Source organism: Genypterus blacodes, unplaced genomic scaffold, assembly GCF_046128005.1.
Source record: "Genypterus blacodes isolate CSIRO-AG114 ecotype Tasmania unplaced genomic scaffold, CSIRO-AGI_Gbla_v1 ptg000032l_1, whole genome shotgun sequence".
NCBI classification, from domain to species: domain Eukaryota; kingdom Metazoa; phylum Chordata; class Actinopteri; order Ophidiiformes; family Ophidiidae; genus Genypterus; species Genypterus blacodes.
In genome coordinates this window covers 5,021,673-5,137,122 of record NW_027466845.1, presented here as the reverse complement: position 1 = coordinate 5,137,122, position 115,450 = coordinate 5,021,673, and the positions used below count along the sequence as shown (strand labels likewise).

Below are 115,450 nucleotides of genomic sequence, written 5' to 3'. Positions count from 1 at the left end.
TCATTTATGAAGACGGCAAAAGAAATAAAAAAAAATCAGCCCGGACCGGCGAGATCTCATGCTCATTAATAAATAATCTGGCAGTGGTTGAACTAATGTTCCTCCACTCAAAGAGAAAACGCCATCATTTGTTGGAAATGAAAGCGTTAGGGATACAAATGTGAAATAACCAAATCAGTTAAAGCAGCCGGATGAGTTATTCAACCACACTGACCAATACACTGCATGACTCATCATCTGACACACACTCTGCCTGTCTCTGAAGCTCAAGCACTAATGCTTCACCCCCCCCCCCCCCCTCTGTTTCCCACATACAGCTCCTCTTCCTCCTCTCTCGCCCCCAATTCTCTCTCAGCTATTTCCTAATAGGAAGAATAGACAGAGGAGTCATTCAGTAATTCTGGGATCCCCACACCCTCTGGTGGAATTTTGGGATGTAAATGACACAGAAAGATGGCTGAAATGAGATTTGACCACAGTGTATTTTCAGCCAGCCCACAGATAAATTTGAGTTTATCAAACTTTGGCTGACACCACATCTCATTACTGGCCGGCGGGACAAATGACAGACACACCCTCTGCACCCCCCCCCCCCCCCCCCCCCCCCCGCCCCCCCTGCTGTGCTCGCAAACAACACTGTCATTCCTGGAATCTGCTACACCATTGCGCTCTCAAATAACATTCACTTTGCAGAGTAAATAGAAGTGGATTGGTCAGAGCTGAGAGAAGGATGTGACCCCCTGCATCGACGTGAGGATTGTGGGGTTATCTATCGTGCCTATTTCAAGTTTTGCATATTTTCCAGATTGCCCTGGAAACATTGGGCCTCTGGTTGACAGTAATCTGATAAAGAACAGTAATATTCCGCTCCTTTGCAAAACAAAGCATAAAAACATAAATACATCTGGCTCCAAAGACACTGCTGGTGCCGTGGCTGCTGTTAAGCTTCATTCAAAGCCAAATCATATGAGACTGAATGAATGAAACTGCCACTGTGCTCTGCTCTCTATACCTGCATTGGTCCTGCTCAAACAAAGGAAGCATATGCAAGCGTTTCCCGAGTCTTCCTAGGCATCCCAAAATGTTCCCAGGCCAGATGGGATCTCTCTCTCTCTCTCTCTCTCTCTCTCTCTCTCTCTCTCTGTCTCTCTCTCTCCCTCTCTCTATATTTATGTAATCCCGCCAGAGTATTCTGGGTCTTCCACGTGGTCTCCTCCCGGTTGGACCTGCCTGGAACGTCTCCCCAGGGAGCCGGTGCATGTTGGAGCTCACAGCTTGATGAAGGAAGCCAACACAAACACATTGTCTGCAAACTCTCCCAATCCTCAGTTCCACCTTGAGATTCTGTCCATAAAAATGACAAGTAGAATTGTGGGGATAGATAACCTTGTGGGACTCCTACGTGCACAGAGAAAGTGGCTGATTTACTGCTGAGAATACGGACTCAGCTCCCACTTTGGTCACAGAAGCACCAGATGGCTCATTACAATGGGCCCAGCACCCTGTATTCTCACAGCAACCCCCACAATGTACCGTGGGGGACAAGGTCATAAGCCATCTCCAAGTCAACAAAGCACATACAGGCCGGATAAGAAAACTTTCAGGAACCCTCCAGCATCTTTGCCAGGGTAAAAACTAACTAAAAACTAATCAGCCGTTCTGAACCATTCAGGTTCATGTCAGCTAGGCCTTTACTCTTTGTTTCACCCGTCCAAGTTTCTCCATCATTGCCACCAGGGGCGTTGAAGTCCCAAAGTAGAGCTATATCTGGATGGAGCACCTCCTCAGGACTCCACCAAGACACCTCGAGGAGGCCGGGGACTCCAAACTGCCACTGCTTTTTGGCAGAGAACCATCAGAGTCTTCCCTCCTACGACACACACTCACAAGGAGGCAACCCTGTCGTTCTGTGGGGAGACTCCATCACAGAGGCCCTCGGCCGGAGGCCTGTGAGAATCCCCACCCCCACCCCATAGCAACGGTGAAATGAGGCTTTCTGAGGCACCGAAGCTATTCCAGACAATTTGGTCAGCAAAAGGTTCATTAGGTGAAGCCTCATTTAACAGCTCATTTTATATTAGTGACACCGAGCGGAAGAATTCATTTATAGCATCCAAACCATGATACATCATATTGCCACATAGATAAACATTGTTAACGTTGCGGTGTTGCGCTCAGTTGTTTCTGCAAGTATTGAAAATAAAGCTGGCTGTTAGCGGACAGTTATGCCTCACTCAGTGGTTGATGAGTCACCGGACGTTCACCTTCTTCCACTATTCTGGGCCAGTAGAGCTCCAATCATAAAGATTAATATATTAAACCACAACTCGTCTGGCCTCTCACCCGGGACCAATTTGTCTTGGTTGACTCCACTAAGGGACAACACAGCTCCCAGGAGCACGCAGACACACACACACACACACACACACACACACACACACACACACACACACACACACACACACACACACCTCCCCCACAGCAAGGTGCTGAGTCCAGGCAGGAGATAAATATATTTGGTTCTAATTTACTGATGACGCTGTATAATGACTGGGTTAATAAGAAAATGTGTTAAGATGCTGTTTACAAAATCAAAAACATTATCTGCACACACGCAAAGTGGATCACATCAACATTAATTATATATATACTCATTTAGCATATATTTCATTTTAGCCTATAGCTTTTTGATATCTAAATTAGTTTCGTTTTTATTTTAATTTGTTTATGCATATTTAAAGATTACAAATGTATTCAGAATAATAAAATAGAGCAAATGTGCAGGAATGGAAGAAGAATGAATTACACCTCAGGAGGCAGAAGAACAATTTTCAAATGAAGAAACAGAACAAAAAAACCCCCAATACAATACAATAATGACCATGGACTGTCTCTGTTTGATACTATATCAATAAAATAAGCGTAATAAATAAAAAGATAATAAATAAGATAAACAAAATAAATAATTGTATACATTGACCCATTTTTCTTTTTCTCTTTATAAATGCGACAGTGTGGCTTCACTGAATGTAATCGAAAATATTTAATAATATTGAATATATCCTACTAACATCTCATCTGTGTGTTGTTGTGGTGACTAGGGGAGTTTCCCTTTACGTTTCTTGCCTTTGATACCGGCGCACTACTTAACTGGAGGTTTATTGTTCGGCCTGTGCGGAGTGATCCTCGTGTGTGAGCAGGCCGTGCTTGTCAGTCAGACTTTGAACAGTCCGCTGGCGCTCATCACTGCCGCTCTGCACTGCTCTGCTCCGCTCTGTGTGCTGCTCTGTGTGCCGCTGTTCGTCAGCACCGATCCGCTCTCTCTCACACACACATTAGGATGAGACAGAGCTGAGGGACCCGACAGAGAGCCGCACTGCAGGGACCACAGCGCCTTTACACGCCGTCTAACGTGCACCTTCCTCGGGAGTTGCGATGGTCCGGTCGGGGGATATCCTCTTAGCCCTGCTTCTTCTTGTGGGCTCCACAGGTAAGAAAACCTTTACATTTTTATCCTTTCTCGCTCGTAGCTTTTGCGGCTGTTTATGTGTGTGTTTTGCTGGATACATCGCATCACCGTCCGTCCATCCCTTAGCGGTCAGGACAAGGTAATGTCTCGTCTCCCTCTGGTGTCCCTCCGCCCGCAGGCGCGCTGCTTAGCAGGGATGCAGCGGCACAATACTGCATCTGCACGGCGCTGCTAATTAGCTTAGTGTGGCGGGGGGGTGGACGCGTTTGTCCCCATAAAAATAGCCCGCTGCTAAGCTCCGTGCTCGGCTCCTGGCTCCCCGGGACGCTCGGCGGGCTCCGAGCGTGACTAACACTGCATTTACGCTGACTTAGCGTTATTATGGATGAAATAAAAACACGACGCTCGAAGGAGACGCCGCTTTTAATTGCATTAGCATAGATGTGTGTGTGTGTGTGTGTGTGTGTCGCTGCAGACGGGCCGCGCGCAGAGACCCCCCCCCCCCCTCTCTCTCTCTCTCTCTCCTCCGTCCTCTGTCTCACTGTTGCTGGACATTGTTGTCTTTCCTGATGGGATGGGGTTTGTTGTTTATCGAGGGTGACACACACACACACACACACACACACACACACACACACACACACACACACACACAGGTGGGGCTCTAGGTTGAGTCACGGTACTGTTTGAAAGGTTCCATCTGCAGATTGAATGACGTGCCCCCTTGTATCGGGCGTCTTGGTGACCCCACCCTACTGTCTCACTGTGTGCAGGTGTAGGGCCCCTGCAGGAGACAGGATCCATCCAGGCCCGGTGTAGCTCTATAGGGTCAGTCTGGCACAGGGATGCACAGCAAACTGCATCTGCTGCCAGTAATCTGTTATGTAATCTGATGCCACGGCAGAGGGCTTGAGATGGGATCCTCTGAGTGGGTCTAATGCATTGTTATGTAAGTCTAATACAGGGAGTTTGGTGTCCAATTGCTTTTTCACGAGCAGCAGAACAGCATTTTTTTTAAATAAATGAGTAATTTGATGCGTGAGGAGCATACGGCTGGGTCACTACACCTGTTCATCTGATAGGTGGTGAGATGTTCTTTGGGGAGAAATGCTTAGAGAGCGGAAACCACACTGAATTTTACCATTTGGATGTGTTTCTGTGTTCATTTTTAAGGCCTTATCTGTATGTTTTTTTTGGACCATATGAGTTGATCTGCAGCATCACCACAACAACACAAAGTAAACCCTTGTGTGATGTCACAGAAGTCTGACACTGCACATCCCCCCCCCCCCCACCGCCACAAAAAGGCTCCATCCAGTCATTTCCAAACGCTGAATAGTTCTCCCCAAGAACAACAATCGGAATCTAATGTAAATGTCAGCCTAATGTGGAATTGATGCACTACCCCATTAATATAATAAACAACTCCTCCAGCATAAAATTATAATGTTTGTACTACTGCATTTGTTCCTATTTTTGTAGTAGTGTTGCTCAAATGTTGAAACCTTTTTGCCATTTCAACTTTGAGTATTTGAATGTAAATCGCACCAAATCCTAATCTTTTACTGTGGCATGGTTGTTTATTTATTGCTGAATTGATTTAGCCCAGGGATTATCCTCCCATATCTTCCCATCTCTATATCTACCTTCTGCCTGCTCTGCGGGGCCTGTTGAGTGTCTAAATAATTAAATAATTCATTGATCCCTCTCAAAGGCTCATATTGGAAAATGGAACGTTTCCAAGATTGCTTTTTCTGCCTCAAAATGAAACGCGGCTTCAGTCGAAATGAGAGAAACTCGACAGAAATGAGCAACACGTTTGAGTTCTAAATGTTTTCGACCTGTGATGCTCATGAATCGCAACTCTCCATGACATCGCGTGGCTCTGTTGGTAATGTAAGTGGCCTGTATAGCAGTACAGTAGGACGGTTTCACTTTGCTAGACTTACATCATCAGTGACTTCGGGTGGTAAGCGAGGATGACGTCGCTTAGCTCCATGTTGCTCCATTTACGAGGCAAGATGGAACCTACAGCTGCCTGCAGACCGGCGTGCACAGGCTGCTTCGCTTTTGACTGTGGAAGTGTTTTTGCTACTGTACTGTACGTTCCTTGAGTGGGTGATACAAGCATTGATGCATCGCCTGCCAAATTGCTTCGCTTTTGTAATAAGTACTGAGAAAATATGCGAGAAAAGTGCAGTGAAATTTCACATGATGTTCAAAACTTTTCCTAAATCCTCAGAGTTTTCCTTCATTAAAGCTACCAGGCATGGCCGTAGCCAGTTAGCCCTGGTTGACTGCTGCATGTGGTTATCCGGTGCCACTCGTAGCGTATTAAAAAGTTTTTCATTACAGCACCATAAGCTCTGCCTTCTGTTCAGTGAACTGGATGTAAACTCTGATAATAGGCTATGAAATCCCAAGCACAGCGTCACACATTGACCACTGGCAGATGGTCCACATGCTTAGATTCAGCTGACTATTGTAACACGGACCCTACTTGACTTAACATTGTAACTACTTTACATAGACAGTATATCAGGCAGGCCAGGTTAGGGGCGTGTCATTGTGTCTCTATGGTAACTATAACACACAACCTACTGCCAAAGGACAACAAAAGCCCAATAACACTTGCAAGACTATCAACAAGAAAAAACAAACATCTTTGAAGCTGTACAATGACAACCAGCAGATGCTTCGGATAAACACACGCATACATACACACTTTGCCAGGTTTAAGCACGGAAAGGACACAAACTAGAAGTTTTTCTCCCAGATTCATCTGCTCCCGCTGTTTGTCTTCAACGACAGGAGCGTGTGTTCGCTGAATCTCTCCACCAAATGTTCACCATCACACAATCTGTGAAAAGTCAGTGTTTCTCTTCTATATTTTTCTCCACTGCAGCTCCATGCAGCTTCAACCTAGAAAGCCGTCCGATTAACCTGAATAACTAAAAAAAAAGTACACTAGCATTTGCAGTTTTAGAGGAAAGATATTATTAGATAGATTAAATATAGTAAATTATGTATTGTTTGAACTATTCTTCAGGATTCATCTTTGGCTTAAATTCGGTTGACGGGTAATTTCTGAGGAACAGCTGTCAGACACGCACATTTAGTTTCTTCTGTCTCGTCCGCGCAGATTTCAGACGTGTCATCTCAGCCGTGAAACAATCAAGTCTGTGAACTAGCCATTCGTGATGTCTCAGACAAGGAGACTTTCACTTTTCCAGCCCGGCACGTCATTTTGAAAAATCCCACAGATGCTAAGGTTTTCCTCCCGTAATGGGAAGGCGCGGCAAGAAAGGATGTCATTTTGTCCCAGCCGGATCCGCCCGAAATATTTTGTGATGAGGAGTGGATCAGGCAGTTCCACGCCTGAGAGGGTTCAGCCGAGACGAGTCGCCCTCCGAAGCTGGAACATGACATGACGCTAGCACGTGACCCTGTAAAACACCGTGTGAGGAACATAAACAACCTTTTTTTCCCAAGGGCTTGCTGCCGGAGGTTTGTGGGCTGAGTTGTTGATTATTCAGTGATTAGCCTCTGTGATCGGAGCATCCTGGCGTAAATCCACTGCCTTTACTGAGGTTTAGTTTAAGAATATAACTAATAGCTTTGAGGCAGCGCTGGAAATAGCTTTAGGAGGTACGCTTGTTCTGTCTATTGTTGATACTAAGCCGGTAGCTGGAAAAAAGATCCAGTGTAATTGCTGGACTGGGAAATGGCGTTGAAGGTGTTTGAGGCATCAACATTAGGTTTTAGCTGGATTATAATGCTTAGTAACTTCATGGAGCGCCTGCTATTCTCAGCATTAAAAACATGAGACCATCATCAGCTGAACGATTAGCTGTACTGTATATGCACAACATCAATATAACGATGTGCAGATCTGCAACATCACAACAACAGCACGCATTGTTTAAGGGGTTGCAGCAACCTCACAAAGCAACATGTCAATTATTCCCCCAATCGACCCTATTTAGATTTCAGCCGGATCGGAACATTGTGGCCTTTCCATTGAGAACCTGAATGAGGAGCATGTGTGAAAGGAGGCTCCCTGTGGGCATGTAACCTTAGTACCTGTATGCGTTGTAGGCCTCTCTCCACTTTGAAGTGTTCACTCTGGGACTAAACCTGTTTGTCGCAGCTATTGTTCACTTTGTCAAATTCTCCTTAAGGACGCAGTTTTCTGTTGAAAATAGGCCGGTTCACTTGAGGCACCTATTATATTTGTAAGGTGCCCAGCTGTAGGTAAGAGAAGTTACATTTCCCCGTTTGTAAGCAGCTGAGTTTACCTTTGATTGAATGAAACTGACTCTGATCCCCGGCCACCAGCTCCACTTTACTGTAGGAGAAAGAATGAGACTTCAGCCATGTAAATGTTTGACTTATACACTTCTGGAAATCTGTTTGCAAATAATCCCCCCCCCCTCAGCCCGCTTAGGCTGTTATTAGCTTAGACCATCTCTTGGCTCACTCTCTGCATTGCCACATCTTTTTTGGGAAGATGGGAACAACAGCAACACGAGAACAAAACCAAACTCCTCACAATATTGTCAGCGTCAGGGAACTGAAAGCGCCCCGTCCCAAGGTACAAGAGCTGCAGACACGTCCTGTCAGTGTGGCCTCCTGAAACCGAGCTCATGTACGCATGTCTAATTTAAGAAAACAATTGTATATGTAAAAAAAAAAGAAAGAAGCTGCATCCTCTGTGCTGGTGCATTGTGAATCTTTAATGGAGAGCAGTGTCACTCCTTTCACGCATCCACGCACAGCACGGCACATTCATTATTAAAACACCATAGGAAGCATCACCGAACAGAGAGCAGGAGGATTTGGATCGCTCCGCCTCAAGGCTTCCCTCTTTATGCAGTCGCCATAGAGTGTCACTGGTCTAACATGAGCCACTGCTGCTTTATGGGCTTAGTCAGCCCTGCACTGGAGAGATGGTGTCCATACAGAGTCACCAGATGCATTATTGATGTTATTATGAAAACACATATATGGCACGAGCGCTGACGTCACACGCGGTAAATAGAAAAACCTCTATTTTCCATCTGTAATTGGATCACGATCCTTTGTAGGATGACGTTGTCTCCAGGAACGCTGTGGCAGATAGAGAACGTTATACATGGGGGGAGGGGGGTAAGCAAGTAAACCCTCAGTCAGTGAAAAAGCGAAGTGCTTTGTTCATTCATCTGCAAAAAAATGAAAAAGAGGAGAGGAAGCATTCAGTGCATAGGCTCCAGTATTTGAATATGGGACTGAAACTGGAATACTGCTGTTTGTGGCGACAGTTACAGGAATAGACAGACACTGATAACGTACAGATGTGTGTGTGTATACTGTAAATATCACTTCATTAGGCCTCTTAATGATTTTACCATGTGTACAGTGTGTGATTTGTTGTACCAGATCCATCAGTTGCACACAAACGTTAACCAGCCATCTGAGCCCATTAGCCATTAACTCCACTGTGTTCGCTATTATACAGATGATGATACAGAGGAAATTAAACCCTTTTTTTTTTTCATTATTAATATCAGCCTATTACTAGAGAGGATAAGTTAGCAGTTAAAGTGTCACACGAGTATTAACACTCTTCATGCGAGCGTGTAGCCTAGATTTCCTCACACTGAGGCGTTTCAGTGCGCAAGACTGAAGAGACATATGAGGTCTAGCAAGTGATATTTTTGGGGATGGGAATTAACCTCGTTCCACTGCAGATTAATCTAAAATTACATAATAGATTCGTCTCAAAATAGACAGATTAACCAGACATTTAATTGACTCTGTTAGCATGAAGGGAAATACAGATGGATCCTGATAAATTGTAGCCACAGTACGATCGGTTCAATATTAAATATTCATATTGTGTTTTTTATTGTCATTAATCAATAGACTGTTAAGTGTTAATTATTTATTAGACCACATTTACTGTAGTTGACTCCTTTTCCAAAAAGTGATTATTTCTTGTTTTTGGTGTTGACTCTAAACGTTTTCTACCAAAATGGCCGATTTAAAATGTATAACATGCACTTTTCGCTCATACAAGGTTACGCTGCTCCCTGTGAATAATGAACAGGTCTGAACACTCTGACTCCCTCTCCTCCAGTATGTGGAGGAACACGCTGTCACCCGTGATAAGGCCTTTGCAATGACATCAGAAGCAGCACCATTTCTCAGCGGCGTAATTGACGTTTTATTTTTCAGTATTTTTTTCCCTCTTATTCACTCTTTGGACAATTTCCCTCGCACTTGAGCAATCAGAACCGACTTGTATTCACCTCGAGAACGCTGCCAGTTAGGTTTGATGGAGTGTTCGGCCAAAAAGGAAACCTGGATCCCTGCTGAGGTGAGGGGGAGTGCGTTTACCATGGCACCACCACTGGAGTTTTGTTGTGGCAAATATCTTGTTTTTCAATTCACAAGAAGTCAGGATAACCATTCATGCATTTATATCCAGTAAATATCATTAGGTATGCATAAAAATAATCTGCTCAATCAAACTAAAATGGTTGTAACAAATAGTGATAACTTAGCTTTGTAATTGTGTCATCGGCCCTGTGGCCATATGGTCCGGACACTCGGGTGAGGAGCGGGCCCGAGCTGTCAGCTGATCACCACCTGGTGCTGAGCGGGATCAGATGGCATCCAAGGCTCCCGGACCACTCTGGCTATTCCCAAAGTTGGACAGAAGTTTCTTCGAGAACATCTGGCCCAGCACTCTGACCAGAATGATTGGAACTCTCACCACTTAATGTCCCCATTTGCACAGCTCTAGTGTTACACTGGGAGCACATGTTATTTGTAATTATTGCGAAGGTCGTCTGCGATCTTATTGCTGTGCGAATCAGCCACAGCCCCATTCGGACGGTTAATTTAATACGGAGGACGTGAGGTAGCAGCGGCAGTCTGGGACTTAATTGCTGTACCAACAATGTCAGTGTTTTTCGTCCCATGACCTTGGGAGAAAGTCCAGCACGAAAATATGTTGTGTTCGTCTGTGACCTACCTGGTAATAATTTTGATTTCCAAATTGAGTTTTCAAGGAGAATCTGGCCTGAAAGTCATTAAGAAGACACAAATTGATGAAATTGGTCACCATCACAATTGCAATCGCTAATGTTTGCATTGCTTGTATTCCTACACTCGCATTATGCAATATGTAGACCACTCTTTTATAGTATTCCAGACGTTCACTATCCCAGTTCTATCATTTCGATTCACTTGTGAAAATTGCTCCTTGAACTGCTGCACCGGTCTTAAATTAAAAGAGAAATTAGACTCTGCGGTGTCGACAGAGGACAAAACTCACTCGTCCTCTGGGATTTCACTTGATTTCCAAATGCTTGAGCTGTAATGTGGAGGAGCCACATGAAAATGTGATTTTCACACACGTCCTCCTGAGAAACATTTACCGTCTGAACACGGCTCATGTCTGTATTTTCTTTAATTAAAATTCCACCATAAATTACCCAACCTGGAAAACACAGAGGTCATAATTAGATTATTAGTCCCAGTTTTGACATGGAGTCCCAACCAATATAATCAATCCCAACCTGTTAAAAATCTGCACCAAGCGACTGTGGACAGAGTGAAGCAGTGATGGACCGAAAATACTGCAGTTTTAAAGTGAAAGGCCTGGTGCATGGAGTGTGTTGAGAGGCTGCGGTGTGGTTAAGTACTCCCAAAAGGTGTTCTTAACAAAATTGGCTTTCAACCGGTACGTGATAATGGCCTCTTAACAATGTTTTTCGATTGCATCAGTGTTTCCTATATGGTTGGCCGGACCAAAAGATGTAACTAGGTGTGGGCTGAGCTCAGTCTGGAGGGGTTCTCATGTGTGGAAACTAACCTGCACTGCAAATGACTTTTTTCTCCAAAGCTATCAAACTAATGAACCCTGACTGGAAGTGTTTCTTTGAGCAAAATCTGACGCCCTCAATCATGTAATTGGGACATCAACGGACTCGCCACTGTCTTTTTGATTAAAATGGACAGGATGTTTGGAAACACGGAAGCGTCACCCTTTAATTGATTTGCAGATGATGTTGCCGTGACCTGTGATGTGAACTGTCTGAGTCTGAGGTTGTGATTATCTAACTCCACTCAAAAAAGCCAGGTGAAGGGCGGTTCACGGAAGATGATGCCAGATACTGTCTCTGTAGGTCTTATTCTTCAGTCATGGTTAGAAGAATAGCAAGTCAGACGCTGTTGTGAAAATGGTAATGCAAGGTTTCTGTCAGACTGAGGCACCTCTATAAACTGGAGTTTTCATTTTAACAGTCAGATTTTGTACAAACCCTCACTTATGGCAAAAAAAATAAGTATGGAGTAAAAAAGGAGACCGCAGACGCACTCAGCCAAGCTTCTCCACAGGGGTTTTCGTCGCTCTGCATGAGAGAGCGTCTTTGTGGGATGTGTTCACCTTTGATTGACAAATTCCTCCTGCTGTTAAGTAGTAAGAAGTATGACTGTGGCGAGGAGTTAACCCAAACGGAAGCTGCAAGATGTCCCTGAGCAAAGTGTCGTATAAGGCGACATCACATATGTGTTTGCTGTTTGCGGGGTGCGCCAATGCTACCAAGTTAAAAAGAGCAAGGAGCCGTATTTATGCACAGAAAGTGTGATGGAGTCTTATGTAGTCATGTCCAAATGCCCATGTGTCTCGTTTGGTTGACTTGGCAGATACGTTTCATAATTGTTGAAGTCTCGTCCGGTGGCCGTGGTTGCTATGCTACAGCAAGAAAACCTAACTGGAACACTGTTGGGCCTCTCCTCCTGTTCTAACTAATTGAGCCATAGTATGTGTTCATATAGCGTGAACAGCTGATGAGACATGTCTTATTGTGGCATTTGACAATTAAACAATGTCCCTGTATTGGTGTAGTAGGGGGAATAATGTGCCTCTGTTCGTCCTTTGATGTCAAGCTTTGGACCTGAATGTATCGGCTCAGAGAATATCGCCCCCTTTGCCGTGTTTGCAGGCTTAATGTCCTTTTCAGTCATATTGCGTATCAGCTGCTTTCGAACACCAACTCCATTTTTGGGGAGGAAACGGAGACGTTTTTGCTGAGTGTTGCAGTCTAAGCAGTTCACATTGTCATCTTTGATCTTAGAATGTTCCCATACTGGGCTATATTTGACCAACTGATGCATACTTCTATTTATCTTCTATAGACATTATATGTATTTGGCGTAATCCCATAAAAAACAAACCCTATCAATTAAAATCTAAATGGCACTTTATCAATACTCAATTATTCATTAACATTGCTAATTGAAACCCGTTAAGTGATGGTTATTGTGATGTATGTGATCTTTATCCCGACTGATCCTAACCTTTAGATCATGGGTGCCCACACCTTTTCAGCTTGGGAGCTACTTTTAAAATGACCAAGTCAAAATGGTCTACCTACATAAGGGGGGGTGCTGTCCGTGATTTTGTTGACGGGGGGGTGCCAGCAAGTGCGCGATACTGTGAGTGATGGAAGGTCAAGTGGCTGGTGTCGGCGCCGGTAAGTTCCCGGTGCCGGTAAGTACTGCAGTACGATGCCGGTGCCGTTGCCGGCGCACTTGCCGGCTAACTTTTAACTATAGGCTAACTTTTTTTTTCAATGCCATGCGATCTACCCACATTACCTTTGACGTATTGGGCACCCCTGCTTTAGATCATTACTGTCTATGTAGTCCAAAAACTGATAATTATCACAAGATAACAGTACAAAAGATTGTGATCATAAATTGTAATGATGGATGTGTTACATATCAGGGACTCACCTTTTACAAAGCAAAGTGCTAAATGCATTATTTATTCTGCTTGTTTAATGTAAAATTCTCACAAAAGTGTTTCTGTTCTTGAGGATCAGCAGAATCATTATTGTTATGGCAAATTGTAGATTATGATGAATGCTGAACATTTCTGTTCCTAGGTCTTGGGTAGAATAGCAATGGGCACAGACTAACATGAATAATACTGAATTGTTAAGCAACGGTCTGAGACACAGCCAAAGCTTGCACCACACATTCCATTCCTTATTTCATTCTTTGTTCTGCATTCATTTGTCTTCATTTTAAATTGTGGGAAAAACATTCTGGTAATTTGCATTAAATACAATTGTGCACATCTGAAATCCATTTCATTTCTTCATTTTCTTTGTGTCTGTTTCTTTGTGTGCCATGAAATGACGCAGAACGAAAGAGAAAAAGGCTAAGTGAAGTGTAACTCGGTCATACAGTTCAGTCATGAATAAAAAGCTACCCGAACAGCTCCCTGTGGAACAGCTGCTCCCCTTCACCAAACAGGGCACGTTCTTCAAAGAGACAATATGCAGCTTAGAAATTTGACTTTCAACCTATGATGTTGTGAATACTTTCAGTATGTTGACATACTGTATACTGTACATACATACAGTGTGCTCAGGGTGTCACCCTAAGGTGTTTATTTGTTTATTTTCTTGATATTCCATTCTGATATTATTTTGGTGGAGTGCACATTTTTAAATTCTCTAAAATGTCTGGCATCCGTCTTGGTCCTTCTTGTTATGTCTCTCACACTCCTCCCTGAAGGAGCTGCCCTCAGTATGACTCGATGACTTCCACTGCCTGAAAGCCTCCACGCTCTCCTTGCCAACTGCAGCCGGATGTGTCATGAACCCCACCGTGAATCTTTTCCATGGAGTGTAAAGGCTGATGACAGCCATCCCAAGTATATGAAACTATTTTATAGCAGCCAGTGGCTTTGCCAAGATTTTTGCTCATCTTCCAAATGTTTGGAAATGGCAGTACACAGCACACTGCATTTGTAAGAACCACTAATAAGAAGGCCTGCTTGTTGGCAAACAGTAATCATCCACCCTGTTGTTAAAAGCGAACTGGTGGTGAAGGCATTCCCAGTGGAGATTATCACACAGCAGCCACCAATAGTTGGATCAGCGATTGTATCTATGGTACATGATTCAACAATAGGCTTTATCGATAAATACTATACATTTGTGCTGTATATAATCTGTCTCTGGTAATGTTGAAGTAGAGTGCCTTGACAACGGAATCCCTTGAACCATTAAGGTAATTATTCTTGTGTATGTGCAGTGAAGAGGAAGTATTAGTCCGTGCCAATTAGCTCGGAATTGGCTTGTATATATTAAGGATATGTACAACTGGTAATCACAGTGAGCAACGGAGAGAGTGTGCAAGATGGATTAACCCAGAACCTTGTTATTGTCAGTGCTCATATTAATTCTAATGGGCCCCTTGTGTCTCAGGAGAGTCTCGCCCAGAGGAATAGATTACTCTAGCCTGCGGAGGCCAGCCCTATGCCTGCATCTATTTTTACTGCCCAACCTCTGATTGGCCAGCAAGGTGTGTGTGGAAGCTCATATTGTGTCATAAGGTGCCTCCACGCCATCTGTCACCCTCAGTGGAGCCGTTGTGAAGACGAACCCTGGCTAATCTCTGTGTGTCACAGAATGCATAATGCAACCTTGGGCTTCCCTTCCTCTCTGTACCCATAGCTATGCCAGGATCACGAGAATGTGGGAGTCAGATTGTGAATTTATCTTTCAATGAAACGGCAATGACATGGTCTTTGTCTGATGAAATCAAAACTTGCTTCTTTGGTGGTATGATAATCATTTTTAGCAATGCAGGCAAGGCGATGTGTTTGTATTCAAAGCACATTTCATACCCAAGGCAAAGCGCTTTACAATTAAAGAGATAGCCAGAAAGTCTAATTACATTGGACTGCATATGTATTGAATGTTTCAGTGCTTTCATTGAAAAGTTAAACCTTACTTTATAAGGTGTTCCATAGCAGAAAATGAATCTTGTCATCTGTCTTGGCAGAATATATACTGAAAATATTTGTTGTTGCATCACAGCACTGCTTGAATTACATTTGTCGCAGGCTTGTTATTACACTTAGAAGCACAATAGTCTACTTTATACTTTGATTCACTTTGACTTTTCTTAACTGTCAACAATGATTCATTACTCTCACATAGCATAGGATGTTTATAGGACCCCAACAAAGCCTCTGTGTGTTTGTGTAGGTTTGCTTAAGTGCTCTGGTTTGTCCCCACACTTCCTTAGACCTCAGGGGAATATCAATGACTGAGAGTGCGAATGCATTTATATTTGTGTCTGATGATAGATAGGCAATCTTATCAGGGCGGTTCCCTGCTCTCCCCCAGTGAATGCTGGGACTGGCTCTAGCTTTCCTGTGTTAGAAGATCCATGTATTGTTGGAATATTCTTGAATAGTACTTATTTTCTTATTAGTTGTAGAGCATATGAATAGAAGAACATGTTTCTTGGAGGGGCTTGCTTAATGGAGTTTGTCAGGATGCACAATTCTGCCACTTTGATCTGGAAAAAAATTCCCTGTCAGCATGACCTCATTTATACATCGCTTGGCCGCTGTAGCTCACACCTCTGTTTCTCAACTGTCAATCATAATATGGCAACATCATGGCAGAAATACTCCACAGTTTGAATCACACTCTGAATGACGGCAATGGTGTCGGCAGCACTACTAATGAATCGGCAACCAGAAAAATGTAGGAAGTGCATGGCTCTCATGCTTAAGAAGACAAATAGCCTCGCTGTTATTGCTTAGCACAATTAGATGTGGCATGATTAAATGAGGGATGTTGGGGCCAGCCATGAATAACATTGCTGCCTGACATTCTCCCAGATTACTAAGTGCGTTTGTCAGGAGGGCCAGAACAGCAAATGCAAAAAAATATTACAAAATCTGATTGAGAGTCTAATCGTCACATACAAAGGACCAGAGTGCTTTAAAGTGATACATTTAGCTTCCCTAATTGTAGATTTTAATTCAAACATCTGACTCAGTTTTACAAAGTTATCATTACTGATTATGATCTGCTAATTTGAACACATTCCTTAATGTTTAAGCCATCTTAAATAGAATCGAATAAATGAAGTGGCTTCATACTGGAGGATACAGTGGATGACTCTTGTGTTATGATCAAAGGCTTTATGCAGAGATGAAATTACAAGCAAGGAAATGGAGGGCACATACGCTTCAGAGGGGAGAATTACAGTAAGTGAAGGAATTACTGTAGTACTTGTCAGCCTAGATTGTACTGTAGCTCTGGATTATGTGCATGAGGTCATCTTCACTGTTACTCAACACTGCCCGGTACAGTAAGAGGAGGAATAATTACGTACCAAGAACGGCGCACATGTTGTCAAATTTGCAGTCTGTTCATTTTGTACTGGAGACGAGGCACTCGAACACAAATTACGATGTGTTATTACTTTTGTGTTTTGGAATTACAGTTGGCTCAATCAGGACGGTCAATATTCAGCCTGCACAGTGGGGAGTGTCAGCATCGACGTTGCATTATTGCGAACCTGCAATTTTCACAGCGAGACCGCTTCTGCTGGAACGCGACAGTTCCTTCAGACAGGACGGTGCTGTGGCTTCTGAGAGAAGCTGCTGACTGATCATGCACTCTACAGAGCGACTTTAATAACAGTCATTCATTTCATAATTAACAATTGGCAAAAATGCTAAATTATGTGTACAGGGTGCACAGAGACAAACTGGTCGGCTATTGAGCTAAGTGCGCCACCCTTAACAATGCCGTTAGCTGTCAGGCTAATACAGGGTATTAAATGTAAAACCCGGTCTTGAAAACAGAAAGTACCCTATTGAAAATGCCATAACAAACTGGAACGTGAAAGTTATCCAACTTAGCTGAACTCTCTCTGTATATCCTGGAACACACACACACACATGCACTTGACATAACACTGACATCCGGAGGTGTCAACAACTACATAGATTGCCTGAACACATCTACCAATAGGGTACAACATGGCAGATTTCCAAAAATGCTGTGTGCATGTTACATGATGATTTCATGATGATGATGATGTTTAGGTCTGGTACAGGTCAATTGTGCTAACATACTCCCGTGTGCTGGTATAAACATTCATGATGCAGTTGCACCGATCCAAACTTGCATAATTTCTGACATTGGTAAAAACAGATAATTCACTTGCATGTCTGTACTGTTATGGTTTGCTTTCATTTGGACGCCTGCAGCATGAGCTCTCTGATTGCCTGTCGGTGAGTTCCCACAGACAGATGACACTGGAGATGGAGGCAGACATTTTCGACGCGCCACACAATGGGTGTTTAGCACAGCTGGTGATGTCATTTCAGCACGGCGCCGGTTGATTTTCCTCATGAAAAATCAAAAGTTACAACACGTTCGGTAGATTCTTGTGCTCACTGTGTCGGAGGCCACAGTGCAGCAATAAAATGTGTGTGTTTGATGTCACATTTTATTATTTGTTAAATTTAGGTTTGTACTAAAGTTGACAGTCAATAGTCAGTAGATGAGATTCTTTACAACGCTGTCTGCTTCGCTCATGAACACCTTATCAAACCGCTTTGTATCCTATAAAAAAGGGGTAAAATGTTGTCACAATGGTTTGTGTAAACTGTGTCTTTAATGCATCGAATCGTTGATGATGTATCTAGGTCAGCGCTGTAGCTTTTTAGGTTGAGGGCAGAAGCAGTTGAAGCCCTCGGTGTGTGTGCTCACAGATCTGGTATTGTAATATGGTTTTGTGTGGCTAAAGCAGGCTATTTTGGAGACTGTGGAGAAGGGGCTTTAAGTACGTGGTGTTTGCTTTCTTGGTCTTCTTTTTCCCGCCTGTGTGTCTCGCCTCGGCTGTTACCACACAGACACGATGGTGGATTTTAAATGAAAGCGTTGACTTGTTTGCACTGACGCAGCTCCTCGATGCACTGCCGTTGTTTGGCTTTGATTTGACAGACTAATATTGAGAGAAAGTGGGTACAGCGGTCAGCAGGGGTCTTATCTGAGGACAGGAAAAGACCCACTGAGGCTTTGTCATTGTGGTCACTGTGGTGCGTGACACTGTTTATTTATTGGCAAACACTGACTCTACTGGCGTTTGCTACATGGCAGGTGTTTTTTTTTCTTCCCCTCCCCACTCTGTTGGTATGGAAGGCGGGACATCGCTACAGCAGTAATTGATTGCTGATGGGCGATGTCCAAATGCTCAGCTGCAGCCAACTGTTTCCATGCCAGCAAGAGGAGGAAAAACAGAGATGACCATAGTGAACTTTTATCCAATATTCCTCTAGGCATTGGTTACTTGTGAGATCCAAGAAATGGATCTCTTTGGCTGCTCTCTGTCTTCTCTGTGAAACATTGATAAAGACACAGTTATGCCAGTTTTTATTTTCATTTGTGCTTTAATCCAACCGCTCGTGTGATCTGCCTAAACTCAAAACGTGTCTGAGTCGTCGTCCCTCCATTCATAGATGGAGCACTGGAGGAGTCGCTCTGCCTGCCTCTCGCCCTGCCCCTGGCTCTGTCTGGCTGCGTCTGAAATAGTGCGTTCCCTCCTATTGATCCTCTTCCTGGTCGAAGTCGCAGGCAGGCTTATCCGGCCCGTCCCAGCTTGTCTGCAGTTCTCAATGGATGCACAGAGAGAGCTGTGTTGCATGTGCCAGGCCTGAGGTTCTGCGCGTAAGTCCCGGGCAGCTTGTGGCCGAGTGGCCATTGTAGCTCCGTCCCAGCTCTCTCTCTCTTGCTCTCTCTCTCCCCTTCTCCCTCTCTCTCTCCCCCAACCCGCGGCCCCTTTGCTCCGTTGTTGCTACTGTAATTATCAGCGATGCATGAAATCCTGCTTGGTTTGCCTTTAATAGTGCCTTATGTTATGCAAAACCGCCTTTGTTTGATTTTTCTGGTAGCATGCTTACTTTGTGGGCTTTGTTTCATCATGGGAGTCAGTCGTGACTAGCGCTAGCAGGGAAGCCATTGGAGATCTACCAAGATGATTCATCTGGTAGGATCAGTGTGTCTGTGGTGATTCATTGTGTTTACACCAAAGACGGTAACATTTCAGTCTTTGCTCACACCACAGAGGCTCCCTGCTCTTGTATCTTGTTGCCACTCATTCAATCAATGCTCAGTTCCCAGAATTCCTTTTCCGGGAATGGTTACAGTTCACTGGTTTGCACGTCTCTTTTCCCTCACAGACAATTCACTATTGAACATGAACAGGTTGTGCTGTTCCTCTGGAGCCTTGTCTGAGAATCTGCTTCTTGCAAGTGCTGATACTCCATATTTGTACAATTGTATGATTCATGTAATAAGCCCACATAGAAGTAACTCCTTTCTTACAGAGAATGTCTTCTCCCTGTTGTAGAAATGTTCCTGCCATCACCATATCTGCATTCTCTTCTGGCCTGGTTTCCATTCTTCCAAACACTGACTCATTACAGGAGCGTGCATCATGGTGTGATGGGCCACAGACGCTCAGCTCTCCGCCTCCCTGGGCTTTTGTTGTGTGTTTCACAGCTGAGGCAGATGTTGAGGGGTGCACGCGCTAAATTGCCTGAATAAGGTTAGAGTGAACCACTGCACTGAGTCACATCTTATCAGCAAAGGGAGTGAAAGGAGAGTAGCTCATTAAGGCATCTCCCCGCTACTCTGAAGTCTTATTTTAACGCATGGAAATACTGATTGACAGATGGAGACAGACACAAAGTACTGTGTCAGTATGCTGCAGTCATGTGCACTTGTATGGGATCAGACGTCACATATCAGAGCTCCTGGACAGCTCCAAATTTAAGAGGAGATACAGAATTCTGTAATTGGACACAGACGCTAACTGGAATCCCCGCTCAGGGTTGGGGGTGCTGTGTGTGTGCCTGCCCGTGTGTGTATGACGGCTTATCAGATTGTGCTGACGTTTGTATTCTTGGTATTTTTTTAATCTATAAATCATCCAGATAACATAACGGCTCTTGCACCTGCTCTGTAATCTGCCGCTGAGAGATGTTGATTGTTAAAACGCCTCTTGTTGAGCTGAAAACGTCATTTAAGTTTGTGCACAGCCGAAGCAGCACACTGGATGTGCGGCACATTCAGCACCATGTCGGTTTTTAAATGCATCAGAATCAGCCATGCTCAATTCCCACACTGTGGACCTTTTCCAGGTTTAAAATGGTTGAATTGCATAAAGAGTGTTCGCACAACCTTCCCAAACAACGCTGCCATCTCTGCTATAGACCTTCAGACTGCTGCACAGAGCAACAGCCTGCAGACAATTATGAAATAAAGACTTCATACTATAAAGGCACTTTGGTGAAAAAGGATTCCCTGTCCCAGAGAAACATCTTATCTTATTGTGTAGAATGGTTTCAAGGACAGAATCAGAAAGTGCTGGATCTACACACCAAAAGAGCACAAACATTTTACAGCATACATATTTATTATTTTATTAAATATTGAGCAAGGATACTATTAGGAACATAAAAACCTCTCCGAACACCAGTCTGCAGCAACAGATTGTCTGACTCATCTTCACTGTGGCAGATCAGCTTCTGCTCCTTTGGCCTATTCTCATAAATGTGCGATGTCTTGTTATATAACACAAATATGATGGTGTTCGATAATATATGATTTTGGGAGAAAAAAAAGAAGATCTGAGCAAATGATTCCACCATAAGCCGCATTAGGGCGTTGCAGATGCAAGGGAAGAAGATCTCTGTTTTAGGTTTGGTGAGGATACTGGGGATGGAAATGGTTGAACATATATTAATTAGGCACCAGACTGTACTTGGGGTTGTTCTTGGGTTGGAATCTAAACATTCTTTAAATCCGACACACGGAGATTTACTGCCTGCTGCCGGCCATCTGTTCTGCAGTCCTGTCGTTAAAAAGCAATGTACAAATGAAATGCCCAAAGTGTCCTAAGCTTGGCATATATTGATGCCTCAGCTTGTGGCTGTAATAAAGGAAGCACCAGCTGAGCCCAAGATGAATTGTGACGCATCGCATGGTTTCTATGAGTAACAGTGTTCACAGGGATTGACCTAAATGTTCCCTTTTCATATGGTAACCTTATAAAGTTGCACAGAAGTTCAACTTGATGTTAATTAAGTTGAGTTTGTGTTGCCATTGTATCAGAGAGGTGGTGTTGAGCTCTACAAAGCTTGTGTTAAAGGTGTTATTTCTCCTAGCCTACCCACCTCCATTTATGTACAGTATACGACAGGGGCAAAATAACAGAAACACCTTCAATGTAGTGCAGTCCAGTAGCTTAGCTGTAGCTTCAAACATTGTTGAGTTGAATAAGCCGTCGGAACGATACCCACAGCTCACAGCCACTTATCACGGTGGTGGTGGTAATTTGAAGTTGTGCGCTGCGTTCTGACAGCCTCTCCACTGCACTCTTTGGAGGCTGCACTGCTGCATCCAATCACACTCCAGTATGACAGAGAGTGGGTTAAGGGAAGAAGTGATGTCAAAATACGTGTAGAGGGAGCTGGGAAACACGTTTCCATAGCAACTGGTGGGAGTGCATATAACTGTGGTGGAGAGACATGAGCAGCAAGCAAATACCCGTTTGTTCCTTCAGGCCGTGCTCATAAATGCTGTTTGGGTCTCAGAGTTGGACTGTTAAACGTTGTCTGCCTAATTTCTAACAATGTGTCAATTGTCTCTTTTTCGGCGTTAATTGAGAGTGAAAATGTTTGTCATCAACATCTGAATAAAGTGCCAGTGAGAGGGTTTCCTTTCACCATGCAGAGCCTCAGATGAATTGTTAAAACATCACTTTGCCAATGCTTCAGCTGCAGCTTGTGACTGGATAATTTAAACGACACATTTTACTGAACCAGCTTCACACTGGAAACACGATTGCATCAGATGAAACACAAGATATATTCTGGGCAGCTTCTGATACTGTTCATTTATAAAGCTTCATCAGATTGGACATACTGTAGCTCAGGTATGTGTAATTGTGACTGTCAACTTGGTCGGTTTAATGTGTGTGTGTGTGTGCGTGTGTGTGGGCAGAATACATAATGAGTGCAATCCCACACAGCGAGTGCAGCGAGTCATGGTTCAGTCGAGGCTTCTTGCACTGTCCTTATGGCAACGGGCTGCTGCAGCACCTGAGGTGTTGTTCTTAGATAACTACAGAGGCGAGAGGAGAGGGAGGTCAGCCTCTGCATATGCTCTCGTCCTCGCCTTATCTTCCTTCTTCTTATCTTATTTGTTGCTTTCAGTGTTGTGGAAAAGTCGGTGAATTCCCACAGGGAAGGAATATAACATACAACCCAGGCTGTGAAGGACAGAATTAAGCTACATCATAATTTTAGGGATTCCAACTGCAGCTGCTGATTACTGCGGCCCTAGGACATGAAGGGCATTTTCATTCATGAAATCCCCCCTCCCCCCTCCCTCCCTCCCTCGTAGAAATCATGGAAATGTCCCTGCAACAGAGACAGAAAGAACAGTGTTTAGTAACGGAGAGTATGGATTGAAGAGGATGCTCTCATTTGCGGCCCTGAACTACCATAAATGTCACAAAATGTTTTACAGTTTGCTGCATTGTGCCGTGAGCAGCATTAAGACAGAATAGAAATCTAACCAGCTGCATAACTACCAGCAGCAATTGCCGATCGCTAATGCTTCTCTGATAAAAGATCTTCTAAATTTTATTTGATAGCTCGATCAGCACCAGGGCTCTGTTGTTGACCTACAGGGACATGAATTATTCACGGAGCAAGCTGTCGGCTACAATCGGGCTTCATCCAAATGTGACATCCCTCACAGCTAAATGTTACATCACAAACAAACTACTACTGTCAGTGTGTTCTGTTCAGATTAGACTTAACATGTACTTGTTGCCTGCACAGAGCACAGCGCTAGTTCTAGACCGCTAGCCTGTAGAACGGACCTGCATGGAACCACAGAACAGGATCCATAGAGCACACGGTAAAGCCTCTAAAAGCTGCTCGATGTGAAGTTATACGCATCGGTGGGTTCTACTTCTATGTTCACCTTTGCCTCAGAAAGTATTTCTCCATCACACTTTAACCGGAAACGATTGCATTTTTCATGGTTTGACATCCTGTAGTAACCTCTGGTATTCCCTACACTAACCTCTCGGTGCCCTCTCACGTCAGTTGAAAGGATCCCTTGGGCGTACATAACATGATGCCAGGGGGTCGTGACAGGGGACCATTGGACGACCTGAATGAGAATGGGCTGCGATATGAAGAAGCTGGGAGAATATGGCAGAGGCAAACATGCAGGAAAACTCTCAGGAATCTAGACGCTACTTTAAGCATTTTTGTGTGGAGTGCATAACTTCCATCAGAAGTGTGTTCTGGTGGTGCATTCAAGGACATCCGGAAGCAAATACGTCAAAACAATCACGACATTTTGTGAAATTGCTGGAGTTTCTCTTTAACAATGCTCCTGTCTTGTTATTTTTCTTTGTACCCCGCTGTCTTTCTCAGACTTTCGCAGACCGCTCTGCTGTAAACGTTTCATCGGCCTGAGCACATGGCGTAATTGTAAATAAGACAATTTTCCATCAATTTTTTGGGCAATACTTGGCAGCGGGTATTGGATCCGAGAATGGCTGTATCCATTATGACTGAAACACCGAGATTAATGTTGAGGGCCAAGAAACACAACACAGGTTTGGGCATGTTGATTCTGTTTGTGTAGAAGTTGTTGCCTGCGGTCAGCCTAGTTAATTAGTGGTACATGGCACCTTGGGACCACTTTCTTTTCACCACTTTCAAGTTGTTTTCTCGTGCATCTAAAACAACAAACTCTTCCTCCACTGAACATCCTTTTGTTCGACCTGCAGACGTACTTGCACACTTAGTTCCGCAATCTGACCTCACTGTGAAGTAATGGTTCCTAATGAAGCAGCTGTTCAGCAGTGAGTGAAAAGTGGGCCAGGGTGGAAATGAGGTTTTAACTTTAGCTTTAAGAGATATACGTGTTTAATATTCACTGTTTTAAGCTCTGAAAATATCACGATGGGTCAGTTTGCATATTGTGTTTTAAGATATCTGTCAGAATACAGATCAGACCTGCTTTGTATTAGTGCAAGTTATGGAGTTTGGGTTTGCAGGTCTGTGTTGTGATTCTTTACTAAAGCTATTATCTAAGCTGTCTGATATTTGGACGTACTGTATCTATGCCTTCACCTACTGGGTTGGTTTTAAAATGGAGACATAAGGGATTCGCATTGAGATAAAGGTTTCTAGGCCAAGTCTTCTCTTCCTCTACTCGGCCCTGTGAGGGGGCGCTGCCCTCTTAACTGGACTTCGGCTGAGCTTTTTAGACGCCTTGCTTTTGCAAAAGTGAGCCGTTGGTGGGAGTACAGTTATTCTGCCCGGTTGAGAACCATTCCACTAAGAAGAGCTGCAGCTCTGCCTTCGATCCTAGAGAACCAATTAGTGGTTGGGCTGGAGAATAATTTCATTTGTGAAAATCTTAGACTGAGTGCTCTTGTTGCTCTCGCCTTCTGAAAGCTTTTATCAGCACCATTCTGAAGGAGCAAAACATAGAGGGAGAGAGAGAGATGGGGGGGTTGGGCGATCACGTGACTCTAGATCCCTTTGGGACTCTCATCCCTCTGAATGTCAGCTTCCTGGGAGGATATGAGAATGGTCTCGCTATGTTGGTTTTAACAGATGAAAGGCAGAACTATAAGGAAGCCATATTTGATCATGTTACTGACAGTTTTAGCCAATTACCAAGTACTCCATTATATAACCATTCATGTACAATATGTCAATATGCGATTGTGTAGCTTAGGTTTATATAATAACATGAATATGTTACTATTTCTAGCAGCTTTCATCTAACACATCCTTTAATGTTACAGCTGCTGTATCAGCATGACAATATTTCAGAATGATTTGTCAGCAGATATTCTTTTTTTAAGGAAACGCATTACATGTCTATGTCTTATGGCAGGAATCCCCACCAACACAGGTTATTAAAGTGTTTTAGTATTATAAAGATACGGTATGTATAAGGGCAAGCTGAAGTTTATAGCTGAAGTAAACGGTAATGATAAATACAAGATAGGAGTAGCCTGGACTCTGAAAAATACTGCTCGATATCAATTTGTTATATAACAATATTGTATAACACAAAAACATTTACACCTCACAATGACATGCACGAAAGCATTGTGATCAGAATCCCGCCTGTTCTGTCCTCCTTTATGTGCCTGCCATTGTTATTTACTTGCATTTGGTTACGTGCTGTAATTGGAATGCAGAAATTGACGGCGAGCACAACAAAAGGTAGTATTTAGACCACCTACTGGGATCCTAACCCAGACAGCACTCAGAAACGGAGCACCTCCCAGTATGAGATGTGATTTTCTGGATCCAGGTACTGAGATTGCTCTTTAATGTAAATTGTAAAAGGGGGCGAAATGTCAAACGAGTAAAATTACAGTTTGTAGAACAAAATAGCTCGCAATTTACCCCTTTTGTCTTTGTAAGCACATATGCTGATATACAAACCGCGTATGACAGTAATATCAGCTCTGTCAATATTTGATGTTGTTGACCATTAGTGACGCATTTCTGTATGATGGATTAGACCGAGTGGAGAAAACAACAATATGAGCCCAGGGGAATAAATTGCAGTGGCGATGTTTATCGGAAATGAATATGTCACCAAGTGTAAAGGTTGAATTAAGCTAAAATTCTCAGGTTTCACAAAATGTCACTTTGCTTGTTTGCATCAGTGGAAACACGACACATTCACTCCAGGCATCCAGGAGGATCCTTAACATCAGTGTGCACCCGCCCTCCTCTCAAAGTGCCTTACATGTGCATTTGCCTAAAGGTACGGAGTCTCTCTCATCCTTGTGCCTGCATAGCTACATTTCACATCACCATAGCGTGACAAGCCAGGTGTGAAAAACAGCACCGAGTACCGCGGGAGCACATTCATGAGCTTCAGGCCTCACCCTGCCTCGCCCTCCCGCCCCCCCGCTGGCTCTCATTCATAGAGTTATTCGAGTGGGAGCTTTGACTTGCCTTTCGCTGGAACGCAGCACCTGACAGACCAAGCAATTAGTCCTTTTATGAATAGATGATGATCGTCCGCGGAAAACAAGGAGTAACGGTCGATCTTAAATAGCACAACGATCCGCCTACTGAGATCCCATCCCAGTGCAGACGGATAACAAAGATCCTGGTGTGCGTGCGAGTCCTGTCATCGGAAAATCTGGATAATGTGGGTTAATGTAAGATGTGTGTGTGTGGGGCTTAATTAAAACCAAACTCCATGTCTTATGTCCTTAAAGTGTTGACTTGTTGCAGGACTGTCGGTGTGAAACGCAGCAGACCGGCTTCCTCCACTTGTAACACTCACACAGACACTCAACCTTAATGTACGCCTACACACAGACGTAACCGATCCCACTGGTGGAGGACTTTAACTTTGGAACTTTCACTAGCTTGTCTAACATCACGCTCACATTACATTATGTATGCTGTGGGTTGAGACTCAGACCAGGGATGTGGGTCAGTGCGGTTGTACTGTCAGAGCTCTCAGCACTCTTAACTCGCGCTGCATTCACTGCGTTTTCCCCACCTTTGGCATCACATTTGCCAGGCTAAACCCTCTCCACCTGAGAGTGAGGGCCGGTCTCGCCCCCCTGCCTAACATGTCTTTCCACGTCCATAAACGCGAGCAGCAGGGTTTCCTAGTGTGTTCCGAGCGAGGAAGCCCGGAAACGGTGTGAAGTAAGGCGCCCTGTTGCTGGAGTCCTTTCATACAGGCACAGAAACCATTCGCTGCTAATGATTGTTTAATCTCCTATGAGTGTGGAATTTAAAATGATGGCTGTTTAGAAAGGCACCGACTTACGTTTTGCAGTTGTTCCCTCAAGGGAGAGAGAGTAACAAGAGAATACACAGCGTACAGCATTATTATGCAAATACGTTTCAAGAAAAAGACAATTAGACTGTTTTGATTCTTTGAAATGGAGTCTTTAGGAGAAACCGTGGGAATTCATCAAGCTAATTGTCAACTTTTTTGTTCTTATTATTTTCTGTAATAGGATGCCATTAAGTGTAACTGACTTCTATTCACTACGCCTCCGCCGAGAAATCGCGCCAATAACGCAAAGGTTATTATTTACCGAGGATATTGGCGGCGTGATAAATTGTTCCAACTATCGAAAAGCATCAAGTGAGAGGAGATGAACTGGAGCCAATTTCTGACTCATTAGGAGGGAGATCAGTCTGGCTTTTTTATCAAGGAGAACAATTTAGAAGCGGAATTAATGGTCAATAGGCACAAATAAGGCGGGGCTGAAGGAGATTTGGGGGAAACGCAAGCAAGGAGGAGACCGAGCAACTAGAATCAGAGCCTGTATCCACCCCCTGTGCAGGCGGTGAAATGGGAGAACGGGAGAATCCCTCGCATCCGGCTGGACAGTCCTGTCGGCGTCTCCATTGTCTCTGTATAGCCGTTTGTCCATGTCTGTAATATCTGATGGGGGGGGGGGTTAAATGGACTGAAATTGAATTTTTACTCCCCTTACTTTTCGCAGCGATTATCTTTAAGTACAGCACAGACCCATATGGTGCTCAGGAGGGAGTATTGTTAGAGTGCTATAGCTGGGTCGATCACCAGGTTCAACCCCTGGTGTCAGATAACCTCAGTCTGTAGCCGTCAACACGCAAACCACTGCTCCTCCTCACCACAGTGGTTTGTTTACGGTCACGTGTGCTTTGATGCTTGAGTTCTATACAGTTGGTTTGAAACTGAAATTGTAACCAGGTTGTTGTTCTTGTGTGTTTTGTCTTTGTGTGTTTGTAGTGTCTCTGGATGTGGAGATCACCCCCAGCCATGGTGAGATCAGTGTCGGAGAGTCCAAATTCTTCATGTGCGAAGGTAAGTTTGTTAACTCCCGCCTCTCTCTTTCAATGGTTTTGTACATTTAGACGGGGGCGCTGAGGTAGCACGGAGTACAATGCTGCTGTATCTCCCTCTGCTGCTCCGATCTTCATCACGTCTGACTGAACAGCTGAGAAAAAGACACATTGACGTTCAGTATTTTGCAGCCACAGGATTATTACCATAATTTATTCACTCACTGACACTGGCATCACTGACGAGCCAGCTTTTGAGAACCGTTGCGGATCGGGGGGAGTGGGGGAGGGGGCGTCCTGGTGCCCTTGCAGTCACGTGACAATGAAGCTGCAATGTCCTGGTTTCCAATGCGACCAGGGACCTCTGTAGCATGTCATCCTCATTTCTTGTCCTGTATTTCCTGTCACTCTGCACCGCCAGTGTGGAACAAAGGCGAGAATACCACCAAAGAAGAACGTACAAACTCATATTTGGGTGTTTCACATTCTGCCATCACCCTTACAGTACTGCGGTATTCAAGCTTTGTGTACTGGCCGTCTCCACTGTGTGATCCTTACATAATCCAGCACGTTGTCAGCCCATCTGCACTACACTTAACATACTGTACATTATGCTCTCAGTTGTAGGTGTGGCCAAGACCCTGGACTGGTACGGACCACGCGGCGACAAAATAGAACCCAACAGACCGGACATAACGGTGATCCGGAACGACGAGTCAACGTCCATCCTCACGCTGTACAGCGTCGGGACCGTCAGTGCGGGCACGTACAAGTGCGTCGCAACCAACGGCGACGACCAAGGGGAGGCGACAGTCAACGTAAAAATAATCCGTGAGTACTTTTCCTACCCTATGTGCTTTCCTTCCATATTGTTGGGTTGTATCAGCAAACACCCACACGTATTGAAGACACCGTGTTTTATTGTCTGCCGAACAGCAGGGCATCATTCTTTCTCTTTTCAAGTGTGGATGGATTTTTTTTCATCAGTTCAATAAATGTTCGGAAGACCGTTACGGCTGGTTAATGATCCCGTCTGTTGTGCATTTCTCTCTGAGTAATGGATTTTTGTTTCCTATATTTTCCAGGCATCAGCAAATGTCCTATCAGAGACGAAATCATTTCATTTTCCAAACAGAACTTTCCTGTTATTCCGCCGCATGTTGTAGGCTATTACCAGAACCGCTCAACCATGGAGTGTGTATCAATATGAACGTGTTAAAATAAGGAGCAGACAATGTTACCTTTCCTCTTCCCGGCTAAACACGTCTTATTGTCACGCGTGCGCATTCAGAATACAGAGTGACGGTAAGCAGCAGCAGCAGAAGTACACAAAGTATAACTCACAGCGGCGTGAAGCTCTTAAGATGCTGGACGACAAATACAATTACGCATTAACGACACTCAGTGCTTCCCGAAATTTGGACAGCCTCTCCAGATCTCCCAACGTGCCAGAAACGAAGGAGGAGACTAGGTTCCTACTCATAAAACGGTAATGGGGCAGCACTCGCTCACACTGAAGGTGGACGAAAAAACATTAACTTTATAATCTTATAATATACAGTATATCCGCCAACTATAATAAGCTTCATAAAATTGAGTTCAGTGCTGTTTTATTGAATTGCAGTAGGAGGCGAGTGTTAAAAGGATTAGGCTGCGCAGGAGCGTTAAAGGAGGCTGCAATGGGCGTGACCAATATTCCAAGACAGAGCGTACGAAATGGAACTACATCTGGTCAAAGCGATTAGGGGTCTAGAGCGTTAGGCCGACTGTTCAGTTATTATGATTTTGTCTCGAAATTCAGATTTACCATCAGAGAATCTTGTGCATGTCACCCTCCATGTTCTTCAGTTATGCTGCATTTGTGTCAAAGTATGGTGTACAGCTACAATGCAAAAATGCTGTATTCACTATTTATAACCGTTTTATTACCGTGTAAGTACATTCTGAGCCTCCCTCACCTCAAGAGAATCCTATTTACAGTAGATTAATCCAAAGTAAGCACTACTATACTAAAGTCTGCTGCCTTTGGCTTCAAATAAGTGATGTGAAGATACTCCGTCTCTTTGATTTAGTGGTTTAAACCTTGCTGATCATAGCTTTTTATTTTAAAAACAAATATCTTCAGCTTAAGCCTCAATTGATAGCAGCAAGATATTGGTACCCAGCCGTCACACAGAGTGGAGAATAATAAGGAGGCAGGAGTGTGATCACTTGTTTTCCATGTTGTATTCCAGAGAGAATCACCTTCACCAACGCTCCCTCGCCCCAGGAGTTTAAGGAGGGAGACAACGCCAACATTGTGTGTGATGTCATCAGCTCGCCTATGCCCACCGTCCTCTGGAAGTACAAAGGAGCGAGAATACAGATGGATAAAGACGGTGAGGAGACGGCGCCGCAACCACACACACACAAACGCGCACGCACACACACTTCACCTGCTGTTACGGCAGACCTTGTTTTCTGTTTTCACTCAGATATTCTTAGCAATCCTTACTTTGCAACTTTGTTTTGCCTTTGAAAAATGTGAACTTAGGCAAGTAGGAGTAGTTTGAAATGGGGATTGTTGTTCAGTTGGTTTTGCTGTTTGGTTTTGTAGGATAATACACGTTCAAAAACTCTTCCCATATTGGAGAACCAAGGTTGCTTTTCATCTTAAAATAGACCCATCTCCTCCTCTGCTCTATTGCTACTCTCACAAGCGGAGAAATAAAGTGCGGCTTTGTGCCTCATATAGCTGCGACGTGATCAAGATGTAGCTGCGAGCGGTATCGTGTTTTGTATAGACAAACAGATTGGAGATAGAGGATACTGCAGATTACACCGGCGGAATCAAAGTCCATCGACAGTGGAACATTTTGGAAACGTCAGCAGTTTAATGTAACCGCGACGGATAGCTTTTGCACACATATCAATCTGACGGGGACACGCGTCGGATGGATACGTGATGCATTTACTGGCGTGAGGGCTTCACTATTCTACGCAGAGACTCCAGTCGTCTGCCTGTAATTTGAACCGACTGCAACAGAGAGGCCCTGCATCTGAAACGTTGTTATTTCGTGTTTGGATGCTCACTCCTGGATTCTTTGGAGTCCTTCCCCATTGCTTTCAAGTGAAACGTGAGCAGAGTTTTGGAATAGAAAAATACATTTGTAATCTTGAACTCACACACACACACACACACACACGGACACACACACACAGTGAGCAAATATCATAATGTGAAGGGGTTATGTTGCTGCTGCTCGCTGGAAAATAATAAGGCGCAGCACCGTGTGGGCTGCAGCCGTGTTTTGAATCACAACGTTATTAGATATTTTTTGATTTCATATTTCATCTGAAGCTCTGAGGTCTTGTGGGCTTTGGGGCATGTTTCCTTTTTTCCTGACGCGGGAGGATGTGGAGGGATGTCCACAGATATGAATTTGAAGAAGGTCAGGAACTCAGAGGTACTTTTCTCGACAAACTTGCTTTGATATTGGAAACATGTTGCAGCTTCGCTTTCCTCTGACAGCGACGGGGCGAAGCTAGGCTGACATTTCCTCTTCATTAACGTAACTCAATCACACACGCCCCCAAATCATTACAGTGATGAGATATTAGAGATGAAAACATTTAGCTGCTGATCATAATCTATGTATGGATGAAACCGCCCATCATAAATTCCGTCCACGTACACCAGGAATGATCCACACTCGGGCCTCAGCGTGTGTTCCTGTTCGTTCTTCATGTTTCCCATGACCTCATAGGTAGAAACAGTCTCTATGCTATGTTAACCTTTCCCAGCATTTAACACATCTGATCATTCATCCTCTGCTTCCTCTCCAGTCCGCTTCAAGGTACTGAGCAACAACCACCTTCAGATCCGAGGCATTAAGAAGACTGACGAGGGGCCGTACACCTGTGAGGGCCGCATCCTGGCCCGCGGCGAGATCAATTTCCAGGTCATAATGGTCGTCGTGAATGGTTAGCGGCTCTTTCTCCTGTCGTCTTTGTCTCGCCGGGCCCCATCTTGTGTGTGTGTGTGTGTGGCAGGTGTCCCACGACACTTAACTAAGCCGTGGATCCTTAGAGACCACCAGGCTCAGGCATCAGCGTGGAAACTGTTGCCCAGAGCAACCGCCGCGTATCAAAGACATTCTGTGCTAATGAAGTCTATTTCCTGCAACTTCTGAGCCTTGCAAATGAGCGATCCCAAAATAAGTGCTCTGGATTCATTGCCGTTTCTCTTGCGTGTCCTTTTCCATGCTGTCTGTCTGTCTGTCTGTCAATCTGTTCATCTCTGTCTCTCTCTCTCTCTTCCTCAGTGCTCCCGACCATCAGGGTCTTGCAGACGGAAGTGAACGCCACAGCAGACATCGGGCAGTCTGCCATTTTGACGTGCGCCGTGGACGGCTATCCTGAACCCTTGGTGACCTGGACGAGGTAAAACCAGCAACCTGAGGGAACAAAACGCTGTGAAACAATTTGCCGCGTCGTCGGTCAGACACGCACCTCCTCTTCTCTCAGCTCTTCTTTCGCTTCACGTCATTGTTTGCTTCCTCCGATAGCACGGAGCTCGTCCACCGTCCCTCCCTCAGACTGCAGGTTGAAGAGGGCGTAAAAGTCGTTCTGTTTGAAAAATACCTCGATTCATGAATCAAAAAGTTTCTGATTCCTCTACCAAACACACACACATGCGCACAATCACACACACGCGCTGACATGCTGATGTAAAGAGTTTGCTTCTATTCTTAGCTGATTTATTTTCTCCTGCCTGCTTATCTGCGTCTTTAGAATAACAAACGCTGACTGTGATCATAATAGAGCTGTGATGTGATGTGATGGCCTGCTGGTCCCTCCTCTCCCTCTGCTGCCCAGTACACGGCCAGGACCGGCTCCAGCCTCCCCGAGACCCCCCAATAGGAATGAGCCACTCCAGAACAGAACAGATCGATTGATATTGATTGACGGATCCTTAATGTTCTTGCCCCCGCTATTGTTTTTCTTCCCGTCCCCTGCAGGAGCGGCGAGGTCCTGGAGGCCGGAGAGAAGTACGGCTTTAACGAGGACGGCTCCGAAATGACAATAATGGACGTGACTAAGCTGGACGAGGGAGAGTACACCTGCATCGCCAAGAACAAGGCGGGGGAGAGCGCGCTGGAGCTCAGCCTGCGAGTCTTTGGTACGGGCCAACTTATTGGGTGCAAACAGAAACTGAGGTGACAATGAAAAATGATCTGGGGCGCGAGGGGAAGAAACGGTGCGGCTCTGTGTCTGCTCCCCCCCGAAGGATACAAGATGCAGGAGCGCGTTCTGTGTCTGCTTGGCTTAGGAATTCTTCACGTTACGGTGAAGTTTAAGGGTTTTTGAGAACAGGCCAATGTGGCGCAGAGTTTATTTTAGTCCGGTGTGTTGTTTGGCCTTCCCGTTCCAGCGGAAAGTGCCTCAGACCGCACTGGAACAGGATTTCACGGTGTCGGTTAATGTAAGCAGACCGTAAAGAGCAAAGTAATGTCACATCCAGGGAATTAAGTGATGCAGCTAATTCCGTAAAAAGCAACCCAAGTGGCCAGACGTCGTTTCTGTTTTTTACGGAGCTGAAAATGGATTTTTAAAAAGGCCGTAAAAAGTCTTTCTGACAGCTCGTCCGGCTCAGCGTTTTAACTCGCTCATCAATATTCACGTCGGTACAGTCGGTTGATTTTTACGCAGTCGCAAAGAGTGTGATCTTCATCTTGATTAGGTCTGGAAGTTTGCAAATAAACTGTATTACATGTTGAGATGCGGAATGACAAGGTTTCCAACCCGAGTGGTTAAATGCTACTTAACTACTACAAGACTTAATGAAGAAGAGAATATTCATTTGAGCTTCATAAATGATGTGCTTGTTAAACACTATTGGTGCGTGATGCCTTTAAGTGCCGGCAGCACCCGTGTTGCCAGACTTTTTTTGGCTGGCATGGAAACGGAGGCCCGTAGAGTGACAGTAGCGGGTCAGTTTAGTTTGGTCAAGCGTACGCGCATCATTCAAGGCTTGTGCTTGCTGAAACACCTCTGACAACATTTAAAAGGCAGCAACTTGGCGCAGCATTGAACTCCGTAAATACAAAGAGATAACAAGGTCGATACAGGACGGGTCGGCTCGCGCTGCGCTCGTTGGGCCGTCACGCCTCACCAGCTGCTTGGAATCACTTCAGGTCGGGGTTTTAAGGTCCCGCGCTTCCTCTTCTGTTGTTTTGGAGAAAGGAGCCGCCCAGGAGCCGTGCCAGGTTACTCTCCCTTTCTCTGCTGGCTGTTTGTTGACTGATGTAACCGGGGGAAGATAACAACAAAATTTACAAATCTGTGTCACTTATTTCATCACTTTTTCATTATACAAGTGCTTTTCTTTCCAAATGGGATGCTTGTGTTGTAACTAAAGGAAGACGTTTCATTGGTTAATCCCCCAAAGGTCAGAGAAATGAGTTCATACTATATATGGAAATGAGCTGTTTGGAATTCCAAGAGTGACTGAAAGTCCTAAGGCCAGTTACTTACAGTCCATGATACATAATGCATGGAACTGCATAAATGTAAAATGTGACATTACCGTCGTCTACAAATCATCTCCTTTGCTGATTGAATGATTGTCCGCATAAGAGGATTGAAGTATTTTCTATACTAGCCTCAGATTTAATCTATTCATCCTTGGCGGAGTAAAGTGCAGAAGAAGAAGCACAGTGTGTCCCTCGCCTAGTGTTTGAGGAGTTGCTCTTCATCACGCTCTGCTCTGCTCTGCTGCCATCACTCCGGCACCCTGCTGTGCTTTCAGGTTAGCTCAGAATGAAGACGGCGCTCCTTTGAGGCGGCCCAAATTGATTATGATAATGATTTCATGAGTTGTGTTATCATAATATCATAATGTCATAATGTCGCCTCTGTGACGTGGGACAGCTCCCCCCCCCCCCCTTCATCTGTCAAGCGAGCGCTCCTCATCCTCCCTTTGAACTCCGCAGGATGGCGATGCACCTGACTCTCCGTCGTGTCGGTGCAGCCTCAGTGACTCTGTGTCTGTGTTTTGCAGTCAAGCCGAAGATCACGTACCTGGTAAACCAGAGCGCCTCTGAAATGGAGGAGCAGGTAACTCTGACCTGCGAGGCGTCCGGAGATCCCACTCCCGTCATTAGCTGGAGCAGCGGCGAGCGCGTCTTCGCCGAAGGAGAGCAGGTAAACACGCAGAGCCACACCTGGCATCATGCATTAGCCGCGTCCCATTTTGCTTGAAATCCACTAATTACAGCTGTGATGTGACAAAGTGTTACACAACGATGACAACACCCACATTAAAATGGCTCGATTATGTTTCTTTATATGTTGACACCGCGGTCCCACATCGGTGAACATGAATAGTTTAATCATGAGAGGAAAAATAAAAACATTAATCTGTGATTATTCGTGACACTTTAGATTAGAGTAAATGCATGAAGTTGCAGCAGCTCGGCAGATTGACGTCGTCTCTGCTCTGTGACAGCTTTGTGAGCAGAAAATAAGAAAATAAAGAGTACACACACACACACACACACACACATTCCCCCCCAAATACTGCAGTATCTGTCATTGTACTTTATGGTATTGGTATTAAGCAGGGAATTGGGACATACATTACCCAGCAGGGAGGAACAAACACCTGCAGGACCCTGGCGTCCCTCAGGGAGGAGAGAGAAGTACCATTAACATAAAACGCAAATGGACTCAGACAGATGTATTGATCACAAGCAGGTGGAAAGAGTTCGGCGGGTTTCACTGCAAACCGCCGCCATCTCGTTTTATTTATCGCTGATTATGTCTCTGAAATTAGCGGCTCCCTCGGCGAATCTCATATAATTAGCTGAGTGACTCTCAGGCTGCACGGTGAAGTGTGCTCAGATTTGGATTAAGCATTTTCCCAAACGGTAAGAAGCTTGAAAAACCCAATTACACACAAAACAAGTCTGCAGTTGGAGGAGTTTGTTAAGCGGGTGACTAATATTATCTTCCAGGGGCCGCCATCTTGTTGTGCTCACTGCAGCTCCAGAGCGATCTAGAGACTGAGTGACATTTTCAATCACATGATGTCGGATCATGTTAGTGATTGAAAATGGAACAATATTCTGCCTGTATTGGTTGCCATCTTTTTTTTTTTGATTTGGTTTGCTCTCACCCTTGGGTAAGAGCTAGTGGGCTAGCTCTCTACCCGCCATTACATTCTGAACAGTAGGTTCCCTCTGCTGTGTTATACGTCCAAACCATCAAATACACGGAACCCGCTGTTTACCTGTTTGTCCCACATCTGTTTCCCATTTGGCCCCAGTTGTCCAAGGCACAGCTCAGAGGTCAAGAGGTGAAACGCTGCCAGACACTGTAGTTACTGGTGACGTTGCAGAATCAGCCCATTACATGCAGTACATTTGTTTTCCTTACAGGCACATCTAAACAGGATCTATCAGGTATGAAATCCGCATGGCACAGAAATGTAGTAGAGTAGCACCCAGATTTGACAAAAGCCCAGATGAAATCAAATAATCCCTTTCATTGAAACTTCCCGGGTGTCCCTCAATCAGTGTTTGCTCGCAAAAAAACCTCAAGGAATGATTTTTATCAGAGCCGGTGTAATTGATTTGACTGTTGCATGCTTTCAAATCTAAATCCTGCAAATTTCCCTACCGATAGAGAATGAGGTGGTGGTAGAAGCGTTTCATCTGGCTTTTTCATGAGATCAGATGGAAATTTGGTCAATAGCTTAATAATCGGAGAAAACAATGCCATTTCTGTGTCGCCATTGCCTGATCATTCCAACCTTTCCATGAAGGCATGAGGTTGTTTGGATCTGAGCCCGGCTCAGTCTGTCTGTCAACTCCATGGTGGATTTTCTAACATATCTTTCATTATCACTTGGTGAAGATTGAAGCTTAAATCAAAAAGCCTTAAGTGCAAAACACACATTGTTCATGTGACACACAAACGTGCACACTGCTGGCACCGAGGCAGATTCCAGGCACCGCCACACGCAGTTCATGCTGCTGTCCTATTTTCCACTGCCGATGCCCCTGAAAAGCTAATTCATTCGATGCAGCTTGCATCCCAGCTGCCGTACTTTGTTCTCCTCTCACAGGTTTCCTGCTTTCGCTGCTTTCATAACAAAAGGACAGGGTCATCATACAGCCCACAGTCTCATCTCTATTACTCCATAAAAGGCATCAGTCTATAAGCCATAATTGTGTACACTGAGCGTTTAGTGGAGTGGGAAGAATCGCTCCATGTAGGCTGATTGTTATGAACGTACGAGCGGGCGACTGCAGTGTAAAATGCTCTGCTCCACATCGACTCGTGGACGTGCAGCATCATGGCTGCTCAGGGAGTCACATGACACGTCCGATATGATGAGCAGCTGTGCACCAGCAGCAGTGTGTTTTGCACTTAAGTCAGCAGTATTCTCAGTGTTCTGTGGCCATCTCTTCATAGATGTATTCAAAGAAACGATTAGCAGCCTTGCTGACACTCTGGGACAGAATCCTGCATTTAAAGAACGATCAAAGGACTTTGATTGGGTACATTTTGTCTTTTAATTCTGCTTGTCAGACAAATGTCCTTACAGTGGGACAGTATAGAATGAACACACACAACGGCTGCTAATCGTTTAGTTGCTCTGACATCTGAACCTTTGTCTTTCTTTCTTGCTTTCTGTAATCATCATAACAACAGTTTCTTTTGGGATGAGCATGATCAATGTCAAACAACAAATACAGCAGTTTATTTAGGATTTTCCAATATTCAAAATTCTTTTAAATTGAAATTGTATTTATTTTCATATTGATCACCAAACCAGTGCAGGTGTCCCACATTAGACGTGATGAGAACAGAGGTGCCTGCACAGTACATAAACACCCTACACACTGTATATACACACATACAGTACATCCTGTTTATACACACTGGAATCCCTGCTTTAGTCTTATTTGCATACATGATTGTATCACATACTGAAGATGATATTATTAAGCATCATTGTTCCGTGGCAAACAGAAAGAGAGTTATGAAAAAAAGTCATAATTCCTGACTTTGATGTTTTTGGACGCAGTGATTTTCTGTTTACCTCTTTGAAGTTTAAACACTCACGATTATTATGTTTCTGCCCTGATTGCTTTGGAAACTGTGGACGATTGAATGAACACATTGGCATTTAGATAAATAAGCTGTTTGACCATCTGAGCTCTACAGTTTCTCTGCCACGGCTCTATTAAGCGTTGTTAACCACCGCAATGTTTACTTATGGACTGTAGAAAAGGTCAAATATTGTGTAAATATTAGTGTAAATATTTGAGGCGTTGTAATTTTCTATGGGTTATATGTCCGTTACAGTGACATCATTGACTGTGAGGCATTAGGAATAACTCCTGACATTAATATGATACAGTATACTGATGAATAAGTGATGCATGGCTCTTATTTAATCTGAGGATATTTGATTTGACCAGGAATAGAGATCTTGAAAGGTTGAAATAATGAAATCTGAGAAGGGAGGAAATGTTGATCCTCATGTGGGCTCATATTTATGATGCAGCAGATGGGGAAGACAATCCTGATTAATCGCTGAAAGTATTCAGCCATATTGGTGAGGGAAGTGCACATTGTGGAGTGTTGAGTATTGGGCTAGAGGGAGATTTGATGCAGGCAGCAGATGTGCAGAAAATAAAATCTTCAGGAGAAACGTTAGGCACCGTGTGTGTGTGTGGTCCCGTTTAGATTTGTGTTTCAAACTGCTAACGTTTAATTTATATGGATATAAAAGTGTGTTTTCTGAGTGCTGTTTGCTAGGTTGAGGTCTTCTTTGAAGGCGTTCACCGCGAGTGTCTCAGCTCAATAACTGAAAATGCAAATGAAGTGTTTATTCATGCTTTGTACATCATCTACATAATGAATGTTTTTGCTTATTTGCAAAGATATTAAACATTCCGCTTGCACAAAGTTTTCCAGCCGTAATTGCCTGAGGGGGGCGGGAGCAGAATAAGAGTAATTATGAAACATAAAAGCCAATTAAAGCTTTGGAGTTGATTGTGTGGTGTGGCACGGTGTTGTGTATTTCTGTAACAAAGTCTTGCTCCAGAATACAAACCTGTGCTTAATGTCCAGACCACCACTTGGAAAGACGTCCCCTGCCCTGTTTTTACAGTTAATGGGATGCTTAGGGAAACATCACACTTAATGCGGCTAATGTCCAAGCAGCCTTAGGCGCCGGCGGTGCGCTAATGTGTCCAAACAGCTGCCGGATCAGCCCCCTCACGCCGGGGCCAGAGAGGGGAGACTATCCTCGGCGGATGGGGAACAACAACGGCTCTGGGAAGAGTGATGAGTCCCGAGGGAAACATCACGCCGCCGCTTTGTCTCTACGCTCCGTCTGCATTTGCTTCGGTTGTGCTTTTCTCTGTCTGAACACCTGCCATAGGCGCTGACAGTGACGCGTGGCAGCTCGGACAGCGGTGTCCCCGGTGCTGTTAGGCGGCCCGGGGCGCTTGAATTGGGCTGCGGCCCGGGCACGTTGGGAGCGAGAGAGCGATTTGTTCCCTCTTCATCCTGTAACCCTCCTCTTCCTCTCAGCCCACTTCATTTTCATGATAATAGATTATTAATGCAGTTGTGGTATTTGATGCTTAAGCACTGTAGACTTCACACATAGCCTGCTTTCATTAAGAGGATAATATAGGCTGAGACTCTGAATGAACTAATGGTTTGACTATTTTGACTTTTGTTGTTTTTCTGATATGATGTGTTGTTTTGTTTTTCTTGCTGTTGCATCTGACGTCATTCGTTTGCTTGTTAAATGCTTAACCATCATTTCCGTCTGTTGCGTCTCGATTTTTAGTTTTTTTTTTTTCTGTCATGATTCCCAGTTTCCCCTCGCCGTCATGTTATCCATACAGCATGCTCTCCATCAAGGCTTTGAGTCTGTATGGCTTCTCAGTGTCATTATGCTCTAACCGAATATTCAATGTTCAAAGCATTTGGTTTGATGTGATGCGTGATCCGTGACAGTATTGTGTTATCAGCTGTGATCGACAGTTGTGGACAAAATGATCGACATATGACAATGTTACCTCAAGTATTCTTAGATATACAGTATGTTCTTATGTGCAGATTATGGTCAAATTTTACTATGAGAATAATATGAGAATGTTAACATTGAATGATAATGAAGTCATCATATTAAATATTCACCCTATCACAACTGTAGATGTACAATATTTTTGAGTTAAGTTGCGTTTATGAATCTCCGTGGCGACCACACCAATAATGCGAAACTTAATGTAAATACAACTAAGAAGCATCAACATTTTAGTGTAATTCAGCCTTCAAACCCCATCAGTTCATTAAAATCCTCATTTGTCACTTTACATATTCAGACCCGCCTCCCACCAATGTGTAGCCGCGTGTTCATTTCATGTTTAAAAAAAACTGCAACAAAATCGTTTCTTTGAAAGCCCCGATCTGGACTACAGCTTCTGGATTGTCTCAACTTGCACGATCAACAGCCTTTATTTATCCTGTTTTTTTTATTTTTTTGTTGCTTTTAAGCTACAGGCTGCAGCTTGATCATTTTATTACATTTACCAAAGAATCTGACGTTTCTGTCGTCTTCCCGATAAACTCGTTGCCATGTTATCTCCAATCGCTGCTGTCATCAGGACGGCCCCATAGGCTCACATCTCAGTGTTAGAGGCAGTGTTACAATGTGAAACATTACATAATAATAATATCCCCAAATTCTGCCTTTTAAAACTGTTTGTCACGCCATAAGCTCCTCCAGCAGAGCCACACCTGGCGCCTAAGTAGATGAAAGCAAATGATCACCTGCTTATACTTGCATGCATTTTGCAGAATCCCAGCTTTGCCAGGATGAGGATTGTTTTCTAAAGATTTGCCCTTTTTTTGCCTTTTTGTTTGTTTGTTCTGTCTCTGTCCTCTGCAGGCATCATGGACTCGGCCTGAGCAGCACAAGGTATTCTAAATGCACGACCTGTTTCCCACACTCATCCATCTTTGTGTCGGGGGGAGGGGAGTCCAATTCGGTTTCGGATGGACTCCTATCACTAAACTAGCTATTGAATATAACAAGTGTAGCCTCTGAGAAGTAGCGGTAGAACGATCTGCACACGTCTGTTTCTCTTTTCTTTTCAGCATAAACTTGCCATGTGACAGCATGATAAGTTTGTTGTTTCAGTCTGTGCCTACGACACAGTTTCAACTCTGCAGATCTGAGCCTGATCAGATCCTGGGTCACGTTTTTTCTCATCCTACTTTCACAGACGTGGTACACGATTTCTCTCTCTCTCCACATCGCTTCTCTCTCTCTCTCTCTTTCTCTCCTAGAAGCCTATTCTGTTTGCGAGAGGTATCATCTCACACTTCTCTTCCTCATAATCTCTCCGTCCTACCCACCCACATCTCCTAGATCCCACATTTCACCCAGTCCACAGCCAAATCGTGATTTTGACTTTGGCATGCGTGTCTGTGTGTGTGTGTGTGTGTGTGTGTGTGTGTGTGTGTGTGTGTGTGTGTGTGTGTGTGTGTGTGTGTGTGTGTGTGTGTGTGTGTGTGTGTGTGTGTGTGTGTGTGTGTGTGTGTGTGTGTGTGTGTGTGTGTGTGTGTGTGTGTGTGTGCCGCTACAAAACGGTGTTAATTCGCTGGACCAAAGACGGGTGAATATCTATGTTAAATATAAGTAACAACGAATGCACGATGTCGATTTGTGCAGCAGCCTGGAGCGCTCGAGCCTGTGTGAGAGGAAAAGTTGGCAGGCGAGCGTTGGCCACATGGGCGCCTCTCCAGCTTTCCTCGCTGCTTAATATGTGTTTTGCATATGTGATAAAAAAACTGGCGAGAGATACCACTGTGTTGTTTCCAGAACTCAGCCAGAGTGCTAGAGCTCACACAGACGGGCTCACTCTCCGGGCTTCAATATGCATTTAAAACTTATAGGAATGTATGGATCAGTCAGCCAACAATGTATTACTACCTTAAATATGTCTTCAAGAAGTGCGAGATCCGGTGATGTGGTTCCTGTTCTCTTGATTCATGCTTTTGCGGGATTTTGGACCGTCTGTTCTTCAAACCGCCGTGCTGTGTTTGTTTGCCGAATTACAGGAAGTGAAACGCCATGTTTTCAGTAGTAAAGCGATTTTTTTTGGCGCTGTGGTTTGTCGCTTGCAGAGGCGACGAAGCGCCGCTGTTACCAAGCAGCGGCTCCTCAGATGTAAATGCGATACTTGCCTGAAACTGGGACGCACACGGTTTTAGATCAGCATCATTCCAACCAAAGTGTTTAGACTAAACTGTGCGAGCGGTTGACTTAGGCGTGCTGTAGGTTTTGACACGGAACCTTTGGGCAAAGTGCATATTTTCCTTTCAGCAACCACTTCTACTGTTGCACAATAATTAATCACCACGCAAAACCTCTGCCCACACCTCCTCCTCCTCCTCCAGCCACAAAGCCTCCTCAAGTTACACTTTGTTAAAAGGACAAAAAAAGAGATCCCAAGCAAAGGTGCCTGCTACTTCCATCCCCGCCCTGAATGAAGCAACAGATTCTTCACAAATGACATTTCAGCAGCGTCTCTGGGAGTCTCGGGAGGCAGTAGTCGAGTGGGTAGAGCTTCCGCTTGGGAACCGGAGGGTTGCCGGTGCGAGTCCCTGCCGAGGTGCCCCTGAGCAAGGCACCGAACCCTCAATTGCTCCCCCCTCTGCGAAGGGTGGTAATGTAATGTAAGTCGCTTTGGATAAAAGCGTCTGCCAAATGATTGTAATGTAATGTAATGTCTCTGATATGTGGATCTGTTGTTCCAGGTTGTGTCGGCTCAGATGAGATCGTGCTCACTTTGCCACGCACATAACGGGGTTAAACTGCACCGAGCCGATCAGTTTATCTCTGCAAGACGTCCTTACTGCAGAGCACCGAGGGGTACAAACATGCTGAGCTTGTTTGTTGCAAATGTGCACCGGCATTTTTTGGCTGTTACTTGACAGTGAAGGCACGTTCAGGGGGGGGGGGGGGCACATTTGTAGGCGAGGAGGACAGGAAAGGGTTTGATGATACAGGAGTGTAACGTGTATTCTCTGCATTAGGCCCCTTTGCTATTGGCGAAGAACACATCAAGGAGCGTGGCCTGCTGTTTGGGTTTTGATTTATTAGAGCAGCTTCCCTTCCCTTCACTGCACCATCGCCCCTCTGTCTCTAAACACAAACCGACGCTCCCTCTCTTTTTAAAAGTCCACAAATAATGATCTCCACCGCTGCCCTGTTGCATTACACATCCACTCTCCTTCTTCAAAATCACTGTCATGCAACATTAATGAATCGCCAATATTACATTTCAGCCAAAGCGTGGTTTTTATCTCCGGTAAATAATATTAGCATGTGGCTGTTGCTCTCTGAGATAAGTGTCTGCGTGTTATCAGGCTGCATCGACTGCAGTGACCCAGAAAAAGTAGAAGCAACAATGTGCTTCCATTAACTATAAATCCATATCCAAGCTTTAATGTCCACGTGTGTGTGTGTGTGTGTGTGGCACAGCGTGGCGTGTTGCACAGGGGTGGAGTCCGAGCGCCGCGTGCACACGGGGTCAGAATGAAAGGCTACTGTGTTATGTAAGTGTCTCTGCGGCCCCCGCTACCCGTCATGCATAATGAATGCCCCAGACATTGCTTTTGTCCGTTGAATTTGAATACAAACTAACGAGGGTTTTCTCTTACATGCGCCCGTTCAGGCTCCGGGCATCTAATTCAATATGTGTAAAAGCATCCGCGGCTTGGATCAAAGCCACTCAGGCCTCAAAAAGAGGCGCTCGGAGATTCAATTCAGCTGTGAAAGGAGAAGACACCCAAGCTTATAAAAGTCCAAAATGTATAAATTATAGTTCGTGTTGAAATTGGTTTGAGGCTTAACCGTGTGCAGAGTTCCGTCGTTAAACTTCATAAACATTAACCTTTGCTGCGTCATTGGCCGCTTAATTATTCCGTCGAGTTCAGGTTGATCCAAATATGCAGTGTGGAGAAATCGAGGCTCTTCCAATCGGCGCCGGTTGTAAATTCCACTCACAGGGTTCACAGGGATGCAAGCGGAAAGGTCAAAAGGTCAACGTGACCACAGAGTTGATGAGAGAGAGGGAAAGTCTTCTAAAAGGAGCGGCTCTGTCTGCGGCCAGCTGCACCTCCAGACAGTTCGGTGTCACGTGACAACAACAACCACAACATCCAGGAGTTGTTGACCTCAGGCGCCGAAGGTTAAGGAAGCCACTTATGGCGGCTGGTTGTAACCCTGCGCATCAAGTTAATGCATCCGGTGTCGCTGGAGTAACAAGGTCATTTACTCATCTCATTAGCCAGCTGTCTGTCTGCAGTGTTTCCTGTTTTTTTGGGATGCTGGAGCTCGTTCTCCTGATGACGCAACGCCTTAAATCACAGATATGAATCATTTATGTGCAGTGTTATTGTACCATGAAATATGAATGTGCGTAATAATAAGGCCTAACTGAAACCTCCCCTCCCCCACGCAGTCGTTAATGAAAGTACAAGTGCGTCGTGCGTCAGAGGATTTCACGAGTTGGGAGCGTCCCTCCGTGTGAAACGCTCCACGCACTTTCCTTCCTTCTATCATCTTTTATTGACTAAACCTGTGAATGCCGCGGTGCGTTCAAGTCTCTTCACACAGGAGAAAGTTTCGCATTTATCTCATCTCTCTCTGCTGTAATCTAAAGATCTTTGTTTCAGGTGTTGTGATTTGACTTGTGAAGGATTTGGACACAGAAACAAACACTCCTAGTTCCCTATCTGCACAATGTTCCGTATGGACTTAATGTTGTTCTGAATCGTTCCGGCTTTTTCTCTGCTCCCATTTCTAGAGTCTGGACGGAAACGTGCTGGTGAGGAGCGACGCCCGCCTGTCCTCCCTCACGCTAAAGTATGTGAAGTACACGGACGCGGGCCAGTACCTCTGCACGGCACGCAGCGCCATCGGGGAGGACTCTCAGGCCGCGTACCTGGAAGTCCGCTGTAAGTGATTCCCTCTGCCGTCGTGAGCAGGTTTAGTATTTGAATCGGCAGGCGACTGATAAATTCCTTTACCTCAGACGCCCCTAAGATCCAAGGTGCGGTGGCGGTGTACACGTGGGAGGGCAACGCCGCCAACATCACCTGCGAGGTCCAGGCTCATCCCAGCGACGTGTCGGTGGTTTGGCTGAGAGACGGACTGCAGCTGCCCAACCCCAACACCACCAACATCAGGATCTTCACCACGCCATTGGCCAGCTATCTGCAGGTACACACACTTATTTCAAGACGTTACTCATGCATATGTTCACGTATAGACACACACACACGCTTCACGCTATAGAGAGATCTCACACGCACACAGTTGTATCATCAAGATTTCATGAATCGAGTTGAAGCGAAGGGTTTTTCTTTCAACGCCATTGTGTGAGGGGAGAAACGTGATGAATAATTCATACGGCTCACAGCAACACATAAAAATAGGCGACGCTAATGGACAAACAAAAAGGTCACCTTCCGAGTGTTCGACATGCCGGTCTGTTCATCTGTTTTGCTGCGCTGCCCCCTTTCTGCTCCTTCATCCCTCCCTCCTCCTCCTCTTCCTCCAGGTGACCCCGGAGTCCGAGAATGACTTCGGCAGCTACAACTGCTCGGCCTCCAACGAAATGGGCACCGAGGCCAAGGAGTTCCTCCTCATCCAGGCCGGTCAGTCTACCACTCATGCTATAGCTTCACGTTTCTGTTTGTATACTACAACAAACAAAGGAATAATTAACCCCGTGGAGGTCAGTTTGATTATAGCACAAGAGATAAACGACAAGAACCACAAAGAACCCGGGAGACACTTTTCCTTTTTCCTCACTCCGGCCTTCAAGAAGGTTCCTAAGTCCTATTAAAAATGCATTAGACCCAAAGAATTCGCCGCAGTGTGTATTTAATGGAGGTTACACTTAGAGGGAAAGCATCCACACAGCTCAGATTATGTAACGTCGCTCGCTTCCAGTCCACCAGATGTTACTGAGATAACGTACGCAGAGAGCGATATGGCAATCAAGCCGGTGCAGAGAAATGCCGGTTTAAGGCAACAATCGAAGCACAATCCTCCTTTTGGCCTCAATTGTGTGTGGAATTACAGCCCACTAGCTCCATTTACAAGATTGAAACGATTGAAGCACCTGTCTCTGCCTGTCATCAATTGTTTTCAAACGCAAATCAAACAAAGGAAGATAAATACCGCTTGTGAAACGTCTTTCGTCTCGCGCTGAGTGCTGCGAGGTCACTCTGACTCATTCTGCCTCGTTTAGTCATCGTGGCGTTTAATTGTTACTTTCCCCCCTGAAACAGAGGTGCCGTCGGTTCCGTCCATCGGCGAGGTGAAGCCCTTCTCCACCACGGCGCAGATCCAGTTTGACGAGCCCGAGTCCAACGGCGGCGTGCCCGTCCTGAAATACAGAGCTCAGTGGAGGCCGCAGGACCGGGGAAGCTGGGTGCAGCGGATCTACGAGCTCCCACCAGGTACCGGAACAGACCGCAATAATCACTTTACCTTCATTTATCGACCTCTTGTCTGTATCGATCGTGGAATTACTTGGTTATTCAGTCCATTTCTGTAGTTTTCATGGCTACAGTACAAAGACCAGCCAAGAAAAGACTTTCAAAGCCGTCTGCGGCCCTGAATTTCCCTTAAATCTGTCTTGGCGACACTTTTGAGAAACGCCAATTTCAGCACGTCTTACTGTTGGATGCAGTCTCATAATCGGCTCCGTCTCCGTCTAATCTGGAAGCCTCCTCGCCGTGTTTGGCACAGACGGAAAACATCTGCCTGTTAATTATATTTTGGGCTTCTTGTCTTGCTTTCAATCTCAGTCTATTTAAACAGATGTCAGTTTGCTTCAATGTGGCGAAATGGACAATGGAAAGTATTAAACTGGGATCTGTCCGGCGTCCGATCGTCCCCACAGGCTCCGTCGGCGAGGTGACCATCACGGGCCTGAAGCCGGAGACCAACTACGAGGTGAAGATTTCGGCCATCAACGGCAAGGGCGAGGGCGACGGCAGCCCGGCCGAGGCGTTCAAGACGGAGCCCGTCCGTAAGTCCCACATGCACGCAACACGCTCTCCGCCCACGGCGCCTCTGTCAGACTGTCTGTACCGCTCTGCGTAGCTCTGTCCACCCGAACCCCTCTCCGCTCTATGCCCCTCCTGCTCGTCCACTCTCCCATCGCTCATTCATCATGTGCACAAGTGCTTTATGAAAATGTTTCTTCAGCTGCCGGATGAGCTAAGCAGGAGTCGGGATCAAACCGGCTCGGTCTACGCGCTGGAAGGGATCCGTCTTTAATCTGTGTGTGTGTGTGTGTGTGTGTGTGTGTGTGTGTGTGTGTGTGTGTGTGTGTGTGTGTGTGTGTGTGTGTGTGTGTGTGTGTGTGTGTGTGTGTGTGTGTGTGTGTGTGTGTGTGTGTGTGTGTGTGTGTGTGTGTGTGTGTGTGTGTCGCGTCGCAGTAGAGCTCAACTTGACCCTCTGTCTCGCTGCGTCGTGTGTGAGGCGCATGATGTCGCCGGGCGTGCTTGCAATTTGCAAAATGGAGAATGAAGCTGAGTGACTGGTTTGTGTGTGTGTGTGTGTGTGTGTGTCCCACCTTTCCTTTCATGAAAGCCAGTCCTGTGGTGAACGTCTGTCCTTATTACTGAGCTTGTACCGCCCTCTGGTGGCGGTGGCGCATGGCTCTCCACAGGTCACTGCAGAAAGCGCTGCCCCCTGTTGGCAAAGCATGGAAATTGCCTGGAAATGAATTCCTCCTCTCTTCCCTCCTACTTCCTGTCAGAGCTGCCTGCATGTTGAACTTTATCACATTTTCATTTTTTGGTTTTAACCGCCCATTTGTTTTTCACCCATATGCTCATCTATCTGTTGTATCCATCAGGCTATTCTCACACAAGTAAGTGCTTCATCTCTCTTTGTCTCTGCCTTTATCTCACATTATGTCTTTACATTTCCCTCTGATCTGCTGATTTGGCATTAAGTTTATTATTGACACACAAACAACTTTATGCAGCTACGCCTCCGAAAGTGAACATCTAAACCAGGTCGCCCCTCTCCGCCGTCGCAGCTCAGCGTTTTCCACGAGCGCCTCCTGCATTATAGACGCTCCCTTTCTCCTTGGGATTGGTTGAGCTCTAAAAGGTTTGCAGCAAAGGGAGATAAAAGTTATACAGTTATAAATAATTTGAAGTTTTGGTGCAGCACAAAGTGTAAAACTCTCTAGGCATCACCGCAGCTGTAGCTGAGCAGCATCATCATCATCATCGTCGTCGCCTGGCTCTCTAAGAAATCCATGGCTCAGTCTGTGTAAAGCCTAAAGTTGACGCTTTGAGAGCTTCTGCTTTGATACACATCATATAAAAGCTGATCATATAAAGACTGAAGCAGCAGGCAAAGGCCGATATCAGAAACATTTTGCCTCTTTTATGCAAAAAATCCTTCAAACATTGAACAAATTGCTGCTGTTTGAGTTCAGACTCTGAGGCACGGCGGCGTCTCAGCTTCCTGATTAGCCGCAGTAACGCCGCAGTACGTCGAGACGCGTTGAAACATGAATGAGCTTCACCCGGTGCCACTGCCGAAGCGACGGCCGGGGCGCAGCCACCTCCGCCGCAACCTCAGCCCCGGATCAAACGTGCCACTCACGAAGTGATGTCACTTATTCTCGCTTTGTCTCGCCAGAAATAGAGCTGGCGGTGAGCTCGCCGCGCTGAAGTGACACTTCAGAGCCACGAGCAGTCACTTGCTGAGGAGAATCATTCTGATTGCCTTTTTTTTCCCTCCTCCTCCTCCTTCTTCTTCTTCTTCTTCTTCTTCTTCTTCTTTCATGTTCCTAGATGGCATGTTTCATTTTTTCCCTGAAGACACAGGTTTGTTGTGTAGTGGAGGATGATTGTAGCTGGTAGTGAGTTATTGCTGCTGTAGCTCTCTGAGTGCCGCCCCTCCCCCCTGTAGGATAACCCCCCCCTCACCCCTGCTGATTAGATGAATCGACTTTAATAGAATGTACATTTACTCCCAAGTCAGTCTGACCTTGTGCCTCGGCCTAATCAATCCATACATTCATGTGAACTGGCTGCATGTTTGCTTTCACGTCCGCAGCGTCATTATCTCAACCTGAAGCCTCTTATTATTATCAGTAGTAGTGTTGTGAGTGTAAGTTGCAGCTTTGCAGTGTCTCCGCTCTTCATCTCCCTCTAAAACCCTTTTCACACTTATGAAGCGCTTTTGTGTGACATCATAACTTGTCCCCCCCCCCTCCGTCCCCCCTCCCCCCTCCACCCACCCACCCACATGTGCATTGTTTGGTTGTCTTATTATATTTCTCACGTGCCTCTTCTCCCACTCTCCTCTCCTCCGCCGGCCGATCACACGTGTGCGCTTCATGTGACTGTGACTGTTGTTTGGCCTTGCATGGTGCCGGTGAACCCCCCCACCCTCCCCTCCTCCTCCTCCTCCACCTCCACCGCTCAGCTGAAGGTAAACGTCGTCTTCCAGCATGTTCCCGCCCGACCGGAGAAGCAACACTAACACTTAACTGGAGAGCATCGCACCCCGCAGTCCAAAACTTTAACCAATTAACCGCTTCTGTGCTAAAACATCTAACCCACGTCTACCAGCAGGATTAATCATGTTAGACACTCAGCCTCAGCTTGGATGAATGAAAGAGGGCCAGAGCTGTCTGAAGGTCTCATTCAAAGGCTTGTCAGAGTGATACCTCTCACCTCTCTCCCCGTGGCGGGAATCATCTCTGCCCACGCCGAGCCTTAAACACCCAATCACACTGCTCTGGCTCTCCGTCAAGTTGCTTTTAGTTTTCATCATCGTGCAGCTTCACCCTGAGTTCATTACATCATCCATTGTCATCTTTAATCCCCTTTTTAACCGGTGTGAATCCGGTGGAAAGGGGTTTCTACGGTACTTTGGAAAAGCAAAAAGATGTTTTTGGAAGTATTTGTTGGAAATTTGCTCCCAAAAATGTTAAATAATCTCAACAACTAACGAAAGGCCCTCAAAATTCAAAATAATAGAAGTGTAGATGAACATGAACTAATTCAACCAGTCAAGCAGCATCAAAGCACACGAAGATTAACCACCGTGCACCCCCGTCTTCTTCTTCTTCTTCTTCTTCTTGTCTGTCGTGGCCCATCTGATACGTTTGTCAGATTCCACTCTTATCGTCCCGTCTGATATTTGTGTTATTCTGGGTGTAAATCCATGATGTCACCTGATTGTTACGTGTCAATCCCCCTGATGGCATCCGTCAGCGTTTTGATGCCAGTTGAGAATTTCAGGATGACGGCATTTGAGAACGCCACCCTCCAAACACTTAGACTCAGCTGTAACTCCTGACCTGGAAGCGGTGGAGTCGACTCGTGGCTCTCTGCCTTTTCCATGATCCCTCTATTGCTGTTGTGTGCCTGTAGGGTATCCCAACCCTCCTAAGGTGGAAGGGACGCCGCAGCTCAAAGGAAACTCGATCAAAGTCAATTGGATCAAGCAGGACGACGGCGGCTCGCCCATCTTACATTATCTGGTCCGCTATAAACCAGTGAGTGCGGCGCTTTGCCCCGGGTCACACAGTGCAACAAGTCTTCTCGTGCCACAATTCTTCATATTAATTTGTGTGTGTGTGTGTGTGTGTGTGTGTGTGTACCTTCAGAGAGACATGTCCGATTGGAAGCCAGAGATCCGGCTGCCCAGTGGCAGCGACTATGTGGTTCTTAGTGGGTTGGACTGGGACACAGAGTACAGTGTCAATGTGGTGGCAGAGAATCAGAAGGGCAAATCCCAGCCGGCGACGCTGTCCCTCAGGACGTCCACCCAGCCGGCCGCCATCCCAGGTACCCGCCCGCACTCCCCCCCGCCCCACCCCTGCCTGCCCGCTCGCCCGCCCGCCCGCCCGCCCGCTCAGGCCTCTCTCACACTTCCTCAGCTACTAATCAAAACTTTAAAACTCAACCACCCGTCGCACTGACAGGCAGACTGACAGCTAAGTATGCCCTCACAGAGGCACTGAGGAAGAACGTTCCTCCCCCGCCTCCATTGATTCGCTTTCAACTCTCGGCAGCCTTTGTTAAACGAGCGCCAGTTTGATCTCGCAGAAATCGGGGACGGGAACTTTCGGGGATGAAAGGATCCTCCACTCCAAACAATTTGCTGCGCAGCCATTGAAGTTTTTTTTGCTTCGTTTTCTCGCCATTGTTTACCATCCGAGGTCACAGAGCTCAGCAGAGTTCGTCACCGCGTGAATCTGACCCCTGATTAGCCGCTGATTAGCTCGTTAGCTCTGGAGGTTTTCGCGCTACTGAAGCTTCCGTGGAGCTTTGCTGAAACATTGCAGCATGTTACGTCTTCCTCACCCTTTGGGTTTTTTTTTTTTTTTTTTTTACTTTATATCTTCATTCTCCAGTCTGAAGCATTTCCCACTCACACCACCGCTGGGTCACCATCTCGTGAACATGCCGTGGTCCCTCCCCCTCCCCCTCCCCCCTCTTGTGCTTTTTGCTTTTTATGTGTTGCTGTGGTTGCTCTGTTTCTCCTGTTTTTCGTTTTGGTGACACATTTTCACTTTCTCTCTCTCTCTTCCTCTGTTTTTTCCCCCCCGCCCTTCTCTTTTTTTCCTCTTTGTTTCTCTTCATTCCCCTCCCCTCCCCCCTCTTCCTTTTATTCTTTGTCCCTTTCTCTTTGTCCCCCCTCTCTCTCTCTTTCTCTCTCTCTCTCTCTCTCTCCGTCTCTCGGTGTGCCTGCCACCCTTTGCCTCGGTCCTGGACATTGCATTGGTGCTGTGGACCACGTTGAACATTTCCGTCCCGTCCTGACTCCTACCCCCCCTCCACTCTCCTCTGTGTGCATTTCGCTGTGATCCAGCAGCCACTCTGGGCTGTCCATCTGTGACATACACTTTGGTATCACTCATCCTGTCCCTCATTGCTGTGCTCCTGCTTTCATAGTCCAGCGGGGGGGGGGACTCCTCACACGGTCACTTGTAAGAGGAGGAGGAGGATGATGTGGAAGAGGAGGAGGAGGAGGGGTTGGCCTTTCTCTGGCTCTCTGGACGCTTTCACTCCTTCAGCAGGACTTTGTCCACGGCAGATGTGTCTCTGTTTTTTGGGGGGAAGGGAGGAAGGGGGCGCTGTAGCCTCAGAGCTGGCCAGACACACACTGAAACACAAAACAAAGGCGGCGAAATCCTCTCTCACTCTCTCTTACTCTCTTTTTCTCACTCTCTCTCACTCACTCTGACTCTTTTACTAACTCACTCTCATTCACTCTCACTCCTTCTCTCTCTCTGACTCTCTTTTACTCACTCGCTCACCCTCCCTGTCTTCGTCTCTCTTTCTCTTACTTTCACTCTCCGTCTTTGTCTCTTACTCACTCTCTCATTCTCACTCACTCTCCCTGTCTTTCTCTCTCTTTTATCTCATTCTCTCTCATTCTGTTTCTCCCTCTCTCTCTGTCTCTCTTTGTCTCACTCTCTCTCTCTCTGTTTCTCCCTCTCTTTCTCTCTCACTCTCTCTCTCCTTCACTCTCTCACTCTCACTCTGTTTCTCCCTCTCTCTCTTTGTCACTCTCTCTGTTTCTCCCTCTTTCTCTCTGTTTCTCCCTCTCTCCCTCTCTCTCTCTGTTTCTCTCTCTCTCTCTCCCTCTCTCTCTCCCTCTCTCTCTCTCTGTTTCTCTCTCGCTCTCTTTCACTCTCTCTCTCTCTCCCTCTCTCTCTCTCTTTCTCTATCTCTCTCTCTCTCTGTTTCACTCTCTCTCTCTCTCTCTCTCTCTCTCTCTCTCTCTCTCTCACAGACCCATGTTTGTCGCTCAGCGTAGCATATAGACAGCAGAGGGGTCGACAGTTTTACCGTAGCGGAATTGGAGACGAGGTGTCGTGTATAGAAAATAGCACTTTTTTGTTTGTTTTTCTGTTTGTCATAGAACACAGAGCGGAATGCTGAGCACCGGACACACACACGTGTACTGTATGTAAAGATTTGTAACATTAACTTTTACACACGGCGGAGAACAGACTTTGAAACATAATGTAGTCTTAATATTGCCAGAGTTTGAGCTGTTCATATGCAACCACTTTTGTTTTTTCTGTGTCAATTACTAAGGAAAATGTCTTAAGTATATCTAATGTATATAATGCATATCGGATTCAATTCAATATGAGCTAACTGTTTTCATACGTAAATTTGTACTTTCATGGTGTTTTACTCAGCTGCATCTTCCTCTTTGGATCTATTATCGATATCTAAAGAGTTAAATCCATAATCAATCAATGCCGTCTATGATTACAAATCAGTAGTGAAGCTTCACATCGTCCTTCAGGGTGTCTGGACGTCTCTCATATACATTCTGTCCACAGCAGTTAATGCATGTCAAGGTAACAAGCAACGTTCTATTGTAAAGCTTTCGTTTTCTAATTCCAAATAAATATATTCAGTGTACACACGAGTGGTTTGAAGGAGATTTAGTTGCATGTTTATTTGAAATTAGCAGAAATGCATCTACATTCACGCTGTGGCCTGTAGACACGTGTGGGTGTGTGAGCGGCGCAGGTGAGTCCTTCATCTCCTCATTCATTCACTCATGGCTGTCAAGTGTTTAAAGGTTTATCGCCACCGTCGCTCAGTTCCTCCTCCTCCTCCTCCTCCTCCTCCTCCCCTCCCTCACCCCTCCCCCTCCGCTCCCAGCAGATGCAGGTGATGAGGCGGCGTTCCCGTCCGGCGTCATGCTCTGGGCCGGCGTCCTGGTGGTGGCGTTCGTGCTCGTGCTGCTCGCCGTGGACGTCACGTGCTACTTCGTCAACAAGTGCGGCCTCATCATGTGCCTGTGCGGCAAGTCGGGCTCAGGCAGCAAAGGGCACAACCTGGAGGAGGGCAAGGCAGCGTTCATGTGAGTATGCAGACACCGATCATGGTGGAGGTGTTTAATGTAAAGTTACACACCGTCGCTCCGTGTTACAGCTCCCACTTCACACTTTTAAATTCCTTACGTGCCCCGGCTTTGTTATCGTTCTGTTCCTTCCTGTTTTTTAAAGAAGAACAGAACAGCAAAATGTGCAAATCAGCCCAAGACGCTTGTCAAGTTTTAATTTCCGCTTTACACAGTTTAAGCCTCCTTATCTCTTTTACGGCACGACTAGGACCACAGCCAGGAACGACTCGCTGTAAAACATCAATGTATGCAAATGTATTCAAAGAGAAAAGCCGCTCGACATACACAATCACACAATACACACTAATGGAACGTGCATAATACAGCACCGGGTCTAGAGTGAGTGAGTGAGCGAGTGAGTGGACGCTCTAAATGAGGTCATACGTTTAGTTTGATACAAAGCTTAAACAATGTTTACTGGAGAATCAGAATCGAGTGTCTTCAGCGTCAGAATGTTTCTTCCTCGTGTCCACAGACTGAATGATGTCACAGTTTCAGTCTCTAGATAATGGTGCTGCTCTGTGATGAAGATCAGTTTGGTCCTCAGGGTGGAGTTTTCCCTCCGCAGTAATCTGAAGGATTCTGGCTTTTAAACGAAGCTCTGAACAAACACTCTCCTGTGTGCAATAACGCAAAGTTGAGATCAATTTCCTTCGCCGGGGTTTGGAAAGCAGGAAGTCTGGCGCTGCATCATCATCATCATCATGCCGCCTCGAAACGATGCGACCGCTCCATCAGACTAATACGATCGTATCGCCTTCATCCCCCACCTCCCTCCCCCCCTCCCACCCTCACTGATGTTTGTGTCACATTACGTTTCCCATTCCACAGAAAGGACGAGTCCAAAGAGCCGATCGTGGAGGTGAGGACGGAGGACGAGTGCACGGCCAACCACAACGCGGCTGGGCCCACGGAGCCCAACGAAACCACGCCGCTCACCGAGCCAGAGTGAGTACATCACGAGCGGACTGACGGCACGGAACCTCCCCCCCTTCTTTTCACCGCCCTCCCCCCTCTGTTAACTCACTGCACTCCACTTTAAAGAATAATTCCTGTGTTCTGAGACTCCATGGGATCAAATCGGACGCATCAAAAGTTCACACGCTGGCCATTCTTTAGTGGAGTCCACTGGATTTTATTGTGTATTTCTGTCTTCTTTTTATTTTCGCTGTTTTTTAAAAGAGCGATTCTGTGACTTTGTGTTTTGCTCTCCGGGTCATTTTGGATGAATTAACGTCCGCATCCTGTCGAGGTTAAAGCAATACCAGTTAAAGACGAGGAGAGGAGAGGAGGGGAGAGGAGGGAGGAGAGGAGAGGAGAGGAGGCGTCTGGTCCCCTCTCTCTCACTCTCGCTCTATCTCTCTCTCTGTGTGTGTGTGTGTGTGTGTGTGTATGGTCGACTGGCATGAAGGTCCATCTGACAGCCACAGCAAACCATCTCTCATATCTCAGCATTGTTGGGGGGAAATGGATGATAGTCAACTGTCGCTGGTACTGTTAAACCCACATCCATGGTTCTGAGTGTTGTCGTTTCGCTTCACATTAGCTTTGTAGCCTCTGTGTTGGTGCGTGTGCGTGTGTGTGTGTGTGCGTGTGTGTGTGTGTGGGGCCGTATCCTTTAATGTCCACTCACAGCATGAATCCCTTTTTTTTTTCTGCCATAGGTTCAGTATTTGCTGTTGCCGTTGTTGTTGTTGTTGTTTTGCGTTGGTCTGACTTGAACTAAACCCTCTGCATGCTGGTCGGGGTGTCACTTCCTCTGTCACAGTCGCCCTGGTGTCTAGTCTGTGTGTCTCTGTTCTCTCCCTGCTCTCTCAGGCTGGCGGCGTTCACCGCTGCTCTGGCACTGGACGCCCTCTCCTCCGTAGCCACCAACTCTGACACAGCCACAGCCACTATTGACCCCACCCAGGATAGCCCGAGTAGCGAGAGCACCACCCTCACGAGTAGCCTGTCCGCCCCGCCCAACGACCCCTCTCCTGGCCCCGCCCCCGCTCCGGCTCCGAGCCCCGAGTCGAACTCCCCGGCCCCGCCCAACCCCCCCGTGTCCTCTGCCGCCGTCGAAGCCAAAATGGCGCCATTATTCGAGCGGCGAGGAGGTCACGACGCGCCGGGAGAAGTGGGGAAAAGCGCCGTTGCTCCTTTCGACCCCGAGCGGACTAAACCTCAAAAGTCTCCGACGCCCATTCCACCAAAGCGCAGGTACTCGCCCAAACTGGCCGCTCTGAATTCCAAAGGTAGCCCCCCCGTCTCTCCTCTAGCCACGTCCTCCGCCTTTGCCTCTCCCACTCTAGAGCCCAAGAGCCCCGCCCCCTTCCCCCCTGTCACGCAGGCCGCAGCCTCAGATGCCGAGAAGCCACCGGCCTTCGCTGCCTCCGGCCTAGCGCCCATTGCCACAGCCCGCCCGGACCCCGACTCCAGCTCCACTGCCCTGGACACAAACAAACCCACCAACCAAGCGGGTGACATTAGCGCCGCCACTGCCAAGGAAGAGATAGCACCCCCTGCAGGCAGCTCTGCTTCCGTCGTGCACAACGACCTCACTGCCCTGGATGCTTCAGATTCTGCTCCTCTCATAGCAGACGTCCCCTCCTCCCCCGCCCCGGCCTCATCCTTAGCAGCCGCCCCCGCCTCCAGCGACCTCCTCACGGCGCCGTCGGGCAAGTACGATTTGCTGACCCCGGACCTGGACGCCCCCCGCCTCCCGGCACCCGCCGACTTAGAGTTAGACCTGCCCAACGTCACGGAAAGGCCCCGCCCGCCCCTGGCTGATCTCATTAGCCTAGAAAGCCCACCTTCTCTGCCCAACGGAGACGGAGCGCCCCCCCCCTTCTCGGGCGCGGCCCTGGAGGCGTCAGAGACTCTGGCCAAGGCGGCTCCTCCTGTCAACGACGAGTACGGCTTCCTCTAGAGGTTTATCTCTGTGTGTGCGTGTGTGTGTAACGTGTACGCCCATTCATTCACCACCGCATCGTGCCATTGACCACACGATATCAAACACGCTGTAATGGTAAATTGTGCTATAACAACATTTAGGACCGTGTTGTGTGTGTGTGTGTAGTGACGCATCAAGAGAAGCAGCGTTTGTGCTTGTGTGCCCTTTTTTTGTGTGTGCGTGTCTGTGTGTGTGTGTGTGACAAACCCTCAGTTGTGTTTCTTTACACTCGGTTAGAAGAATAACTTGTTTTAATGACAAAGGCAGAAGTTTAAAGCACTCTGGCCTCCCGACCGTCTTAATCCTCACTAATTCTGCAGCTCTGCTAAAGAGAACAAAGGCAGACGGTCGCTTCTCCTGCTCCAAAGTGCAACCGAGCGAGGAGCTTTAAACGTGGCGGGAGTGCATCTATCTGTCTGTCATCATGGTGGTGAAGAAATATGTAAGAAGGCCTCTAAACCTGCGGCGCCGTCTTACATATTGGGGTGAAGACGTCATACCGAGTACATGTGTGGAGTATTGAGGCGAGACGTTGTGTCTGCTGCTGTCTTCTCGCCGCGTCCTCCTCCTCTGAGACGCTGACCCGTCCTCCCTCCTTCTCCCCCTTCCAGGAAGTTTTTCCCCGAGGAGAAAGGCGGCAAAGCGGAGGAGGCCGAGTCGTCCGACGCCCTGACGGAGATTGCCGGGGCGCACAACAGCGTCACACAGACAAATCCCACCGAGAGCAAAGCATGATGGGGCAAACACACACACACCACACACACACACACACACACACGAAACACGTTTTCCCACAGCAACACTGAGAAACACTGCAAGAGTGTTTTTCAGTTTTTCCTCCGGTGCCCTTAACTGCATAATCAAATACACACACACACGCACACACACACACGTTGAAATAGTGCGCAGATCACTGTGCTATCGTTTTCATTTTCTGAGTTTTTTGTTTGTTTGGCTCCAGTGAAAGAGTTCCGCTTTATCAAAAAGGTCACAGAAGATTTATTTTTATTTTTTTATTGTCATTTTATTTAACCAGTCGGAACGATTTAGAACACTGGAGAAGTTATATGTGATTAAACTGCACTGCTGGTGGCTGTAAAACTGTAAAAACTGAACTACTTGGGACGTATTTTACTGTTCAAATGTGAAAATTGCTTCTTTTTGTTTTTGTAGTTGAAATTCTAATTTGAGGGTTTTTGGTCTCTGTGCATGTTTGACCTGCAGGCGGTGCTGAAGTCCCGTTTGTGAGGTTAATTGTCTTTTTCCAGAGACGCTGAACACTCAAAGACGTGCGGGCGGGCGACCACCGAATCCGGCCGCGGTTCGGTGTTGCCACGGCGACACCCTTTTGGTGACGTCCAGCTGCCAGGGGCGGGGGGGTCACAAAACCTCCCCACACGCATGACGGGATCAGATCGGGCTGGTTGAGGGATCAATACTGTTACTGCCTTACCACAGTGTTATTGAACATTATTTATCAGCCATTGATTTTTATGTGAAGGAAAAAATATGGGGTTAAAAAAGCAGCTACTGTAGTCACCAAACAAAAGATTCCACAGATTTGACAAATTCCGGCAGAAGTGCTGATTCCCGGCTGAAGGCTGGAGAAGCTGTGAATCCAGGACGTCTTGTGATCCGGAGCTAAATATACGCCACTGATCCGTGTGTGTGTGTGTGTGTTTGGGGCCGCCGGCTATATTAAGTTGTGTTTTTCTTCTTCAACTTAAAAAAAAAAAAAAAAGCAGATCGGAGGTCTCTGGCTTCACGTTTTTGAGTTTTTGCATTGGGAAGCAAGAAAAAACGACAAAAAAACAAAAACACTTTTAAAAAAGCCTTTTTGTGCTATTTAAAACTACAAAGAGTTATTTTCCATTCCTGCCTGCGAGCTTGTGCACTGTGCCTGTGTGTCAGTAGATTTGTCTTGTCATCGTTTTTTATGATAATCTGCATAGCTTTGTCGTGAGATTTTGCCGATTCTCTCTCTCTCTCCTCTTTCCTCTCTCTCTCTTGCTCTCTTTTCTCTCTCTTTTTTTTTAATATATATTGTATCTTTAGAAGAAAATACAATAATTGAACTAATGTGGTCCTTATAACACGTGTAGTGTGTAACCCTGTCCGTCTCTGGTCACAGCACTGTATATCTCCGGCTGTAGTGAAGGAGCTGTAATGAGCCCGGGCATGAATCCGTCCATCATGTGTAACTACAAGGCAGAGAAATGTGCCTGTGTTTGTTTGGGACAAACTAGATCTCATGTTGATTTTTAATGAGTGTTAACTTTGAGCCTTTCTTTCTTTTGCTTTCTTTCTTTACCCCAGTTGTTACTCAAGTGTTCTTCTGTAAATGTGGTCTTTTGGATTTAGTTCCGTTTTTGTCTTTTGTACAAACTCATCACCGACGACTGCTGGTGGAGTCCAGGAAGCAGGGTGGTCCACCTGAGACTGAGTGATTAGAACATAGAGACCTGCAGTGTGTGGCCCTCAGGGGACAGGAAGCTTCTGGCCCTCCAGCTGTCAGCTGACCACCTTGCTCCCTCCCCCCTGCCTCCCTCCCTCCTCTCTGGAGACTCCTTTTTGGGTTTTATTGGGTCAAACTCAGAACATATCTGTTGTGTATACAGTCTGAGTGCTAACCCATTTACAAAATAATAATAATAAAAAAATGGCTTCTGAATCTAATTCTGTCCCGTCCCCTTTTGTCATCAAATCAATTGACATTATTGTGCTTTTGTTCTCATGTCTGTCCTGTTGCTCTGACTTTCACAGATCAGTGGTTGCAGTGCGGCGGTTTGATCACAAGATGGCAGCAAAAGCCGCTTATTTTCGCAGGGATACGTTTGTTTTCGCCATGTCATGACACTCTGGACTATTTACAGAAAGGTTACAGTGCAAACAGGTGACGGCGGGCTTCAGACTGCGTGTTCAGAGGAAATAAACACGTCTTGCATAACGTGTGTGTGTGTTAATGTGTGTGTGTTGTGTGCTCGGGGTCGATTTAGCACATCCAGGCACGGATGTCACAATAAAGTGTTTGCCAGTGGGAGTTTGATATTTATGACTGTGGTCTAGAAACCATCTAACGTGACACGAATCCACACCAGCTCTGACCTGTCATGGCCTCTCTCTCTCTCTCTCTCTCTCTCTCTCTCTCTCTCTCTCTCTCTCTCTCTCTCTCTCTCTCTCTCTCTCTCTCTCTCTCTCTCTCTCTCTCTCTCTCTCTCTCTCTCTCTCTCTCTCTCTCTCTCTCTCTCTCTCTCCCTCCAATTACGCAATTAGTGCACTGATTACAACACAATCGGATCGATCGTTGTGTGATTGCCAATAATCAGTCTCATTTCTGCCTCTTATTACAGGGAGAGGCGCGATCATGAGGCCGTCAGTAGTTCAGACGTCTCCTCCTCTGATCGCGGCCCCGATGGAGCGATCACTCACAGCCGTGACGTCGCCCGGGTGACGAGAGGCAGCCGCGTAAAGTCGCCAGCACGCAGCCGCGGCTAGAGCAGAAGTTAGGAGATTTAACCTTCAAAATAAAAGGGTAAACTGAAATAGTAAAAAACAGCTTCAAAGGAGGCGTGTAGGAGTGTTTGGCGCCACACACCGCTGCTGAAATTGATAATCCATTAGTAATGATCGGTAACTGTCTATCAGATAGAAATTTCAGTCTTCTTCCATAGATCGTGAAATCCACGGATGAAAAGTCTTCTGGATTGCTTTTGGACTGTCTGATAGTAAGTCACCTTTGCTCTTACAAATAGTGATGACCTTTGTCATTATTTTTTTACATTTTCTCTAATTAATTATCCAGTAATCCGTTACCACAAACTTTATCTGCAGCCTTAATGAAAGTTGTATCAGAATGCAGACATGGTATTCAAACTTACATTCAGCCACATACACTCATTACCATGAATAATTAGTGGCTATAATTCATTTATTTAGTTGTTTATTTTTAAAGCCTCTCGCTTTGATCTGGTACAGGGCTGTAGTGGCAGGTAAGAGCCAAAGATGAATTAGCTGATTAGTGTTTCATAAAGTATAAAATATTAGAATGTATAATTTAGTCATGTGAGAATGTGACTCCATTGTCGTGACTTCTCAGTTGAAATGACACTGATGTAATTTGTTGTGTGTAAGCTTTAGAGCCTCATACTGTGTTAGCAACAGTAGAATGGGAAGCAACAGTTTTTTGACTAAATGTAGTGCTGTGATGCCATCTGGCCTTTACAGCAACGATGTCATCTAACACACAACAACAATGTCATCTAAACAGGAGTTCCAACAATGACATCACACTTATACATTACTAACTTATACGTTTAAATATAGAGCTTATGAAATACTAATCACGTAATTCGTCTCTGGGGCGATCCACAGTCAATCACAGATTATAATAACCGTTACAAACAGATCTGCCATGTGAAAAATCCATCGCAAATCCATTATCCATTCATTATTTAATAATACAATAAACTTGTTTGTTATGGCAAGTTGACTCAACATTTATTTATGTGTGACCACAGATCCCAGCTGAACGTCTTAGTTGCTCGTCTCAACGCACATTCTATAGGATACGTCAGTAGCCTGAGCTATATCGGGATATGTTTGCCATTTTGGATGAAACTGAAATGTTGGCATTTGTTTTTGGAATAGGGTCAGTTTATTAATGCTGGCAGCTTTCTTTGGTCCACAGCCATCTGAACACACACAGACACAGACACACACACACGCTATCCTACCGTCTTCCACTTTTAGTTTTACTGTAATCAAGACACTTGTTTGTTCCCTGTGGATCAACCCAATTCAGTGAATAATCAAGGACAAAATTAGCTGGACTTGTTTTGCTCAAGGAAAAGATAGGAGTTGGTTTGATACGGATCATCACAACATTTACATCTATGTAAGAATGCTTGATTTGTCACTCTTTCCAGTATATTTATTATAATTATCATAAGTGAATAACTAACTAATGAATAATCAGCAATTGGCCCCACACCAAACAGAATTACAACGTTCCCCAGTGGCACAATGGAGAGGAAGAACATAGAGCCCTCTGACTGATGCTGTAATCCAGATCAAAAGTGCAGCAGCATCCAGTGTGATCAAACCTGAGCAGCACTTAGGCGGCCTGAAGTGGCCCAAATCAGATTTGCTCTTAGATCAGATTTGGACCTCTTGCACATGTGGGTCCCCAGATCTGACCTGTATCTGATTTGTGGCCGTGTGGCTGGCGAGTCTCGTGTCTCTGCCTTGGCATGCGGGGTCGAAGGGGAGATTAGGAGATTGTACTTTTGTCCGATACAGTGCAGTCGTCCAAGAAAACGCACTAAAATGTCTGAGCAAGGGGGGCGGGGGGGGTTCCATTGTCATTAGGTGACTGTTTGGGTGAGGTTTTATTCGTTCTCCAATTTGTCTTGCCAACCCTCCGGTAACATTCTCCCCCCGATATTTCTTCCCCTTCACCCCCAGCCGCACATGAAGTATCGGACTGGGGCTTTTTTCCCCTTTAGAGACATTCTCCAACATGTTCACAGAAGTGTTTGTTACAACTACGTCATCATGAATGATGTCGTTAACAGATATGACATGATCGGGTTTGGTAATGCAAAATCAAACATCGACTAAAAAGGACTTGACAACCTGGAACAATGTTTCTGTCATGTTTGGAAGCAACTGGAGGAACGGAGCTCTTTGAATTGATGTACACACACACACACACTCTCTCTCTCTCTCTCTCCAATTATAGTAGCGTAAGTACAGGATTGTTCTTCCTCTCTGGGCTTCTGTGACCCAAATCTGATCTGAAAAATCATATTTGGTTTCAGATCTGTGTCACGAAGAAAAAACATTCAGATTCAGGCCACTTCATCCTGTCACGTGTGCGCGGGTCCACCTCACGACCATTTTCTCTCGGTCTGATCGCAACACGTGGTTATACCCTCCTGACGCGTTTTATTTTGAAGTTTCAGCCCGGACGCTTGGCAATAGCGGCGCCGCCTTGACCGTCGCGCCTCGGCGATGCTTCGCTTACCCAGAGCAGGAGTGAGTTGGAGCGGGTACTGTGAAATGTCTAACCATGGTGCCGCCTGGATGAGCACCCGAGGACGTTAGCAGCAGCAGCAGAAGGTAAGTAGACGTGACGCGCCGGTTACTCGCTTTATATCAAACAGGTGCTACACATCCGGCGAACTATTTCACAGACTATTTGATGATAATCGCATGTTCAGAATAAACCGATTTTGAACCGGTTATCAATATTTACGATTGACCGATTAAACCGAAATCGAGGCAAGTTTATAATCAACCACGGCTTGAATTAGCTTTATTTCGATTTTTATTTTTTCAATTTTTTCCCCAACAAACTTGGGCTCAGATTGATCCGTCGTTGTGTCACAGCCGGCTATTTTGGAGAGATTCCAATATCGGACAGGTCCCCCCCCCTCTCGCCCTGCCCCCCTCCCTCTATCTCACTGAGCGGGGACTTGTCGCGATGCGTTCGCTTGAACAGAACGTGGATTTGCGCGCCTGCACCTGATGCGCTCTGATGTTGCGGGCAGTTCGGGACGGAGACCGCAGCAGCCCGACAGCATCACCCGAGGAGCCGTGGTGAGTGGCGGTCATCGGGTTATTATAGACGATCACGCAACGACGCGTATCGATTAGTCAGTTAGTTGGTGAATGGATCGGGTTGTTGTTTTTTTTTATTCCGAGGGGTGTTAAGATCGCGGGCGCGTGAGGGGGGCGCGTGACGTTTTGACGCTTTTATCGTTTTCATAGTTAAGTAACTTATTCAGGCTGCAGAGTCGCGCGATTAAATGACCTTTAACGGAACTCGTCAACCATAAGGGTCGGTTGTTCATAGCAGATCTACCTGTTGAGGGCATCGACTGTGTGTGCGTGAGAGACAGACAGAGTGAGTGAGAGAGAAAGAGAGAGAGAGTGAGAGTGTGTCCGTGTGTGTGTGTCGGCTGCTTGATAAATTGGAGCGTCACCTCTCAGTATGCAGACGTTATTACAGCGACGTGACCGCGCGAAACTAGACCTCCAACTAATCACCTGCAATGGAAAACTGTTGCACTGCGCCTATCGACCTGTTGTCCGCATATGTGGAGATTAATTAAAATAAATAAACAAATAAATGCGAGAGGGCTGTAATTAAAACGGTAGCACCTGGATTACAGCATTAAAAACGTAATTTTATACAAAAAATTTAAAGAAAAAAATGATTCATATTCCTTTAGAATCCTTCACTATAGTGCTGCTTTACTCCACATTGTATTGAGACACTAACGTGCACCCCCCCTTTCCCTCCCCAGCCCCCACCCACCCACATCACAGACCCTCCTGCCAACACAAGACCAGTGAAGAAGTTCAGCCACACCTCATGCTTGGGCTCTACGAAGGTCCGAGGGGATACAGGTCTGACAAACATGGGTGTGCTCCAGCTCCACAACCCCACTCACCCTGGCACCCTCCTGCAGCGGGCCAATCAGATGCGTCTGTCCGGCACGCTGTGTGACGTCATCATCACGGTGGACGGTCAGGAGTTCCCGGCGCACCGTACCGTCCTGGCCTGCACCAGCAAAATGTTCGAGATCTTGTTCCACCGCAGCAGCCTGCGCTACGCTCTGGACTTCCTGTCGCCCAAGACCTTCCAGCAGATCCTGGAGTACGCCTACACCGCCTCTCTGCAGGCCACGGCGGAGGACCTGGACGATCTGCTCTACGCTGCCGAGATCCTGGAGATCGAATACCTGGAGGAGCAGTGCCTGAAGGTGCTGGAGACGATCCAGGCGGAGGAGAGCGAGCAGGTGCCTGTGAGGAACAACAGCTCCGGAGACCACAGTGACCACAGCCGGGCCCGGCACTGGAGGCACATGTTGATGTCTAAGAAGCATTCCAGCATACAGGATAGACCCAAATGCACCACTCCCACTGCCCTGCACAGCCTCGCTCTGTACCACATGGCCGAGAGGAGTTCTCCCGATCCTGATGGGGCCCCGGCATCCAGCCCCAAACTGGAGAGAGAGATGGACATGGAGAGTCTTGGCGCTCTGCAGCCCCAGCACTGCAGCCCAGGGGCAGAATTATCTCTAGGCTCCCTGGATCCTGGGAGAAGTGTCAAGTCGGAGAGCATGCAGGTGGACGACGACAATGGCTACGAGGGGAGGTCTTCCAGTGCAGGTGAGGGTAGCATGTCGGACTTGCCCCGAGACGAGGGGCCCGGAACGCCCCTCAGAGGCAGCGTGATCACCAGCGCCCGGGAGCTGCACTCGGGCCAGGAAGATGGCGGGCAAGCGGGGAACTCTCCCGACTCTTTCCCCGCAATTTCCGACAAACATCTGGCCTCCCTTTACTCCATGCCCTCCAACCACTCGAGGGATGGGTTGATGCCGGTGTCCGTCTCTCTGGCCCCGTCCCTGGGCGTGCCACTGGACCCCAGGGCCTACGGCGGCCTGCTACACCAGGGCCTCCTCCACCGAGAGCTCCTGAGCAGATTGGGCCAGTTTGCTGCAGGAATGAGGCAGGAGGGCCAGCCGCAGGGCCAGCAGTGCTGCGGCGAGTGTGGGCTCCAGTTGCACAACAGGCAGGCCATGGAGCAGCACAGGTAAGAGGGCACCAAACCTACATCACACTACACAAGCTACAAGTGTGTCGGCATCTTAATCAAAGACCCGCAGATATAATACGACAGATACGGGTTTGAGTCTGAGAATTTACGGTTTCTGTCATTATTTAGGCAAATCTATTAATTGATGATAACAATCTTATGGAAAACAACAACTGCTTCACCTCAGAGTAATGATAAGAGGTTGTGCGGGAGGTGCAGGTGTGTGTGATGAATGTTGGTCGTTCATGACGCTTTGAGACACACACACACACACACACACACACACACACACACGTCTCCTGAATGAAACGGGTCGGGCCGCTCGCCCTTTAACGTTTCTTTTCCCCTGCGACGCGTTAAACGACTTGAGTTACGCGCTGTGGAGGAGCAAACAGTCCAATATGTTAATGTGTTCCTCACAGACACCTGCACTCACGTCCCAACAGCCAGACGTCTTGGGGGGGGGAGTTTTGAATTAGGTCTTTGTTAGGGTGGGTTTTGATGTAAAGAGGCTTTCTTTGTCGCATAATGCTGTTCTTCGTCTTAAATTGGGTTTGATTATATGTGCAGACGCTTCCTCCGACTGTGTGTGATTTGCATTCCTGTGCGTCTGTAGAATAAGAGGCTGTCAGCAGACACCAGGCTGGACGCCTCACGCCTGTTGATGGATCACTTCTGCCGCTCGCTGTGGGTTTTTTTTTTTATTTCGCTTTTATTTATGATCCCGTCAGTTTGCCGTTGGTCTGGAGGCTCGGCGACGACTCTTATACCTCTAACGGCCTCTGATGGTTATAGATCGACCCCCCCACCCTTGATTAGTATCACAGCACCTTTCCCTCCCTGACATTTGACAGTTTACAGCAGCCCCCAACATCCGGTGGCGTGCGTGGGTGAGTCGGTCAGTTGTGGATGCTGGTAGACGGCGGCGGCGTGAGCGAGCCCGACCGGCGGTGCTGCTGGAGGACGTGATGAAGTCTCTGCAGATGTGCAACCAGGTCACTGAGCAAATCACCTGGTCTGCAGATTTGACATTTGGTGGTGTTGTTGGTCGGCTGAAACACTGCTGAGATGAAATGTCTTATTTCAGTGGCGAAGCATCGTAGAGGCTGAATGTCAGAATATAGAACAGGAAGTTAATAAATACTGTCGCAAGAGAGGGTGAATTGACATCACCAGTTTTAGTTAAGCTACTTTCAAGCTACAAGCTACTCGTGATGGAACTACTTTCTCTTAACAGTTGATTTTCTGGTAAATAGCTATTTTATAGCTTTGTGGCTTTGTAGCTTTTGCCAAGTGGCTTTGTAGCTTTTGTCAAGCTACAAAGCTACAGTCACCTTACTTGGCCTTATGGGAAATATGCAGATTTATTTCACATTTTTCTGGTGTCCTTGCCCCTTGAATCAGCTTCAATGTAGTTAGCTACCTTTTCTCTATAGCATGTAGTGTAGTGAACTACTTTATTAACAGAGTAGCTCACCTGTAGCTCAACTCCTGAGCAGTTCAGCTACTTTGAAAGCCAGCTAATGGATGTGATTGATTGAAACTTGAGATAATATAAATATGAATTATTCCCAAACAGATATTTAAGGTTATTTGTCTACAGATTATTTTTTAATGAGTGTTTTAATCTGTGATTTAATTTAATATGAGCAAGGGAAGATGAGTTTTAAATGTGCAGAGGAATCATTCGTGCAACAAGTCAGTCACAGCTTTAAATAAAATAAGGTTCTAACAAGACTCAGATTAATGCCAAAGAAAAATATTAACAATTTATATCTGACAGAAACTCTTAAGGTTTCAGGCAAATCTTCAAAATCCCAAAATATAAATCAGGACTGTGACTCTGAACTGTGTGTGTGTGCCGAGGAGTTGTGTGTGTTTTTCTCCCTCTTCTTCAAGCTTAATGCGATGCTGCTGCTCGCTGATTTGACGTTGACTAAATTACATCTCTGGACGTGCGTTTGGGCCACAGAGTGTGTTTAGCTGTGGATCCCTTTCAGGTCATTTGTTGTGTTCTGTTGGTGGGGTGATGTGAGGATAACCCTGCAGATGCCTCACACGCTGGGCTGTGTGTGTGTGTGTGTCTATGGTATGATATGATATGATGTGTTCTACTGCCGGCAGAGCTTCAGCAAATTGTCTTCTCTCCATTTCATAGCCATTATAGGGGAAGCGTGTGCGGGTGTATGTTAGCGTGCGCATGTTTATGCATGCGTGTGTGTGTGCGCCCCAGTGTCTTGCTGTGCTGGCGGGTGGAGGCACGTGTATGTCTGCACTCTGAAATTAGCCAGATCTCCTATTGTCTGTGTTCTCTTAGCATTCATGCGTTGTGATTCACAACTCTGAGGGCCTCTTACACTAATGATGTCGCATTCAGACAGGAATTCTTCTCCGGAGTGAAAATGCGCTGCTCTCTCTCTCTCTCTCTCTCTCTCTCTCTCTCTCTCTCTCTCTCTCTCTCTGGGTTCAGTGAGGACCTTACAGGAAATACTTTCATTATCGCCAGTTGCGTTGTCGTCGTCTCTTTGCCGCTGCCGCTTCTCTTTTTTTTCCCCCCTTTCTTTCACCACGGTAACGTCGGCTGTTATCTTTCCACAGGAGGCTCCATAACGAGGAGAAGGGTCACGGCTGCGAGTACTGTGGCAAACACTTCCAGGACAGCATGCGACTGAGGATGCACATGCTGTCTCACACAGGTACTTAATAACTCTCTGACGCTCTCAGCGCTCAGTAAAAGCCATTCAGCGGTTATGAAGCCCCTTGACAGTGCGGCCTTTCACATGCACCTGTTCATACTATAACCCCCTCCTCCCCTTTCCTCACACACACACACACACAGACACACACAGACACACACAGACACATACAGACACATACAGACACACACAGACCATTTAGTGCTGCTCCGAATACCAGCATCATGGTTTCTTTGCCCTCTCTCTTTCTTTCTCTCTCTCTCCCTCCATCCTTCTCTCCCCCTCTCCCTCTCTCTCCCTTCCTCTCTCTCCCTCTCTCCCTTTCTCCCCCCTCTCCCTCCCTCTCTCTCCCTCTCTCCCTCTCTCTTCTGTGCGTGTGTGTTTGCTTTTTTTTTGTTTTTTTCGGAGATTCTGGCCGCTCGCCAGCTCTGCCCCTTCTGACTGATGACATCATCAGCTGCCGGCAGGCCTGGGTGTTCTGCCAGTGTTCCGAAGCGTGTGTGATGGCTCGCTCGCAGATGTGTGTCCAGGAACACACTGTACCCAAATGCAGACTTAATCAGACCTGACTGCTCTCCCAGCTACTTTATCCAAAATAGAGGAGGAAGAGGAGGGAGGGAGGGGGGAAGGGGGGGGGGAGGGGCAGGGGAGGTTTGATCGGGCACTAAAAATGAAACTCAAACGACGGGGGAGACGCCTGGGTTTGTTTCATGTGTGTGTGGAGACGAGCAGAGGTCCCTGTCTGTCTGGCGACAGACGAGACGAGACGATCGTCCTCTTCCAAACTGTGCTTATGAGAGGACGTTTACCTGAGCCGTCCTCTCCGCTCGGCGTAACCCTAAACACACATGTTGTCTTGTGTTACTCGAGCTTTGATTCTCGATTCTCCTGCCGATGAAATCTAACAGCTGCCGCCTCATTTCAATTCTTGCATAGGTTCTCCCGCATCCCGATGTGTCAACCCGTAATAGTACCAAAAAAAAAAGAAAGATGTAGATCTCATTTCTTTGTCACTGTGTGTTTCAGTATAGCAGCCTTAGATCCCGCCGGTTGCTAAGGAGCGAGTGCTCCACCGCTCTAATGGGCTGATTTGGTATTCAGCTCGATGCTGGCTCTTATTTTGGTATGCCAGACAAAGTGTTTTGATGGAGGACGATTGCAGCCGCGTCTGGAGACAGTTTGATGGTTTATGGATGAGAGCACACTCCGTGCCTTTGACTGCACAAGACAATGCACTATGTTCTTTCCCTCTCTTATCGCACAATCTCACACAGCACAACACACCGCGCTGGACAGCGTCACACAACATCAGGATCTGCACTGTTGCTACCATACATACGATTACTCTCACCCAAGTGTTGTTTTTGTGTGTGTGTGTGTGTGTGTGTGTGCTCGTGTGTGTGTGCTCGTGCTCTCCCTGTAACAAAACACACCAATCAAAAACAGCTGCGGAAAATGTTGTTTTTAGAAAAGAACAGAATGAGGCTTTTTTTTTCTTCTTCTTCTTGTTTTGTTATTTGTGTGCTGCTCTGGGAACGGTGGCGCAGTGTTAGTGTGAGTGTGTGTGTGTGTGTGTGTGTGTGTGTGTGTGTGTGTGTGTGTGTGTGTGTGTGTGTGTGTGTGTGTGTGTGTGTGTGTGCGCGCGCGCGCGCGCGTGTGTGTGTGTAGTGTGTGTGTGTGTGTGTGTGTGTGTGTGTGTGCATGTAGAGGTATCGTAAGAGTTGAAAGAGGACCACATTTGGGCTGCAGCGCTCCCAGTTCCCAAAGCTTGTGGGTGTTTTAATGAGTCATTTTAACTTCATTTAAAGCCAGCTGAGCAGAAAATAGATCACTGAATGAGCCCTGGGCCAGTATGGATCTGCAACCGATTTACATCTCTGCCAGAGCCGCCAACCCACATCCAAACAGCTGTGCATGCATGCGCGCGTGTGTGTGTGTGTGAGAGAGAAAGAGAAAGCATGCGCGTGGGTGCAGGCGCGCATGCATATCCGCCCCTGCGTCTGTGTCTGTCTGCAGGTGTGAGGTGAGTGCAGATGAAGGCCGGCCGACAGTCTCGTCCCTCCTCTCGTCCCTGGCGGCGTCGCGGTCGCCGGGGGGCAGACGGGGGTCATTGTAAAAGGTGAAGGCGGTGGCGGCGGAGGTAGTTTGGGGATTCGGGGTGTTGACTCTGAAGTGCTTTCCTGATAAAGGGATGTGCCGCAGGCGGGAAGCGTCTGCTGTAGAGAGAACACCCAGTCCGTCTGTGGCCTCTCAGGCAGACAGTCTGCTGGCTGATAACAGGGCACAGTAAATAAAACTCTTCAGCTCTGCTCCTCTTTGCTCCCTGTCTGCTGCTTTTGTTTGTCCTCCCTGTGTGTGTGTGCGCGTGTGTGTGTGTGTTCTTTCCCCCCTCGATTGTGCTTTTCCGTCGTGTTAACACCTGAGAATCTCAAGCTCGCGACTTATGAGATATATTCTTTTGTTTTTTTAAAGCAATAAGAATAAATGAGTCATGCTGTTAAAGTGCAAGTGTGTTTATGTTTCTGCTTGTTTTTGATATCAAAGATAAATTCTTCGTTTTCATCTACAGCTCCTGCCGAGGCTTTGGTGTGTGATCAGTGTGGAGCGACGTTCTCCTCGGAGGACGCTCTGGAGGCGCACAGGCAGACTCACACAGGTACACAGACACTCGCACGTGCACACACACACACACACACACACACACACACACACACACACTCAGGCCGGACGCTTGTGAGCGTGTGGCGTAAGCCGTGAGTAGGAATGCGGCGCTGGTGTGTGTGAGTTTGCCCGTCTTGCTGGCTGGGTTAAACTGTTCCTGTCATGATGCTCCATAATTTATCACAGTGGAGGTGGGACGTCCTCTCACATGTCGCCCACTAATATCACCTGGCACCCACTGTGGTTCCTTGCAACAAGCGCTACAGTCCCTCACCTGCTGCCTGAGGAGGAATTATTTACCTTACACACACACGCACACACGCACACACACTCGTCGCCTCCACCAACACCTTTTGTTTTGCATTAATCTCACCTTTCCTTACACGCCGGAGCGTTTGGCACAGACACACTTGGCACAGCGATGAATCGGAATGTTTTTCTTGAAAGTCGTGGCGTCCCCGGATGTGATTCCCCCTGAAGGAGCGTCTGTGAATCTACAGGGACGACCTCACGTCTTTATGAATAATGTTAGTATGATTATGAGTGTTATTGCAGTAATGTTGTCGTAGTGCAATTTTACTATAAAGCAACAGGCAGGTAAATTGTTGCTAATGACTTGTTGCCAGGCTGTGAATGTGCATGTTGTCTGTATTAATAACTGACAGGTCTTATATCGGCTCAGCTGTCAGTTGACGGGCAGACTAGGCCGACGCTCTGGTCACTTGTTGCTGGGCGTGATTATGACATTTCTGGACTCTTTCCATCAAACCTCTCTGAAAAGACCCATAATTAATAAACAGGCTCAGAATTTTTCAAGCAACCACCTGACGCTCACTCTGCTCTCCCTGCAACCTCCTACCATCTGTCAGAATGTTTTTTTTCTTCTAGGTTTCTTCTGTAACATCTGGAGAGGAACTACAAATGAAATTTTAAATTTGGCACATTGATATTTTTAACATTAACATTCTATAAAATAAAATAATAAAATAGGACAAACAAAATTAAATGATAGAAGACAAAATTAAATTTAATAAGACAAAATACATTTAAAAAAAAAAGATCCGATAAAAAGAAACTAGACAAAATAAAAATCTAAAAAGATAAAATTAAATAAAAAATTCAATGCAATAAGACGAAAAGAAAAGACCAAATGAAATAAGATCAAATTAATGAAATGGAAATGTTCGAGATCATTTAACTCCAAATCCCTTGTGCACATTTCCCATTGCAGGCTCTCTGTTGGTGTATTGAAGAGGAAACCTGCTCTGTTATTGTTGATATTTAAAGCATTATAGCTCTTTTTATTAAACAACGTCATCCGTCACCTCGTCGCTGCTTCACGCTGCAGCCTTTAATAACCATCGTGTGACTGAGACCTCCTCAGCTGTGAAAGAAATCTGTATTGTTGTCAGCTGAACATATGCCTGCCAGTGTCTGAATCCACACCTTTTCCGCCACTGTCAGAGAAAGGTGATAACCCTCTCAGGAGCACTGGCATGTAACTGTAACTCCAGGTGGCACACACAGCATGAATAGTTGATGCACGTGGACATGGAGGGGTGTTAACGATGCCCAGAAGTTTCTACCCTCATCTCCCCTTAAGTTGTAAACATCCCGAGCTCGGTTTCAGGCTTGGCTCTGAATCCAGCTCAGGGTACAGGAGGGCATTACTGTCTCATTTTGTCATGATCCCAGCCTGGTCTACTGTGACGCATGAACCCTTTTTCACTGACGCTCATTGTGTCAGGCCTCAAAGCCGTTCCATTAAAATGGAGACGCGGCTTCCCTTTTGTGGCTCACGCCGCAGAAACAGACGCAACACAAACCTCCAACCCCACGCAAAAGATTGAAGTTGCTAAACATTCTGCTTCTTTACTTTCACTGACGTGCTCGGGGTCGCCGCTTGCTTCAGGCGCTGGCAGTCGGCTTTGTTTTGCCATGTGGCATAACCGGCGAGCCAAATGAGCTTCCTCTTTAGCAGATTAACGCTTTTCAGATAACAGCAGCTGCAGCGGTCGGTGTCCACCTCCTCTGGAGAGATAATAATACGACTTTTGGGAGACCTTCTGGCAAAGGAGGCTGCTGCCGCGGTGGCTGGTTTACAGTGAAAGTCTCTTTTCAAAATACCTCACCGATAGGTCAGAGGTGAACGGCCGTGGGTTGCTTAAGTTTGGGATCAAAGAGGAGGAAGGGGGAAGGGGCGAAGGGGGATGGGGGGGGTTAGGACTGTGGGAAGAGAAGGGACGGGGGTGGGGGTATGTGAGGACTTCCTGAGGGCAAGAGGATCACTGCTGGTATGGGATGCCAGGACTCGGAGGAAAACAACATCATGTGCTGCTGTTTACTCCTCGCCGCAGCCCTGTCACAGTCTCCTCTGACCTACTTGTCAGTGCCCAAAATAAAAGAATGGCTCCGTCTCCAAATTCCTCTCGCAACAAAAGCGTTTGTCTCCTCCGCAGCGAGTCAGTCACTGCGAGTGTCCGGAGCGCCGTCTCAGCTCAGAGGGTTTGGACAGCTCAGGGCCGCGCCGCACACGCTGGGCTGTTAGATATATATGTTTGAAAAATGGCCGTTTTGCCAGCTTGTTTGCAGTGGCGCCTTTGTTCCGCCGCTCTGTTTCCACACATTACAGGCTGCTTCATCAAGTGAATAACATTAGCTCCTGCCTGAGCGCTAATTAAGCAGCTCTGTAGTCCATTCACATACAGCATAGGCTCCATAACACTGCCTCTCCTAATGCAGACCTTTTAGCCGGCTTAATTATGTGTCTGTCATCACGCTGCGCCCTGCTGTTCATACCCAGTTGTAATTCACAGGAGCTTTACGCCGATTCGAGCCGCGCGCTGCCGTTCTGTCCATTGTGCCGCGAGTCTTTATTTGCTCTGACAGTCATGATACACGCTGTCCTGCCATGGCCTTTTATCATTCTAAAGCAAAGCACAGTAAACAGAGGAAAACAGGGTAAACAGTCTCCGAATCATAGGGAACAGTGCGTGACCTCAATGAACCGCTCCATGGAATGGTGGTTAAACACGAGCAACGTATCTCTTGTTGCATTAATTATTGAGTCGGTTGTTCCTCACTCGGGTAGATTAGCAGTCTGCTGACGAACGCCCGGGGTTGTTTAAGGTGCTGTAGTGTGTGCGTGTGCATGTATGTGTGTGTGTGTGTGCGTGTGTATGTTGTACCTGCGAGCATGCCCTGTCATATCTGCCGCTGTCCGTCTGCGCGGTCGACACGAACGCACTACAGTAGCAAGCAGTCAGCCGGGGTCATGTGAGGGCTCCGGCTCATAATGTAGGCTGTGTGTGTGTGTGTGTGTGTGTGTGTGTGTGTGTGTGTGAGTGTGTGTGTGTTCAGCCGGGTGATATCAGTGAGCTGGCAGACAGTCGGGACAGAGAATACGCTGAACTGCCTCAGGACAGAGTTTGTAATGCTGTGGGTCACACATGTGATACAGGACATTTTGTAATGTTTCTCCAGCGTCTGAGCCCTTTAGATCACTTTAACTCATCTGGATCTAATGATACAAACTAGAGCTGCACCCTCTCTAACAGCACCAGTGACATGTTTGAAATGATTTGCTTGTTTTGGTGTTTAGTTTGCATGTAAAGAGGCAGAATCTGAAACTTTATGCTGCCAATATTTGCCTGTACTGCAATTAAGTAGGAATATGTGATTTAGCTGCACAGAATGAATATAAGTCTAGGATTAACTTCACCTATAACGTTTAAATGTAAGTCATTGGCAGTAGTTGCATAATCTAGGTCGGCTACTTAGAAATACTCTGAAAAAAATCCATTTACTGCCTCAATCTGAGTATAATTACAGGTTTCACGTACACATTAAAGTGCTGACCGACGCTAAACTCCAGCACACGGGGAATTTCTACAGATTCTTCATCGTCATTGAACACAATCTCTTGTTCAATTTGCGGTGGGTTTACTCCCAGATTCTCAGGGTGGGAAAACTTTTGTTTGCCCTTTGAAAAGAAACAGGCTGCGCTTATTTGTGAATGAAGGGATTAGCTCGAACACTTCACCCCAACAAGGACCATGATCCTATCTGGTTGCCTAGACACATGGTTTTGTTTCTCAGGCAGCGTGAGAGCCTGGCCCGCTCCCACCTCGGCTCTGAGGCTGAATGAGGTGGCAGATGTATGAAGGCAGGGAGCGCAGATTCGTGCAAACGGCTCCACAAACGCAGGAACAGACCGGTATTAAGGACGCCATGGCGGTTTGATAGTGTAGACGCGCGTGTTTCTGTGTTATATTGGGAGAATTCTTCGAGTGTAAATGATTGTTCCCACTGGAAAGTCTTAAAGTTTTTCCCCCCATGGAACACAATACTCCCTGGACTCTGCACACCCTTTGAGGAATACCATTGATTACATGGTATTTAAACCATTGAGGGCCAAGGGTCAGGGGGTCATCCTGTGCCTTAAAAGACCAAATCCCAGGCCCATTGTCCGGTTAAGGGTGAGAAAGCAGGGGGCAAAGACAGCCAACTTTAGGGCTTTACTCTCTCACAGAAGCTCTGCCGCTCTTATTCTAACCAAAGCCGACTGGAAAAACAGCACAACTCTTCTTTGTTTGAAAAGTTAACGGGAGCGTCGGCGCGCAGATGAGCCCCCGACAAAACGCCGTCACAAACGCAAGCATGCATGCAAGCAAAAAGTTTTGTTTACACTTCGGGATATTGTTTGTTATTTTTATTTTCGGCGTCGGCTGGCTGGCGCAGAATAAACGGCTCGGCGTGTCAGCGTGTGTCAACCTGAGATCAAGAGTGACGGCGCCTGTGACAGAATAGTTGTCATATCCCTTTATTCAAGTTTGTGCTATCGACGCTGACAGTGGGATCAGGAGGTGTCAGAGAGTGTTTGCGAGCGTGTCAGGGCGCAGAAAACGTTTGAAACACGACGACGGCGGCGAGGCTCTGTTTGGCGTTTGGCTGCATTTATCGGCTGCAGACGGGAAAGGGCGAGCAAGCACTGCAACCGTACGAAACGCACATTTACAATTTATAACGTCTAATAAGAGAAGTGTGGAGAGACGATTATTAAAATAGCTTTGAAGTATCTACAAGCCGGGCTAATGTGTTATTCAGTGGCCTCTGCTTTGCTCTGCCTGCAGCTAAGTAACCTGGACACTTTAGTACAGAAACCACTCCCCCTGCTGGCTGCAGCAAACACTGCAGCCAGGGGAGAGAATGGTTTAACAAAGAGCATCAAGGCTCTGTAGCACACAGGTTGTATTTTATGCATCTTTGAATGTCTTTAGCCATTTTTTGATAGCTCATAATCCGCCACGGCAGAAAGAGAATCAGCATTAGCTATGTATGACTCAGACGGAGAGCAAAGCTGGTTAGACGGTGAAAGGATTTCCTGTACGGTCAGCGGATAAGGGGGAGTGGGGAGGTGCAGAGGCGTTGAGAATGGAGGGTCTTTTGTCCTCTACTAAAATATTGTGATCCGTGGGTGAGAAAGGGTCCTGGTCATTAGGCGACGGCATAAAGGCGGATTGTAGGAGTTGCATGAGGAGCCTATGACTAATGGGCTTGGTCAATGAGGGCCTGAACCTCATTGTGCGTCCTTTGTGCAAACGTCCACAGGCTAAAGCCTCTGAACAGGTGCAGTTCATTCCGCTGGATCGCCTCCCTGCAGGATTGTTAAGACAGGGGAATGTCTTTCATCCTGTCCTCCCCCGTTAATGATTACAGCTCATCAGTCGCGTCCGCGCTGGTTCGGACAAATTTTCCGAATATTTTCCCCCTCTGCCACCAAAAAAAACACCCACACAGGGAAAGCGGCAGGATTTAGAGAAAAGCAGATGGACACAAAGGGACGGCCGTGTCAAATTGTCCCCACAAGCCTTCAAACGGCATCTTGCTTTGTTGGAGCCCATTATTCACAGAATCAGAAAACAATACACGCAAATGTTTCTGATTTATCCCTGAAAACGTGAATTAGCTTGATTTGTTGTTTTCTCTTTGCTTTGAACAGTCTTGTCTGTTAACTTGATTGAACCTAAAGCGAGTGTCTGACATTCTTCCCTCTTAGTATGAGTGTGCTGTATCCCTTTCCCTGCGTTAATTCCAATTTAATTGCCAGTTGCCTCAAGGCACTTCAATAACAGTAACAAATGATTTGATTTAGTGGACCTCATCAGACTGCATTTTAAATGCGACACAGCAACCCTACTTGAATTCCAATGAAGTGCTGGCACAGCCCTCTGTTTACTAATGATCCTCCGCTGGAGATGTCTGATTGAATCTGAGTCAGGAGCAATGGGACCTGCTAGCATTGTAAATGATCTGCAACCTGAGCAGACAGAGAAATAAGGAGCTCATAATCTCACATTAAAGCTTCGCTCTCCACGACACGCACATTATTTTCAATGCGGCTGATTAACCGCTCTGCCCGTCTTTACCATACATACCAATTTGCATCGGCGTGAATAAAGAGCTGCAGATGGGTGTTAAGTGCTGGTGTACAGAGCCTGTAGATCAAGTGTTTGACGATATGACAGCCTATGGATCTTCTCCTCATAGCCGCTGTGACTTAAACTACCCTGCCTGCCTGCGACGGCCCATCTGTATTCCTCCCCACACTCGGTGCAACAGGAAAGCAGCCCCAAAGAGATGCCAGGTCACACACAGGATTAAACTGGATTGTGTTTTTCCTGCAGTCCTGCCTTTAATGGCTTGATATCACTACTTAACATTCTGCACGGAGCGCATAGTGTAGGCATCATTTAGGGTGGAGCTACTATCAGCCGCTCTTTGAGCACAGAGACAGAGGACTTCACAGGCTGGAGCTGACTCCTGATGGGGAACGGAGAGAATAATTACACATCTAACACACCAGGAAGAAGCCATTGATTGTGTGATTGGCATGCTGTGTGTCGTGTTGGAAATTCTTAAAGAAAACAACGACTTTCATGGTTTTAAAATAGAACGTATAAAGACTCACAGCTGAAAGTGCCTGTGGGCTTTTACGGGAGTCGGTTTAGGTGGAGGCGCTCGGGTCTTTGAAAGAAGCTTTTTCCCTCTGAGGACTCGCGCAAAGTTGAAGTGACCCAGTTTCCCCCCCCCTTCACTCACGGCCCCCGTGTCTGTGTATGATACTGAAATAACTGTGCGTCTGTGTCTTGTACGTTCTCCAGGGACTGACATGGCGGTGTTCTGTCTGCTGTGTGCAAAGCGCTTTCAGACCCAGAAGGCCCTGCAGCAGCACATGGAGGTCCATGCCGGCATGCACAGCTACATCTGCAGCCACTGCGAGCGCCCCTTCCCCAGCCACACCACGCTCAAAAGACACTTGCGCTCCCACACGGGTAAGAGACGGATCACGCTCGTCAACATCATCATCACCATCGCCATCATCATCGCCATCAGCGTCGGTGTTATCTGTTGTAACAGCGCCATCATAAATCAATATATCGAGAAAAGGAGACACACGAGGCCACGTTTATCTTCCTATGTGATTAATTCCCCTTAAGTTATCGGCTTTTGAGGTGATTTGCATGCATCCTCTTCCTCCGCTCCTCTTCCCCCTCTGTTAAGATGACTCACCTCACAGATGACAGCACTGTAGCGTTACGGCCAGTGCATATTTTAAGCAATTTCATCCTGTTTATATTTTGGGTTCTTCGGCAGCCTTTGGGCTTTTGCAATTCACGGCTGTCACTTCTCGTGTGGTTCACCCGAAATGATAGAGGAAACCCAAATAAATATTGAAGCAAAGGCAAATGGAAATGACTCGTCTGCGTGTTCTACTGAGGGCGAGTCTCGGTGCCGCGGGAGACGCGGAGATATTTACTGAAAAGATGTCCCCCTTTCTTCCTTTACCTTAAATAACACTCCCAGCTGTCAGGGCGGCTTGATGTCTAGACAGGAGAAATACATAATTGATGTGAAGAGACAGAAGTGAAGGGAGTTTTGGCCGCGGCGGCGTGTCTTGTTTGTGTGCCGTTCGACTTGCAAGTAACATTTTGTAAATGTCATCGGCTCCACAGTGGGGTGGGGGATCGGGAGCCTCGGCCTGTAATGAGGAGAGCAATGTATCCTCCGACTTGGCTGTTGCTGTGGACACTGAGATAATGAGGCACATAGGTCATAGGAGATGAGTCAAACCCTCAGCCGAGGAGAGAAATAGATTAACTACAGTATAGAGAGCGGAGCGGCACGCGGCCTTTATTAGCTATTAGCAGACAGCCCAGAGCGCCGGCGCCATGTCGTAACATTAGCAACGTCTGGACGCACATTATAGCCCCGCGTGACGAGCGAGAACAGAGAGCGCCCTGTTTGACCTGCGCACAGGCCGAAACGTGTCACACACACGCCACAAAGACGAGCTCGCCCCTCCGGTCATGCTAATCATGGCCGCTGTTGTTGTTGTTTTTTGTTGTTGTGACGGCGGGCGTGTTTGCAGGCGACCACCCGTTCGAGTGTGAGTTCTGCGGGAGCTGCTTCAGAGACGACGGCACGCTGAGGGGCCACAAGCGCATCCACACGGGGGAGAAGCCGTACGAGTGCAACGGCTGCGGGAAGAGGTTCAGCCTCAAGCACCAGCTGGAGACGCACTACCGCGTACACACAGGTCAGAGGTCACAGGCTGGGGGGTGGGGGGCGGTCTGAGGTTTAACAGTATAACATCACATACATGCATTGTTGCATTCAAACATTTTCACTGCACAGGAGGAGCAGGTACGATGCTTTATGATGTTGTTAATAAATAAATGAACAGTGATCATTAAATTTACCAAATTATATTTCAGTTTCGATTACGAATAAAGCTCAGACACACAAATGCAATCAATCATACAAAACAAAATTAAATATTAAAATATAAATATGGAATAAAACATATAAATAGGCCAGGAGCTCTGATTGGCTGCTGGTCACTGACCAATCAGGGCTCCAGCTGAGGGCCGGTCCTCTGTTGATTATAAATATTTGCTCAATTAATTTGACAAATTTTTAACCAATGACTTTTTAAAGACTCCAGGAAATTTACCCATTAAATATATCATTATTTCATGTAAAAGGTTATTAAACAAACAGTTAATCATTAAACTAACCAAACTGAACTTAATTACAAGTGGACATTTTCCTGAGGGTTACTTGACACCTCACTGTGGTCAGACACAAACCTTGCGTTTCGTATTTGCAGCGGATGACGCCGACTGACCAATTGATATCGGACTAAACACATACACACACACACAGACAGACACCCACACACACCAACAGGTACAGTGGACCTGTCCCAAGGTGATTCCAGTTTCACCTGCCAGGTCTGTGGTCCGGGTGTACAAGGTTAATGCTGTGTCGTTGAATTTTTCAGGTGAGAAGCCATTTGAGTGTAAGCTGTGTCACCAGCGCTCCAGAGACTACTCGGCCATGATCAAGCACCTGCGCACGCACAACGGAGCGTCTCCCTACCAGTGCACCATATGCCAGGACTTCTGCCCCAGCCTGGCCGCCATGCAGAAGCACATGAAGGGCCACAAACCGGAGGATGTGCCGCCCGACTGGAGGATAGAAAAGACTTACCTGTACGTCTGTTACGTCTAAGCAGGACTTGGACCCAGTCAAACACACACACACACACACACACACACACACACACACATACACATACACGCACGCGCGCGATGATGACGAATGCACCTGAATGCACAACAAGCACATGATCGATGTCGGGTGTTGACGTGGTAAACAAGTTCAAATTTGGTTGAAGACAGGGGCTATTCCTCCTCCAGCTTCTAGGTTATAAGAAACCTTTCAGTGTGTGTGTGTGTGTGTGCACGCGTGTGTGATTTGGGGAGGTTGAGACACATGCAAGCATAAATGCAAATGTGTGAAAATGAAGATGCAGACATATACACACTTAGATTCTCTCTTTCTCCCTGTCTGTCCTGTCCTGTCCGTCTGTCTCGCTGTCTGTCTCTCTGTCTCTCAGTATGTTTACATGCACATTAAACCTTTTTGATTCTAATCTAATTAAAGCAGCAGTTGGTAACACCGATAATGAAGGCGCCCCCGTGTGGTGACTGTTGATATAATTAAGGCGCTGAGGTTTTTCCCTTAATCCGATCTCAGCAACAGGGGGCGCCAGATAGACCTGATGTGTTTCAAAGAGCGCACACTTTATGGATTCAGGATTTCCGCAAATTCAATAAAAAAAACAAAACAGTATTTTAAAGTTACCAACTGCAGTTTTTAGGCGATCGTTTTTATTTTCAAATTCACGTCAATGCCACGTTTGGATCAAAAGCGGTCGTAGCTGTGGTGGATGTGACTTAATTTACTCACACTCAGGATCCCGTCGACTAAATGGAACCTGAGCTAGTTTCTCGCACTTTTTTCTCGTATGATGGTTCAAGCAGCAGTAACGTTTTTCCCAAATGCTATATATTCCAACAGTAGGAGGCGCTGCAGAGTTTACTCCTGAGTTTATTCCTGATTCCTGTGAGGATGTGATGAGGATTTCCGCAAATTGTAGAGAAAAAAGTAACATTTGTCAGAACAAAATGAAAACAATCTAATTAATTTTGTCCACACACACACACACACACACACACACACACACACACACACACACACACACACACACACACGTCTCACTTGCAATACAGCACAGACACAATTTGGAGGCACACACACACACACAGACACTCAGTTTTGATAATTGCATCTCTGTTGAATGCGCCGTGGCTCAATCTTAAATGCCACCGTGTTGCTGCCGCTGCTGACGTGTTTGTGTGCGTGTGCCTGCGTTTGTGTGTGTGTGTGTGTGTGTTTGTGTGTGCGTGCGTGTGTGCGTGTGTGCGCGTGTGAGTGTTTGAGTGTGTGGCATCAGCTTTGCGACTGACTGATAAATCATCCTCTCTGATTGTGCGGTAGACGTTGAAAATAATTCCACACGGGCTTGACTGGATGAACTTTTGGATATTTTCCTCCCCTGATTTCCTGTGACTCAGTTTTGCGCCGTCGGGTTTATTTTGGAGTCGTTTGTTTCATCTGCATGTTTTACTTGAATGGCTGCCACGTTTTGACCTCATGAGCTTGATTTCTTTAATTGCCTTGTCTCTCTCTTGCAGTGGGTGTTTTTGTTTTGAGGTAGTTGGCTCACAATTTGCATTTCCCTCGAAATGTAATAGGGTTTTTGCTATTTATATGTTGTTTTGTTACCAAATACGTGCTGATTCTCCTCACCCAGCCTCCGTGTCTCGGGCTGATTCTAGTAGAGCGAGCTCTACCTCCACACTTTCCACGTTTCCTTTAAAACCTACTGCAAAATATCATTGTTTCTTCAGCAGGCGGTTTCATTTCCTAACAAGATGGACTTAATTTAAATGGTTAAAACTGTAAAAAAACAAAACAACAAAAAATCAACAAAACAGAGAGCCTCCCTCCGATGAGGCTTTTATGTGTAGTTTTTTTTATCATTAACTATATATAGATGTCTTATAAATCACAGAATCGGAATTTTCTAGGGAGAAAAGCTGAAGAAAACGTGAAAACATGTCGACGTTTTTTACAAAACAAGAGAAGAAAATTCTGACATTGAATCACTTTGAGCAGGTTATTGTCAGTTGTAGTGTAGCTGTAACGTACAAGCTGTCCTGGTATGTTATTCCCTTTATGTGAGCCTAACACGGGCCTTATAGAGTTAAACATGTTGTATTTTTGTATTACGGTAATTTGCTATATGTTTACATTTGGTATGATTTGAGAAACATCTTAAATGTGTGTGTTTTATAAGTCTCCGATTCGATGAAGATCCCTCCCTCGTGCCTCTTTTATAAGTAGAGCATTGATGTGCTTGAGTACATGGGTTTGTGCTATTGGTAGCTGTTCCTGGGTGTTTGTTTAATGTTCCCTAATTAAAGATAGACTGCCATGTAGTTCCACTCGTCTGAACATCGCAACTGGAAGCAACATACTGTGATCGTGACTGATACTCTGATGCAAGTTCCGAGCAATTTTGATGTAAAAGTACATGTTTGTCTAAAAAAAAGAAGAAAAAAAAAAAGGAATCGTTCCCCCTCAAAGCGACGACGGACTGAGATCTCTGGGTGGAAACGGTGTGTAAAAGCAAATCTTGGCATCTGCGGTATCGCCGACGCCTCCCTCAGCCGCCAACGACACTCAGTGCCATGAACACACACACACATTCACTGTACCTGTTTTCAATGAACATGCACTATAAATGGATTTCCTCGGTGGACCAAAAGAAATAGAGCACTTTTGTTTGAAAAGGGTTTTTTCTTTGATCTTTCTATGTTGTAATAATGCAGATGTCCTTTTATTTGATGTGTCCTAGAAGGATGTGATTAGCATTGTTTAGATTATGTCAATGTCTGTCTACCTCAGGGCCAGATCAAAGCTCGACCTGGTGTCCAATCAGGGTTGTTCTTCTTGCCATGTGTGCAGTAAAAATCCCTCTTCATTACAGCTTTGTAACACAGTGTGTGAAAGTGTTTTCTCAGTGTGGATTCAGGCACAACTCTATGCGTCAGTGTTCGGTGGCATGGTTAAAAAAAGAATAAAACGATTTACTATTTTATGCAGTTTTCCTCATTCTGGTGTCCCTGGTTCCTCACCTCTGAGCTCCTAAATCAGGTTTTTTATAGCGCCATCATCTGGACGGGGATGGTGCCGCCGCTGAGCCCACTTTAGGTTTTATTGGCTGGAGCCGCAGAACCCTCAGCGTCTCCAGCTGTTTGCAGGCTTTATGTGTCATATGGGCAACTAGCAAACAGCTGGAGTCATTCCAGGCACTCTGGTGACCCCTGATGGCAAATGCCCAGAGCCGCAGCTGGGCTCCTTCAGTCCAGATGTGGACTGGAGGCACCAATCACATGGATCTGCCAGTCCACCACTGGCAGATCCATGGGGAAAAAAAGAAGAAGAAAAGGATTTTGGAATTTAGTGGAATTTTCAAGGATCATAGAGAAAATATCTGCCAAATGCAAAGAGGAAGTAGGGTTTCTTCAAACGAGCATCAAATTAAAGTTAATAACACACAATCAGACCTTAGAGAATTCTAGTTAAGCCTTTTTTAGCTTCGTGTAAGTAATAAAGTTAAATATGTTTGAAAATCTCATCATTTCTGGCAAAAAAATTACTTGTTTGTTTGCATGACGGATGTGAAGAATCAATCTCTATTAATCCCGTATCAATGGATCAAATCCAATCCTAACCCTAAAGTGAAAGCATCATTATTATACACTAAACTAAATCAAGTTTAGTTTCTGGGTTAGAGGAATCAAAACCAGATCGAATGATTTATTAAGATTGTTCTGATTCTCTCTCAGATACGTAATTGCTGTAAATTACAAAGAATAACGTAATTGTGTGTGCGTGTGTTTGAGTGTGTATGTGTGTGTGTGTGTTTGTGCGTGTGCGTGAGTGCATGCGTGTGTTTTATAGTGCAAGCTGGCAGTGTAAGTGGCAAACGGTGTAAACATGACGGAGCTCCTCTGGCACTGCTCGATGTTTTCATGCTCACCAAACGTCTGTGGAGGTTTAACAGCTTATCGTGCCAGTGGAAAATGTTCCCTGGTTTTCTTTCCTTTTCTTTTCCCCCCATAAACTATCCTGCGATGGTTTGTTTATTGTGTCATCTATTTTCCACTTTTATGACTTCGGCCCCATCAGCTAAATTCCAGCCTTGTGCTGTTTACAGTCCGGCCTTGTTTTCTTTCCTCTCTGATTTCAGCTAAATAGGATGAATGTGATCGTTTGTTGATGTTCAGTGTGAGATTGAGTGAATAATGTTGTTGTGGTGACACAGGAGGAGGAGACCCCCACCTGCTGAAGGTCACACACACACTCGTACATGTTGATGTTTATGGACACTCTCAGTTTCAGAGGTTATTGGCTCTCTAGTGGCATTAATCCACCCAGACTGAGCTTGTGGTTTAGTCCCTTGTCCTTCTGCTGTAGTCAGTTGAGTTTGGAGCTTTTTCACAGTTGTGGAGTCCCTAATGTGAAGGCAATGTGCTGTATGCTGGTGTACACACACACACACACACACACACACACACACACACAGTCGAACCAAGATGGCCACCTGAGCACCTGAGTCCATCAAGTCCATTTTTAGTCCAGTTAACATGCAGGTCATTCCAGCACAACTGTTCGATTCGACACACTCAGACCCAGAATGCTCGCAGCCCCCAAGCTCCATTTGCACTTTGAATAAATATTTAATGATCTTCTAAAATCTTTATCAGAGGTTTGCTCCTCTCGTCTCTCCTGAGGTTTGGCTAACTGCTAGCTAGCTCGCTAACAGGCTAAAGGAAAGAAGCTACCTGGATAAGTGAGAAAATGTCTCAAAGACTAAAGTACTTGAACTGTTACTGTTAGTTTAAATGATTAAAGACCAGATAATGAGATACATGTTACAACTGAAAAAAACAGGGTTTAATTTAAAGAAAGAATGGAGGGGAGAAAATTGAAAAAGTCACAAGAACACAAAGCAGAAAACAAAGATCAAAGGTAACAAACAAAAAGGAAGGAAGGAAGTGGAAAGATAATATGTAAACAGACATCAGATAAGTCAAAAGTACAATATTCCCCTCTGAAATGGAATAAAAGCAGAAATACTCGAGTAAAGTACCAGTACATCAAAGTTACAAAGTTAGGCATGCTTAGTCTGAGTTCAGGCTTAGCCGAGGGTCAGACTGAGTCCCAGCAGCCTGTAATGTAATCTCCTCCGTTTAATTAGAGTTGCAGCAAAGCACATTAGCTGCCATCTGGTGGGCAGCAGCTCTGCTCTTCTTACCATCAGCTGCTACAAGACAACACGCAAACACATACATGACAGCAGTGGATTCACCCTGTCACATCCAATACACAAACACACACACACACACACACACACACACACAGCTGCAGCGTTTAGCAGATGCCGGCCTGGTGCAACCTGAGCACAAACTCTGTCACAAACTATCTCTGTTTAATTAAGCTAAACTCACACTGAAATATCCACATTAAATACTTTTATAATGAGTTGTAAAGAATGACACCTCAAGCTATTTTGTCTGAACTTGGTGGACGAGTCTAATGAGGAAGCCATTAAGTTTTGGTGCACATCCAAAAAAATTTGAATGATGTCTACCATTGTGACGTATGACATTTCCCATCCTGCACTCGTGTCATTTTCTACAAAAGTAATCTTGTAGTAAAAGCATCCAAAAGGCACAATAACAAATAGATACAAACCAAGGACACACACCTGCAACAAACACAGCAAACATTTGCAGCTGATGGATGTAATGCTCATTCATAGTTAAAGAGATCCAGAGAAACATCCTGGTTAGTGTTGTTGTTTCTTTCTCCTCAGGTCAGTATATCATTAGAATAACACACATTTCTGTCTGCTTGTTCAGCCACCATCAGTGTGTTTGAACACGGAGATGCTGACAGCATACTTATATTTTACCCAGGTGCAGCTGCAATTTAGGACTAAAACATAAAAAGATGTTTTCTTTTCCGTCCAAAAAGACTCTCTCCTCCCGCTTGTCTATGACGATATTTTAACCATAAAGAACATAAACTGGGTCACCATATGATTTATTTAAACCGCTACCTTAAACCAGTTCCTCCTCGTTTTTGTGTTAACACAAACAGATTCAGACAGCTGGTGTGTTTTACAGCCCTGATGCAAAATGTCGAGCAGATCCTGAAATTAAAGTTTCCCAGTTTACCACTAGAGGGCAGTATGCTATCATGTTTAACACTACAGACTGAAGGAAACAACTCAGTGCTGAGGACTCTGCAAAGCCCTCTGCTGCCAGCACAGAAACATCATTATTGAAGCATAGAGGAGAGCCAGACTGTGTGTGTGTTGTGCGTGCGTATGTGAATACGTGTGTGTGTGTGTGTGTGTGTGTGTGTGTGTGTGTGTGTGTGCGTGTGTGTGTGTGCGTGTGCGTCTGTGTCTGTGTCTGGGTCTGTGTCTGTGTCTGTGTTACCTTTTCTACACATGATGTTGTCATGACACTGCACACACACACCTGATCCAGCTTTGGGAGACCTAGCAGGTTTCACTGTGTCCTCTCTGCCTGTGAACAGTCCAGCCATTACTGACTAAAGGTCACAGCCAGCAGCATCAATAGCACGACTGTCATGGTCGCACAGACATCAATAAATCACTTTTAATGCCTCGATGGGCCGAATTTTGGCTAAAGCTGCCTGAGCCTTAAAAGCACCTTTCCTCTTTAGTGTTCAGTTGGAAAGAGATTGAGACTCTGTATCTGATGTTCAAGGTCTGGACTCTGAAAGGGGAGCACACAGTAATGGCTAAGATAAAACCCAAGCTGATCAAATCTCAGCACACAACACAGGGCGAGTGTGTATCCGCTCAGTGCAGAGAGAGATAAATGGAGCTCATGACTGGGCAGCAGCCAGGCTCAGGCTGTCATACATGAATACATGAATAAATGGTGTGGAGTCCAGGGGCGACTGAGACGGCCCCCCGCAGGCTCAGGGTGCCACTGCTGCGGAGGCAAACGTCAGTCAGGAAACCATCACCCCACATTTGGTTCAGCAATAGAAACCACAAATTGAATCTTATTACTGCTTAGTACTTATAACGGCGTGTAATGATGATGAACATACATGAAGACCCATGTTACCCATTGGCCTGTTCTGTGTGGGTCAAACTGACTGAATGAGGGATGTTGTTATGTATAGAAATGATGTGTACAGTTATAATGAAAGTTTTATTTATATTGCGTATTTACATTATTTATTAATTTTAACGCAACATTGAAATTGATTGATTGATATGTTCTGGAATGCCTTCTGAGTTCCGTGTTACATCATTTTGGAAAATCAAATCTTCTTATAGTTTGCTGACATCTTAAGAGGTAAACTCAGTGAATTGGCAGATAAGTCAATAATTGTTTACACTTGGCTGGCTGACAAAGGAAAGACGTGCAGTCTGTATGAAATCATCAAAACGTCGGCTCTCCTCTCTCTCTGTTTGCCTCTGCAGAGAACAATCCAGTGCAGTGTTAACACCATCAAACATAATTAACCTCAGACATTCAGTGCTATGAATTTCAGGCCCATAGCTGTTTTTCTCCTTCACACGCAATTTATGGTTCTGCTGCCTGCTCATTACTCTGTGTTTTATTTCCAACTCGGTTCATATGACGGCTACTCGGCAACCAGCCAAACAGATCTGGGATTCTGCTTTGACAGTCGGAGGAGGATGAGGTCGAGGAGGAATGTTTTTCTTGGCAGTTATGCTCTTCACCTGCTTTCTAATAACATATCCCCCCCTCAAACAGGACAGGTGGAGACTCAAGTCCACTTAGACTCGACAATGGTACGATTCCCAAATTTGTTGACTTGAGTCTAGACTTTGACGTTGACTACTGGTGACTCGAGTTAGTTTTGCCTTGATTCTCAAAACCACAGCTTGAATATTATGCAATGAAAAGTCAACTCTTGTTTTCCCAGATTCATGGATTCAGATACTGACAACAACATACAAGCAAAATTACTTTGAAAGGATTTAAATGTCTTGGCTGCAAAATTTGTAGAACAAGACAGAAAATGCTTCCTCAGGCATTAAATTTGGTTTTGAACCGATTAGGAATTTAAAGTCTAAGTTTAGGATCCTTGATTTGAGACTTGGTACTTGAGAGTGAAGAATTGGCTGAAAATGTTTTTGTGACTTCTAGGTCTAAGTCTTCTTCTTGTCTCTTTCCTCCTTTTAATTACACAAACCCTTACTTTGAGATTAAAGCAGTGGTGTGTTTTCAATGAGAATCCATTGTGAGTTCATTCATTCAAAAGTGATGCAAAGAGACTTTGACCTGAAACAGACTCACCACCATTTTTCAATAATGCATCTGTAGCTGCTTTGTGCTTAAACATTCACACAAGCTCTTGGGAGAATAGAAGAATCCCCTGCACACTTCATCTCCTCTATCACATCTCTCACAAAAACATATTTGAAATGTCTAAAATCATTTGGCTGAGTTTGTGTGTGTGTGTGTGTGGTGTGTGTGTGTGCTCGTTAAAAGAGTGAAGAGTGAAGAGAAAGTCTGTTCTGTCAGCGGGTCGACAGAACAGACTTCATATTCTCCTGTAGCGCTGAGTGAGGGGTCGCCGTGGAAACCAGATGACACTGAGTTTGACACCACATGAGACTTTTCAACAATCCGCAATAACGACCTTTGCTCACATCTGCAAATCCTTCAGGTAATAAACATGTAAGCTGTGTGGAATGGACAATCTGTTGGCACAGGTAAAAGGTGTCTCCTAGCAACGCCCATCTCTGGAGATGCTCCTCTCCCCCCTCCTCCCTCCCCCCTTACAAAGACCTGGTTCAGCCTGCCTCCGCCGGCCCCATGACCCCCCTGGGCAAACAACAGCTTCATTCTCTGCACCACTGCTGACCTCATTGTCTCTTTGTCAGGGGAAAATCCACAGTTGCATTCCGTTAAATGGCAAACGGTCCACGAGCGGCGAGCGGGACAGAGCTCTCTGCCCCTCTAGAACGGCCGGCCTGCAGATGCTTCTTCCTCAGGGCTGCACACAAGCAAAACGATGGTAAGAAATGCAGACATGACACACTCCTCACCTTCCTCCATCTGCCTCCTTTAAGCAACGCTGACAACTTCTCTCCTCCATTGTCACCTTCACTCCCTACAGCATGTAACAGATGTTGTTTACACGTGTAATATAAACTACAAAATTGCACACTTTGTGCCTTTCCTATTCTCCTCCAGTTTTTAATGACTAACCCCTGCACCGTGTTGACCCTGCGCTCCTTCCACCGACCTACAATTACATGTTTGCTCATGTTTAAGTGCTGCAGTGACACGTGGGAGCAGATGCTCTGGCATTTAGAGAGAACCTGTAATTGTATAATACCAAGTGTGGATTACACATCTATAGACAGTTTCATTATAATTACTGTAACACACTGTCAGTGTTCCTCAGAGAAACAGCGGGATTCACACACACATACACACACACACACACACACACATGCACAGGCTCCAGTGTGATAAGACATTTCTGAAACAGAATTTAATTTTTTTTTTTTAGTTTGTTAACCTTTTTAATCTGAAGAGAAAAATGACTCAGGCAGACATGAAAGTGCTTCAACTCGCTGATCATGACACACACTGGGTAGATGTAACACACACACACACGTTATGAACTGCACACCTACAGCTGGACCGCTTGCTCATGTGGCTCATATCCAGGATTACATTTTGCTTCTTAATTAAGTGACATACACACACACACACACACACACACACACACAAACACAAACACACACACACACACACACACACACACACACACACACACACACACACACACACACACACACACACACACACATAGGAATGATGTTACTGAGAAGCCGGTGGTGAGAGAGATAAACTCAACTGTGAAACTTCTCCAATCTGTGATCGATACTAAAGTGGAGTAAATGAGTTGTTGATGAGCCCTCTGTGATCGTCCTCAGAGTCTTGATGGAGACACACTATCAGTGATCGAGAACCCAGCGGCGGTCGGTCGCTCTCTGCATTCAGAGAAGGCGTCGAAGGAGGAGGAGGGGGGCTCTGGGGGGGCCCAGGGCTGCTGCCATGCTTGGCTGAGAGGAGTTCATCCCACAACCCAGGGTGAGATGTGGAAAGCTGATTTATTTATTTATCTGTCTCAAACCTTTGACGACTTGCACACAAACGGAGGCGAGACGTTCAAACTTAAAACTCCACCGTGATGCCTCACGTCTCCTCCTGTCCTGATCCAGTCTTTCTCAGCAGGTTCACTCCACCTGTCACTTCCCCATGTCTGCCTCCTGTCTTATTGCTCTGTGTGGGCTCCTACAGTGGGGATCCGACGCCGTTAACGCTCTGTCTCTGTGCTGCAGCTCACAGGTCGGTGAGGCTGCTGGCAGCGGTGTGTGCAGTCGGCCTCCTGGGAGGCTTGGCTGTCGGCGTCTGGTTTCTAGGTGAGTTACAGCGCCTGAATAAGAATCACTAAGTGGACTTAAGAGTCACCAGTAACAGTATCACTTGAAACAGTCTCAACATTTGTTTTATCCTTTAATAGGTTTGTTTTTACATGCTTAGATCGTCCTTTACGGGGATTTATTTACATCCCATAGCAGCATTACAGCTCCAGAATATGCACCGATGGCCATTTTACTTGTTAATAACATTTTTTTTAAATAGCATTTGTGCATCATTGTATTTAATTCGTCTTTGCTCTCACATATCCTCATTAACTCCGCGTTCCTGTCTTCCCCACACACAGTCAGACTCTTGCTGAGGCCTTCCTCCTCCTCCCAGAGTCCAGTGGGGCTTGGGGACTCCAAGGAGACGTCCCTCTGTAACGTGACCGAGGATGCATCTGTCTCAGATCCCAGGAAAGGTCTGTGTCGCCTCTATTTTATTAGAGCCTCTCTTTTATTACTATAGGTTTCATTGGAACTGTTGGAATTGTAAGGAAATCTGAGATAAGCCCACTAATGACATTTCACTGTGATATTTGAGACAGGTTAAAACCTGTGAATACCCAAAGAGAGGCTGCAAGATTGCATATATTTTCTTTATTCTAAATTAGAATAACGCTGGCCCTTTAACGCACAGGCCTGGCCTCTGCGGTTTCATAATGTCATGCATATAATCACGGCGAGTTATGGGTCACCTCTTCAGTGATTTTTAAACCAACAGCCGCAAAAATTGTTATTCCGCCGCCGTCCCCCGTAGCCTGCTGGTCACACCTGAGATATGCTTATCAACTGACATCAGGACATCACTCATAATGACCTGTTTGAATTGACTACATTAGCATAGGCACCTGTGTTTATTCCTAATCACCATCCCCCACATTCAAAATACGGAGGCGGGCTCATTACTATTGGCCGAGCTCGTCTCCGGGGGGGATTTTCAATCAATCAGGTTCAGTGTTTTACAGGATTAGCCCGGAGAATTCCATCCTGGAGATCCAGCTGGAGACGCTGCCCACGTGGCTGCCTGTGTGCTACGAGAGGTGGAACTCCTCACTGGGAACGCTCGTCTGCAGACAGCTGGGATATCTGAGGTCGGACTCACACACGTGCGCACACACCCACAGACACACAGAGCTCGACCCCTGACTGTGTCTGAGACCTGAGCCCACTCACTCGGTTGATGACTGGGCTTATTTATAACCTGTTTATTGCGATCTTCATGCCCCTGGAGTCTCTATTATCTCAATATTTACTCCTACCCTTTCCTGCACATTTTCTCTTGCCAGACTGACCAAACACAAAGGAGTGAATCTGACTGATATTGGGCCAAACTACACTGATGGTTTTATACAAATCACCTCAGGACACAGGAGCGGTCTGGAAAATATGTGGCAATTCAAGTAAGGCAATTTCTCCGGGGACATAATACTTACAATGATGCAGAGACAATTACGGCCCCTGATACATTAATTATGCATCATTAGCGAAGTAATTTGTTTTCATTTAGGGGGAGCTGCATCACAGGGAAGGTTATAGCTCTGCAGTGTTTTGGTAAGTAACATCACCTCAACTTTTTGTTTAGTTTGTTCAATGCGACCTACATAATTATAACACAGCGGTCCTCAAACTGTGGTATGTGGACTGCCAGGGGTACTTGAGGTGCCCGCTGGGGGGACACTACAAGACTGGAAATTAGTGAGTTACGAAGTTAGTTTTATTCTGGTGATTTTACAAAATTATGTATCTGGGCAATCGGTGGCAAGTAGCACAGAAAATGCTCTTACACACAAAATAGAAATCAGTTACCTAGATTGGATGCAATTTCCTCAAAAATCATTATATTTACTGAGTATCATTCCAAGAATTTGATTGTTTGGTTGAAAATAATCAAACTTGTCCCGCATCCACATTACTTCTGTGTGTCTGTAGTTTGAGCACAGAGGAGGTATCATTTTGGTCCTTTGTTCAAACCCACTGATCTTACCAATCATTCCTCTACCTCCTTATTGGATGACTGCTGACTGTGCAGAATGCGGAACGCGAGCAAAGCTGCCTCGGATCATCGGGGGCGTAGAGGCCACGCTGGGCAGGTGGCCGTGGCAGGTCAGCCTCTACTACAGCAACCGTCACACCTGCGGGGGCTCCATCATCACCAGCCAGTGGGTTGTCACAGCTGCTCACTGCGTGCACAAGTAAGATAACGAAACCTTTCTGCCACTAAAGGTCGAAGGTTAGAGACTTCTCTGTTATTATCAGCTGAAGCCCCCCCGCCCCCCCCGACAGGACAGACAGGGATTGTCTCTGAAGTCTCTCCCTGCTTCTCAAATGTCAGCTACAGGCTCCCTCAGGTATCCAGCTGGGTCGTCTACGCCGGCATTGTAACAAGAAGCTCTGGTAAAATGGCTCAGCGGGCTGGATATGCTGTGGAGAAGATCATCTACAACAAGAACTACAACCACCGCAGCCACGACAGCGACATCGCCCTGATGAAGCTGCGGACGCCGATGAATTTCTCGGGTCAGAGTTTAAGAAACTTAAATCCCTCTCCAATCATTTCCCAGCCTCTCTGAAATTAAATTTAAAGAAGAAATTTGTCTTCATCCAGACACAATCAGGCCTGTGTGTTTGCCGCAGTACGACTATGATCCTCCAGGTGGTACCCAGTGCTGGATCTCTGGGTGGGGCTACACGCAGCCTGACGGCGGTAAAGGACTGCTGTAGAAAACCCAATTTACACCTCATTTGCACGGTGAGGCACTGCAGCCTAAATGTGAGTGTGTGTCTTTTCCAGTTAACTCACCCGACACACTGAAAGAGGCGCCGGTTCCACTTATAAGCACAAAGAAATGCAACAGCTCCTGCATGTACAATGGTGAGATCACGCCACGGATGCTCTGTGCCGGATACGCAGAGGGCAAAGTGGACGCGTGCCAAGTCAGTCTGAGCCTTTTGTAGGATCCTTCACTGATTTCTGAGATTTGTTGAAAGGGAAACACACTCTCACTCACTCTCTCTCTTTCTTTCTCTCTCTCTCTCTCTCTGTCTCTGTAGGGGGACAGCGGGGGTCCTCTGGTTTGCCAGGACGACAGTGTGTGGAGGTTGATGGGTGTGGTGAGCTGGGGGACTGGCTGTGCCGAGCCCAACCACCCTGGGGTTTACACCAAAGTGGCTGAATTCTTGGGCTGGATCTACGACATGATTGAGGTGAAGACGCGTTTCAGGGATGTGGGAACATTTGGAAACGTTTCTTAAATGTTCCTGAATCTCCCTGACACAGATAGCAAGGCCAGCTTTTTCTATGATCACTAATAGTCGAGCAAAGCTTTCCTCATCACCTTCAATGACTTTCAAAACTTCCCCGCCGCTGCCTCTCTTTCCCCTGGAGGAGGTAAAGCGGTGTAGAGCTGCTGGGAGGCTGAGGAAGGCAGATGCCAACTCGCTCATTCACTTGACCCCTGGCCTTGTTAATAGTTACTCTGGATGCCAGCCTCCCTCCCATAACATCTTCCCCCTGATATTCCATTCCAGCCCTACCAATCACCCCTAACCTTCCGTCTCCCCCGACCCTCCTGCACCAACCCTTAAATCCATCATTCATGATGTCATCAACAACTGTGACATCATTCATGATTTCATTCTGTCTCCCATCTCCCACTTCTATGATTTGGTAATGCAAATAAAAAGTAAAACTGCTAATTTTATTGTTAATTCTTTTGTTAATTTTTTATTTAATGTTTTTACCCTGATTCTGTGAGATTGTTTACTTTGAAGAATTATAATTAAGTACAAATTCAAGAACTATCTAGCTAGCATGAAAATACAGTTAGTTTTTTAAATTCCAAAATTATGAAAAATATATGAAAATAATGAGGAAAATAAGAATAATATAAGAAAAGAGTCCTCCAATTATTCTTTTTTTTGGTTATTTCTGTTTTGTTACATATATTTTATTCTCTTTTGTTAACTTGTGCTTTCTGCTTCTTGGTATCGTGTTTGTTTTTGCTTTAGAAGCTGTTGAAGCTGTAAACATGGATGTTTCATAATAACTCCTTCTCTTTGCAGAGTCACTGAGGAGCGATGATGACCACGATGAAGCTGATGATGCTGCTGATTTGCTGTTCGCCACAACTATCATAGTCAATCTTTTTATCACTTTAAATGTTTAAATGTCATATAATGTAAACATAAAGACAATCTGGGACATTGAAATACATTTTATATATATAGTATATCATATTTGTCTTGTATAAAATATAAATTATACTTCTTGAAACCGTGTCTGGAGTGGTTTCTTGCCTGCAGTTCGTATTTTAACCGCCAGAGAGCGTTTGTGCCACAATTTCTGCCAGTCAGTTACTATAGCAACAGAAAGCTAACAACATTAGCTCGTTACTGCTGATAGTACATTAAGTAGTTTAGCTCCGTCCGGCGGTGTTTGTTTCTTCTTTTTAATATAACACACTCACTTTACCTTCGCTGGCTGCTCCTGTTAGCTAGCTCTGCGGCTTTGCGTTACTTTGTTGCAATTGTTTGTGTGTGCTTTCGGCTCGTTAGTTCGCAGCAGATGTCAACATGTCCTCCGCCAGCCGCCCAGATGTTCTGCAGCAGGTGGATCGCTTGTGGTCCATGCTGGATGATCTCTGCCTGAACGATCCCGCAGCTTACACGCGGTTCATAGAGAAGCAGATGAAGGACGGAGACGAGTTCCGATCCGCTCCGGAGCTCCACGCGTGTCTGCGCACTCATGTCCTGGTGAGGCTCATTTTGGTCTTCACGGGGGCGAGACAACGTTGTGTTATTAGGTGAATTTATGCCTTAATTACTCACCAAATACAGCCTGATTCCAATCTGAGTCAGAGCACACCAACCGCATTCTGCCTGAGCTAATAAGAACATATTGTTGACTCATTCACTCTCCAGACTGCAGGCTGGTGTAAAGTATGTACACCTTGTTTCAATCACCTTCTTTAATAGCAATAATCGCCAACAAATGGTTTCTGCACAATAATGAGGAAATTGTCTTCTTACTAATGGGTGAATGTTGTCTTTTGGTTAAGATTAGTTGATAAACATGACACAACATCAAACATGCTTCATCTTTTGGAAACACTTTGAACATGCAGGCCTGTTTTACCACCTGGACGTGATGTTGCACAACACCAAGAAGTTTGATTTGAATGGTGGCTTTCAGGGGACATTTGAATAACTCAACACAAAAGAGTTCAATAGAAACAGGTGTAGTGAACGGTGAGGTCAGGTGAGGTCAGCTGAGTTGTGAATGCCTGGATGGAGTGTTGTGCATTATTAACAGAATGTTGTCCAAACTGTGCATTGCTGTAGGCGGGCAGTTTAAGCTCTACATCGAGGTCCTGGGGATCAATAGTGCGGAGGAATGCTCTATTTTCAGATCAGGTTTGTTGGATGATTCCTTGAGGTGTCGGTATAGAATAAAATGGTTTTATATCTCTCATAGCCAAACAGAATTCTCTTAGCTCTTAGGATCTCTTAGCTTTAAGTCCCACAAGTGTTGAGGAACATGGTGGACTGTGGGAATCCTGAGGTGTGCACTGTGCAGCAGTGTGTGGGTTTTTTGGAGAGTTTGTTTTGTACTTCTAGTCCTCTCCTAGTGGACACCAGAGTGGAGACTACAGGTCCACAGGTTTCTGGATGTCTTCTGCTTTTTCACCTGCAGCATCTTTGTGCTCTTTGTAGGAAACTCTTATTCCAGTATTTGTCTTTTCACTGAAGACTTTCTACATCATTTGTTTTGATCGAGCAATGGTTAACGTGAACAGATCTTCCTCGGGATGCTCAGTAGTCATTATTCAAAGGTTCACTTGCATTTTAAAAGCTAGACTGTGAATGTTTAAATGGCATATGAGTTTTTGTTTGTCGTGGAGCAGATTGTGTTTGAGTGTTATTATGACTTATCAGACAATATTTAATGAGTCATTAAATCAGAAATCCATGTGATTCTAGCTCCCACAAGTTTTGTTTTGCAAGTTAACGATTCAACTGATGTGCCAGCCGTGGTGATACAGCTTGATGGATCCCAGCCAATAATATTTTTTATATTGTGCTTGTTTTTTCTTACATGAATAGCAAATAGACATGTTGTTGTCTGATTATTTTGTCCCCCCGACTGTTTCACAGACTCAAACGCTAAAAACAGCTTTATTTGAACGAGGATGAATTATTTGTTTCATCTTCTTAATTAATTAATTTTTTTAAAGATATTTTTGATACCAACTACATTTGTCATTTTTATATTCCAGTATGGAGTTGGGATTCAGTGTCTGAATCCCAACACCTGGACTCCTTGCTCCTCACACCTGTGTCTGTTTATGGCTTAGTGATGGTGGATGTTCTGACAGCGTGTTGACTGATGGTACATCTGTGACAGGAGCCTGAGAGAGGATTGTTCTACATTAATATCTGCGGCTGGAAACGCGTGCCGGCACCTCAGGATCCCAGCGAGTCCACACCTCTGTGTGGAGGCAGAGTGGAAACAGACAAGGATGAAGGTCAAGGTAAAAGCTGCACTCCATCACAAAGCTTAAAGCGGCCTTGACCTTTATGTTGCGCAACGGGGGAATGTGATCATTTATGTTCCAGGTCCCTACACTGTGCTGGATGTGGCATTTAACCCTGGAGTGCTAAAGGAATGTAGGCACGACGGTGAGGAGATGAAGCAGGTGTGCACGCTGGCCCTGAGCTTTGCCCGGCAGCAGCATGGCTTCAGGTTATCTCACCTATACACTGTCATCAGCCGCAGCCCCAACAGCAGCGCGGATGATTTGCACTGCCGCCTTGGGCTTTGGCAGCCACCCAGCAGCACTAAACAGCCTCAAGCAGGTAGAACAGAAAGGTTAACGCCTCCTCCTATCCCCTGATAAACTCCTGCAAAGCCTCAGTTTGCTGTCGTTTATTTATTATGTTCACTTTTTACCTTGGGATCTTTTGTTTTACGGCAGCTCAGACACCAGCCGCCCTCCTGCAGCAGATCTCCTGTCTGCGCACGGAGGAACCAGACCAACACCCGGCAGCTGGCGTCACAGTCAGGCCGGCAGAGATCGAACAAAAGAAGAATTTAATCCAGGTTTTGTCCAGCACGTCTGTGCAGCCGCAGACGCCAGAGCACAGGCTGGAGGTGAAAAGGGACGCTGCAGGTGTCGCTCACAGCTTGGAGCTGACGGTGGACCTGCCAAAAGTCTGCTCCATGTCAGAGTGTCAGCTTAGAATCTCAAAGGTCAGTGTGTTTCCCTAAAACAAACCATTTTAGAAGCCGAGGCTTGTGTGTGTGTGTGTTTGTAAGTGGATTTCATTGTGTAAAATGCATCACTGGTGGGTTTGTACTGTGTAATCCTCCTGCAGGATGACGTACTACTGGAAGTGGAGGACGTGTACTATTTGCTTTTGCAGTTCCCGAAAATTGTAAACGAAGACAGCGCGTCTGCCACCTTCAACAAGACGACAAAAAGCCTCACCATGAAAGTGTCTGTTTTATGACGCGTTAAATGATCTGTAGAGAAGCGAAGCGTTTGCCTAAAGCTGTCCCATCATTGTAGGGAATGAATCTACAGCTACCTCGACGCAAATGGAGCAAAAACAAACCCAATGCTCGCTGTGCCTGAACTCTGGCTGTCAAACATTAAACATCTCTCCTGTTATCTGATGCATGATTGAAACGATGCTTTCCTGCGTCCCTGCGTGGGTTGAATTTAATTTATAATCCAAAATATTAATTGACTGCATTGACAATCTGTGGGTTTTGTTTATGGACGTGTAGGAGTATGAATGGAGGCGTAATGGTGATGAGTCGGTGTCATTACGCTGCACAGGGGGAATAACAGGAGACAAAAGGTTCCATGCAATAATTCATGTTTATTAAAACATCAGAATTGATGCAGAGCAACAATATCACTATTTGGCAATCTGGAACTTGTGGAAAATGTCAGTAGCACTTTATTGATAGGTATGCATCATAAACACTGATTACAGCTTATAAAGCGCTATACTGGCCATGTGTTGCTTATCAGCTCACTGTTTAGATTCAAATAAATCAATAATCAAAATCAATAGTCTTGTACAAGCTGCAATATGTAATAGTATGCACTCCTGCAAAAAAGTGGCACCACAATATGAAGTGAAATTCTTCGTATTAAACATTCACGTTGAAAACAATGTTTTGTATTCAAATTGTATTAGATCCATTGGTCCCAGTTGTAATGTGTAGGAATATACCACTCAAAAAAAATTGTAGGAGCATTTTGGTCATTTTCATTTGATCATTTAGGTTTCTGTTATGTCAGATGACCAACATAGCAATAACAACATTCATTTTTGTTTGAGTTTTGGTATGATGGGATTTATATACATTATACATTTGTCAGTACCCTCTTTGTCCGTTTACTTGTTTGAGCAGTGTGTTATGTGTTATGGAACCACAAGTATCTTCAGTGGAGTCCTTTTTCAGAGGTTTGTCGCGGTGCCTGGCTGGATTTCAGTCTCTACCGTCTCTCTCCATGATCCTCCTCCACCCATGCCACTATCTTCCCTTCCCAGCCCGGAACAACTGCTCCATCCTGGAACACCTGAAGAGTGCAGCATTCAGGATTTAGTGATCTGAGAAATGCTGAATCTATAATGTTAGAATGTTGAAAAGAGTCTCACTCTAGGTGTCCCTCTACAGAGCTTGAAAGTACAGAACTGGCACAGCTATTATTAGCATATCAGACACTCTGAGTGGTATGTTGTGTTTGCTCAGTGGAGCTGATCTAAAGGATGTCGAGGCTATAATTTCACTCCCACGCCTACCTCCTCCTTCACGGTGCCAAACTCTGGGTCGAGAGCCTTGAAGTGGTATCTGAAACTGCCCTGCCTGTCCACCGCGGCCTTGAAGTCTCGCAGCGTGACCTCGCCCAGCCTGTAAGAACATGTTGTCAGTCATCGCCCCAGATCTGTACACCCAGAGATACACCCAGCAGGCAGCAATACAAAACAAAAGACTTGAGATAGTGAGAGCGAGTCTTACACACTCACACAGAACTCCTACTGCCAAAAACAGCCATCCCCATCCTTGGCTTAGTAGTGAACCCAAATTTGGTCCAAGCATTGATGTTTTTTGAGAATTTGACCAAGATTTCAATGTTGTGCAAACTTACTTGTACACAGACAGCATTGAAATTTCCTCCCTGACCTGCAGAATGGATGTGGTGACAGGGAGAACCTTCACAAAAGCAATGCACACACTCTGAACAAGGATATTAGAGACATCAAGGTGTGCCTGGCTGTTTTCCCCAGAGAAAATAAGATCTACTTTTCAGATGACTCAGTTCTGGAAGGCAATCATAAGGATGCACTGCCTGTTGAGTTCCTTCCTAACTCACTGACTATCTCACCACAACATGAAAATGAAAAAATAAGCTCCTGCAACGCGTTCTACACGGCCTTCTGTGCAGGTGATGAGGACGGCACAACAAACAATGTTGGTGTTTTGTTTTAACAGCCCATATCCATATCTAGGCCAAAGAAAAAGCTAAAGAGTAAAATGTTACAGAGGAGGAAAATATGGCTGTTACATAAATCCAACAGGTGGCGCTGTGCTTTGCACCTTTTTGGGATGTTGATCAGAAACGGAGTGAGCGAGCGGTCGGTGAAGTAGAGCACTTTAGTGGAGACGGCCGTGTCCAACCCTGGGCTGCTGAGAGAGTGTGCCATTTCTGCAAATAATTACAAAACAGAATCATGTTTCACAACCTGAGTCTCCAGCTTCAGCTTCATAGCCAATAATGCCCCTGTGAATACCAGACTAATTGAATTGCACAATTAGATTTAAGCAGCAGAGTTGAGATGTTGCAGAGGATGACAAATTCTAAACAAACAACAATTTCGTTTGTCTCACTCGAGCTCGGCGGCCAGGAGTCTCGGTCTGTCGAGTTGGCTCGGCGCCCCGGTGATCGGAATTCCTCCTGGAAGAAAAACAAATTACTCACGCTAATCATTGTTCTGCTAAGTCATCATACATCAGGTGGCGAGTGTTTGGATGCACTTGTGGGTGTTTGTGTTCGGAATGCACGGGTATGAGCCTCTTTACCCCTCTGTCCTGTCTGCGCTGGGCTTCGAAAGAATGCAGGCGGTCCATGAGACTGGACATGCCCTGTTCCAGGGTGTCCAGGGTGTGATGCTGGGGGTCGTGGCCAGAAAAGTTGTCCCTTAAACTGCGCAGGGCTTCCCTAACCAGCTGCAGCTCCTCCCCCTGTCTCACACACAGTCATGCTTGTGATACAGCTTAAAACTTAGTTAAGGGCATCATTTAAGAAGGGAAAGTGTACAGGACTCACCGGTGCGCTGTGTTTGAATGCCGGAGGAGAGGTCGAAACCACAGAGTTGCTATATCCACTGTTTTCGATCCTGAAAGACTGTCAAAAATAATATTGATAACACACAACAACAAAAGGAGTGGTTGAGGTTATAATTGAATTCCACTTTATTGTCAGTGCCGCGTGCACAACTCCAAGTTCAACAAAAGGTCATCTTGAGCTCTCAGTTTGTGCTGTGCAAGTAAGAAAGAGAGAAATGACAAACCATCTGACAAAGTGTGATGGTTACTAGTACGATTTGTACCATTTAAGTGAAAAGTGGAATATATGCAAAATAAAGAGCCTCAGGCTATGTATGAAATACACAGTTTACAATTTGCATATGTTGCGGTGCAAAGCAACTGAGGCAGCAGGAAGGCTGAGTTAAGGAAAACAGATAATGAAATATGCAGTGTACATACTGTATGTACATTCTGCGCTGTTCATGCTCCGGTATGCGTGGTGGGTATACATATGTAGTTGTACATATGGACACATGTTTATGTGTCAACTGCATACATGCATGCTTACCCGTCCAAGGCTGACTTCTTGTGCTTTATGTTGAGCGTCATCCAGCTTTTGTTGCTGTTGCTGCAGGAGTCTCTCCTTTTTTCCAAGTTGCTGCAATTGCAACAGAATGCTTGTTAAAAATAGAAGTCGTTGTATAAGCACACGCATCCATGTTGCACTGACCAGTAAATACAGATGAGATTACCTCATATTCACTCAGTAATTTGTTCCGTTCACTCAGGTTGTGTTTGAGCTCTGCCTGTGAATAGATGAATCAAGATATACAAGTGTTATATGGCTCTCACATAAACAGCAGCAACAGGTCGAGCAGGTCAAATATTTCATCATGTCAAATGGTGATGATTTCATCCCTTGTCTCACATTTTCCCCTTCCAGCTGATCTTTGGCCATGTTGTTCCTCAGTAGTTCCTGCTTTAGCTGCAGCACAGCATCCTCCTGCACTGCCAGGCGCTGCTGCAGAGCATCCTAATGAGTGAGAGAGCAAACAGACGTACTTCATCCATCTGCCTTACTGACAGCAAACACACGTCACTAAAATCGAAAAAGAAATGAAAATAAAAAATTGTGTCATTATCAGTATCATCAGTCTGAGATGGTGCAAAGGGTAAACAGCTTAGGTTTAATCAATTTAATTGAAACTCAAAGGCCAAAATCAGATTAACAGTTTTACCTTGATGGCCTGAATGTGGCGTACATCCTGTTTGTGTCTCAGGAGTTCTCTCTAAGAGCCAAACAAATGAGCAGAGGCATTAGAGATGGAGGCCCTTTGGTCACATGACAGCTCATCTATATTAGAACTAATTAAGCACAGACAGTACCTTGAGATCAAGGGCTTCCTCCACACTTTGGTCCAGTCGACTGCGGATTAGTACCTTCAAAGACAGACCGTAAGGACAGCGTAATTAGAGAATGGGAAAATGTCAGCGTGCGAGGAGGCAGATCACAGAGATTCATTTGTGCTCTACAGTGGCCACTCTGAGGCTGAGAGTGACGGCTGGAAACATCATCACAGGGGAGAAGAGAGCCTGACACGCTGACACTTCACACACAGTCACGAGTTAGCAGAGAGGGGGCGCCGTACCAGCTGCTGCTCGGCGTTAGCTCGGCTGTCACCGAAGCTCACAGACCCGTCCTGGTCCTCTTCAGGCAGAGACCCGTGGAGAAGCAGTGCCTGAGGTAGTCACACACAGACACACACATTACACACATCAAAGGCCTGTGAAGAACTTCAACACTAAGTTGATACAGCACAGAAAAGTTTATAAAAAAATTAAATTTTAATGACTGGATGGTGATTCATAAATATACAGGATGAAAGCACTCTCTCTCTCTCTCTCTCTCTCTCTGTCTCTCTCTCTCTCTCTCTCTCTCTCACTTCTCTCCTTTTGTTACCTCTCTTTGAGTTTCCTCACCAAAGCTTTCCTCCTTTCTTCCCTCTTACATTTTGAGGTCTTTTAAGCGGTTTTTCATTGTCTTCGTAGAGAGCTTTTTCTAAGGTCGGCAACCATTTGTTGTGTGAGTACGCATGTGATAATGGGCTGCACAAATAAACTTCACTTGACTTAACTTAAATAATGCTCCCTCATAAAGCCACCTCTAAATTTAGCAAATTTGGATAAAATATTGTTTTCAAAGCAGCAACTCTCCCTGTGGAAAATTGCGACATTATTCGAGCTTAAAACTTTGTACTCAATCAGATTCTGTCAGTAGGAGGCGCTATAGAGACTTTTCAAAGAGCACTCAATTTATGGATTCCTGTTATTCCTGTGTTATATAATGGGTGTTTCGGCAAATTCAAGCCAAAAAGTGTTTTGACTATGACGCTGGAGCTTTAATTTATGTTTGCTAGAGATAATTGAACATGTTTACAATGGATAAACAGATTACCCAAACAGCAAACAAGGGGTTGGACAAAAGTTTATGACTCAATCACATAAATTCCAGGAATATTCACCTACAAACCCATAATGACATAAGGCATCTGAAATTCAAGTCAATTTTGTTGTTGTATGGTGATAATTCATATCTTAACTAGAAATGCATTTCCTGAAGAAAATGGGCTGTGACTGTAAACTCTGAAGATTTTGCTGAATCCTGAAGAAGTGCCTGAAAGATTGAAGTGTAAAGACCTGAAAAATGTCTGAATGTTTTCTGTACCTGAATGAATGAAGAGGTTGTAAGCATTTTCAGTGACAGCTAAAGCTCAAAGCTTTGAAGCTGGTGTTTGTTTACAAACAACAGGTGCAGTCAATTAAGCAGAGACACAGAGCTGAGTCAGTATGAAGGCAGAAGATGCCTGAAAACCACATGTGGAACAAATGGCTCTCACGCAAAAACCGTGACTGCTATCTGAAAAAGGATTGAACCTCGAGAACAGGAGAACTTCCTCAACGCAGGGATGTATTATGGTCCAAAAAGGATTGAACCTTGAGAAGCAGGAGAACTTCCTCAACGCAGGGATGTATTATGGTCCAAAAAGGATTGCACCCTTACATCACACATTTGAATCTACTGTTAACTGTGGTGTTTAAAGTGGCAGTGTGTACCTGCAGGCGGAACACCATCCTCCTGGCCTCCTGCATTTCCTTCTCCAGCTGCTCCTGGTGGACTTCCAGCTGCTCCTCCCAGGACTTCTCCTCTTCTTGCCCGTCATTCCCCAGGGAGGGGCACACCAGCCCACAGAGCGTCACCTCTTCTGAAAGGGAGAGCACAGAGGGCAAGAGAGCGAGAAAGCGAGTAAGAGAGAGGAGAGAGAGGAGAGAGAGGAGAGAGAGGAGAGAGATGAGGCATGGGGACGTTGGCATCACTGGCAGGGATACACAGCATCGCTGATGTGCATTCAAGCTGATCTGCAGCCAACCGACCTGTGACAGATTTCTTCTCTGTCAGCTGAGATTTGTCATCCTGTGGTTCCCCCTGGTGCTCAGACTGATCATTGACAGCTTCGTCTTGAGGGGTGTCGGTGGACTGGGTGATAACATACTCCTCTTTGGGGGTGTGAGCGGGGCTGGCAGAGCTGAGACTGGAACAGATGGTGGGCAAAGACAGAAATGAGCTCGTGCCAAATGAATCTCCTCGCCACATAAATGAGAGCTATACAGTAGAATTTAGAAATCCTACCCTGCGGAGCGCAAATATGTACATTAGTCCCATCTGGACAGAAAATGTGAAACCCTGTCATTATTTACAAGTATAGTGTACATATATAGAGAGCGTAGACTGTCAGTATAGCATTTAACAAAGCCAATGAGGAGACGAACTAGAATAGGATTGCAGTGTGTTCGGAGAAGACACAGAGGGAGCACGGATTCATGCACATCTGTCGTTTTCTAACAGGAAATGCTCGACATAGTTTTCTTCGCCTCGGGCAGCAATTCCCAAACATAATGCTTCTATAGTTTCTCAATGGCTGCTTTGCTTTTTCTCACAGTTTGCGTTGACTTATGCCATCGGAGTGCATTTTCGAGAGTTCCCTGAGGTTTTCAGGCCTGCTGTCATCTTTACTCAGTTCACTCCCAGTTTGTAGAAATGAGATATAGCTAAGGTGACCTGTGACCTGTGGCACTATGCTCGAGCCTTTGACAGGGAATTTTTTCCTGGGAAAATCAGCCTGCGTGTGTGTGTGTGGAAGCGAACCTTGACTTCGTGCCATACAAACGGATAGAAAAGCATCAGTAGGCATGAGTAAAAATATACTGTGTGCACTCTGGGCTTAAACTGTGCTGAGAAGCAAGGAATGTCCTGAAAGATTGCATTTGCATGGTTCGAGTGTCCTCCCATTGAACATGCAGCCAGATTTAGATTACTGCTGATGAGATTTTCTGCTTATCTAATAGCATTACTCAGTGTAAGCTAAACCACAACACTAAGACCCAGTAAACAGTGACACTTGTATCCCTGGTCACTTTTCAGTTCACACTGCAACTCTACGGGATAAAATTTAAGTCAACCGTACGTATTCCTACAGTTATAATCATGTGAGCCTAATAATGTGCTGATGACTTTGGAAAAGTATGAACCTTGCCTAATCTTTTAATTAGAGGAGTTGAATGAGATGAAACTTCAGCTGGAGTTCCTCCCAGAGTCTGATAAAGAGCGGATAAAATTGCGGACTGACCCTATTTTTTAATAAGATTAAGTTGTGATTATTCTCAAGTGCTGTGGAGTCAAAGCAGCTCCTTCTACTTCTAGCTCATCTTTTCAGTTGCAGACCATGACAATGTCAAGAGATCTCTTGACATTGCAGGTCAATAACCTTTATTTTATTTTGGAATGCTCCTGGATGACGTGTGGCGCCAAAAGAAGCACCACACATAAAGATATCAACCTTATGAGACAATCTGGGATTTGCAAGAGATGTGGAGGAGGAGGAGGATAATCATTGCTATTGAGCAGTTGAAGGTTGCTTTAAGTGAACATTTACCCTCTAATTTGTACTTTTAGTAGCATTTCCTGCTCTATCTGGTAATTTACCAGACCTGCCATTTTAAAACGTACACAGGCAATATTTCAGAGCTCTCCAAAGCACAACAAGAAACTTACATTCTGTGGTCATTTTATTAGAAACACCTGTTTGTACAGTGTAACTAAATCGTACCTTTGTCAAGCTTTGTTGAGCTCATGGTGTTCATGTTTCTCATATTCTGCCCCCCTTTTGTGTGTGAATAGGTTGGACAATATGAGACACCTTTCAGTACAATGCAGTCGTACATGACAACACCATTAACTGTGACCACAACAATTACCACTGAGTTGACTTGGCTTCTCTCTGCCACAGCCTCAATAAATACTGACCATTATCAGCTTCGCAAAGGAAGCATTAAAAGCACAGTAGGCGTATCTAATTAAGTGACCTCTGAGTGAATGTTTGATATTCTGCTGCCATTTCCAATTAAAGATTTCCACCGGATCTGCTAATGGAGGATAGACTTGCTAGGCTGGTTGCTAGGCAATGGCAGGCTTACGGCTCTCTGTCGTAAACACGCATCTCCAAATGGCACTGGGACACACCCACACCTAGCATACTGTACACACTGGAACAAAAGACTTCAGAATTGCGGTATGAGGAGAATTTGAGACCGTAAAGACAAACATGCTGATGAAGATGATATTGTCTGGTCCGATCAGGCCCATAGTGTGTCTGCCACTCATCCACAGAAGCTACTTCTGCTACTATCTGGACACATGTATTGTAGGAAATGTAATAAGGAGATCTTGGGCTTACCATTTCATCTGTTTGGCTCCCATGCTGGTGGTCACACTGTTAACCTCCCATACAGTCAGTGCCCTGCATCTGGGTGATGCCCTGCTTCTCAGTCAGGACCATAGCCCAAACAGAGGCAGCGGGGAGGGAGCAGCAGCTGGAGCAGCCTCCACGTCGCACACTGTGTTCAGTCAGAGAGGAAACAAAAAACAGCACATCAAATCCTCTCCAGCAGCATATTCCTAAAAAACACAACGCTCCAAAGCCTAATCAAAGCCCTGAGCTCTCCCACTAAATCATTGCGTGGCTCAGTCCTGACTCCTGAGACAGACAGAGAGAGAGGGAGAAAGAGGGAGAGAGAGAGAGAGAGGGAGGTAGAGAGAGAGAGGCTGAAGTCTGCATGGTTTCTCATTGCACTCGCCTTGTGGTTGAGCTCACCAGCTCCCATTCAGGAACACAATGTTTTTTGTTCTTGGAGGACAAGAACTGATGCAGCTCTTGTGCATCTTTTCACCCTTTCTTCCCCTCTGCTCTGTTTCTGCCCCTGCCCTCCCTCCCTCACTCGTTCTCTTCTGCCCCGTCGCACGCGGTTTTGTATCAGTCCTTCCTTCTTTCAGGGAGCGAGGATGTCAGACATGGCTGTCTGGGTGTGTTTACCCTCCCCCTCCCTCATTCCTCCTCCTTCCTTTGCCCACTGCTCTCTCTTCTCACAAGGAGGAGGGGGAGGTTTTCTCTCTCTCTGTACCTCCCTCTCTCTCTCTCTCTCTCTCTCTCTCTCTCTCTCTCTCTTTCCCTTTGGTCTTTGTGTGCTATATATCACTGCAGCTGAAATGGTGCATTATAATCCTGAACATATGGGTTGAAAAACAGGCATGGAGATCTACAGCGTATGGTGCACTCAGCTTTCTGTGGGGGAAAGAATCACAGGCTTGCAAAACAACACGTCAGCAAACAAGTCGAAACGTGTGTGGTTGATGATATATATTGCCAAACTTAAAGGAAAGTATGGCTTTACTTGGAAGTCTGCAAGCAGAAGAGGATATTTATGGAATGCACAAGTCAGCTGGCCTGCAGGCACAGCTCCTTCAGATATGTTCACTGTTCACAGTGAATAGCAAGTGCACTGCATGAACACAAGCAATCCTCAGGAAAAAAGAGAAGGATTATTGATCTATGTATTGTCAAAATGTGACATTTCAGCATAATATCCCAAAAATATTTAAATGCTCAATCATCTTAATACACAAAATTTACAAACATATTGATAAGTTGAAGGAAGGACAGTAGGCGACATGTTTTGATAGTGTTGGAATATAACAAATAATGTCAATACACATATAACTAATCCAGTAACTGAAGTCAAGTAACCAAATGGCTATCCCCGGGAAAGTCTGGAGATAATACACACAAGCATCTACAGCGTCTCTCTCTCTCTCTCCAGGAGGGCTGGATAACACATATCTGCCATTAGGTGAAGGACTCACTCTAATACACTTTATCAAAGCCTCAAACATCTGTGGCCAGGAAGAAGGAAGAGAGGGGGTTTGCATAGACGGGCAGTCAGGGGGAGCTTCTTCAGATCAAAGGGCTAATTTCACTATACTATTGTTCTTTAATTTACACAAAGAGAATTCTACTTTCCCCCACAGACATCTGTTCATCCCTCAGATTTGAATCTTAGCGCTGCCCCTCTTGAAGCCGGCTGACCAATAGATAACAGTTAAACTACATTGTCATCAGTGAATTAGAATATTATGTAGATGCCCTGTATATGCGGGATAAATAGGGCAGCACGGAGATATTTGATTGTCCTTCTTTGGTGCATGCCAGAGTTGGAACCAGCGCTGTCCAAGGTCTTATTCCAGTAAAGCTCTCCTGAAGATTCCAGTTCATCTTTGCCTCATCTTTTCCTCTTGATTCACCACAAACGAACACGCAGAAGAATATCAGAACGATTCTTCAATAATAGATTACTTTAGTTTATATCATTTTGCTAGTTGGTCATTTCTTGTCAGTTGGTCTATGTGTCACACAGCCGGTTAAGTCCTGCTGCTGTGTAAAGGAAAACATCAAGTATAAAGTAACGTGAGTATTTGGATGACATTCACTCATGTCTGCAGATATGGTCGATCAGAGCGCACTCATGCCTGAGCTCAGGATCTGTGCAAAGATACTAATGGGGCAAAGAGAAGCAAAACAAATGTGTGTCTGTAGATTGAACACAGAGGACTGTTGCTGTGGGAACAAGCGGCAGTGCAAATCGTATAACTCGTGCTGTCAAACTTCACTCGGCACATTTGGTGGCTGAGCTCCACCAGGTGTCAGAGGTTTTGGGTTGTAATGTTCCAAAACTGAGAAAATGATTTCCACATCCACCTGTTAAATAGAAGCGAGTCCACATTTACCAAACTCCAACATGCAGTCTCACTATTTGAACAGCAAATAGAGTAAATATACACAGTGTGTTGACAGGTATGTATGTATGGATGTAACTCTTTGATTATAATCCAATTAAGGCAATACATGTAAACATCATGATTAGATTGAAATTGGCATATGTCAGAGAATTATGCAAATTTTTATTGATTCAGATTTAAGATGAAATCGCATTATGGCGCATGTATGTTGTTTGAAATAACAATCAATTCATTTATTTAAACTGAGTTTTAACATTCTTGTACACATGTGCATGAGTCTCCTTCCTTTCTTCTTCTTGGGTTAAGGCTAACACACTTCTGTTTGTGTCAGGATATGGATTTGTGCTCATTTTGTCCTTAAGAGATTATATTTTCTCTGCGGTGTCTTTCTTTTCCTTTTCCTTAAGCACCTGGGGACTTTGAAAAGAGATCCTGACCCACTTACAGCTCCACCAGTCTGTTGTTTGTATGCCAGGAATGAGAAAGAGAGAGGGAGAGAGTTGGTAGATGAGAACGAGATGATTTCAGATAGCAAAGTTAGCAGTCTTCTTTCCCAGCCTATCCTCAAACAACCTTCCTATTTCTGCTCCTCTGTTCTTTTTTGCACGCTGGTTCCTTTGTCTTACATCTTTGGCTCCTGAACAATATTAAAAAGACAAGGGCAAACTCAAACACAAAGCAAGAAGAATGAAGATTCGGCTGAGGAGTAACAGGAAGATGGGGGAGGTGTGAAGGAAGCTATGAGTTTCTTTAATAGTGAAATTGTGAGGAGTTGACTTTGCTGTTCAGAGCGTGGCCAGAAAGTCATTTCACCACCAGGAGGTAAGAAGAAAGCCGGTGTGCCACAGGGACGCCACACGGGGGGCCAATTTGTAAATCTAATTAGCTGCTGACATAGAACAAATTGTTTGCATGGTCACCATCATATTTGGTTAAAACCCATCATTCAGCGAGCGGCGAAAACAAGACTTCTATTTCTGCTTAATGTCACTGGCCTTCAAACACACACACTCACACTCACACCAAGCGCAAGGCATCAATTCTTATTGTTCCCTAGTTATCCCATTGATTGTTGTTGCATCATTTAGAAAAGAATATGGTTATAGTTACTTAGTAAATCAAGAGATTTAAAGCAAAAATGATGTTATTGTTATGTTAACAATTCGAGAATAAAGTCATATGTTTCAATTGAAAAAAATCTAAAGGTTAGAATCTATTCTATTCTATTCTATTCTATTCTATTACATTCTTTCATATTTTTAACTTGTTTTTACAGAGAACAACTCGCGTCATCAAGTCGCTACAGCTACAGGCTGACAAAAACGTTTTTTTACGTTAAGTTTGTTGAATAACACTAACGTGACGTCATGATCATGTAAGTGAATGGTCCCGTCGCTCAGCCAATCACAGCGCCGCTCTTCATACGTGCCACGTCATAACGGCGGAAGTAAAGTAGCGGTTGTGTTGTTGTGGTTCTTGAACGCCACACTTTTTAAAAGCTTAATCAACCTTCTGGCACGGCCGTGGAAGAGTTTATTCGGCGGGGGTTTATGTGTTAGTTTGTATTCGGCCAGTCGAGTTTCTTACGATGTGTTTTCGCTTCTGAATGACCAAGTTTGACCTCGCCAACGTGGACGCTAGCGGTCTAAGCTAACACGGTGCTACATGTTGCTCTGCTGTCTCAAGGCTTAGTAACAAACATCCGCTTTGTTTGTTTGTGCCTTTACATTAAGTCAGAGGTTCGATTCGTTCATTTTAACTTCACCATGGCGCGGCTCCCGATGGGTAAGCTGCTGTTGAGGAATGTGATCCGGCACACAGATGCTCACAATAAGGTAAGTGTGTGTGTCCGTGTGTGTGAGGGGGAGAACTAAGCGTGATTTACTGCCTCAATCACTGTACAATACAGTACATAGTTGCTGTGAATGAAAGATAGAGAGAGTGAGGACGTGTGTGTGTGTGTGTGTGTGTGTGTGTGAAAGAGAGCGAGCAAGAATGGCAGGTAGAATCGTGTGTTGGGTGAGAGACAGCATGTCTGTATGTGGGAAGCTAAAACTAGGGAAAGTGTTTGAGTGAAAAATGTGAACGTAGGAATGTGTGTGTGTGTGTGACTGAGATAGAATGATTGTGTGTGTGTACGGTGTGTGTGTGTGTGTTAGGGATGGATGGGGAGAAGAAGGAGCGAAACAGTTGAAGGCTGTGACAAGAGAAAGAGAGAGGAGACAGGAAGGATGACTGTTTGTGTGAGTGTGTGTGCTCTAACCTGTGTGTGTGACTCTGCAGATCCAGGAGGAATCTGAGATGTGGAAAATGAGAGACTGGCAGAAACAAACGTCCAGCCAAAAACATTTGTCATCGGACTGCATGAGGTGAGAGCAGCGAGCGTCGCTGTTTTTAATGTGGACTCAGCCGTCCCCCAGAGCTCATTCTGGGCCTCTAACGTAGAGCGACGCTGACCTATCAATCACGCTTGTCTTCCAGGGGCGCTATGCACTGTGATCGAGTGGCTGATTATTCCCAGGACGTCGGCGGGAGCGCAGAGAGATCGTCGGGCCACGATGACAGGGAGGCTCGGTACTGGACTCGCAAATTGTACGAATTTGAAGAAAACGATGCTGACAGGTAAGCGGCTCAGTTTTCCTCCTCAATTTATTAAGGTTGGTATGCTCTGGGAAATGACTGCTGCTCGCTCTGTGTTCACACAACAGATGGGGACACAGTGGCTTCAAGGAGCTCTATCCCGAAGAGTTTCAAAGTGACGGGTAAGACAAGATCACACTCTGAATTTTAAGTATTTTCCTGCCGCATCAAGTAAATTCAGTTTCGTGAAATTAAAGCAACAGTGTCACTTTTTAAAACATGCTTTTTGCTGAATTGGATGCAAACCTCTTTATGTCAAGAGGAATCTGACAAAAAGACTTTAGACCCAAATAACACAATCAATACCTCCAGTTGGTGATGGTGTGTGGTGTTTTAGGGGGGTCAATGGTGTTTCCTCTATGATTCCACCTACTCAGCATGAATTGATTCATCCTAGCGCTTTGGAAGGGCTCCTTCTTCAAGCCCCGATCAAACAGAGCCTCCTTTCCGCAAACGTGCCTGCGAATAGCCAACAGCAACACGTTGTCCGAACCGCAGGCGTCGTCCTCTGCAAGCCCCACTTCTCTTTCTGTGTTTGCAGGAGGTTTTCAAACGACTCCGGTGTTAATCCACCCGAGGCAACACTGGACGCTCAAAGCTTTGCCCTTTGGCAGCGCTCGCAGCTTTGCATGGCATGAACAAGGTCCTAACGGGAACGCCAAGGGGCACTGGGGTGTGTGCAGATGTAAACACAATTCCGGTGGGGATGGGGTTGATGGACAAACTCGCACAAAGCCAGAACAGTTGCGTAACATTTCCTCCCAGTGTTCTGCTAACTCTGTGTGAAGGAGGCTCATCTTTTGGAATAGTATAACAGTACGTTTCTGTTTCGTATGAGATAATCTAGAAATTGGAAGTGTTGAGGAACGAAGCCTTCAGATCAGGCCAGGAAAGGTCTTTCGTAAAGATTCTCAAAAGTAGAAGTCAAAGGAAGAAGTTCAACCAGGTAGAATCAGGTGGGGTTCAGTTTATTGCAAACAAACAGTGAGAATCAAGTATTTCTAAGCTTTGAACATCATCGTTTATACACTCAAAACAGTCCCTCCTAGGATCAGTAGGGTAGAGTAGCTTTTTCTATATGCATGCCCATATGTGGCTTATTTTCTTGTCGGCCATTTCCACATTGTTACACCCTTGTGCCCATATTGGTGCCTCCTGGGTGTTGCCTGTGTCAAACAGTGTTACAAACATGTCACATAACCATCCAGGTGTCCAAACCCAAAGTCTATACACCCTTAAGGTATCGCTGGACTTTCCAAGTATTAACTGACCTTTTCTCTCCCCCCCCCCCGTCACAGTGCCTGCACAGCTTTCCACACCTATATGCCCTAACCTCTACAAGAGTTCAATCACAGTTTTCTTACCAACGTGAAGGATTTTTCACACACTATCTGATTATAACACACACAGTTATACTGAATGATTTTATTGCCATATAAGATTGTGATTTATACACAACAGGGGGTGATTGTTTAGTTTCTCCAGTGAAACGAACGACTAGACTTGCTGTCTGACAGGTCAGACGGCTGCTATATTATAACATTCTTAAGGGAAACTAATCAATACTTAACCATTAACCTCCCTGTTGCTGGCTGACACATTTTGTGGTTTTCTTTGGCACACTATGACTCGACCAGTGAACACAACTGATTGATGACTGTACATTTATTGGCCTTTCTTTTGTCTTGTAGTGAAAGAGCCGGCGGCACCAAGAAGAATGGGCACAGCAAAATGAAAAGGTCCAGATCCAACACAGAGTCAGGTTTGTCGAAACCTTCCAAGAAATCTTCCCGACAGAAGAAAAAGAAAAAGAAGGAAGAGAAGAAAAAGCGAAAGAAGGCGACATGTTCCAGCAGCGACAGCAGCAGTGACAGCAGCAGTGATGATGGCAGCGGCTCCAAAGCCAAGCAGAGGAGGAAAAAGAGCAAAGCTAGGCACAAAGACAAGAAAGGTGCAAGAAGTAAAAGCAGAGAAGAAGAATGCAGTAGCGGGAGCGGCGAGGAGGGAGATGGGCAAAGGAGGACGCGCCGACCGAAGAAGAGAAAGATGGACAAAGGCTCCGACTCGGGGTCAGACGCTCAAAGAAAGAGGAGGAAAAACTGGAGAGCAGCAGGCGAGAGTTCAGAAGACAGCTCTGCAGACTGAGACATCGACGCCGACACAGGAGGCTCACAGGTAATGGCGAGGAAAACCACTATGGATTCCTGAGTTCACCTAACTGCGCCGGAGGCCTTTTCCTCTGCATTCTACTTTTGTTTGACAAACCCCAGCCGTCACCCTGTTCCCACCAGCCCCATCCCATCGGCTCTGCAGCAACCTCAGAAATGCCGTAGAGAAGTTGGAAGCGGCAGCAAGAGAGATTGTGGGTTAAACACCTCCTGCCTATTAATGAATTGTGATGACTGCAGGGTCATTGATTGGTTTTTGACGCTGGTGTCAGACTGTCTGTGAGTTCTTCTGTCCTGAGAGAGGATCACTCTATTTCATGGATATTTATAATACCTTTTTACTTAGGTGTTTACAAACGGCTTTTGCTTTCTGTTTATTTGTGAGGGTTTTTAAAGATTTTTTGTAGATTTTAGTAGTTGTTTTAATATTTGTATGCAATAATGTAATTGCGATTTTGTAATTGAACTGTAGAATACACATTTTCAAATTACATAAAACATTTGCATAGCCCATGAATGATTAAAATGTTCATGTTATTTCATGTTCCTGCTTTGTTTCCTATTCACAAATCTGATTTGTGACCCCCCCCCCCCCGGTCAGCGCTGCATCCCCTCAATGCATACTCACGTCTGTTTAGACTGCAATGTGTGTGTCTGCTGGACAGACGCTGGACACTGCTAGCTGCCTGTGCTCAGACGGATGAATGTTACATTGTGGCCCCTGGAGGAGCCTTGACCTTAAACTGGCTGTGAATAAATGTGGTTTAACTGAGGATCAGCAGATTGTCGTCTTCTGTTGTAGTTAAGGTTGATATAGCTGAAAAGTTATAGCACAAGTTAAACAACTACAAAAACAGAGAAAGTCATTGTGCTCTTTCTATCCTTTCTATCTCATTCTGTCATTCTTTCCCATTTTCTCATTTTGTCATGTATTTCTCTCATTCTTGCGTTCTATTTGTCCTCTTTTCTTTTTACGTTGTGCTTTCTATAAGGGGGTGGCCGGAGG

General features: G+C 45.6%; 6 protein-coding genes across 10 annotated transcripts; 5 read left to right on the top strand and 1 right to left on the bottom strand.

Moving 5' to 3' along the window:
- The first annotated feature begins 3,310 nt into the window (after positions 1-3,310).
- On the top strand, positions 3,311-57,983 carry ncam1b (neural cell adhesion molecule 1b). The gene is made up of 21 exons (XM_076146115.1): positions 3,311-3,490; positions 28,159-28,233; positions 28,833-29,042; positions 30,446-30,589; positions 32,037-32,174; positions 32,516-32,633; positions 33,212-33,372; positions 35,254-35,396; positions 36,632-36,655; positions 41,173-41,202; positions 45,101-45,251; positions 45,329-45,516; positions 45,857-45,953; positions 46,593-46,763; positions 47,210-47,338; positions 50,718-50,846; positions 50,958-51,134; positions 53,982-54,180; positions 55,054-55,170; positions 56,041-57,117; positions 57,769-57,983. Exons 1-21 carry the CDS (start codon positions 3,436-3,438, stop codon positions 57,890-57,892), a joined length of 3,657 nt encoding a protein of 1,218 aa, XP_076002230.1. The 5' UTR covers positions 3,311-3,435; the 3' UTR covers positions 57,893-57,983.
- Positions 57,984-63,153: 5,170 nt separating this feature from the next.
- On the top strand, positions 63,154-83,693 carry zbtb16b (zinc finger and BTB domain containing 16b). 3 transcript variants are annotated; one of them, XM_076146113.1, is made up of 7 exons: positions 63,154-63,277; positions 64,468-65,759; positions 68,361-68,458; positions 71,028-71,114; positions 78,283-78,453; positions 79,551-79,718; positions 80,466-83,693. In XM_076146113.1, exons 2-7 carry the CDS (start codon positions 64,582-64,584, stop codon positions 80,693-80,695), a joined length of 1,932 nt encoding a protein of 643 aa, XP_076002228.1. In that variant the 5' UTR covers positions 63,154-63,277; positions 64,468-64,581; the 3' UTR covers positions 80,696-83,693. The 3 variants fall into 3 exon arrangements, with proteins under 3 accessions (XP_076002228.1, XP_076002229.1, XP_076002227.1); XM_076146112.1 differs by lacking the exon at positions 63,154-63,277 and adding an exon at positions 63,580-63,757; XM_076146114.1 differs by lacking the exons at positions 63,154-63,277; positions 80,466-83,693 and adding an exon at positions 63,571-63,757 and having other exon boundaries at positions 78,321-78,453; positions 79,551-79,667.
- A 5,921-nt stretch (positions 83,694-89,614) lies between these two features.
- Positions 89,615-95,258, top strand: tmprss5 (transmembrane serine protease 5). Its single transcript, XM_076146259.1, has 13 exons — positions 89,615-89,701; positions 90,633-90,789; positions 91,041-91,121; positions 91,427-91,543; positions 92,080-92,215; positions 92,411-92,524; positions 92,632-92,675; positions 93,154-93,316; positions 93,457-93,641; positions 93,730-93,828; positions 93,916-94,058; positions 94,176-94,328; positions 95,187-95,258. The coding sequence occupies exons 1-13, from the start codon at positions 89,699-89,701 to the stop codon at positions 95,193-95,195; spliced, it is 1,404 nt and encodes a 467-aa protein (XP_076002374.1). The 5' UTR covers positions 89,615-89,698; the 3' UTR covers positions 95,196-95,258.
- Positions 95,259-95,696: 438 nt separating this feature from the next.
- pih1d2 (PIH1 domain containing 2) lies at positions 95,697-98,633 on the top strand. The gene is made up of 5 exons (XM_076146558.1): positions 95,697-95,876; positions 97,528-97,654; positions 97,740-97,979; positions 98,099-98,373; positions 98,499-98,633. Exons 1-5 carry the CDS (start codon positions 95,697-95,699, stop codon positions 98,631-98,633), a joined length of 957 nt encoding a protein of 318 aa, XP_076002673.1.
- Positions 98,634-98,996: 363 nt separating this feature from the next.
- On the bottom strand, positions 98,997-107,877 carry dixdc1a (DIX domain containing 1a). Of its 3 annotated transcripts, none has more exons than XM_076146590.1 (16): positions 107,641-107,877; positions 107,241-107,400; positions 104,881-105,038; positions 104,563-104,711; positions 103,098-103,187; positions 102,835-102,888; positions 102,687-102,737; positions 102,377-102,481; positions 102,201-102,254; positions 102,017-102,106; positions 101,468-101,545; positions 101,221-101,382; positions 101,029-101,095; positions 100,738-100,846; positions 99,942-100,050; positions 98,997-99,718 (listed from the first exon to the last, which is right to left on the bottom strand). In XM_076146590.1, exons 2-16 carry the CDS (start codon positions 107,261-107,263, stop codon positions 99,635-99,637), a joined length of 1,383 nt encoding a protein of 460 aa, XP_076002705.1. In that variant the 5' UTR covers positions 107,264-107,400; positions 107,641-107,877; the 3' UTR covers positions 98,997-99,634. The 3 variants fall into 3 exon arrangements, with proteins under 3 accessions (XP_076002705.1, XP_076002706.1, XP_076002707.1); XM_076146591.1 differs by having other exon boundaries at positions 104,563-104,708; XM_076146592.1 differs by lacking the exon at positions 98,997-99,718 and having other exon boundaries at positions 99,959-100,323.
- Positions 107,878-111,063: 3,186 nt separating this feature from the next.
- Positions 111,064-115,217, top strand: nkapd1 (NKAP domain containing 1). The gene is made up of 5 exons (XM_076146509.1): positions 111,064-111,471; positions 111,920-112,005; positions 112,118-112,258; positions 112,345-112,398; positions 113,968-115,217. Exons 1-5 carry the CDS (start codon positions 111,403-111,405, stop codon positions 114,419-114,421), a joined length of 804 nt encoding a protein of 267 aa, XP_076002624.1. The 5' UTR covers positions 111,064-111,402; the 3' UTR covers positions 114,422-115,217.
- Positions 115,218-115,450: the final 233 nt, after the last annotated feature.

Bases quoted from the DNA above. Each gene is read 5' to 3' on its own strand.
- ncam1b (XM_076146115.1), top strand. From the start codon at position 3,436: ATGGTCCGGTCGGGGGATATCCTCTTAGCCCTGCTTCTTCTTGTGGGC. The intron at 46,764-47,209 runs GTACCGGAACAG...TCGTCCCCACAG, and splicing joins GATCTACGAGCTCCCACCAG to GCTCCGTCGGCGAGGTGACC. The intron at 47,339-50,717 runs GTAAGTCCCACA...GTGTGCCTGTAG, and splicing joins GTTCAAGACGGAGCCCGTCC to GGTATCCCAACCCTCCTAAG.
- dixdc1a (XM_076146590.1), bottom strand. From the start codon at position 107,263: ATGGGAGCCAAACAGATGAAATG. The intron at 101,096-101,220 runs GTAAAGAGGCTC...TTTTTCTTCCAG, and splicing joins AGCGCAGACAGGACAGAGGG to GAGGAATTCCGATCACCGGG. The intron at 100,051-100,737 runs GTGCAAAGCACA...ATGTTCTTACAG, and splicing joins CTGATCAACATCCCAAAAAG to GCTGGGCGAGGTCACGCTGC.
- nkapd1 (XM_076146509.1), top strand. From the start codon at position 111,403: ATGGCGCGGCTCCCGATGGGTAAGCTGCTGTTGAGGAATGTGATCCGG. The intron at 111,472-111,919 runs GTAAGTGTGTGT...GTGACTCTGCAG, and splicing joins ACACAGATGCTCACAATAAG to ATCCAGGAGGAATCTGAGAT. The intron at 112,259-112,344 runs GTAAGCGGCTCA...TTCACACAACAG, and splicing joins GAAGAAAACGATGCTGACAG to ATGGGGACACAGTGGCTTCA.
- zbtb16b (XM_076146112.1), top strand. From the start codon at position 63,686: ATGCGCTCTGATGTTGCGGGCAGTTCGGGACGGAGACCGCAGCAGCCC. The intron at 65,760-68,360 runs GTAAGAGGGCAC...ATCTTTCCACAG, and splicing joins CAGGCCATGGAGCAGCACAG to GAGGCTCCATAACGAGGAGA. The intron at 68,459-71,027 runs GTACTTAATAAC...TTTCATCTACAG, and splicing joins GCACATGCTGTCTCACACAG to CTCCTGCCGAGGCTTTGGTG.
- tmprss5 (XM_076146259.1), top strand. The intron at 90,790-91,040 runs GTGAGATGTGGA...TCTGTGCTGCAG, and splicing joins AGTTCATCCCACAACCCAGG to CTCACAGGTCGGTGAGGCTG. The intron at 92,525-92,631 runs GTAAGGCAATTT...GTTTTCATTTAG, and splicing joins GAAAATATGTGGCAATTCAA to GGGGAGCTGCATCACAGGGA.
- pih1d2 (XM_076146558.1), top strand. From the start codon at position 95,697: ATGTCCTCCGCCAGCCGCCCAGATGTTCTGCAGCAGGTGGATCGCTTG. The intron at 95,877-97,527 runs GTGAGGCTCATT...CATCTGTGACAG, and splicing joins GTCTGCGCACTCATGTCCTG to GAGCCTGAGAGAGGATTGTT. The intron at 98,374-98,498 runs GTCAGTGTGTTT...ATCCTCCTGCAG, and splicing joins GTCAGCTTAGAATCTCAAAG to GATGACGTACTACTGGAAGT.